The sequence below is a fragment of the Girardinichthys multiradiatus genome, chromosome 18 (genome assembly GCF_021462225.1).
Source record: "Girardinichthys multiradiatus isolate DD_20200921_A chromosome 18, DD_fGirMul_XY1, whole genome shotgun sequence".
Taxonomy (NCBI): domain Eukaryota; kingdom Metazoa; phylum Chordata; class Actinopteri; order Cyprinodontiformes; family Goodeidae; genus Girardinichthys; species Girardinichthys multiradiatus.
This window is the reverse complement of record NC_061810.1, coordinates 6,658,320-6,776,714: the sequence shown is the minus strand read 5'-3', so window position 1 is coordinate 6,776,714 and position 118,395 is coordinate 6,658,320. Positions and strand designations below refer to the sequence as shown.

Genomic DNA, 118,395 nt, shown 5'->3' with positions numbered 1-118,395 from the left:
ATGAACTAAAGCATGGTCAATCAACATGTCATCACTTAATATACACTGCCCAGCCACATTTGTTGGCCCTCCTGGTAAAGACCTGTAAAATGCCTTCGGAGAAATGTATCTTTTATTGCAGAACACAATCTCATCCTGAAAATTTGGCAAAGACCCATCCTTTATTTTAGGACATTTATTTAACAAGATAACCAGTGGTTATCTTGTTGGTATACCCCTTGAAATTACATGTAACTGAACATTTCTTTTTAAATTCATGCTTTACCTTTTATGTTGACAAGAGTTTTCAGGACCTTCTAATTAGTTACCCTTCACTTCCTGTTTCCCTGGGGTATCAATATGACGTGTCACAAAGGCCGATTCTTTTCAGCCTCTGGCCACTAGGCTGGCAGAAAAATCATATTTATTTTGCTATCTTCCACACTGATCAGGATGTTTAGGGAACTTAAAGATCTCCAGTGTCCACTGTTAGAGAACTGGAGCAAAGAGTATCTTTTTGGGGTCACCTAGTCTCCATAACAACAACTAGACATTATCTACGTGCCAACTGGTTGTTTGGGAGGCATGTCAGAAAATAAACTTCTCTGACCTACCATCACAAATATAAACATTTGGAGTTTGCTAATCTCTAAGGGGAATTTAACTGGAGCTGTGTGGTTTGGTAAGATGACAATGAGGATGAGCTTCTGGGCAACAAACACTCCATGTGAAACAAAGGATGATACCAAGTAAAAGAAGATGTTGTACTGGAAAGTGATTTATCATAGAAAAAACATACTGATAAATTGGTAAGCAAAATAGGAAGAGGCCTGGCAGTGATGTAAATGTGTTTCATACCTCTGATAAATCTCTTTTTTTTTTGTCTCAGTTAAATTACTGTTCATCTGTGGAGTCGGGGGTCTCGAGGGGCACGATACAAAAACTACAAACATTTTAAAATAAAACAGCTCGGTTCACACTCAGATCTGCTTTCAGAAGTAATGTTAATAAGATGCATATTAGATTGGTCTGGGTAAAGGTTGAATTCAAGTTTATTTTTAAAATGATCTCATTGTAAAACAATTTTATAAGTTCAAAGCAGCCATGGACAATATATCCTAAATTATTTTTTTAGTACTAATGGGAATAATTATCAAACCAGACATACAACCGAAGGTAGATTTACACAACCAGAAGTTCATCCTGATTCTTTGAGGAGGTCAGCCTCATTGATGGAAGACCTTACCCAAAGTCGTTATAGACATTTATCAGAACAATGAATTACGAAGAGTTTTGAGAAGGTATTTTCAAGAAAAAGGACCATCTTGAATGATTTTACCAATCCTATAATATTTCACATTGATTATGTATGTTTGATATGCAGTTTATTGTATATGTGCTGTATAAATGTATATACTATCTCTGTATATGTTAAACATTTATTTCATAACAGCGTTTATTTTATTATTGTTTTTGTTTTGATCTATGACCTTCATTTCTTTTTTAATCTATATTTGTTTTTGTTGTGTATTTTGTGTTGTTTAGTCTGAATGGATGGACTCCTGGAAGAGTAGCTGCAAGGAACTAAAGCTAATGGGGGTTGAAGTAAAAAGAAAAGAAATATGTGGAAAAGCTGCTCATGCACACTGTTTGGTATGGTGGAGGATCTGTGATGCTGTGGGCCTATTTCTCTTCCAAAGCCCCTGGTGACCTTGTTGGAGCACATGGCATCATGAACTCATGAAATATTGGGAGATTCAAAATAAAAATCTGGTGTACTCTCCTGGTAATCTGATTGTGGGACACTGGGTTTTTCTGTTGGAATATGATCCAAAACATACAGTATGGCTAGATCAACACAGGAATGGTTAATCAGACACAAAATCAAGCTATCTTCCATGGCCATCTCAGTCCCCAGACCTACATCCTACAGAAAAATCTGTGGATGAAAAGAACATAAGAGAGAACTGAGGTCTCTGGAAGATCTAGAGAGACTGTGCATAGTGGAATAGTCAAAGATCAGTGTCACATTTTATAGAAGAAGAATGCTGTCCTGTTGGTAAAAGGAGATTATAAGCAGCAGGAGTACTAACTATTGTGCCACCAACCAATGGTGGTTGTTGATATGGCCCATATTGGAAGTTGCTCAGGCCGGCAGGAGAAAGGGTGCAGCATTAGCACCAGATAATAAATAGAACACCTGTTTATAGCACACTGAAGATATTTTCCAGAGTTTTAATGCATGCGTAGTCAATAGGGATTTGGCGCCCACATGTCTTTAATAGATGCCCCTGCTTTTGCAGCTGAGAATGGGGAGACCAGGTGCTCTATGCATGAATGAACTTCATATATCCCACCTCAAAATGTCAGAGATTTCCCTGCATTCTAATTGCTTAGGGCAGTGGGGTGGGATATAGCAGAAGGAGAGGCTCTTCCATCCCACTATTCATTGAAGAAGCTGCACTGCCACGGGTGATTTTTGTATAAAAATAATTCTTTCTCTACAAAATGCCTGTTTTGCTACTTGAAAAAAAATATGGAATAAAATTAAAAGTGAAACTTGTCTAAATGTCTCAATGTGAGATCATGCTACTGAAATAAAAGATGATTTTATATTACATTTCACATATTTTTACCATTAGTGCCAGTAAATATCTTAATATTCTGTTAACGCCACTCAGGATTATTTAACACTTCAATATCTGTGTAATAGAAGTTTTCAGAGGGAACCTTACTGGTAGGTAATTACCTTCATTTGCATTCATATTTCTACCTCTTTTAATTAAAACCTACCTTGAAAGCTAAATGTATTCTCATAATCTAATTTATCACCGGATTAGACAGTTATATATTCACAGCCATCCATGCAACATACCTAAATGTTTTTTTTACCCCCTATATAAATTGGGATGGGGGATGGCTTTGCCCTTACAGGTCCGAGGCGGGCCTGTCGTCCACTGGCACTGCAATCCCCTCTGGTACTTGTAGTACCCACCGCTTCGTCGTGTGACAAGCAGACATGCGCCAAAAACTACACTTCCCTGAAGCTGTCACTGAGCGCTCCCGTTTCCCATTGGCTGGCTCGCTCCAGCCGCAGCCCCAGAGAATGAATGAAATTGAAATAGCTGCTACATTACATGTACAATACCGGGCTCTGCGGTGTTGCATATCATACTATACCAAAATGGCCACAGCGGTGCAGAACCCCCTCAAATCGTAAGTACCGGGCATCTTCTGTCATTTTGCGCCTTTTCGTGTGGGTTTTGTGCATGCTGTCAGCGCAATCTCAGCGCTTTAAAAGAAATAATAAATCACAGATAATTCTCAGCGTGATCACCAGCACGTCTATATACACGCAATGTACACAGCAGACACTGAAATAATGTCAGGGGATGCGCGTGAGCAGAAAAGTTGAATTTAAAGATGACGGTTTGAAGATGGAAGTGTGGTATGTGCGCTCCGGTGCAGTTCAGACAATCAGTCCCTGATCCAACAGCAGCGTGTGTGCAGGGATATGGAGGAATGCTGGAGGTAGGTTTGGGTGACCCGGCATGTCCCTTGCCAGCCAAGATCACAGTCAAAGCCAGGCTGTGGTGGCGGGCTGGCTGCAGCTTTGGATGGCTTTTTAAAGCAGCCTTGAACTGAGCACTATTTGTGGACAAGGAGGAGGTAAACAGAGCTGCTGATTTTGGGATGCAGCGTTACCTTCCGGACCCCTCGGAGATGGACAGGCTGGATATGTACGCCGGTCGGAGAGCTGCGCTCAATACGCGCATTTGGACCGCAATTACACAAATCTTGTATTTATACAGCATCGCGTTTAGTTTCACCAAGGAGATCTTCACGGCTGTGAAGTTTCCGCTTAGCGCAGGGTTTGTAGGGGTTCTCCTTCTTTTTATTATTTTTCTGAGGCTTATTTTAGAGAAATGCAGAAGCTGCCCGCCTGATGGGCACCTGGCCAAAAAGGTTAGCGGATGTGAGCCTGTCAGCGTGTGCTGACACTAATCCAGCCAAAATATCCCACAATGGCTCCAATATGAGCCAACCGTGATGTGCTGGAGCGCACCAAGCCTCTCTGGCTTTAAGCAGTTTGAAACAAAGAAAAGTCTGAGGAAGAAGAGCTGTGTGCAGCAGCAGGGGCAGTCATCGGATGCCTGTGCAGGTTCTGTACCTGAGTCCAGATTATGCATCTTTCTGTCTTTCACTCGGTGCAGACACAGGAGGGATTTCGTGCGATCCAGCGCACGACCAGCCTGCATGTGTCTGCTTTGACTGTCGCTTCACGGGAGGCAGGGAACCGGAGTGCCATGGTGTTGATTGGAGGACTGCTCTGATTGGCTGTCATGGTATTTCAGTGTTTTTGGTTGATTGCTATTGTAATTAAACACCAGTCAGTCCTCAGAAATGAAAGACACGCTCTATAGTTTAAACTCCTATGAACTCCTATGAGATGCACCGATCAGAGATTTGTAGTAGATTTTTGATCTCTGGTTTTTGTAAGGCTTGACCTACAGATGCAGATTTCAGCCGATTTCAATGTCTCCTAAAAACTCCAATGTAAGAAGATCTATAAACAGCATTTTAAACATCGTTGGTAGCCTTCCTGCCCTGAGCAGTCATTACTTATTTGTATCAAGATTAGAGACATCAAACCGGATGTGTGAGAGTTGCTCAAAAACAGGGTTTTACTAATATTTTAAAACAAATACAGAATGGTTACATAGTTCATATTTTAAGCTTTATATAGCATATTAGCAATTAGCTAGCATGTGTCTGTGTATTTTCCATAGAGAATGTAGGTCTTTATCTTAAATTTCCATGAAGCTGGGGACATTTCCAAATCTGGCAAGATCCATGACAGATTTGTTTAAAACTCAATGTAATAAAACAAACTGTCTCCTATTCTTCCTTTCTGCAGAAAGTTTTGCTCTAACGTGCTCTCTTGCAATGGAGCATGTCTTGAAATGTTCAGACATGTTATAGAAAATTGTTTCCTTTCAAAAAGCACCTTACACCTTTCATGCTTACTTTGACTTCGTTTTTAAGACATGGCAAAAGTTAACTTCACTCAGTAACAGCATCCACACCAAAGAGTTGTTGTCAGCAGCCTTAAATATGGCGTGTTTGGAAAGAGATCATATTTAAGTGTTTATGGCCAGCTGGGGCAGTCAGGGTCGATTAAACACAAAAATCAGCCAGTTGAGATGAGATGGTTTTTGATATGGGCAACATCATTTTCTGTCCAGGGTGGTACAGTCTGGGGGTGCGCAAGTTTTAGATTTCATATGGGAATAGGGGCCTCCTGTGGTATGCTGAGTTGTAAGAAAGGAAAGCTGTTTTCTCCGAGTGTCTGCTGTTGATGAAGTCAGTATTTGATTTGCAGCCCATAATTTGAGCCCACAGAGGTTCTTGATATTGGCAATACTGGCCATCACCCAGGGCACCACTATATTAGCGGTAAAAAAAAAAGGGTATTTAATCAGTGCGTAGTGTCCATCCCCCTGTGTTGTGCACACTGAAAGCACCTTAAGAAAACATCAGCAAACACTGCAGCTGGCTAATGTTGGTACCTGATTCCACATTGCTATTTGGTGATAAACCAAAAGGCTATTTCACAGATTTTTAAGACTATGGACTGCATTTGATCAGCTATAGAATTGAGTTCTTTTACACTAAACAAAGTCTTTAAAACAAAGTTTGTGATCTTTGAAACCATTCCATTTATGGAAACATAAAAACATAACTTTTTTTAAAACTCTTGGTGTGAAAAATGCAATATATTGACTAGTCTAACTTGGGTTGAATTATTCTACAGTGATCACAGATGCTTTAATAAAGATTCTGTTGATGATACCTCCAATCTACATGTAAAAAATTGTTTCTTTAAATATTGTTGAATGTATGACCTATCCAGGGTGTACCCCTGGCTTTTTTCCAATGACTGATTTTAGTGGGGGAGTTGGTGTTGGTTTGATCGGGTGTTGCGTGGCAGAAAAAGTAACTTTATGCCATAACCGATACTAATAAAAAAAAAAAAATGTTTATGATCATCTTGCACTATGATTCGGACACAACCTTTGCAGGTTAAGTGGATGGGAGGTTGCATGTGAAACCTTTCATCTTCTGCTCGGCCATCCTCCTCTAAGTCGTGTTTGGTCCATGGCATGCTCATTCAAGCAAAGCAAAAGTGTGGCCAGATTGCTCCCAAAGGTCCTCGGTGAAACCATGTGAGGGGATTAAATTGACTGATTTGCATGGAGTCAGAGAGGGAGCAGACATTGGGCAGCAAATACGAAGAATAGGATTGGTTGAAAAAAACACAGTGAATGCACAGTAAATGCCAGAATGAGGGCCAGTGACTAATGAACACGACCCACTTTCAAATGGTGGTCCTATATTGATTTCTAAGTGCTTTATGTTAGACAAAAGAGGTAAAAATTAGGCACAAAACAAGGCAGCACAAACTGTTAGCCAGTATCAGCTCTGCAGAGATGTTAGATAACAAATCAGTGTGGCCTCTGTGAAACTGCAAAGCTGAATGTGTGTATTATACAATTCAGCCAGAGCAATCGAAGCTCCTTTTAACATCTCCTTGACTATCTAAATGCCATCGTTACCCAGGATGGCTTTAAGTACGTTCCAGTTACAACATTAAAATGGGCTTTTAAAGAAGTCCTTTTAATTAGCACATCCCCAAACAAACTTGCAACAAGAGGCTCACAAATTAGAGGCCTATCCTGCTGAAAATGGGCCAAGTACCAGCAAGATTGGGTTCAAAGTCAGCTCTAATAGGGCGGCTGGCTGTCAGACCTGAGGCGGAAACAATGCCCGTTCTGGCCCTAAATTTTTTTTAAAGATTGTTCAGGCTCAGGAATAAATTCCCTGATAAAATGTCTTATTGATGCCAAATAAGCAGGCCTTGCGGTATACAGAAGAGCTTGGTTGGTCACCAGCCAGAGCTGGCCCAATGCATATGTGAACTAAGTTGCAGCTAAGGGCCCCCTGGGCAGCAGGAAACCCTCCGATGCTGTTGACTTCTCACTCAGAATACAGATATCAAACTACAGTACATTTCTGTAGTTTTTTTATGAATGAGCCTAATATCAGTTTTGCTTCTAAAAGTGCCATCACACTGTTTCCTGGTATGCCATGGATACTGAAAAACATGCGTTACATTGGTCGATGTATGTATATATGATAAAAAGAAGGGGATTTGGTAGGGATGGGCGAAATGTTATCACAATACTTCAATTCAATTCAGTTTTATTTATATAGCGCCAATTCACAACACATGTTGTCTCAAGGCACTTCACAACAGTCAGGTACATACATTCCAATTAACCCTAATCATTGAACAGTGCAGTCAGAGCTAGTTATTTATTCAAATTGGATCAAATGTTTTTCTGTCTAAGGAAACCCAGCAGATTGCATCAAGTCAGAGACTTGTAGCATTCCCTCCTCCTGGATGAGCATGTAGAGACAGTGGACAGTCACTGGCGTTGACTTTGCAGCAATCCCTCATACTGAGCATGCATGTAGTGACAGTGGAGAGGAAAAACTCCCTTTTAACAGGAAGAAACCTCCAGCAGAACCAGGCTCAGTGTGAGCGGCCATCTGCCACGACCAACTGGGGGTTTGAGAGAACAGAGCAGAGACACAAAGAGAACAAAGAAGCACTGATCCAGGAGTACTTTCTATGTGAAGGAAAAGTAAATGTTAATGGATGTAGCTCCTTTAGTCGTTTCACCTAGAAAGAAAGAACAGATAAACTCTGAGCCAGTTTTCAAGGTTGGAGTCTGAAAGAGAGCACCTAGAGTTTGTTACAGTAGAAGCTCAGTCAATCCCCATGTCTAGGAGGGAGAAAGAGTTAAACACTGAAAGACAGGGCTATGTGGATCATTGGTAGAGGGTGAGCATTAAGTTGTTGTCAGCAGAAGCTCGGACAATTCCCCTCTCCAGAAAGGTGTCACAGGTAGACACAGAGCCAGGCCAGGTGTAGCTTCTAGGAAGAGAAAAGTGAGAGCAAGGTTAAAAGCTGAAATAACAGCAAATAATGCAAAATTGGAAAGTAGTGTGAGAATGTAGCGAAGAGGGTGAAAGTGGTCATTATGTCCTCCAGCAGCCTAAGCCTATAGCAGCATAACTAGACAGATAGTTTCAGTTCAGATTATTTAGTTAAACGGCGCTTATTCACAACAATGTCGTCTCAAGGCACCTCACAAAGGGTCCCTCTGATGGTCATTGTTATACTAAAAACCACAAGGATTGGGATACCTCCCTCTGTCAGACTGATTATAACCATAAGTTCATGGCATTTATTGTAATAACGACATAAGTGGGATAAGTATTTAAAAATTAATTACCACCATTACCTTTTTAGCTGTGCATCTGTCTCTACACAAAGTCAGAGCCCAGCGGACACTAATACTTGCTCTAAATGTAAACCCTACTCTACTGAATAGGCTGCTTTAGTTCACCAGTTACCTAAGTAGTGCAGTTGCACCATACACAATTGCCCATCTCTAGGTGGAACATCATGCCCCTGTTTGGTGCATTCCTGTTCTAAATAGTGCATGTATATGAGGAGCAAGCAGGTGGATTTCACAGTGTTCTGCTGTGTCAAGACGAGGTATGTTACATTGGCTGTGATGTCAACATCTCCTTTTATTTATTGATTGATTATTTTCACATTTAAGGCTCAACTGGCCATCTTGGAATGACATTTTAATGCTCTGAGTGCCCCTAATTGGTCAAATAATTCAGTCAAGCTTCAGTTTCACTTTTAGTTTCAAGAATCCGGCATGCTGAGCTGAAAACTTCTTCGTTAGTGTTGACAGCATGCTGTAGTATGAGATTAAGTACGGTTATTATTGGGTCATTGCTGCAACATGTGAATTGAAAATGCATTTATTCTGCAGCAGTGGCAGACGTAAACAGGAGAGCTGTGCCCCTCGTGAAAGTTTTCACCGTGTCCAAAAAATATGTGGCATCCTGGCTGGTTTTCAAGTTATGCCACAGAGTCAGTGTGTAGTTAGGCGATGCCAGAGGGTTATTTTAGCTTAGGCATCATGCTATTCTACTCTGCTTTTTGAAATGCAAATACTTAAATGTCTGATGGGGATATAAGGTTCCTGAATATCAATTTTAAATAAAGTAGTTTAAAACTATTCCCTACTCTATCAAGTCTATATTGAAAAGGTGCATATTGGACAAAACTGCCAGACCAAATGAATAGGTCAATAAATGTGTCTTCATAATTAGTTAACTTGTATATTTCTTCTATTAATTATTTTAAATGATTCATGTGAAGCTAAAACAGAACACATTCTGTGATAAGGTCAAAATAATTGTTAACTTACAATGTAAGCATGAAATTAGGTGTAATGCTCACTTCTTCTATTTCTCTACTTTGAACCTTTGTAGTTTTGGTCGTGTCATACATAACTTTTTCTGCTACAGAATGTTTTGTACCTGCCATACTTCAGTTCATACCCACCAGGGGGACGTTTTGTACCTGCTTTGACAGTTAATGATTTTAAGTCTTTTTATATATTTTACCTGCAGTTTACGGTGGGGAAAAGTGGTTCCAGCAAGAGTTATTTAGGTTTTTTTTGGGGTTCAGCTTGCCCAAAATGTCCGGAGGTTTTCAAAAAATAACAAAACTAAATAAAATAATCATTGATATTTGAGAAAAAGACTTAACTTCAAAGAAAATCAGCATTCATAGTAGGTGTGTGAAATGCTTTGCTTACAGGCGCAAAAGGAAGGTATGATGGGATAAAATGGCAACGATACAAGATGCAAATAATTTATAATCACTGTTTAATTTCCACAACTGGCTAGCCACTAAGGATGCTAAAGTTAACATCTGTTTTGGAGCGTTCTGTTGGACTGACGGAAAGTTCTAACGAGTCTGGACTGCATTTGAACAGCTCTAGCACAACTGTAAAATACTCATGCTAATCTAACCTGGACTGGATAATTCAAAACTTTCTTTAAAACACAGCCTAAGATTTATAAAACCTACATTATAATTAAAACAAACTCAATGAGGAAGAATTCTGTTGCTTTTTAGACAAGCATAAAACTATACAACAATATATGGACTAGTTAAACATGGACTGTGATGTTCTAACGATTACAGATTGAGAACACTTTTTGTGAATAGTATAACATTTACTATGTTTGTGTACAATATAATCATTATTCGGTTTCCCCAAAATATTACTAAAACCTATTCTTGTTTTTTTGAAACCAGTGTTGTTTATCTTCTCGATTTGTGAGCTGGATGCATTGATACACCTTTTGTTGATGATATGAAATGGATATAAAAAGAGATTAATTGGCAACATGTTGACATGAAATGGTGGCATGAAGTGGCAAAGGGATGAACTGACCCAGAGCCAAGTAGGGATGTCCAATGCTTAATAAAACATTTTTAGTGGCTGGGAATAGATGGATTTAACTGGAGGAGGGCTCTGTAATCAACGTCTGCTTAGGGCCCTAAACAATCTTGGGTCGGTTCTATCATCAGCTGACGTGTGGATCCACTGTACATTTCCCTACCAGTCTGTCTGTCTCTTTGCTGGATTAGATAAACATTTAATCTCTCTTTCTATCTTTTTCCCTCTGCTTCCCTCTCCATCCAATTTCCACTCCTCACATAAACCCCGCTGCCTTATCTTCGTCTTTGCCTTCCTCCTTCATCACTCTCTCAATCCAGGACTTGTTTTCCTTTTGTTCAGCCACTTCCTTTCCACTTCCTTCCCACTTCCTTTCCACTTCTAAATCACTTGTCTCCATTGTGGATCAATGTCTGTGTTGATATTCAGCAAAAACTATAGCAGAGGACAATTTATATCCATTTTATCAGATCCCTGTAATTCCTTTTAGATAGCTTATACTTAAGAGCTTCTTAGGGGGATTTGGATACAAATCTATTAACAGAAAAGGTTTATAGTGTACTGCTACTAAATTATATAATGTTTCCCATTTTGAGATCCTATCTCAAAATGAAAAACATCATATTTGATAAGAAAATATAATGGATTAGGAAATATAAGAAAAATCCTCAAACATGGAATAAAGTGCAATTAAATTCACTTCATGGCAACCAGGACTCAGAATGTGTGGATGCTTGGTGTTTCTCAGCGATATTACTTATTTGTGCTGGTTAGAAGAGGCAGATGCAGATAAGCATGTGCTGCTGTATTGGAGGCATTTGCGGCAGGGCCTATGTAATATTACTTGTGCCCTGCCTGACTGAGCCCAGCTTAACAAGTTCCTTGTAATAACCAGCTCTGTGTGCAAACAGCCCCATTTGATGGCAGAGGCCGCAGCCTGCCAGTTCTAGAGCTTTCTTTCCCCTTCCCAGTCTCACCCTCTCATTCCCTCACTCGCTCATTTCTGGTCTGCCTCTGCTACACACACATACACACACTGTTGCACTCATTACTCCTCTCTCTGAGTTTTCTTTTTCTGTAATCTTATGGGAGCCTGAGGTCTGATGTTTTTAAGAGGGTTACTTTTACCGAGTTTTTTCTTTCATCATCCCCATTATTTAGACTTTCTATATGTTGTAGTTGGAAGGTTGGATAGGAAGAAGCTGAGAGAGGGAGAAAGAGGGAAGAATGGATAAGTATTTTTAGCGCTATGACCTATTTCTCCAGTGCTACCTAACTGACTGTCAGTCAGCTCCACTGCTTGGGGACCGTGTGTGCTTTCCAGCCAGCAAATTTGGGAAAATTCTGCTGGAATGTAACTGTAAATCCGAAGAGGCGTGTGTTGTGGATAAAGATGAGGATAATTCAAACCTAATTCTTTCCTCGTGAATCGGAACCAATCCAATTCAATACCGGTATCAGACCTGATACTGACATTATTTTCTAGATTGGATCCGGCTGATGCTCCACGGCGCTGTGTTGCTGGAGGTCATATTCTAGCTAGTTTTATTCTGGATGTTTAATCTTACAGCAGAAATTGAATTAAAATTAAAAACTTCAAATGGAGTGTCCCAGTGTGCATAATAGGTCTATTCATAGCTATAATTAAAACCAATTTATTTTATCTAGGTTTAGACCTAGAGAACGCTCTGGTCTAAAAGAAGTCTAAGCTTAGATTTGAAATAAAAAACTAATAAGAAAGTTCACAAAAAGTCTGCAAGCAATGCAAAAATGTCCAAAAGAATAAAGGACACTATTTATTTTACATGTCGTTGAACAATTCAGCTGTACAGGATGTGCAGTGACAGTAAGATGCTTCCTCGATATAAGAGTCCTAGTTCAAGTTCGTTACCATAAGGAATATGTTGTGCACACAGAATTGTGATTTCCAAGCTACTACACAAATAACTCTGAGAGTTATTTGTAACAGAAATAACGCAGCGCCGACAGAACGCCGCCGTGGTAGGAAGGAGGAACTGAGTTTAATTTGGTTTAAAAAAATGACTTTGACTAAAAATGATAAAGAACCAACTGATGTTTTTAAATATACAGTAGATATAATGACAGGTTTAAGCAAGTTTTCATGCAATAATTGCACTGAACTTCCACAACAGAAAGCACCAGCAATAATTATTTTAGATCTATTTTTCTTGTCATTATGTTAGAAATTTTGTTCTTTTTCTACATGAGTTTCCACAAATATTAACGTCACAAAGAAGAGAAGGTGTCCTCCTCTAGCTGCAAAGAAATTGTGTTTTTTTAAAATTATAAAACCTAAAAATAGAATAAAATAGTGGTTCTTTAAAAATGACAGCAAAACTCCTATATTAATGATTTATCAAAAATTGTAAATTGTCTTTTAACATTTGTGGCTCTAAACAAGTTTTATTTAGCTGAACTCAGGGCAAGGTTGCCGGCTCCTGCTGTAGTATAAAAGGAAGTCATTTTTGAGTTGTTGCCTTGTTGATGAGCTAAAGAAGTCAGCTAATGAAGACTGGTTGTTAGGCTAACGGAATATGGATCAAAGTATGCTCACACTACTGGCAGAAGTGCAAGAAACATAAACCAGAATTTGTGTTAAAGAAAGCTGTACAAAGAAGTTAGTAGCAGCTAGAATGCTGGATATGTAGTCTGCAGACATTAGGATGATTTATTCATTTTTTTACTTTTGGTAAACTGAAACAATGAACATGACTGATCAACGGCTTTGCTCTTTTTGTTTTTACCGTTGGAAATACTATACTGAGGTGCAGGTTCCAGGTAGAGTAGTTTGATTCAAACTCAGTTACAATCACCCAAGAAGTGTCTTTGAACCCACTTTGAAACTGTTTCAAGGACAGGAATCTTGCAATTCAGAAGAAAAATTAAACCTAATCACAGTGACAAGATTTAAATGATCTGTAAGCCCTGTGGGAACACTGAGTGGCTAACTGCTATTGATGCTAATGTTAGAGTTTACCTTCGAACTTAAGGGGTATTTCACAATTTTTAAAAGCCTGGACTACATTTAATCATCTCCTTTATTCTATTTGTTAAAGCTCCAGAAAGGGAGCACCTTAGGATCACCTTAGGATTAGACAAGTATAAAAACATGAGTATATGGATATACGTAAGTCAAACACGGAATATTCTACCATGGTTCTAGATTCCTTAAAACAACGTTTGTTATTTGTGAAACATTTTTATATGTGAAAACCAAAGATGAAGATATATCAAAAATCTTGTTCTTGTGAATTCATCATCTCATCAGCTAGATGTATCTGTACTACCCTAGCTGAATGTTAAGTTAGGGGAGAGTGCCATGCAGCCACATGGAGGCGTAGCAAGGAGCTTCAGCAGCAATAGGAAGGTTAACTGGATTACAGGAAATGACTTTGTTAGATCTGCTTGAGGTTTCAGTCCCTGAAACCGTATGAATGGTTACTTGAGTTCCTGAAGTAACCATACACATGGCGTGCCAGGCACCGGACGTCCAGTAGGCATTTGAAACAGATACCTGAGCCACCTCAACTCATTGCTTCGAGGCCCATAGGTCTGTCCATAGGCCTATGCAACTAGTCAGCAGGGTCAGGAGTCCTGCAAGCCAGCCAGGCTCAGTAGGACTCCTTCCTCAGCTTGACGGCATCTGCTGGTGCCCACCACCAGGTTTAGGGGCTTGTCGGCACTGCAGGCAGCGAACAACTTACGGCCACAGCCATGGACTGCTGCATTGACAATAGAGGTAGAGTACATTGTCCTCTTGGACTCAATGTCTATAGCCTCCCTCGAGAAAAGTTCTACCGGAGGTGGGAGTTGAATATGTCCCTGACCGAGTGCGCCGCCAGATGTTCCCTGCAAAACCTCACTACATGTTTGGGCCTGCTGAGTCTGTCCGGCTACCTCCTCTGCCAGCAGATCCAAGGCACCACCAGGTGGTAATCGGTAGACAGCTCAGCCTCTCTCCCCCCCCCCCCCCCCCCCGAGTATCAAAGACATGTGGCTGAAGGTCAGAAGACATGACTACAAAGTCTATCATTGACCTCCCGGCCTAGGGCGTCCTGGTGCCAAGTGCACTGATGAACACCCTTATGCCTTTAAATGGTGTTCGCTATAAACAATCCATGACTGGCACAGAAGTCCAACACTGAAACACCACATTCCCCCCAATCACAACCCTCTAGGTGTCACTGTCATTTCCCACATTGGCGTTAAAGGCCCCCAGCAGAATGGTGGAGTCCCCGAGAGGGGCTCCATATATCAACTCACCAGGGACGCCGAGAAAGCAAGGTACACCGCCTTGTAGACCGAAACAAGGGTCAGAAACCTGTCTCTGACCAAAAGGCACCGGGATACAATCCTCTCGTCCACTGGGCTACACCCAGCTGGAAAGCAACAAGCAAACCCACCCCAGCCTGTAAAATGTTTCTGCATATTGTAGCATATGTTATGTCATCAGCAGTATATACAGTAATTAATGTTTATTTTTTCTAACAAGGAGCACTTAGACCTTGTTATTAGTTTTGCATTGGTAAATACTGTAAAACTGTCGCATTTTTATACTCAAGGTTATCATACCATTAGAAACTCATGGCCAAATCCAACTGGCTAACTAGCATGCAACAAAATAAACAAAAACTATACTGAATGATTAAAAAATGTGTTCTGAGGTGGAAATCATCAATATCAGCCGATATTCAAATGTAGATATTTGAATCTAGTTGCCCCATAAAATTAGATTGGAGCATCTCTATTTCCTCTGTGTTTCTTTCGGGTCCCTATGACGAGTTTATGAGGGTGGAGCCAAAAAAAGGTATATTTTCTCTGCAGCACTTTAATAAGGATGCAGACTGAGGTGAAGAGGTGGGGGTGGGTTTTGGGAGGGTACCGCACAACACACATGCACATATACAGACATAGCATGAACAGAGAGGTGCACGCACAGAATCAGAGGTTGGTGTGTTCTGCTCCATCACTGTAATAAGCGGCCAAGTGCAGTGGTGATAAATCTCACCTGAAGGAGCTGTTCAGAGGCAGATTGCCCTACCCTGATGTACTACCCTCGGTACACTCTGCAGCCAGCCATGGGCTATAGCAAATGCACCCACACGCTCAGACCAGGAGAGCTTTGCACACAGGACGCATAAAGAGGTGTACACAAACAGTAGCCTGCATGTGGATTTATGCACATACAAACTCTGTGATTTAGAGACTTCCAGAAAAACCACACCCAGCGGACAAAGAGGGAGGTCCATGCAGGAAACCCTATACCCTTCATTAAAACCCCATTCTGTAGGTAACACAAAGCCCTGACAGAAATGACATGATCTGTGGCACAACTCTGTGCATATGTCTGCCCTGCTATGCACTGTCAGATTTCTTGTGCCTAAATATGCACACACGCATTTACACACACACACAGACAGACCCGGTGCCATGACAGCAATTTGAAGAAACTGACGTTTTCCAGCTGGTATTGTGGCAGGCGTTTCGTTCCTGCACAGATACTTGTTCCTGTCTGTCCATCTGTCTGTCTGTTCGTCTGTCACTGTCACACCGAGTGTGTAGCCTCTTTGTCTCACTCTGACAGACACACACTCACACAGGAGCTTTATTAGTGCACGTTTGAACATTTCAAGCCACCATTTCCCTCCGCGTGCCAGTTTGTGCCCAACATCAGAGGAGCAGGAGAATGTGTGTGCATGCAAACACATTCAGAAAGTGGAAGAGGCGGGAGGGGAAAAAAAAAGAAATAATTTGAGTGAGAGAGGAGAGTGGAGAAGAAATTGAATTGGGGGGGTGAGGTGCAAGAGGAGAGGTGGAGGGGGGGTGACTTGGTAAGGGTGATATTGCATAGTTTAATCTGTTGAGTTCAGCCGTGGAAAGGCCGGGGGTGGGGGAGGGGTGGAACAGAGCAGTGGTGGGATGCCTGATATCAACCCTCCTCTGTGCACACTCACATAAAGCTCTGCAAGGGCTTACATGCATGTGTGTGTGTGTGTGTGCTGTCTGTGCTGTGTGTGTGTGCATGCGTGCGGTGTGTGCTGTGCCTGTGTGTGTGTGTGGCTGCACAGATGGACAATAGTGGTCGAAACAGGTGTGTGGGCCAAGTGTACACACTTAAGCATTTTTAATGGTCTGCAACAAAACCCAAACACACACATTTTAGACAAAAACACCAGTCAGAGCAATAAATAAGTGTGAAACGCAAACTGCCATCAGCCCATATAAAGCCCATTTTACATGTGCAGCACTTCATTCACTTCCAGTTTAATCACCTCATTTCACCGTGCTAAAGTGAATTTCTTTGTTGGCTCGGACATTTCTCGTTATTGTGCACTAATTGTCCCAATTCCCTCATATTTCTCATTTGGCTTTTCCAATGATGCAGTTTTACCTCTAGGGGGAGCCCTCAGTATCCCTATTGGTCATAGAGGCAGCTAATTGTTATGGTTAATTGCAGCACAGTGAGAAACTGTTGCTCCATGGGTGTGTGTGTATGTCTGTGTGTGTTCAGAGTATGGATGTAACTCAGTGTGAGCTGAAGAGGACCGCTCCTCCTGGATGGGACTTGAGGGATCACCTAGAGATTCAGACAATGGCTTACGCACGGTGGGACTGGTGGGTTGCTTGTGCTTTCTAGGATGGCACTGTGTCTGCTGCTGTCTGTCAGCTGCACGAGGCACGTTTATTTCTTTATTTATTTATGTGTGTGTGTGTGTCTGTGTGTGTGTTCCCAGTGATACCAGTTTCCTCAGTGCTGTAGCGTAGGCCTCTCCCTCCCCGCTGTTTGCTCAGTGGAGGCTGAGGCAGACAGCTTAGTGTGGGCTCTGGATTCATCCTCACACACAAATACACACACACAGTCTGTGTGCTACAGACTCTCTCGTTTCCTTTCCACATCTGATCTTGAGTTGGCATGTGTGGATGTGCTCAGAGGTTCATATCTGTACTGTATCAGCATGCAAGTATTTTGAGGCATGCTTTACTTTTTGCTAGTCTGTGCATCCATGTATGCATGTCCAGGTGTCCTTTGTGTTTTTGTGTCCTTGCAGAGTGTAGAGCCACATAATTGTCATGTCTGCCTGGACAGTTTTGGTAGTGAGCTCCAGTTTGTTGGAGATTTGGCTCTTCGCCAGTTCATTACTAAAGGCGCTGTACCTAAACCTCTCTTTGCCTGGGAGTAAAGTTGTGTCTCTTAGTGTTAAACCAAGCTTCCAATATCAGGTAAAAAACTAGTAATCTAATATTTTAAGATGACTTTTTTGTTTTCTCATTAACCTCTCTTTGATTGACATTGTAAAGGATTAGTTTTAATGTAGACAGAGCGATCTACTAGCTGATTTTGTGTGCCTCGGTCTAAAATCCGGTCTTGGCTTTCCTCCATCAGCTGTGTGGTTTGATGATAGGCAGTTTGGTTTCTCAGTACCTCTCTCTGTGGTCTGTGTTTTCAGCAAGTGCTCTGCATGTAGGACCACAGTGGCCACAGGCCAGCAAGCTGCAGCTGTGGGAGTTTCATTGTTGACTTCCCCAGTCACATTCACTTTTCATTAAGCTTGCAAAGGTTCTGTCCTGTCAAATAAATATTTCCATATTTTGGGAATGCGTCTCCTTAATCTATATACAGTGGTATACAAAAGGCGCTAAACATTTTTACATTCTGTCATATTACAAATAAGACTTCAATGTAATTTTTGGAAATAAAATAAAAAGATCTTAAAAGTGTGGCATGCATATGTTTTCAGTCACCGCAAGTCTGTTGCTGGAGGTCCCTACAAGCTTTGCCGATCTACGTACATATTAAAATTTTTCCAGATTCTTCTTTGCAAATCAGCTCTAGTTCAGTAAAATGACAGGGAAAACATCGGTTAAAGTAATTTTTTTGTATTGACACATATTCTCAGTTGGATTTAGGTCTGGACTTTAAATAGGCCATTCTAAAACACAAATATGCTTTCATCTAAACTGTGGCTCGGACTGTTTGTTTAGGATCATTGTCCTGCTGGAATGCAAACCTTTACCTCATTCTCAAGTGTTTTGCAGCTTCTATAAGGTTTTCTTTCAGGGTTGCCCTGTATTTAGCTCCAACCATCACCTCATCAAATCTGACCAGCTTTCCTGTCCCTGCTAAATAAAAGAATTCCTACAGCATGATACTGTCCCCACCAGGTCTGACAGTGTGGATGGTGTGTCTTTCTTCCATTCTTTCTTCCATTAAGGCCAGATTTGTGGAGTGCAATACTCCATCCATCCTCCGTCTGTTCGTCCATCCGTCCGTCCTTCCATCCATCCACTTATCCAGGATCAAGTAGAAGGGTCAACAAGTCCAGGAGGAAAACCCAGACATCCCTCTCCCCAGCAACATATTCCAGCTCATTCTGGGGTATCCTAAGGCATTTCCAGGCCTGACAGGATATATAGTCCCTCAGTAAGTTCTGGGTCTACCACGGGTTCTCCTCCTAATGGTAAGTGGCTTTAAAACTTTTGAAGGCACCCACGGCACATCCTAATAAAATGCCCGGACCACCTCAGCTGGCTCATTTCTATTTGGAGGAGCAACGGCTCTACTTCGAGCTCCCCATGGATGAGGGCACTCCTCCCTATATTTCTAAGGCTGAGTCCAGCTAACTTGCGGAAGAAGCTCAATTTGGCCGCTTGTATCCTGGACCTCTTTCTTTCTGTCATGATCCATTTTTCATGACTATAGGTGAGGGCTGAAATGTAAACAGACTGTTAAATTGAGATCTTTGCTTTTTGGCCCAGCTGTTTTTTCACCATAATCGGCAGGATCAGTGCCTACATTACTGCAGACAGAGCCCCAATCTGTCTGTCTATCTTCCAGTCCATCCCACCATTACTCATGAACAAGACACCAAGATACTTAAACTCCTCTGCTTGAGGCAGAGACTCACCCCCAACCCAGAGGGGGCAGTCCACCTTTTTCTGGTCGACAACCATGGCCTCAGACTTAGAGGAGATGACTCGCATCCTGCCTGCTTCACACTCACACACGGTGAACCACTCCAATGCACACTGGAGGTCATGGCCTGAAGAGGCCAAGATGAGATCTTGAAGTTCCCAAACCAGACACCCACCTTACCACAACTACACCTTGAAATCCTGTCCATGAACACCACAAACAGGATCAGTGACAAAAGGGAGCCCTGAAGAAGCCCAACGAACACTGGGAACACAGCTTGGCAAGGTCCCTGTTTCCCCTTTCTGAGTCATCAAATGGTTGACATCCCGATGCCATGTCCACAACCTCCCTCAGGACATGAGAACAATTCTCCCAGACAATTGAATTAAAGATCACCAAGACAGGTTTCTTTGCCAGACCTTCCCAACTCACCTTCACCACTCGTTTGGGTTTGCTGGGTCTGTTCGCCCGGCCACTGGATCCATCTCACTAGCAAGTTGTGATTGGTTGACAGCTCTACCCCCCCGTCACCTGAGTGTTTAAGACATAACGCCACAGGTCTGATGATACACTTGCAAAATCAATGTTCGACCTCTGGCCCAAAGTGTTCTGTCACCAGAACACTAGTCATAATCCTTTTGGTTCTTATTTTTGTTCTTCATTATTGTTCACTATGTTCCTTATTTAGCTACAGTAAGTATTTATCATTAATTAAATTTATTCAGCTCACCCATGCCACCTTATTAGCCAGCACTTGTGTCATTTAGCTCTCTGATTCTCATTGTTTGTTACTAGTTCCTTCTGTTGCCTCTATTCTCTGCCATGATCATCGCTTCTCTGTACTATGCCAGTTCAGTTCCTGTATTTTCTGCCTGATCTCTTTGAGCCAGACCATTTTTGTAAGTTTTCTTAGTTTTCCTTGATTATTAAAGCACTCAGTCTTATTTCCTGGTTGCTCTGCATATGAGTCCTGCAACTGCAACATGACAACACTTATGAATAACCTTGTGCTTGAACATAGTGATTGTTATGTACATTCTATGCCTCGTGGGAGTCACTGAAGTGAAAAACTGCTGTTTGTTGCATAAGCCCAGACGACAGCCAGAACCTTTACCTTTCGCAAACTAAAGTCTCAAAGAGGTGACCGTCTTCCTCACCGGAGAAAACTCCAAAATTGAGGCACTCAGCTAAATATCCTTACCCCTGCCTGTCGCCTCTCTCCCTGGGCAACACCAGAGTAGGAGAAATCCAGCCCCTCTCCAGGAGTTGGGTTTCAGAGCCTAAGCTGTGCGTCAAGATGAATCCAATTATTTCTAGCTGGTACCGCTTAACCTCACACAACAGCTCTGGCTCCTTACCTGCCAGTGAGGTGACATTCCATATTTCTAATGCCAGATTATGCTGCTAGGAATTAGCATGCTAAGGCTCCTTCTTTCACCTGTTACCAAACTTGCATGGCACCCAATCCCAATGTTCCTCCCTGCAGGTGTTAGGCCTACATAGAGGGATTCCTGTAGCTTCTTTGGGCTGAGCCTAGCCAAGTGGCAGGAGCCAAAGCTTGACCACCAGGTGGAAGCTCAACCCCCCCAGGCCTTGCACCTAGTGGTTGAGCTTTGGCTCCTGCCACCAGGTGCAAGTTCAACCCCCCCTGGCCTTGCTCCAGGAGAATTCCCCGGACTCCTTAATCTCGGCAAGGTTCGCCTTTTTCTGTGGTCAACCATATCATCAGGATTCATGAATGTCTTTGAGTCTGACCCCTCCTCTGGGGCCAATTTACCAAGGGAGACCCTACCAGGAGCTAAGGTTTCAGACAACATAGCCCTCAAGATCTTCGGGGTTCACAAACCTTTCCCCACGTTATGGTGGCAATTCAGTTAAGACCCAAAGTTTCTATGGGGCTTTATTAATTAATTCTCTCCTTACCTGTCATCAGTTAAGCTGGACAGCCATGTCTTGGGAAGTTTCCAGTTGTGTCAAACTCGTTTAATTTTATACCTGACCTTTCTGCTGTATTCTGACGGACCCCTGAGGCCTTCACAGAACAGCTGGATTTACGTATAATAATATGATTAAATTACACAGAGGTTTGATATGTTTACTAATTAGGTGAATTTTGAATGCGATTGGTTTATTTGAAGTTTAATTAGGGGTAACGGAGTAAAGGGAGGCTAAATACAAATGCAAGTGTTAGGTATTATTTAATCAACTCAGAGGTAAGGAACGACACACAGTCAGTTTTAAGGGTAGCTGTGCAATACAAACTACAAAGTATTAACACTCGTCCCTCTTTATTTATACATGCTTGGTCACACACAGTTCAAACAACATTCAGGGTGTGTGTGTGTGTGTGTGTGTGTGTGTGTGTGTGTGGGGTCAGAAAGGTTAGGGTTCATTTGTCTTGATTATAAACAAACAGAGGAAGTGGGAAGTGGGGACCTGGTGAATAGCCCCCAGATGCTGCTAATAAAATAATAAAAGCATAAAAGCATAACTCATTCTTGTCCCCATCTCCCTTCCTATAACATGTAAGGAAAGAAAAGCACTTACATGAGTGATAAACAATACAAAATATGTAAAAACCCTAACAGCAAGCCACATCATCTGGACTTTTATTTGTAAAATTCTTTGAAAACCATTCATCATGTTCCTCCTACTCCACAGTTATGTGTGTCTTTATGTTGATAGAAGACATTAAATCCTCAAAAATAGATTTGACTTTAGGGTTGTAACGTAAAAAAATTTGGAAAACTTCAAGGGGTAAGAATACATTTACAAGGCACTGTGCAGAGTATTTCTGGGTGTAAAACTGCTCTTGTAATTTGCCACCTTTGAGCAGAACAGACTTTTTCCATTCACCCTGTTTTGAGGGAATAGTATGTAATATCTTCTGGCTGCAAATTCACTTAACAGACAACCCCTTCTGCCAAGAGTATTTTTAAAGCATTTTTTCTGTTGCACCTGCAGCCCCTTTAGGGATCATGCTGCCCCCTTGTTGCTCTAAGAATAGCTTTATGCCTCTGCAATTCAGGTTAATGCTACTTAGCAAGCCGGCCAGCACAACGAGGGACTTCATTCGAGGGAATGTTAGCTGATCTTGCTCTTTCAGCTGGTTTGGTATAGACCTGACTGAATTTTTGAACTAACTCTAAAATCTTAGGATGATTATTTTTCTAATCAGTATTCAAAATCTGATGAACTTTTATTGCTATTTGCACAATAGTCAGGTTAGATTAGATTAGATTCTCTCCTCTGCCTTGTCTCCTCACTTTCTCTGCTCTTTTTGCACATCTACCTTGCTGGCTTCTATTGAAGCCTCCAAACAAGCAGTCATGCAACATCCCTATCTCAATATAATGAAATTGGAGGGGCTCAAATTGAAAGATGCCATTTTCTTCAGCTGTCACTTTATTATTGAGTTGGAGTTGGGTGGGTGTGGGGTGGTTGAGTTATGCCAGCTCATCTGAAAGGCAGCAGGAGGGAGAGATAGAGGTGGATGAGGACTGGAGGAGGGGTGCAGAGGGATGAGGGAACCACCAGGAGCTTATGGGTGAGTGGTTTTGCATTTGGAATATTTCTCCTTTTTCCGCCTCCCTTTTAACGCTGTCTGGTATTTCCATTTGGTTACTAGAGCAAGTCCATGTTTCTCATTTATGAGGCTTCTCTTTGTTTCTCCAATCGTAACGTGTTTTTGGTCCCTCTTTTGTGCAACTTTTTCAGCACTTCTGCATGTCTGTTAGACTTCTCTCTTCCTAGTTATTAGTCTTTATATGCAAACAGCAAGCACTCTGTATTTGCACCTAAAAAATTCAATGTTCTACATTTGAGCCTCTGCTAGCCAATATATGTATACATATTCAGATTTTTGGAGGGTGACAGTTTTCCATAGCTCTTAATAACATGGAAAATAAAGTGTGATTGGCTGTGAGAATGTTACCTGGGAAAAGCAACACTGGAACCAAACTGGAGTAACAGAAAAATGGACCTCAAGCTGGCCAAAAAATATGAAGCTTGAAGTGCATTTCAGAGTGCTGAGTGGTAACATTTCAGTCAAAAAGCACATTCTCTTCAGAAAAAGGCATGCTGCCCTCCTCACGGACCTCAGCTCAGCATATTGCGGTCCAGTCACATCCTTTAATGCCATGTGGCCAGTGATGGCCCGCAAGGTTGCAGATCCGGTTTGTGAGATTCTGATGTTGCCATGCTCATCTTGTCAGGCCGCTCCAGCATCTGTTCGGTTTGACGGCTGAGCTGGACCTCCACCCGGGACTGCTGATTCTATTCAGCACTGCGACAAGCTTTCTTTGTGCTTTTTTAAGTTTTTTGTGTGTGTCCATTTAGCTTTTATTCTGTACTGATTGCGATTATATGTTCTGGGTTTTGGCATGGAACAGAACAGAGGCAGATTGAAGTAATAACCTCTGCCAGAGAGTTTTTGTAAACCTCTGAGTTGGTTTTGATTTGCTCTTTATGTGTCAATTAGGAGAAATCAAAAAAATTTGATATGTTTCTATGGAATTTAGTGCTGTGGACTGAGAGGGAAATTGTTAGATTTTTTTTTTTTAAAGATATTTTTTTGGCACTAGTGGCCTTTATTTTCCATTTTTGACAGTAGGTAGACAGGAAAGAGGGGTAGAGAGAGGGGGAGACATTCGGTAAATGTCACCAGGTCTGGGACTCGAACCTGGGACAGCTGCCATCTGAGGACTGTAGCCTCTGTATATGGTTGTGTGCTTTTGCCCCTACACCATCAGCGCCGTGCCAAAAATTTAATAATAATAATAACAATAATCATGATAACATCAGCAACAATATTTGCAATACTACTACTGCTACTACTACTACTACTACTACTACTAATAATAATAAAAATATAAATTTTTAACCTACCAAAAAATGTCCAGAATATTAGACCTTGTACATGATCTTGTTATTTTTTGGTAGATGTCTCTTTAAAGTGCTTGAAGTGAACTACCTCCCTAGTGTAGCCACTGTTTCTGTGATGCTGCACTGCTAGAGCAGTCCTTTGTGCACAACTAGTGTGCACAAAGTGTGTCTGAACCAGCCATTGTTTGAATTCCTCATATTTTTTTGTATTTCCTGCATCGTACACAAAGACGTTCCATTAGGGGTGCTAGAATGCCAAGAGGCTAAGCAGTTACATCGGGCTATCCTTAGAATTTCATTTGTCAGTGTAAAAGCTAATTCACATCAAATTTCATACTAGGGCTACGAGGTATTAAAAAAAAACATGATGTGTGATAATATTGGCGAATGTGGTAATACTGTATGTGGTCAAATACTTAACTAAACAATGTTTCTGCTTTGGGTTCATTGAAGATGTAGACTCCAGATAATGAATAGTCTAATTAGGATATGGGCAAAAAGACATTGTTTCCATCTCATCAACAAGCTGTATTGGAAAAAGTTGCATCTTGGAACAAACACTGTTTTGGCAATCAAACTAGTAAGTTATAATTTCTTATGGACATCGCCAGAAGACCTTAATACCCTTATGCTGTATTAAAAATCAGGCATAAGTAAAATAAAAACAATATAACAATATATTACAATATATTACTGGCGTAAAGGACATGCTACTTGTATAAGTAGCTAATAGTCATTGCAGTCCAAGCAGTATTGATAGGGCATACAATGATACTGTGATGATGATACATTTGTTATATTTTGTGCAGGACCTTTTTTATTCTGTGCAACTGAGCCTTTGTCAAGCTTAGGAAGAGCTGTGTTGGTTCTTCAGTGTCAAGAGGAGAGTCTTTTCATGTTGCTGTGACAGTTAGTTGGGTGAACTCATATGTGACCATGCAGCTCTTTCTCAGCAACCTTAAGAAACACCTGAACTGCTATGTTTTTAAATAGAGGCTGAGCTGCTTTAATTTTCCGTTCAAAATAGGGATGGAGTGCACACAGCTACTCTGACACAGGTCCTTTGAAAATACCTGATTGGAGTCCAGAGCTGATACTTGGGATCTTTTTCTACCTCTTTTATCACTGTACATGAAATGTCATGAATTCTTTGGCAAGGTCTCTCAACAACACTAATCATGTTTCCCTATACATTAATGTTAAACATGGCAGTCGGTATTTACAGCGCTTCCTTTAGTTTGCTCCCTTAGAATTGAAGACTGGTTGTGTTTGTGGGCTGGAGGGTGATGCAGTTGGTAGCTTTGTTGCCTTGCAGCAAGATGATCTTGCCTTGATCCAAAGAATCCTGGCCTTGGATCTTTTTTCCATGGAGTCTGGGTGTTCTTCTTGGGTACTCCGTCTTCCTCCCACAGTCCAAGAGTCTGATGGTTAGGTCAACTTAGTACTCTAAACTGTTCTTAGGTATGCGTGTGTGCAAGATTGTTAGTCCTGTGTGTCTCTGTGTTGCCCTATGATGGACTGGCGATCGGTCCAGGGTGTGCCCCGCCTCTTGCCCAATGACTGCTGGAGACAGGCAGCAGCCATGTGACCCTGTCCTTGCGGGGTCATGTGGGGGGATGGATGGGTGAACAGTTGTGTTTGTTTCTTCCTCATGATTCAGTTTCTGCAGAACCGTTATCACAGATGAAAAGGTGTTTTCCTTTTTACACATTTCTTCTGTCTTGTCTTTTCTGTTATACTTAAATGTTTCAGATTATCAATGAAATTTCAATATCAGACACAGATAACCTGATAACCTCAAAATATTTTTAATTTTTCATATTTTTTTTAAGAGGAAAAAGCTTTCCAAACCATCCCAACTCATCCACAGCGATGTAAAATATTCCCCATTATGCTTTTACTTGATATCAGTTGTTGCTGCTAAGGGTGGCACAGCCAATTATTAGGTTAGGGGGCAATTATTTGTTATATATGGGCAGATTGGATTGGATAGCTTTTTTCTCCCTAATACATTAAGTCTTAATTTGGAAACTGCTCTTTTTTTCTTTCTATCGTTTGATATTAAAATTTGTTTGAGGATCTTAAACATTTCAGTGTGACAAAAAACAGAAGAAATCTGTAAGGAGGGACAATTTTTACATCAGTCTACCTGAATACCTTGTTCTCACACAACTTTATTACTGTATGTCTAAACATATAAAGATGCCTCATCCTCATTTGTTTCACGTTTTCTTTACTTGTATGACTTTTACCACACCATGTGCAGCCAATAACAGATTTTTCACACATCTAAATCTGCAGCGAGCTTCCTTTGTGTAAAAAATCAATCAGTCAGTCTTGCTCTTTGGCGACGGCACCAGAAAAAAAAAAAAAACAAGTGAAAAAAATTGAACAAATCGCTACCAGCAGCTACTCTGCAATATTTTTGCGAGGCCGCTTTTGGCTCTGCACTGTAACTCAGTGTGTGTGTGGTATTGTGTGTCCTGTATCTACAGTCTGTGTAGCTGAGTGACCTTGATGTCTGCACTCAGCGGGAAGACACTGGAGACGAGTGATTAACAGGAAAAAGGAAAAAAAGAGACAGAAGTGCGAAGAATGATGAAATAAAATACAAAAAAGGAAAGAAGCATAGAGAGTTCGAGTGTGAAAGTTAAACATGGAAAGAGATGTTGCAAGGTGAAAAAAAAACGAGTGAAGAAAAAAAGTGAAGGCGAAGTGTTGGAAAGCTAAACAAAATGTGGAGAAAATTGGGGTGGGGTGAACGAATGACTCACCACACATCTGTTGTTTTTTTTTCTTCTTCTTCTACTGCTTCCCCCTGCAGGCAATCTGGAGGTGCAGTCATCAAGAACAGGTAAGTGGGAGGGAGGGGAGGTGGGGGTGGGGTCGAGATTAATATTCCACTGAATGTTAATCAAACTCTCACTTCTACGGGTCTGAAAATACAGAGCAGAAAACACTCTGGTGGTGATCTATTGTGCTGTAGAGTTTTACTGTACAGCTTGAGCATTTGAGTGGTGGGTGTAGATGCCAGCTTGTCTGCTGATAGGACTGGGCATCTCCATGGCAACACATATGCACATACCATACACACAAACACTGTGTGCACCCACTGCCCCTTCTGACTTGCACACATATGCTTGCTGTAAGTGCAACATGAAGCCTGAGCACACACACTCACTTAAATACCTGCCCTCTACACATTCCTGATAGTCAATGTGAAACTCTCCGGTTGGTTTTTCCTCTGATGATGCCAGTGTGTGTTTCCTTCTCATCACTCACCTTTGGGCTCCCTCCATCACTCTTCCTCTCTCTGTGTTGGCTCTCAGTCTTGGAGAGGAGTTTTATAAGGAGGCCATTGAACACTGTCGCAGCTACAATGCCCGTCTGTGTGCGGAGCGCTCCATGCGGCTCCCCTTCCTGGACTCCCAGACCGGCGTGGCCCAGAGCAACTGCTATATCTGGATGGAGAAGAACCATCGTGGACCAGGTGTGTGTATGTGGCTGGTTAAGAACCTCCTCCAGAATGTTCTTCATAGGTATTGTGTGTTTGTGTGCAGACATTAGCAACCTTTGCAGTCCAGACATTTTTACAATCATTTCAACCAAATAAAAATAGCCTTAAACCTCATAAGTTACTAGAGCATTAGCAAAAGGTCCACATTTTTAAACTTGTATAAATACAAGCATTAAAGAGTTTAATTATTGAAGAAATAATTATAGATTGAAGAAAGGTATATATTTTAATATACAGAGAGACGGTTTTGGAATAGTCTGTGCACACTAATGCAGGTAGGTTATTGCAGCCTTTATTGTTTTATATCTTTCTCCTAACAGATTTGTTTGTTCTTCAGTTGAGTTGTAAAAGGAGAGAAATTCTTCATGGTCTCAATGGTCTCAAAAAACTGCAATTTTTAGCAGGGGTGTGTAGACTTTTGTGGGCCAGTGTTATTCGCAAAAAAAACTGTAAAGAAGGGGATGGAGGGAAGGAGCAAAGGGTCCATGCATAGATGGATGGATGGATGGATGAAGAGAGGAGCCTACATTAAGAAATAAAAAGAAACAAAAATACGATCATTCTGCTGCATATATTCCATGCTGATATTCTATAAAAAGGATGAACTGCTAATGCTAGTCTTTAAATTTAAAACCATTGCTTTATGTATAATTGTTGCTCAGTGTTAAGGTGGCTCTTTAGCCACATTTGGGTGGCAAAAGAGCCACAAGTGACTCTGGAGCCACAGTTTGCAGACCACTGGTTTTGTGTTTGCTAGCTATTCTGCAATCATTTCTCCTTCCTACCTTCACTCTTTTCATTTCTGGTGTCTTTTTTTTTCAAGGCGTTTTCCCCCTCACACATGTTTACAGCTTTCCCCAAAGGGTATTTCCTAAGCGCTTCTTCTTTTTCTGTAACGTCAATGTATTTTGGCAGGGATTCAGACACCCCTGTAGGCAACGATGCGCCGCTGGCACCAACTACTCTTAGGAGGAATGCCCTTGTGTGCTTGTGTTTGTAGGCTGGCTGGGAGCTGCCACTAGAAAGTTTTAAGAGTTTAGTCCTTACAGATAAACTTGAAATTTCACAGTTCTTAAAAGTTCAATCAGTTTCATTGTATTTTTTCTAACATGCCCTAAATCACGTTGTGTTTCAGGTCATGCTCCTGGCCAGTTGTACACGTACCCTGCTCGGTGCTGGCGCAAGAAGAGACGGCTAAACATCTTGGAGGACCCAAGGCTTCTACCTATCGAGTTCAAAATTGGTGAGTATGAGAAAAGACTGCATTTTCATTGGGCTTTACACTAACAGAAAGATATAAATCACCCGTATGAGGTTTTTTAATAGACTAAAATTACCTTTTGAAAATAACCTTTAAGCAGGCATCAAACATGCTTCTCATTAAGCCCACATTTCTGTATTAAAATGTTTTTTTTTTGTTACTGGACTGATGTAATATTAATTTCCTAAATTTTGAATTTTGAATTAGCTATAAGTAAAAAATAAACATAATTAATAGAAATAAAGGCTTGAAATCATCATTCTGTGTGTAATTAGTTTCACTAACTGAATTAAGTTATTGAAATAAATAAACTTTTCAATAAAATTTGAATTTACTGAATAGGTCTGTATTACTCTTTACACACATACCGTGGCTTGTCTTTTTTTTAGACTCTTTGGCACATTACAACAACAAAAGTCATTGTGCTTTTTTGGGATTTTGCATGATGTACCAAGACAAATTGGTGCTAAAGTGTGAAGTGGAAGGAAAATGTTACATGTTTTTCAAACTTTTTTGCAAATAAAAAGTAAAATTGGTGTTCAGCCCCATTTACTTTGACACCTATAGATAAATCCAGTTCACCAAACTGCCTTCAGAATGTAATCTCATCTCAGTATAAATCGAGCTGTTCCGTAAAGGCCTCAAAGATTTCTTAGAAAACGAGATCTCATGGAGCACTGTTCAATCCATCATCTGAAAATGGAAAGAGTTTGGCACAGCTGAAAACCTGCCATTACATATCCGTCCATCTAAACTGACAGGCAAGCGAAGCATTAAAACGAAAAGAAGCAAAGAAACTCATGGTAACTATGGGGGAGTTGTAGGGAACTGCAGCTAAAGTGGGATAATCGTTTGACAGCACAACTATCAGCTGTGTACTCCACAAATGTCTTTATGGAAGAGTGGCACAAAAATTAGAAGTCTCATTTACAGTTTTCCACAAGCCATGTAGGAAACACAGCAAGTATGTGGAAGATGGTGCTTTAGTCAGATAAGACCAAAAGTCTAACTTTTTAGGCTAAATGCAAAACATTATCAATGAAGGAAAAATTACATTGCTTATCCTACTAAAGCTACGCTCCCCATGGTGAAACAAAGTGGTGGCAGCTTCATACTGTGGGAATGTTCAAAAATTAATCCAAAACAGGACACTGCTGGCAGAAAGCCTGTTATGAGGCTGCAAATACCTAAGACTGGAGCAGGGGTATAACTTCTAGCAGAACAATGCCTCTAATCATACAGCCAGATCCACAATGAAAACGTTTAGATCAAAGTCCAGAACTAAAATAAATTGAGAATTAAATTGAAAATTTGTGGCAAGCCTTAGAAATTGCTGTTCACAAATGCTCGCCATCCACTTGGCTGAGCTGGAGATATTTTGCAAAGACAAATGGGGAGATAACTGAGTCTCTAGATGGCCAAAGATGATAGAGATATGCCCTAAAAGACGTGGTGCTCTAATTGCAGCAAAGGGTGGTTCCGCAGTGTTGACTTGGGGGTAGGAATATAATTACAAACCACATTGCATGTGTGAGAACAGTTCATAATGTGCATATTAGAAGTTGGGAATTTACTTTGAACACCACAACGTTTACCTTTTATTTCTGTTTACTAATAGGCAAGAGGGCTGAACCCTATTTTATTTATTTTATTTCATTTATTTGTTTCATTCTAGGGAACAATTATTTAGCATTTACAAATACTGTGCACCCTAATATTCCTAATCTAGGCTAATACATGTACCTAACTGGGCTTATAACAGAAATGCAAAGTACAAAACAGAGTAAAAAGACAGAACACAATTAGACCAAAACAATATGAAACAAAATAATAATAATAATAATAATAATAATATAACACCATCAAAAAAGTAAAAAATGGGGGCAATCATTTATGACAACATATCTGGTTCTTTCATTTCAATCTAAAATGAGGCCAATCAGAGTTTAGTTTTAATTCTGCAGGTGAGGAGTTCCTCATGTTGACCCCTCAGACAGAGAAGTATCAGAGATGTTTCACTTAAAACCAGCTTCGATTCCCACTGGGAGCTCCACGAGTCATTGAACCAGTAGCTCTAAGAGGAACCAAAAGGTCACTGAGGACCCAAGGATCAGATCCAATGGAATATTCTGCCTTTTGTCGTTCTGCTCTTTCTAAAGCAGTTGGTTATATAGTCAGCTTAGGTGGTTTGGGTAACTAGCCTGCAGACAGTCCAATAGCAGTTTGACCACTGCAGACTCAAAACAGTGTTGCCTTAATCATAGTGATGGATGGGCACTATGTTGTGAAAACGTTGGCTTTCACACCAAGTCTGTCAGGGGCTTTCACAAGTGGAAAAATATCCAGACAGTGGATTTATTGTTTCTTTTCAGAGAGGAAAAAAGTGTGGTAGCTTTCTTACGGCCAGCTGACCAGCAGTGTGCAGCAACATATTGGGAAGGGGGAGTGCTGCATTTCTCTATGCTTCATACATTTTCTCTGGTATCTCATTCAAAGGGATATAAACCACAGCAATGGCTTGATGGAAAATTTTATCGGATTTAAAACTATAATCTTTTAAAACGTTGGTTTACCTAACGCCCAAAGTGGTCTGATTAATGGTGAACCAATCAAGACGGCAATTAAAATTTGAGAAAAGGGTTGACCAATGAAAAAAAAATCTATTTTCCAGAAAATTGAAATGCAACATTTAGGTGTAAGAAACGTAGGTTTATAATTTATGAAGTTGAACACATGTTAACTTTAATTTAAAGGTAACATGAAGGCAGGCATGATTAACATTGATCTATAGGTTTTTAAATTTGCCAATAGGTGGCTGCAGAACATTTTGGTTCAGCTATTTTTATTCACAATGTTTGACCTGAAAGTGTAGAAAGAGTAGATTTAATCAATCTTTATTTTGAATGACTATGGGATGTCAACATCCTGTGTGCTTTTAACCCTATTGCAAAAAAAATTCATCTTTACTTATGATGAGTTTTGCATTGTTACTTATGTATTGAAACCCTGCCTGTTGTTGACAAGGACCTAAATTTTCTTTAATGTAGAATCCACTAATTGCCTTTTTGTGATTTCAACATGCAGCTGATCTTTAATGCCTGTACAGTACAGAAGTAACTTCCTTTGTTTTTTAACACAGCCAACTTTAGTTTCCATCAGCTCACCAATACACATGTACCTGTATTTGAGATCTGCTCACTAACATTGTCTTAAAAATATACAGACTATGAGACTTCCCTAAAGAAGGAGGGGGGCATCCCAGACGGCCCTGTGCTGGAGTCACTGCTTGCTGGGGAAACGCTGGACAAGAAGGTGGAAACTAAGGAAGAGGAGCCAATGAGTGAATGTCAGGTGGGGCTGTGCGTCTGTTTCCTTCCTTTTCTAGTTTTCCCTCCTTTTCTGTTTTGCCCTTTGTGTGTTTTTCTGATAGTAGAGCATCTATCTTTTTTTATCTGTCTGTTTGTGTAATCATTGTTTGTCATTGGCTTTGTCTCTTGGAGAATGTGTTTTGGTGCTGGCAAAGCCTCCTGGGGCTCTGACAGCTCCCTTTTGGCTCTCTACATGCAGGCATGTGCTTCAGACCTCCACTCAGAAGACTGAAAATCTTTTTTAGAAAAATTGGATTTGTTTACACCTGAAAGAAACCTATTTACACTACTAGAGTATTTCCTGTAGCCATCCAGAGGAACTCAGATAGACAGATAATGGATTAGTACTTGAGAAAATAAAGCTTACATTGGCCCCTTTGAGAGTTAGAGCTGTGTTTAAGGCCTTTAATCCAGGGTTTCCCTTGTCTCTACTACACTCTGCCCTCTTAAAGCTCCATGTCCACTCTTAAACCCCCCCCAATAATTGTTCTCGATTTATAAGGAGTCAGACATTAACAGGCTCACTTATCACATCAACTTTACTGATAATGAGATAAAGCCAGTATTGTTCCAAAGTGGTGACTAAAATGAAACATTGGATGAGGACCACTCAACTACTTTTACACACAATGCTGGGATTATACATGGAAAGCACTACGTAGATGGTGGATATTTAGGACGCACAGGAGTCTAATAAAAGAGGCCATCAATTTATTTTACAGGAGGTGTGAGAGCTTGGAGCTTGACCTAAAACAGGATCTGTATGCAGCTGGAACTTGGTTTTATCAATCTTTTTATGGAGCAAGTACCCTCGTTTTACATTAGATAATCTGCAACCTAATTCTGTGTCTACTTAATTGAGGGTCCACACCACAAAAATCTCAAATACAGACAGAGGGTGGTATCATTTAGATTTTAGTGCTGTAACATTTAAAATGTTTGGTTGCATAGTTGATGTTTCCATTGTTAAACTTGTTTATAACTTCTCCAGTTTAACTGCTGGAAGCTTTCTGAGAAATTCAATTCAATCAATTCAAAAATACTGGATTAATACCAAAGGGAAATTAAATGTTTTTGTAGCTCATACTATACAGGTTTCTTCAAGGAGCTGCTGTAGATGCTGATGGCTGTGGGCAGGAAGGATCTCCTGTACGATTGCCTTACAGCAGATCTGAAGAAGCCTCTGACTGAAAACAATGTTGTTGTACAACAATCTCATCTAGATGATGCTTAGGATTATCCATAATGTTCTTCATTTTATGAAGGATTCTTCTTTGCACAATCATCTTCAGAGGTTCCAGAGGAGTCCCTAGAACAGAGCCAGCCTTCTTTATTAGCTTGTTGAGCTTTTTTAAGTCCCTGGCTCTGTCCCTTCTTGTAGACAGCTTCAGTTGCATCTCCACTCCAGTCTGTTGTGAACACCGATGTATTTATATTCCTCCACCACCTCCACTTCTTCTCCCTTGATGGAAATAGTGTTTGACCTATTTCTGTTTCTCTTAAAATCTATAATCATCTTGTTTGTTTTTATTCATGTTCAAGATTATTATTTGTACACCATGCCACATGCAGGTCATTATTGTAAATAAGAATTAGTTCTTAAAAATTTACCTGGTTAAATAAAGGTTAAATAAATAAATAAAGCAGTCCCCCAGCTCCCTGTACTCAGCTTCTTGTCCATCTCTGGTCCACCCATTGACTGCAGAGTCATCTGAGTATTTCTGCAGGTGACTAGAGTCTGTCTTGTACTGAAGGTCTGAGGTGTACAGAGTGAAAAGGAATGGTGAGAGTACAGTGCCCTGTGGTGCTCCTGTGCTGCTGACTACCTGGTTAGACTCCCAACCCTTCAGTCTCACAAACTGTGGTCTGTTTGTCAGGTAGTCTTTAATCCAGGAGATTGTTGAGGCCTCCACCTGAGTCTTCTGGAGTTTCTGACAAAGCAAATCAGGTTGGATTGTATTGAATGCACTGGAGAAATCAAAGAACATGATCCTCACAGTGATGCTGGCTTTGTCCAGATGACAGTGGGTTTGTTGAAGCAGGTGTATGATGGCATCTTCATCTCCAACTCCACAGCGATAAGCAAACTGAAGGGTGTCCTGATAGTTTATTGTTTGTTTACTTAGATGGGTCAAAAGTAGTCTCTCCAGGACCTACGTGGTGTGGGATGTCAGGGCAACAGCTTTATAGTTACTGAGGACTGATGAGTGAGTTTTCTTTGGTACCGGAGCAAGACAGGAGGTCTGCCACAACACTGGAACCTTCTTCTGAACCAGGCTAAGATTGAAGAGGTGCTGCAGAATCCCACAGAGCTAGAAATATATTTAGAAACAGGAACTCTAACCTGTTGGAAGTTAGGCTTCCATAGTCCAACTAAACAACGGTGGAAATGAACACATTCAAATTTGTAATAATACCATAATGATAGATATCAAGCAATAACCATGAAAGTTAGATAAAAGCATCCGAGATTTCCTCCTCAGAGTCGGTCTCGCTGTCAAAGTGGGAGAAACGAATTTGGCCGACCCTCGCTGTCCAGGCAAAGGAGCCTAGTAGCCACCAAATGTTAAGAAATTAAGGAGAATAAGCATCATGGCGCATGTTTGACTGTCTCTCTGTTGCAGACGTCGCTAATGTTGAAGAGGCCTTCAGGACTCTAGGGCTGACACGATATGGACCTGCAGTCTTATTCCGGTTCAGTCTTTTCAGTTGACTTGAGAGACTGAACCGGAATAAAGGTTCTAAAACAGGCCCACAAAATCAGGGTCCAGTTGGACTCCTAGCACCAGTCATCTCTAATTTATTGAATGGATTGCAGCAGCAATAGTTGCAGCAATAGTTGCCCTCCTGTTGAGAGACCCAATGGTGTTCCCATGGCTTTTGGAACAGAAACAGTACCACAGCATCACAGATCCTACACCACACCTAATGATATGCATGAGGTGCTTTCAATTTATACATTATTTGTTTCCCAAACTAAGTGGAGTAGAATTTGTTTTGCCAAAAAGCTCACTTTTGGTCTCATCTGATCATAGCACATGCTTCCAGTAAAACGTTCCAGTGGCATAGGGTAAACCCAACATTTGTGAGACTTAGTGACCTCAAGATTCCTCTCTTTGCAGCAGTTAGCAGTGAGCTTTTGAGATTGTAGTTTTTATGTTCCTCCCTGTCTTGTACGTGATAAATCTCGGAGTTCTGCCAGCAAAGTTGCTATTGGCTAAAAGAAATGGGCCTAAGTTTCATGTCATATTTATACTCCAGGGAAACAGGACGTCATGGTTACTAATTGGAAAAGCTGTGATCAAATTTAAGACCTAATTAAAAGTTATATACATTTAAAAATGCAACTGACATTTATTTCAAAGGCATTGTTTAAAGTACTAGTAATTGTACATCTGGATTTAAGATTAAATGTAAGTAATGTTTTTTTCAATTTTTTCCAGTGTGAGATTATACCATCTGTTATAAGAGACACATTTATTTCAAGGCTTGTTACACATTTTTACTAAGGATGTCCTTAAATGTGGTTGGTGCTGCAGGTCTGCTGGGGAAAGGAGGCAGCAGTCTAGTTACAGCAGTGCAGTAAATTACACGTTGTCATTTCTTTGTCCTGTGTAGGTTGATCTGACCTGTGCTACAGCTCTGTTAGGACGAGAGTTTCTAACTAACCCTTCTGATAGTCCACCTGTCTCTCTTTTTAAAGAAGCTGCTTGTTGGGGATTTTCCTCATGAGCTGGAGGTGGAGGACATGGAGGAAGACGTACCGAAGCGCAAGAACCGTACCAAAGCACGGGTAGGGCAGCAATGACACTTCAGCCTTTTTTTGTTTCCCCCTCTTGGTCAGTTTTCATGTAATCACAGAGAGTCTGTTTAACTGTCTGTGTGAGAAAGTGAAGTCAGCATAAGAGAAATAGGCCAACCAGAGCTCAGAGTCAAACAGTGATGAAACAAACTGTGACCTCTGTGTTTCCAGGGACTAAACTAGAATACATTGGATTCTTCCTTCTCACAGTGTGACATGTAATCATTTGTCAGTTCTCTGCATACTACACTAATGTAATGAGATTTCCTCTGACAATGCAGGACTTGGCCCGATTAAAAGCAAACAGATCAAGAGATTAAATCATGCTGGGTTGACCTCTTTTTTTCCTTTTTTACAACTTTGATTAGAGCACACCGGTCTTATTTTCCCACTCTTTTTGTGCATTCTTAGGGAGGATAATCAAGTGTTAACAATGTATTCTGAAAATCATCCCACACACATGTAGTACATACACACAGACTCTCTTTCTCTTTCTTACACACACAGACACCAGGGTTGCTAATTGGAACTGTTGCTCCCCTGCTAGGTGTCATCAGCCCCCTCCTGCTGGAAGTGTAGCTTTGCACTGAGAGCAGATGATTAGAATCCAAACGTGCATGAGTGTGTGTCTGTGGATAGACACACTTCAACACACATGTGAAGGCTGTGCTGTTATGTTTTTTCTATTGGATATGCATTCTCATACAAGCCAGATGTGAGGAGTATGGAAGTTCAAACTTTTGTGTCTACCTTTGCATGTATCTGCATGGGAGTCCCTACATGTGTGTTTGTGTGGGTGTTTATTTACAGGCCTATGGTGTCGGAGGAATGAGGAAAAGACAAGAGCTTCCTGCCATTGAAGACAGAGATAAGCCTTACGTCTGTGACAGTGAGCATTGCGTTTTTTATGATGTTATGTCTTCTTCTCTAAAAGTGTTTTACTCTGAATTTATCATGTTATTCCGTTACACGGTATTTTTCATGGACTTTGGTGAGAAAACAGACCCTATTCGCAAACTTCTTGGCATTCAAAAATTGGCAACCGTAACTGATACGAACAGGACTTCATAAATATGCACCACACGTAGCAATATTTACCTCTCAAGACAAGATTTTAGCAGCATTTTTTGGGAAACCTAATAATTACCCTCTAAACAACTCACACAATGTATTTTAACAAATCTATAATAACAATCCAGTCCGGGTCCAAGTAGTCCATATAGCACGGATCTTATGATTACCTAATTCTAAGGTGGTTCTAATGCCAAAAAAAGCCTTTCAAAAGGCTACTTTTGGTATTTTCACAAAAAAGATTAATGGTTAATACATTTGAAGTTCTATTAGAGACTTGAGAATTGGCCAGTTCAGATTTGATCTGTTTATATATTTTAGATTTTCAACGACTGGTGATGAAATACAGTTCACTCATTCAAAAACTGTGAAAAAGACCTTAAGTTTAGCGCTGATAGGAAGCTGTGAAGACAAGGATGACTTAGCATTGTTAGCGGCTTTAGTTAGCCCAGGAATTAAAATGCAGCCACACAGAAAGTGTAAATGTTGTGAAGGCTTCTTAAATGCTTTTGTAATTGAGTGCTGTCAATTAGTCCACTCTCTCGGCACAAGAGAGCTACTGAAGAAATGCTTCCTTCCTTATTTTAAAATAAGAGCCTCAAATACAGATACAGGGTGTCAAGGTTAAAGTACTGAACTCTATATCCAATGCCCATAATGACTAAGCTGAAACACATTAGCAAAGCCACATGCCGATTGTTTTGAACACACAATTACCGCCCATGATTGTTAGCAAACGGTTCGCCAAACACAGTATTCTCACAGCCTTTACAAATCATTTATATCTTGTCTGTCAGCATTTCTATCTTCTACCAAATGCCCAAAATGTTGCCACCCAAAAGGCTTCTTTAATGATGTTGTAACCGGATGATTTTAGCAATCTTTATTAGATAACTCCATCAACACAATAGGGCAACTCAAGAACTTTCTCACTTCAGCATCAGTGTCAAACACAGAAACAGGTTGTCAAAGCACTTTGCATAGAATCCATAATAATAGCTTCAGCTTCTTTTATCAGAAAAAGTGAAGTGCTGATACAGCTGGTAATTAGTGGTTTTTAAAAAAGAGTCTTTGGTGAGAATTATTTAAATTATTATGGTGTTTCCAATGTCCTTAAACCACTCGTTACTGTACATTGTATTGTAAGAATGCCATCATATATATTGTTGCGGTTGGTAAAAAAAAACTTGTATCTTAATTTTCAATCATTTATTTTCTTGTGAAATCAACTCTTTTGATCATCCCTCACATCTGTGAAGAAAGTGACTTTAACAAAACAGTATAAATTCACATTATGAAGCAAGATGTTTTTTCTGTTCCTTAAAAGGTCACATTTTTGGAGATACAAGGTTTTTTCTGAAGGCAACAGTAATCAAAATAAAGCTTATATAAAGCATATGTGTGTTTTGCAGTCTGTGGCAAGCGATATAAGAACCGTCCAGGGCTGAGTTACCATTACACTCACACACACCTGGCAGATGAGGAGGGCGAAGAGGACTCAGAGCGACACACACTTCCCTTTCAACGCAAGAGCAACCACAAGCGTGAGTCTGCAGTCTAAATATTTACCTGAAACTGTATATCTTTGTCCATTATCCACATTATGTGATGTGTATGAACATCAAATTAGAGGTTCTGGTAACAATGTTTGCAAATTAGACGATTGTATGACCCACTGATGTTTCTGGAGAATCATTTTGTCTAAACACAGTGCTTACTGATGTCTTCTGTTTAAATATGTGTATGCAAGTTAGATTTCTTTCAATGTAAATATGTAGGTTCAAGAGTTTATTTTGAAATGACTATGATTTCAGTCCGCTGATGCTTGTCTTACCTGAGTTGATGGGGTCAACAGGCAAAAGACAGGGCTCTTAAGTGTCTCACCAGCTCATTACAGGGCAACTCACATACAGAACACCATGCACACTTATACATTCTGATCGTTCAGTCAAATTTTGACCTTGCAGGGATGTTTTTGGACAGTAAGAGGAATTCAAAATTCCTGGAGAAAAGCCATACAAGCTGCGTTGTCCCTGAGAGACAGCCATACTAATCTTCTGAAACAGCGCTCAGCCAAACAACAATGACTACAGCAACCACCATTTATGAATAAATTATAATCATAAAAAAATCATGTATTTCATCTGGTGAAAACAAGATGAAAAAGGATTCTTCAATTTCAGCAGCTCTGCTCAAAATCACGGAACTGTTTGTTGCCTGATTGTAGTCACTCCTGTAGCTGTGTATTTGCTAGTAGATGCACTGTCTCTAACCTCTGGGTATTACAAGAAACCAGTGGACATACTGGTACCTAACAACAAGTTAGGGTCAGACAGATGTCCTTGATGCAATTGCTCCAGTCATTTCTCCAAGTGAGTTGACGGGCAGTTTTATTCAAACCATCGATTGTCACTGTTGATGTCATTAGTATCATTTTAGGTTCAAAGATTCTTTTTGTGTTGTGCTATTGATTATCAGTAAATATATTTAAAATTAGGATTTAAGGCTTCATCTCCATAACCTAATGTGAAAGGAAATGAAAATGATAGATGACTTTGAAACATGTTAAATGTTAAATAAATAAGAATCTGGAAAGTGTGGCATGTATATTTAGCAGTGGGATTGGATTCCAACAGCAGAAGCATCCAATTTGAAATACAGAAAACCTGCTATAAATTGACATGCCCTTTTTCAGCTTAAAGAAAACCCTAAAATAAACAACCACCAAAACATACCAAAAAGCAGACTCTGTTAATTGTCCAACTTAATTCCTCAGCATTAAGGGTTTCAACTGTAATTATTTCAGACGATTTCGTCCCATTCAAACCGCTTTGCATAACACTGCACCACACTCCTTTACACAATCACACTGATAAAATCAAATCAAACAAGACATACAATATTTTTTAAATGAGGCCTACCTTATTTAAAGAGAAGCTCACTCCGACAACATTCCTGTCCCATGTTACTGCGGAGAAACAATTGATACTCTTCAGTGTACTGAAACACCTTTCTGACTCTGCAGATGTCATCCAGGTTGTGATGGCTATTTGCGTTAAGAGTCTCAGAAAAAGTGCTCTGAAGATCGTTCTCTGTCAGCATTCTCAATAGTGAGAAGGCAGAAGTTAACCCTTAAACTCCACACTGGTGTACATCACCATTAGTTCACCTTTCAGTTTTTCCTTACAGATCATTGGGAAATGTCCACATGCGATGTCCGATTGCTTCTGTGGAAAACAGGTTAAAATCCGAGAACAGATCTGTGTTAATAAGTTCAAATGAATTTAAATGTCGGGCCTTCTCAAAGCAAGCCTTTGATAGCTCAGTCATTATTTTGCACCACAGAGCTGCCATGGAGGCACAATCTGAACTCTGTATGTGGCACGGTGTCAAAGCACCTGCATCTGAGTTTGGTTGCTCCATGGTCAGCAACTCATTTAGATCATTTATGGACCGAGTGAAATTCTCCAAGGCCGGGTTTGTTTTTGTAGGATTTGGGGCACGTTTTTGGAGGATGGCATAAAGAATGAGGATGCGCCACTCATCATGGCAGCTCCATCATAAGTCTGGGCAATTAGTTCATTTTATAGTTTAAACAACTGGAGCTTTTCTTTCAGAAGCTTTTCAAATCCCTCTGCAGACCTGTGTTCTAGCAGGAAAAAGCCCAGGAATCTCTCCATTCAGTGCATTCAGTGATGTACCTGAGCACAATCACACATTGACTCACACAAGCCACATCTGTGGTTTTGTCTGTTTGCACACACAACAAATGGCTCTTCTAATATTTCTTCCCAATTTTTTCTGTTGATAAACCTCTAAAATGCAACCAAGCAGGTAATTTTTGGCCACATATGTATTTGACAGGTGATCTCCCAACTGATTGTCTAAAACCAGATCCTGAAAAACACCCCGATTCAGTGATGAAGAAGATTCATCAGACCCACGTAATGGTAGCTTGTGTGACCCGCCAAATTTGATACACTCCAAAATCCGTGACTACGCATTTCTGCTTTTTTTTCACCAGCTCGTTATGCCTCTGTTCAGTGATGCAGTGGCCCTCATCCAGCTGACATGACAGGCAATGTTAACCCTGCCCAACATGGACAATTTTACATTGTTCCCAGTGTAACTTGTGCTGGATTCGTGTTTTTTTTATTTTGTTCGATAAATGTTTTAGATCAACAATTCCTTATTGGGTCCTAGCTGTCTCTGCTCCAAACAGCAAACATGGAAGCAGAAAATAGATTTTTTTAGCTACACATGCTTGAAACCAGGTCACAGAAAAACTCTGGTTTTGCCGATTTTCCTTTTGCTGGATTTGAATATCCTTTGGTCTATCCACCTCCGACCTCTTCACCTTCATTTTTTCCTCAAAAGACGTTAAGGAAAATGGATGAAAAATTACATAATCCACCTCGTTTGCATTAATCTTGCTCACCATCATACCAACTCAGTCTACACCAAACCATATACACTCGTGCTCGAAGCACGTTATTGAATGTCCACCCTCATTGGCTAAAGCCTGTGGCCTTAGGCTCACCCTGGGCTGAAAAAAATTAGCCCCAGTGAGTCGCAAACTGAGGGCTTGTGACAAGACATCTGTCAATCATTTTGAATCACGAAAGACATTAAATGATCATGGCTGTAACAAGTTAGCCCTGTGGAAAACCTATTTGGCACCAGTTGTGTTGTAAATTTCACAAAATCTTAATTTGTGTTTATTAGGTATTTTAACATTTCTATTGTAAACACCAGGGAGGGCTTAGCCCTACTAGCCCACTAATAGCAGCCTTCCCTAATATTTAGACAATTGTAAACCTTAAATAAAATCCAGTACCCAACTGCCTTTAGGGATTACCTGTAGTAATTTCAATCATAAAGATGAAAATGAAAATATTTAAGGTATAGGAATACTTCATACGAAACTTTTGCAAAGCAGTGAAGCAGATGTTCTCAATATAACTGACGTTTAAACATTTACACTATGTCAAACTATGACTCATAAACACACACACACATATACAGGTCCTTCTCAAAAAATTAGCATATTGTGATAAAGTTCATTATTTTCCATAATGTCATGATGAAAATTTAACATTCATATATTTTAGATTCATTGCACACTAACTGAAATATTTCAGGTCTTTTATTGTCTTAATACGGATGATTTTGGCATACAGCTCACGAAAACCCAAAATTCCTATCTCACAAAATTAGCATATCATTAAAAGGGTCTCTAAATGAGCTATGAACCTAATCATCTGAATCAACGAGTTAACTCTAAATACCTGCAAAAGATTCCTGAGGCCTTTAAAACTCCCAGCCTGGTTCATCACTCAAAACCCCAATCATGGGTAAGACTGCCGACCTGACTGCTATCCAGAAGGCCACTATTGACACCCTCAAGCAAGAGGGTAAGACACAGAAAGAAATTTCTGAACCAATAGGCTGTTCCCAGAGTGCTGTATCAAGGCACCTCAGTGGGAAGTCTGTGGGAAGGAAAAAGTGTGGCAGAAAACGCTGCACAACGAGAAGAGGTGACCGGACCCTGAGGAAGATTGTGGAGAAGGGCCGATTCCAGACCTTGGGGGACCTGCGGAAGCATTGGACTGAGTCTGGAGTAGAAACATCCAGAGCCACCGTGCACAGGCGTGTGCAGGAAATGGGCTACAGGTGCTGCATTCCCCAGACCTGGGCTACAGAGAAGCAGCACTGGACTGTTGCTCAGTGGTCCAAAGTACTTTTTTCGGATGAAAGCAAATACTGCATGTCATTTGGAAATCAAGGTGCCAGAGTCTGGAGGAAGACTGGGGAGAAGGAAATGCCAAAATGCCAGAAGTCCAGTGTCAAGTACCCACAGTCAGTGATGGTCTGGGGTGCCGTGTCAGCTGCTGGTGTTGGTCCACTGTGTTTTATCAAGGGCAGGGTCAATGCAGCTAGCTATCAGGAGATTTTGGAGCACTTCATGCTTCCATCTGCTGAAAAGCTTTATGGAGATGAAGATTTCATTTTTCAGCACGACCTGGCACCTGCTCACAGTGCCAAAACCACTGGTAAATGGTTTACTGACCATGGTATCACTGTGCTCAATTGGCCTGCCAACTCTCCTGACCTGAACCCCATAGAGAATCTGTGGGATATTGTGAAGAGAACGTTGAGAGACTCAAGACCCAACACTCTGGATGAGCTAAAGGCCGCTATCGAAGCATCCTGGGCCTCCATAAGATCTCAGCAGTGCCACAGGCTGATTGCCTCCATGCCACGCTGCATTGAAGCAGTCATTTCTGCAAAAGGATTCCCGACCAAGTATTGAGTGCATAACTGTACATGATTATTTGAAGGTTAACGTTTTTTGTATTAAAAACACTTTTCTTTTATTGGTCGGATGAAATATGCTAATTTTGTGAGATAGGAATTTTGGGTTTTCATGAGCTGTATGCCAAAATCATCCGTATTAAGACAATAAAAGACCTGAAATATTTCAGTTAATGTGCAATGAATCTAAAATATATGAATATTAAATCTTCATCATTACATTATAGAAAATAATGAACTTTATCACAATATGCAAATTTTTTGAGAAGGACCTGTATATATATATATATGTACTCGTCGTCTTTCGGTTTATCCGGGAGCGGGTCGCAGGGGCAGCAGACTCAGCAGAGACGCCCAGACGTCCCTCTCCCTAGACACCTCCTCCAGCTCCTCCGGGGGAAGCCCAAGGCGTTCCCAGGCCAGCCGAGAGACATAGTCCCTCCAGCATGTCCTGGGCCATCCACTGGGCCTCATCCCGTTGGGATGTGCCTGGAACACCTCCCGAGAAAGGCGGCCAGGAGGCATCCGGCATAGATGCCCGAGCCACCTTAACTGGCTCCTCTGGATGTGGAGGACCAGCGGCTCTACTCTGAGCCCCTCCAGGATGGCCGAGCTCCTCACCCTATCTCTAAGAGAGGGCCCGGCCACCCTACGGAGGAAGCTCATTTCAGCCGCTTGTATCCGGGATCTCGTTCTTTCGCTCATGACCCAGAGTTCATGGCCATAGGTGAGGGTAGGAACGTAGACCGACCAGTAAATCGAGAGCTTCGCTTTTCAGCTCAGCCCTCTCTTCACCACAACGGACCGGCACAGTGCCCCCATTACTGCGGCAGCCGCACCGATCCGTTTGTCGATCTCCCGCTCCATTCGTCCCTCACTCGTGAACAAGACCCCGTGATACTTAAACTCCTCCACTTAAGGCAGGAACTCCCCTCCAACCTGAAGAGGACAAGCCACCCTTTTCCGGTCGAGAACCATGGCCCCGGACTTGGAAGAGCTGATCTTCATCCCAGCCGCTTCACACTCGGCTGCGAACCGCCCCAGCGCATGCTGGAGGTCTTGGCTAGAGGGGGCCAGCAGGACTACATCATCCGCAAAAAGAAGAGACAAAATCCTCTGGTCCCCAGACCAGACCCCCTCCGACCCGTGGCTGTGCCTAGAAATCCTGTCCATAAAAGTTATGAACAGGACCGGTGACAAAGGGCAGCCCTGCCAGAGTCCAACATGCACCGGGAACAGGTCCGACTTAGTGCAATGCGGACCAAACTCCTGCTCCGCTTGTACAGAGACCGGATGGCCTTTAATAAAGGGCCCCCGATTCCATACTCCTGGAGCACCCCCCACAGGGCATCATGAGGGACACAGTCGAACGCTTTCTCCAGGTCCACAAAACACTTGAGGACCGGTTGGGCAAACTCCCATGAACCCTTGAATACCCTGTAGAGGGTATAGAGCTGGTCCAGTGTTCCACGGACGAAAACCACATTGCTCCTCCTGAAGCCGAGGTTCGACTATCGGCCGGACTCTCCTCTCCAATACCCTGGCGTAGGCCTTACCAGGGAGGCTGAGGAGTGTGATCCCCCTGTAGTTGGAACACACCCTCTGGTCACCCTTATTATAAAGGGGGACCACCACCCCAGTCTGCCAGTCCAGAGGCACTGTCCTCGACCGCCACGCAATGTTGAAGAGGCGTGTCAACCATGACAGCCCTACAACATCCAGAGATTTGAAGTACTCAAGGTGGATCTCATCCACCCCCGAAGCCCTGCCACCGTGGAGCTTTTTAACCACCTCGGTGACTTCAGCCTGGGTAATGAAAGAGTCCAAACCTGAGTCCCCAGCCTCTTTTTCCACCACGGAATGCATGATGGCAGGATTGAGGAGATCCTCCAAGTACTCCTTCAACCGCCCAATAATGTCCTCAGTCGAGGTCAGCAGCCTCCCACCCCCACTGTAAACAGTGTTGGCGAAGCACTGCTTCCCCCTCCTGAGGCGCCGGACGGGTCGCCAGAATCGCTTCGAGGCCAACTGGTTGTCCTTCTCCATGGCCTCACTGAACTCCTCCCAGGCCCGAGTTTTTGCCTCTGCCACAGTCCGGGCCACGGCACGCTTGGCCTCACAGTGCCCGTCAGCCGCCTCAGGAGTCCCACAAGCCAACCACAGCCGATAGGACTCCTTCAACTTGACTGCATCCCTTAATGCTGGTGTCCACCACCAGGTTCTGGGATTTCCACTGCGACAGGCACCGCAGACCTTACGGACACAGCTTTGGGCAGCAGCATCAACAATAGATGTGGAGAACATGGTCCACTCGGACTCTGTCTCCAACATCCCCCGGAATCTGGTCAAAGCTCTCCCGGAGGTGGGAGTTGAATACATCCCTGGCCGAGGGCTCCGCCAGATGTTCCCAGCAGACCCTCACAATGCGCTTGAGCCTGCCAAGTCTGTCCGGCTTTCTCCTCCTCCAGCGGATCCAACTCACCATGAGGTGGTGATCAGTGGACAGCTCAGCCCCTCTCTTCACCTGAGTGTCCAAAACATGCGGCCGAAGGACACACCTTCTCATTCAAAAAGTTTTCTGTATTTTCATGACTATGAATATTGTAGCTTCACACTGAAGGCATCAAAACTATGAATTAACACATGTGGAATTATATACTGAACAAAAAAGTGTGAAACAACTGAAAATATGTCTTATATTCTAGGTTCTTCAAAGTAGCCACCTTTTGCTTTGATTACTGCTTTGCACACTCTTGGCATTCTGTGGATGAGCTTCAAGAGGTAGTGACCTGAAATGGTTTTCCAACAGTCTTGAAGGAGTTCCCAGAGATGCTTAGCACTTGTTGGCCCTTTTGCCTTCACTCTGCGGTCCAGCTCACCCAAAACCATCTCAATTGGGTTCAGGTCCGATGACTGTGGAGGCCAGGTCATCTGGCGCAGCACCCCATCACTCTCCTTCTTGGTCAAATAGCCCTTACACAGCCTGGAGGTGTGTTTGGGGTCATTGTCTTGTTGAAAAATAAATGATGGTCCAACTAAACGCAAACCGGATGGAATAGCATGCCGCTGCAAGATGCTGTGGTAGCCATGCTGGTTCAGTATACCTTCAATTTAGAATAAATCCACAACAGTGTCACCAGCAAAGCACCCCCACACCATCACACATCCTCCTCCATGCTTCACGGTGGGAACCAGGCATGTAGAGTCCATCCATTCACCTCTTCTGCGTCGCACAAAGACAAGGTGGTTGGAACCAAAGATCTCAAACTTGGACTCATCAGACCAAAGCACAGATTTCCACTGGTCTAATGTCCATTCCTTGTGTTCTTTAGCCCAAACAAGTCTCTTCTGCTTTTTGCCTGTCCTCAGCAGTGGTTTCCTAGCAGCTATTTTACCATGAAGGCCTGATTCACACAGTCTCCTGTTAACAGTTGTTCTAGAGATGTGTCTGCTGCTAGAACTCTGTGTGGCATTGACCTGTTCTCTAATCTGAGCTGCTGTTAACCTGCGATTTCTGAGGCTGGTGACTCGGATGAACTTATCGTCCGCAGCAGAGGTGACTCTTGGTATCCTTTGCTGGGACGGTCCACATGTGAGCCAGTTTCTTTGTAGCGCTTGATGGTTTTTGTGACTGCACTTGGGGACACTTTCAAAGTTTTCCCAATTGTTCAGACTGACTGACCTTCATATTTTTAAGTAATGATGGCCACTCGTTTTTCTTTACTTAGCTGCTTTTTTCTTGCCATAATACAAATTCTAACAGTTTATTCAGTAGGACTATCCGCTGTGTACTGTATCCACCTTCTGCACAACACAACTGATGGTCCCAACCCCATTTATAAGGCTTGAAAGAATATAAGACACATTTTCAGTTGTTTCACACTTTTTTGTTCAGTATATAATTCCACATGTGTTAATTCATAGTTTTGATGCCTTCAGTGTGAAGCTACAATATTTATAGTCATGAAAATAAAGACAACACTTTGAATGAGAAGGTGTGTCCAAACGTTTGGGCTGTACTGTATATATATATATATATATATATATATACTCATATTGGATAATTCAAGGTAATTTCAACACATATAGTGCAATATTTTAACTTATTCTCTCCTGTTAAGCAATCATAGTGTATCCAGAACTGGTTAGTTGTCAAGTAGAGGCAACTTTTCACTGTCTGGGCAACAGAATCTCTGAAAAAATGTTACTGTCAGACACCATAGAGTCTCTATGCATTAAAACTAGTTACATGCTTCAAAGACTGTTCAGAAATAATGCTAAATAAATGTGACCTATACATTTTTCATCTGATTTCTTCTGGTCCAATTGACCAGTTCATAAAATTTTCATGATATACCAGTATCAGTTTTTAAAAAATAAGTATTATGAACATTACTGGAAATGATATCACCATATTCTAAAACTGATGTCTAAAAAATGTGCCCTGGATGTATCTTTTCCTAGCAAGAAAACAGAAAGATTTTTGTAGACAGAAATAACATTATAACTTTGATCTACGCTTTTTCAAAAGTAAATAATATGGGATTTAAAGTCAAATTATCATAAAGCCAAGTGCCAAGATATTTGAACAAGGACACATTTTTACTACTTAAAGTTCCATAGCTGATCATGTGGTGTGTTACAGCATACCAACTTCTGCATCAGTAAAGAAACAAAATTGGAGATGTGTTTGAGGTGGAGTGCAGTTGTTCTGTCTAAAGTAATTTTAAAAAGACCTTAGTCAATGCAACATGCTTTAACCTTGTTGAATGTGCTGCAAGGTTACATATCAGCTTAATGAGAGAACAAACAACTCTTCACGCAACATTCCGCAGCTCTAAAGAACAAACACCAGTAATACAGTCACAGACCTATTAATCCCCAACGCTCTTTATAGTTAAATTCTGAGTGTGTGAATGTTTTCATTTACAGCACCCAGTATGGTTCAGTGGCTTACAAAGTGTCCATTAGTTCACTGGTGCATAATATCATGGGGTTGTAACAAATATCCACCATACTGTTTACTAATGCTATCAGCCCCTCAAGCCAGTTTTAGGCCGCTGTTATGAAGATTTTGTACCAGCACTGACAACAGGATATAAACCCTTTGTGTTTGGGCATGAGTTGAATTCTATTGAATCTGCTGAACATTATTTTTACTACAGCATTATAATTGTTTTTGTGGGTCTCTTAGCATGCTTTAGCTAAATACACTAAATGAGCAAATAGAAACTCATACAGCATTAAGATTTTTTTTTCACATGTCCTGTCTTGGCATTTCAGGCATACCATATTAAGAACCTTGTTGCCTACATGTGCCAAGGCAGTTTTGCTCTACATAATGGATATCTCAAGAAGAAATTGTAATTGTGTGAATAACTTATTAAATCAAGATTGGATCCAGCATCAAAATGGGCAGGTTACACTGTAATATGAACCTATGTTTGTATGACCTTCAACTATTTGGATTATCTTTGTTGTTGCCTGGGTGTGTTTATGTGTGTGTGTGTGTGTGTGTGTGTGTGTGTGTGTGTGTTTGTGTGGGTGAGCGTATATGTAGAAATAAATGTTCTTTGTTGAGCAGTGGTATGTTACCAAGAGTTGCACAGTTAGAGTGATGAGAACTGTAAAAGGCCTGCATCACACAAAACTCAAAAGCAGCAAAGGACAGGTGGACTCAGCTCTGGAAGGCCACAGCATCCTCAGGCAGACAAACACATGACATCACACCCAGGGAAGCCACTCTGAAGCCCCTGCACAGAGGTAGGTCATCAGTGAGGCACAGGAGTAGCAGCCCCCAGACCAAAAAGACACATGGTGAGATGTGGGGCACCAAGCCTCCCCGACCCAGCCACATTGCCACCCCCCGCTGTGCAGGCCAAGCCTGGGACCCAGTCGCCCCAGCGACCCAGGGCCCCCACCAATGTCCAGCAGAAAGACTGCCAAGCCCCAAGCAGGGAAGATCCCCCCAGATCTCCAAACACACCCAGGCAAACGTTAGCCCACAGCGGCACCAGCACTTCGGAAGGACCAAGGTAGGGAGAGCACATTACCAACCCCACTTGGTGAGTTAGACCCTGGAAGCTCAAGAGGAAGGGATGCCCACCAGATCTCTGCGTAGCCCCTGTGGCCCATGGCTGGTGCAACACATACCTTGTGATCCATAGATCACCCAACAGGAGCCCACCACTCCGGAACGTGGCCCAGGCACCTACACAAACAAAACCCCACCAAAGGAGGCCAGTCCCCCGCTGATACCCCCATGGCGCTGTCAGAGAACCCCTGGCCATCCCCACACCACCTGTCCCCACCAAACAAGCACAGGCGCCGGGATGGGAGCAAAAGAGTAACATGCCATGCCCTCTGAGCCCAGCCCCTCCACTCCTCTGTGTCTGTGGTAATGTGAAATGTTTCAATGAATGCAGAGGTGTATGTCCAAAGTGCATTACAATTCTTGTAGGACGCACCTGATGTTTACATTTTCAATCAACACTGGTATTCTCGACATTAATAATGCCTCTTTTTTTACGTTGATCTCCTGTTAAGTTGAAAAGCACATACAAAACACAAAATTGTTTCTAACATAGAATACTGTATCAGTTGGATTTGAATCAAATTTGTAGGTCCATTAAAGGTCAAAAGTAGCAGTCAGATGCTTTTATAAATATGCCCTAACCCCCATAAATATCTCCTAACATTTGCTCCAAATGGTTACCATTGGAGCACCTGAAAAAGCCTGGTTTCTCTGTAAAGGTAACACTCAATTTTCTGGAATTAAATTCTGACATTCTGTCAAAAATAAAGACTTCATCATTTTTTGGTTATCTGGCGTCCCGTCTACTGGCCCCCGAGGTTTAAGGGGATATACGTTTAACAAAAAGAAAACACATACAAACATGGACAAATGTGGGGCCACCCTTGGTAAAGGCTGTAAAAAGGCTTCAAATGAATTATCTTTTATTGAAGTAGAAAAACCTCATGCTGAATGTGTTGGAAAAACACAGCTTTGAAAAAAAAAATCCTCCAATTTTTTTAGACAACTATTGCTACCCCTGCTGGACCTAGAGCAGCAACATGTCTTCTATAACAATTAACAGACTTGGAGGATACAGATAGATCTTAAACAGATCCTCTATTACAGAACCTCTCTAGATTGAGTCCTGGGCCATCTCTTCTTTATAGCTCACCCCACATTATACAGCTGGAAGACCCAATGGCGACCCATTTAAATTTTTTTTGCCAGTCTGATAGTTCGTTCGTTCGTCGTCTTCCGCTTATCCAGGACCGGGTCGCGGGGGCAGCAGACTCAGCAGAGACGCCCAGACGTCCCTCTCTCCAGACACCTCCTCCAGCTCCTCCAGGGGGAGCCCAAGGCGTTCCCAGGCCAGCCGAGAGACATAGAGTCTGATAGTTATTTATTTAATCTTTCCTGGTATTTCGAAAGGTTTATGATACCATGTAATTTTCCGAGTTTCCCAGGGCCTTTGGAAGAGAACAGGCCCAAAGTATCACACATCCTCCACCATACCTAAAACTGGGGAAGGGGTATTTGTTTACATATTTATCCTTTATTTCAAATTGAAGCCAGACTGAGTGTTTGTTGCTAAAAAAAAAACAATCTTAGTCTCATCTGAGCAAAGACCACTGTTCTGGTTTAAGTCCTGAAATAGTTGGTCAAACACAGCTTGTTTACATCTAAGATGATAGAACAAAAAAAAAAGTCTCTTTCTGGCCTCCCTCTTGAACAACCTGTTGTCATGTACATAGCGTCTAACAGTTGTTGTGGCGATTTGGTGTCCCCAAGACGCCACTGTTCGCTGTAGTTCTCTAACAGTGAGCTTTGGAGATTAATTTACTGACTTTACCGTGCTGATCACTGTGTTTGTGGCAAGATAAATAGGGGTCATCATCCAGCCTGGTATCCAGCAGATAAAGGAAATGGGCTTGTGTGTCAAGTCATACTTTTAAACAAGGGATACAAAAATCATACTTTACAAATAGCATGTTCCGTGAAAAAGTAAAATATGAATTATATTTATTTTAAAGGAATGCGTACCAACCGTTGTGCCACCTGTGATTTTGTCAGCACTTATTCCTTAATGACATTTTTTCACACATTAAGAATCAAATCAAATCCACATTTCTAATGAGAGATTATGCTGCTGTTTTTACCAAGGATGCCAATAACTGTGGCCAATTCTGTATAGTTATGATCATCTCTTTGAATATACTTTGACTTTAATACACAGAACTTTATATTCTGTGGAATATATGTAAGTATATATTAAAAATGTATGAAATTAATTTTTACTGTTTTTCTGTACTTTCTTGACTTGTTTAGGCTATGAAGTGGTTCTATGCCAAATACAAGAATATATGCTCTGTTAAATGTTTAACAATGATGATTTTAGCAAAAAATGAATCAAGCAACTTTAGGTTTTATGACGAAGTCTAGAATCAGGCCACTAAAGTCCAGTCAATCAGCTGCAGGATCAAGTCTACATGCAGTATTTTTCTTTCTGGGGTGTTTCATTTCCCGCCCAGTTTCTATTGCCCTGCGGTTTGTGTTCAGTATTATCTTGTGTCTTCATGCTTTGTTACTTTTTGATAACTCCTTTAAGAAAAACAGCATACATTTAATCTGAGAGAGGTTGTGCTTTGGTTGGCAATGTTTAGTGAAATTGCTACAATTTTCATTTCCCGAAAGATAACAGAAACAGTTGCAGACATTTTGAAAAAAGGAACTTTCATTGTTCTGCAAGGTTTTAAAAAGCAAGCAATTTGCTCAGAGCAGATAAACATCCTATCTGTTCGGTGTATGCTGCACTGCAACATTGTCCAGACTGAAGCTGTGTTGCCTGTTATTTAATTGGCAGTGTGTTTTTAAATTGGCCTGTCCTAATCAACAAACTGGCTCAGGGTATATAAATATATATTTAGCTGGTCAGGCTGAAGTCCTGTGTCTCTGCACTGGAGGAGAGCAAGAGAGACAGCATTTGAATCATTTAAAACCGCTTAACACCCCCCCCCCCCACGCCCCGCCTCCCCACCATCCACCATTGCCACCATCACCCCCACCTAACCCCCCCACACACACACACACACACACTCCCTCCAAACACAAAAAGACACACAAACACACACACACACACACACTGCTTCAGAAAATGCAATCTTCTCTGCTGAAATGAAAAAGGAAGCTTAGCCTTTTTTGGCGGCTGGGACTGTGTGTGCGTGCACTTTCATTCGCAAGGCTCTACGAGTGTCTGTGTGTGTGTGTGTGTGTGCATGTGATTGCGTATGTACTAATATGTGCATGCCAATAGGCGTTAACCCACCCTGCTGAGGGTCCAACCTTCTATATATTGCTGCACGTGTAATAATATTAATATATCTGTTGGTTCAGAGCAAAACCTGCATGCATAATTTATGCTATGTTCTGGCTGTCTAGACGCAATAGTATATATGCAGCTACCACAACACAAGTGTGAGCTGATACTTGCAGAAACTTATCACAGAAGCTGTGAAAGTGGATCGCTTCTGAAGCGTTCTCTTCCTGTTCTTTACCATCAGTGTGATAAATGACAGATTATTCCACAAGGAGATGAGATTTTCCTTCATTCTCTTGGTCCATCTTTCACCACTTTCTTCTCTCCTTCCTCATTCCCTTCCTGCCTCCCCCATTTTCCATTTTCTCTCCCCATGTTTTACTTCATCTGTCAGCTTTGGCTCCCCTTACAATTATTTTCTTCTTTGTTTTGCATCTACCGTCTCTGAAATCAGCCACCATTCCGAACATTGCCTGAATATATCTGAATGCGTGCCAATATAGTGTTTACTCAGACAGAACAGCAGCATTGAAATTCATGACTGCACCACGTATACTGTTTTTCTTTTGCTCCCAAACAGTAGAAGAAGAGGTTGGAGCTGTAGAGGAAGGTAGAAAGGGTAGGGTGGAGGTGTGTAGGTCTCTTTTGGCATTAATGTGACGTTTGGGGGGGTTGGGGTAGGAGACAAAGAGGAGGTGTCTGTGGAGAGGTAGTGGTGGTGGTGGTTGGGGGTGCTTATGCTGGAGGTCGGACCCAGAGCGCCCCACTTGTAAATTGATTTTATAGGTATGGATAGGAGGACAAGCTGAATTAGAATGTTAGGGAAATCTCAGAAACATGTTGCAAACAGAGAGAAATGAAGGTATGGCTGAGACCAAAGTATAGAAAAAAAAATGGCAGGAGAAGATGTAAGAGGAAGAAGAGGAGGAGGATGGGGGTGCAGTTGTCATTAAATATGCCCCCCTTCTCTCAAATCAGAACTCAGATTCAGAGCCCACTTTATCTGGATGGACAGACGGTCCTACGGTGTGGAGCAGCAGGGACACTCTGAATACGCCTTCATGTGTTTTTTGTATGTGTGTTTGGAAAATGCACACACTCAGCAAACACATTCATCCACATGTGTGTGTTTGTGTGTCTATATCTGCCAGCTAGTTGTGTAATTGTGCCGTTTGGCCAATCATGCCCAACTTCCAGTGTCTATCTGTGTGTGTGCGACATGTAATTGAGCCCTTTGAAGGTCAGCTTCCCTCTGTACCTTCTCACCATTGAGGGTTGTTATGTCCCCCTCTTTCCACTTCTCCGCCTTGTGTTTTTAAAATGGCGTCCATGTCTTCCACCTGCTGTCTGCAGTATAGAGGACAGGTTTCGATCAAGCTGCATCTATTAAAAACAATGTTGCGAGGTCAAAACTGTCAGTTCCCATTCAGTGTCAATAATCCTTCCATATGTTGTATGGTTTCCTCTAATATTTGCTCCTCTGCATGTTCCTGGGAGTCTTTCCTGAAGAACAGAACACTGGGAAGATACAGATGTGTTTTTTTATGTTGGGACCGTCCCTTTTTTCTACCAAATGTTGATTTCTAAACCTGCCTTACTCCACACACATACCATTACACACTCTCTCGCCAGCAATTTTGCTAATGAAACACAGGGTTTTTACATTTGCAAAGAGCCTCATATGTCCTTATAACTCAAAGCACTCCTTACCTTACCTTTCCCTTACCACAACCCTAAAGAATGTTTGAAATAAACCTTGGAGCTACACTACATTGCCAAAGGTAATCAGTTACCCGTTCAAATAATTGAATTATGGTTTCCAACCACTTTCATGAGCAGAGGTATATAATGTCCAGCATCCAGGCATGCAGACTGGCTCTACAAATGTTTAAGAAAGAATGAGTCGCTCTCAGGAGCTCAGTGAATTCCAGTGTGGATGATTGGATGCCACTTGGTGCAGTAAATCCATCCATCCATCCATCCATCCATCCATCCATCCATCCATCCATCCATCCATCCATCCATCCATCCATCCATCCATCCATCCATCCATCCATCCATCCATCTTCTATACCCTCTTCTTCCAGAAAGAGTCACAGAGGAGCTGGTGCTTATCTCCAGCAGTCTGCAGGCCCATAAGTATTCCACTGCATCTGTAAAACTATAACAAGTTGAAATTGTTGGGAACTACTCAACTCAGTAACGAACTGGTAGGCCACGTAAAAGGGTCAGAAGCTGCCAGGGAGCATAGTCCACAGAAGTCACCAACTTTCTGCTGACTTTCAAACTTCATGTGGCCTTCAAATTAGCTCAGGAACAATGCACAGAGAGCATCACTGAATAGTTTACCATTGCTGAGCAGCTACAGCCAAGCCTTTTGTTACCAGGTCTGATGCAAAGCATTGGAAGTGGTGGTGTAAAGCATGCCACCACTGCACTACAGAGCAGAGGAGACAAGTACAGCAGTGCACAAAGCTAGGTCCATAAAACGTGGATGAATGAGTTTGGTGTGGAACAACTTGACTGGTCTGTGCAGGGTCCTGACCTCGTCCTGAAAGAATATCTTATAATTAATTCGATTTGAAACAATGAGCCAGGCCCTTTCCTTCCACATCAGTGTCTGACCTCAGAAATGCTCTTGTAGTAGAATGGTTGGATATTCCCATATCTGACCACTGTAGCTGTTGTAGCTTGAATTGTTCACCTTATTAATGCTTGTAATAACAATTGGACAACATTAAAGTTTTTGTGTTCCTATATTACCTCAAACAGTGTATATGATATGCATATGTTCCAATGCATGTAGTATGTGTATACTCACTATGTTATTTCATGCATTATGGCAGTTAGCAAGCATTTATATTTTTTACAGTAACATTTTTTCTCACTTTAATCTTTAATCAAAATTAGAGTGGACTTGTTTTATCAAATGTGTGATGTAAGCAAAAACAATGTTTTTTTAGATGTATGAAGGTCCTTAAGCTCAACACAACCTTCAGCAGTTTATTACAGTCTCCTCCGCTTCCTTCCAATAATGCTTTTACACCAGTCACACTCACCCAGCTTCACTCTCAAAGTAGAGAACTGGGGGTTAAGAGCCTTGCCTGAGGGGAAGTTGGAATCGAACCCACGACTTTCTGATTGGAGAACCACTACTCTTCTCATTTAACTAAATGAGTCTTGCATGCCATATGACCTCAAACCGAATAAAGGGTGTGCACATCTCTCAATGCATCAGAAAAATGGCTTCTGTCATTGTCATCTAAATTTAAGGAATTATCAGTTTGAATATGAGGGTACAATATGCTCCAATCCCTCAGTAGATCTGGGACACATGTAGAATCTAAAAAGCCATAACAGTGCGGGTGCTCACCACGTCAGAGTTATAGGACACGGGAACATTTCAGTAGGAAATCATGGATACTGCATTCAAACCGTTCGTTGTTGAGTGCACTTCTGGGGTATTAAAGGGGAGATGAGTCTGTATCGGATCAGCAGGAGGTACTTTACTGTACATGGCTGAGAAAATGTGTGACATTATTCTGATCTGTGCAGTTATGCACAAAACTGGGCTGGATAATCGGGTTTAATTTGATGCTCTGATGGGTGATAAACTGACAACGCCTTTTCCATCACTTATAACGTGTGACTGGTAAATACTTGTGTTCAGTAAGTATGCTGTTAAAATAAGATATTATACAACATTTGCATAACTCTTATTTATGTACTAGTCTAGGTTTCAGATTTTCTATGTGTCTCTTAGTGTGTGATTGTGTTGCTTTATAAAGAAAAAAATGTCTTTTTTATACTTACTAGTACTAATACTGCGGGCCTAGCCATTACTATAAATACATGTTGGCATGGTATGAAACTAATAAAGTTTCACCGATTAAAATTTGTTTTAGCTGATTTCTGACTTTTGTTAAGTTTATGTAAAGCTTTGACCTGTCAATACAGATTATAGTTGATTCAGATTTCTCTCTCAGAGCAAACATTTCAGGAGCCATACAGTTAAAACCAGATATTTACATAAACTGTATAAGAGACACATAACCTACATTTTCTTACTCTATGACATTTAATCAGATTAGGATTACCAAAATGATATGTATTTGCTAATGGCCAAAATACTGAGAGAGAGAGAGATAAATTTGCAACTTCCTAATATTTGTCTCTAAACTGCATGGTTGAATGTTTTGAGTATCCTGACTTTCTGAACTCCTGACTTTGAAGAAAACTTTAAAACAAAAATGATTTCTCTCTGATTTTTCTGGCAATTCAAATGATAACATTTTTGGTAGTGCTAAATGACCAAAAACAGGCAACATTTAGTCTGGCTTAATGACAGACCAGTGTGGAAAATAATCTTTTGTGTCTTTTTTTGTGTCCAGTAATCATCTGATTTCAACTGTAAGAACTTTCAACAAATTTTTTTCTAGCCTCCCTGCCTTCCTGTGGGTTATAAATTAGTCACATTGGGAGCAGAGAGGACTGCACGAGAAATTAATTTAAAACAGGATTTTACCAATAACTCAAAACAAAAGTGTAAATTTTAAACTGTCTTTAGCATTTTATATTAGAAATTAGTGCAGGTAGAAGGAGTAGCATTACTAAATTGTTGACTCCATGTGTATGTAGATCCTTATAAGAGGCTGCCAACGGTTTCAAATTCAGTATAATCCAAAACAGACAGAAGTTGAGAGCTCAAAATGATAAAACTAAGCCACTTTGCAGTACATTGTTCTGCCTTCCTGTTACTTCCCTCAGGCGTCTCGGGTTGTTGTAGAAAGTAATTTCCCTTAAATAGCTTCTTATATCTTTGTTCTTTATCTGACTTAATTTTAAACACCTCACTGATACTAAGTACTTAGTACTTAATACTGAGAAGGAAATTTGGATCTTCTTGGCTCAGTAACAACATCCACACCAAAGGGTGTTGTTAATAGTGCCCAAATGCGGTGGGTTCACTGATGGGACAAAGATAGTGTGTATGAGTTTCCGACTGGCCAGTCAGGGTTGACCAAGCTGAAAATCCTCTATCATTAATTCTCTGCCACAATCTAGTATTTGCCAAATGAGAACCAAGACCATTTATATGGGGTAAATAAAGAATATTACCAAAACTTATCATTTATATGATCTCCAAGTTGTCCTATAGATATTTTAATTATGTTTTAATAGAGTTGTGCTACATCCAGAAGAAGTTAGACATGATTACCTTAACAACCAAAGCAAACGCTTTCTGATTCAATACATACTTTTTGCCCATGCTCAGACAGTATATTTGTTTTGAACTCTTCACATACCGTGACATTCCCTCTGAGCTTTTGATTGGTTAATTGTTGCTGCTACTGCACAGTGCCAGAGAGAGGAAGGGGAGAATTGGCTGTTGCCTAGCAATCTGGTTGCCATAGATACCGCCAGGGCTCCCTCCTAAAGAGTACACAGCTATGTACATTGAAAAGAGAGAAAGATGGAGAGAAAGGGGAGGAAGAGGAGGTGGAGAGGAGCAGGGGAGGAGAGTTATGGAAAGATCAGAAATAGTGAGGATTGGGGAGAAGAAATAAAGAAGAATCTGAGAAGTTTCAAGTGGAGAGACGAGCAGAGAGGCGCTCAGAGGAGTTCATTAAAAATAACATAAAGAATGGGAGGAGTGAGAGAAAGCAGACAAAGAGGGAAGAAGAGCGAGGCACACAGAGTTGAGGAACAGGAAAAGAAAAATCTCTTCATGATTCATCATATAGTTCCCCCCTGACACTCTGACTGGTGAAGGCAGCATAATATTGGAGTCTGCTTCATTTGGTATTCTGTCTCAAGATGTGGTGCTGTGGCTTGCCGGCTGGTTGTTCTGTGGTCCCTCAGTTCTTTTGGCCATGTTTGAAAAAGCCCTGGCTTGCACAGCCACAACACACCACCCTCCAACCTAATCCATCCTTACGTTCCATTCTTTTATTGTCTTGTTTTGTGTGATTGAAAGAAACGGTGACCTAAACATTCTCAATGAAATAAGAGTCAACAATACCTTTGTTACAAGTCAAATTATCTCGACTACAGCACAAAAAATTGGTTGGATGGAGATTTCTTTTTTTTTTTAAATCTTTTTTTGTGTATTGAACATTTAACAGTTTTTTCCTGGGAAAGCTGGTGTAGAAACTGATGCCACTTGTATTGAATAAACATCTGAATGGAAGCAACACAAAGAAACCTGTTCCACAGACAAAAACTCAATATTGCTGAAAAGAATTTTCTTAAAAATGGGATGCAGCTTTTTTCCCCTGTTTTTTTTTAAATGAAATTCTCTCCTTTATGCACTCCGCTTTGTCCCAAGTGGTAATTTCTGACATTTCCACATGATGGTGCAGGGCCGACACGCTGTACAGTGGACCATGAGAGGCTGGGCGCAATTCAAACAGGATTTCACAGTCACATTCCCAGCCGGCTCTCTCCCTTGGAACCAAATAGGATTAATAATTTGCATTTTAACTCTTTATCGACTGGGACACTGGTCTGTATGGGCTAAGTGGCTATTTCTCAGAGTGTGCATTGCGAGCACATTTGCACAAAATAATCACACAGACACACATAGTCACACTGTTAGCTTGTCTAAGGCTGATTTCTTTACATGCATGATTTATAGTGGTTTAGAGTGGTTGTATGTCTGTGTGCATGGGCCATCTATTTGCATGTGTGTCTGTTTACTATATCTGCACACATAAGAAGGCTGCAGAGACTCTGTGTATGTGTGTGTTGTGTTGGGTCAGTGTGATTACAGTGCAGTCATATATCAAGTTTTACTATGCACCAAACTAGCCTCTGTCCTCTTTACTTTGCAATGTCATCTCAGCACACAGACTCATGTTGCACACACAAAGGCACACATTCAGTCCCATAATGCACTGAGAGTTACACAAGCTGCTGAGTGGACACGAGTGGAGGTAATACTTGTGTCTTTGTGCTGTGCATGTGAAAGGGTGAAGGTTGGGGTGGGTGTGGTGAAGATAGAGATGGGGTAAAAAAAAAAAAAAGAACAGGTTTTAGGGAGAAACCGAGGACGGGTATGGGGGGTGGCACTGGAGCAAGCATTAGTGTGACAACAGATGGATTGCAGCGGAGAGTTCCAATTTCCTCTCCGAGAGTGAAGCAGGAGCAGGCAACAACAACAAGAGAAAAAAAACTAACAAAAAAGAGATGAAACATGAAAAGTGAAGAAAAAAATAGAAGCACAATGAAGCATAGAAGAGATGGAATCAGAAGCAGAGAGGGGAGTAGCAATAATGAGAAACTGCAAGGAGAAGGAAAGAGGAAGAGGATAGGAGGAAGACAGAAGCAGAGAGAGAGAGAGGAAGGAAGGAAGCCAGTGACTTTTCATCTGTGACTGACGGTTTCCATTTGACTGCATCTCTGTCTCCTTGTCTGCATAAAAAACTGAAAATGTCTCCTTAAGCATTTGGTATTGTGTCAGTGTAAATGTGAAGTATGTGCTGCTGTTTGCACCTTATGCTTTGTCCTCCTCTGCATCTGTTTATCTGTAGTTTATCTGTAGAACCATATCTGCAACTTTAAATATATATATATATATATATATATATATATATATATATATATATGTGTGTGTGTGTGTGTGTGTGTGTGTGGCTGCAGAGGAATTACAGTTACTCTTGTACATTATGTTAAAAGGAGTGAGCAGGGGGGGAAGGGACTGAAGTAAAACTGGACAGCCAAAGTTATTATGCAAAGGCATTGCTGTAAATCTCTGTGTGTGCACATGCGCTTATCACTGTATGTGTCTGATTTTGGCCGTGCTTGTGTGTGCTCTCATTGTGTCTACCCCTCAGAGGCTTTCCTCATTAAGCAGCGAGGCGACAGGAGTGCAGAGTGTGTGTTTTCACATGCTGCTGCTTTGATACAACATGGAGACACTTTTTTCCTGCTTCCTTCCCTTCTCTCCTGTTCGTTTCCTTGTCTCCTCCCTTCTCATTTTTTTCCATCTCTTGTTCACTTTTACTCAAACAATACCTTGCCTCCTACATTTTCTTTCCTACTTCTCATCCTCATTTTTTCATCCCGTTCGCACCTCCCAAACTGGAAGCCCCTGTGGTCCTGAGTCTGAAGAACAGCTACAACAAACGGCTACAATCTGTAATGACTTTGATTATTTTGGATAACTACAGATAACTAAAAAAGCAAAAACATTAAATCACTTTAGTCTGTCCATTCATGTAACAAATGCCATTCAAAGGTAAAATCAAGCAGCAGATATGGGGATGGAAAAACCCCTGAAACAAATCAAAAGTGCAATGTAGAAGAGATACGTCAATGTAGAAAAGTTTGAGGACAATAACTCTTAACTTGGAAACTAATACCCCTGTCCCACTGTTTCAGTGGCATAGGGCTAAAGAAAGTTTCTCTTCATTATTACTTTACTACATATTTTCAACTGAAGTTTCTACATTTTGATGACTGGATAAAGCAACTGCCATGGATTTTTTGGCAGATACCACATATGTACGCCCATTGCATACATGTGGACCACTGTTACAGAACTGATGCAACTGTGACACATATTGCAGCAAAGACCCATGTACATGTACATGCCATCATTGGCATACATGCCAATGGTAAATGGTAAATGGCCTGAACTTGTATAGCGCTTTATCAAGTCCCCAGAAACCCCAAAGCGTTTTACACTACAATCAGTCATCCACCCATTCATACAGGTCCTTCTCAAAATATTAGCATATTGTGATAAAGTTCATTATTTTCCATAATGTAATGATGAAAATTTAACATTCATATATTTTAGATTCATTGCACACTAACTGAAATATTTCAGGTCTTTTATTGTCTTAATACGGATGATTTTGGCATACAGCTCATGAAAACCCAAAATTCCTATCTCACAAAATTAGCATATCATTAAAAGGGTCTCTAAACGAGCTATGAACCTAATCATCTGAATCAACGAGTTAACTCTAAACACCTGCAAAAGATTCCTGAGGCCTTTAAAACTCCCAGCCTGGTTCATTACTCAAAACCCCAATCATGGGTAAGTCTGCCGACCTGACTGCTGTCCAGAAGGCCACTATTGACACCCTCAAGCAAGAGGGTAAGACACAGAAAGAAATTTCTGAACGAATAGGCTGTTCCCAGAGTGCTGTATCAAGGCACCTCAGTGGGAAGTCTGTGGGAAGGAAAAAGTGTGGCAGAAAATGCTGCACAACGAGAAGAGGTGACCGGACCCTGAGGAAGATTGTGGAGAAGGGCCGATTCCAGACCTTGGGGGACCTGCGGAAGCAGTGGACTGAGTCTGGAGTAGAAACATCCAGAGCCACCGTGCACAGGCGTGTGCAGGAAATGGGCTACAGGTGCCGCATTCCCCAGGTCAAGTCACTTTTGAACCAGAAACAGCGGCAGAAGCGCCTGACCTGGGCTACAGAGAAGCAGCACTGGACTGTTGCTCAGTGGTCCAAAGTACTTTTTTCAGATGAAAGCAAATTCTGCATGTCATTCGGAAATCAAGGTGCCAGAGTCTGGAGGAAGACTGGGGAGAAGAAAATGCCAAAATGCCAGAAGTCCAGTGTCAAGTACCCACAGTCAGTGATGGTCTGGGATGCCGTGTCAGCTGCTGGTGTTGGTCCACTGTGTTTTATCAAGGGCAGGGTCAATGCAGCTAGCTATCAGGAGATTTTGGAGCACTTCATGCTTCCATCTGCTAAAAAGCTTGACGGAGATGAAGATTTAATTTTTCAGCACAACCTGGCACCTGCTCACAGTGCCAAAACCACTGGTAAATGGTTTACTGACCATGGTATCCCTGTGCTCAATTGGCCTGCCAACTCTCCTGACCTGAACCCCATAGAGAATCTGTGGGATATTGTGAAGAGAACGTTGAGAGACTCAAGACCCAACACTCTGGATGAGCTAAAGGCCGCTATCGAAGCATCCTGGGCCACCATAAGACCTCAGCAGTGCCACAGGCTGATTGCCTCCATGCCACGCCGCATTGAAGCAGTCATTTCTGCCAAAGGATTCCCGACCAAGTATTGAGTGCATAACTGTACATGATTATTTGAAGGTTGACGTTTTTTGTATTAAAAACACTTTTCTTTTATTGGTCGGATGAAATATGCTAATTTTGTGAGATAGGAATTTTGGGTTTTCATGAGCTGTATGCCAAAATCATCCGTATTAAGACACTAAAAGACCTGAAATATTTCAGTTAGTGTGCAATGAATCTAAAATATATGAATGTTAAATTTTCATCATGACATTATGGAAAATAATGAACTTTATCACAATATGCTAACATTTTGAGAAGGACCTGTACACACATTCACACACTGACAGTGGTGAGCTACAGTGTAGCCACAGCTGCCCTGGGGTAGACTGACAGAAGTGAGGCTGCCATAAACAGGCGCCCATCAGCAGGCAAGTTGGGTGAAGTATCTTGCCCAAGGACACAACGACTGAGATAGACGCAGCAGGGTTTCGAACCGACAACCTGCTAGTTACAGGACTCCTACCACTTCAGCCAAAGCCTCCCCAAAAATGCAGAGTAGAAGAGAAACGTCAACGTATACATGTAGAAAATTTGGAGGCAATGATGGCAGAAGATAGGCACTAGCCACCCTGTGACTTTGCAAGGATAAGCAAATGTCGGATGGATGAATGAATAATTAACTGATTGATGAGATTGGTTAACAAGTATCTGTAACCATCAGTTTTCAAGTCTTGCCACAGATTCTCAATTGGATTTAGACCTGGACATTGACTGGATGTTTCTACCAAAGGCATATCCTTTGATTTAAACCATTCCATTGTAGCTCTAACTATATGTTTACTGTCATGATGGGGGAACCTCCCCCCAGTATAAATTCTTTTTGCAACTTTCATCAGGTTTTCATCGTGAATTACCTTGTTTTCATCTCCATCCATCCATTTTCCTTTTAAGACTGACCAATATTCATGTCCCTCCCGAAGAAAGGCACACCTACAGCATGAAGCTCCCATCACATATCTCACCATGGGGATGGTTTACTTTTGGTCTCTTCTGACCACACCACCTTCTTCCACATTTCCTATGTCTCTAAAATTACTTGAGGCCTGCTACAGACAGGGCCTTCCTCCATGAAGGGCATCCTGTTTTCAGGAAGAAGAAGATTCTCATGTTAATGTTAATATTAATATGCACTAACATTTATTTTAATTGTTTCAAATAAGCAGATTTTGCAAGGAACAGATTTAATACTTCATGAATTCCCCTTTTAAAGATTCTTCTAATTTGCTCTTGACCTCATAACATTTCGATATTAGGCAAGAGGAAAAACTGAGTGTTATTTTCAGCAAATTCAGGGTTAATTTCTGGGGTTAAAAATACTGACATGAAATAATGACTTCTTTGCGTTGTTCATGCACTATTTTGTAATTGCACAGCAGTTTTGGTATGACTCCTTTTCAAAGATTTGGTAGAACTGTATTAGCTGCATGATTCACAATTAAACCTGTTGAACCAAAGAGTGGGGGAATAAAAGCTTCATGTCAAAGAGACCTGATAATTTTGGTTTTGAAGGCAGTCAGGATAGATTTCTTCATACTTAATGTCTTCAAAAGGACAGTAATATTTTAAGGAATTAGGTCAGACAGAAGGGAAATTAGCACTCCTCTAAGCTACAACTGTATAGACTTTGTTTAAGGGAATATTCTGCTCTATGCTGTAAAGCATCACTTGTAATAATGTTAATCTAAAAAAAAGATTAAACAGGAGAAAACACTTGTTTTTGATAAAAGTAATGAGACATGAGTGAACAAAACAGGGGAGGCGATAGCTCGAGAGCAAAACAACAACAGATTGTAATAAAGGAGAAGCACAGAGGAGGGAAAGAGGAGAAAATGAGACTGTCGGGGGGAGAAAGGCGGGTGGGGAGAAGGGTTGGTGTTGTTGTGGGGGGGACCATTTGAGAATTCATCTCTTGCTGGATAATTCCCAGGAGGATCTCTCTCCAACACTTGAAAGCTGTGAAGTGTGTGGTTCTGCTTGCACTCCTCCTGGTAATTGGAAGAGGAGAGAAGGGGATTGAGAGAGAGGAGAGGATGGTCAGGTAAAGGAGGAGAAGAATTTGGGGATGGGGTTAAAGATGGAAGGAATTGCCAGGAGAAAAGGTGGAATAAAAAAAGGGTACAGATGCAGCTCATCTTTTTCTCTGAGTCAATTTATGTGGGTCTTTTACTTGCTGTGTATATCTTTTTTTATTTTTGCTCCACTCCTCTATTTTGTCTCCCTCTATTTCTATACCTCCCAATTTGGCAGCACTGCCGTGTCTGTGGCTGCAGGCAGCTTCTGAAACATGGCCACAAGCATTTAATCATTGATGTGAGCTTTTTTTGTCCTTTTGCGCAGGCAGGCCAGCGGGCAGCCCCGACTCACTCACGTAAGTCCGGACCTGCTGATTCACTCTCTAGGGGCCTTGAAAGCGCGCACACATGGAGAGAGGCAGAGCAAACAAAGATACACATAGACAGATAAAAAAGAAAGAAAGAATATGTTTTAGTTGGTGTGTGTGTGTGTGTGTGTGGGTGTGTGTGTATGTGTGTGTGTGTGTTTTATCCCACCACGGAATCTGAGCTCCAATCAACAGCAATGAGTCCAAATAAAAGCAGTGAGATGAAAGAAATTTATTTGACCACAACAAGAAGATAGAAATGTGTTTGCGCTGGCCTCAGGCCTGCATACCTCGGCTGTGGAGCTTTACACGTCCTCCTGCTACTTTCAGTAAACATCTGGTTCTGTTGGTTTATTAATAAGTAAATACGCATCCATGCATGCAGCCTCCACCAGCATAATTTCTGCTACTTCTTTAGAGTTTGATCACACACTAAGGTCCAAATTCACATGCTTTAGCCATCCAGAATGTGAAACATAAGCTATTATATTATCATCTTCTCTGGTCCTGGGAGAAGTGGTTCCAGTTTAGTCGTATACAAATGTGTGCTTCACAAAAGGCATTTCTTAGTGACTTCAGTCATATTAAGGCTGTTTGTTTTTAGAATGGTGGAGGGATTGTCAACGTCATTTTTTTTATTTCAATGCAACATTCCATTAAGCTACATTATTTAATGTAGAGTGGAAGTTAGTAAAGTTAGATAGTAATAATGGAGGTTGAAAAAATTACTAATAATAATATTTAAAGCCAGAACATGCATCTTGAATATAAAATACAATTCTTTTTTTAAATATTGCACCATACTACCTCACTCATACACACCATGCCCATACATAAAGAAAGGGCAACATCAATTCATGCTTTTGACAATGCATTTTTAATAAACTTTACTCACATGGGGCTAATTGATACACTTCCACAATAGTGAAGTCCAGTCTTATGGTAAATTTTAGGTTTCTCTCAAGTGTTCCTGCTGAAAACGGATTTTGTAATATGGTGCCTGCTTTTGCATGAATGGCACTTATCCTCATTCGAGTCCATCAAACTACCCTTCCCCCACCCTCCAGGAGAGAACCCCTTCACCTCCAGCATCTTCAGCCTCAGTACATTTGATGTTATTATACCTCCCGACTCCATGCATAAAAAATAAAATAAATAACTAAATAACATCAAGCTTTTTAACGTTAAGTCTTGGGCCTTATAAAAGACATTGTCAAAGCTGGAAGTGAATTTAAAAAAATGTCACTGATATTCAGTGAAAGCACCTATTGTTTAATTAAGAATATAGTGTCCCAGTTCCTAAAGTGCTGGTAAAAAATAAACACAATAATCATTAAAAAAATTATTTAATTTAATTTCATTATACATAAATTACAAATATAAAATTCTAGGATGGAACAGAGTTAGTTATATTTTGTAACACACAATACAGAAATTAACTTTATCTTTTTGAAACAACTTTATTAGGATTTGCTTCTTCAATGTATTTTCAAAAAACAACAATTCAAAATAAGATCCTAAATAAAATCAATTAAAATTGAAAATGATCAGATTTCTTTAGTAAAAAAGTGCATCAATACCACCAGGCTTGTTCTACCAGTGTATTAACCGCATAAATTAATATGTGACCATTTTTTTGCCTTGATGATAGTTTGTTGCTGCGAAATACTGGAGATATAATTTTTCAAACATGTTTAATAAAAAAGAGCCTTAATATTATCAGGGATTTAAACTGCACCAATGAGTTATAAACTGTCTAAATCCTGTGCAGCCGGTCAATTTTGCAGAGTTTTCCTCTTTGGTTTGTCGCTCTCATGAATAACTTTTTGCTGCAACGAAGCAAAAGGGGTTTGGAACTGTCTGCTGAGATGTTCTCATTTTCTCTACATGCTGTTGTCTAGGATTATCTGAGGTTTTCTGTTACTGATAAGATAGAGAAGGGAAACTCTTAACACCTACTAAATTAATACATATTTTATTTTTAACCTTCAATCAGGTTAGTAGGGGATTACCACTGTAAAATCACACAACAGTAAAGCTACTAAAAGCCTACATGGTGCTAATAGCTACCCACTCTTCTGATAGCTGTAGTGAATGAAGCTGGCAGGAAATGTGAAAAGGGAGCATATTTATCAGGACTATAGTTAACAAAGAAGACCAGAGTCTGTTGTACTGTGAAGACTTGTCCTTTAAGCAGTTTGGATCTAAACTGAGAGCAACTTCTATATCTGCTGGTAGCTAATAAATGCTTCTCTAATGCCATTAACAACACAGTCAGTCATTCTTTTAGCTCATTGTCTTGTAAAATCCACAAGTAGTTCGGGATATTAAGCTGAAGCATGTCTACCTCTGTACCTCTGCACCGATCCTAGGACAACCTGTTTCCTGACGTCTCTCAAAGTTTGTTAGGTTTTCTGCTGGTGACTGGTCCTCCACACGCAGTGTAAAACGATCCCATCTCTCTGCTTTGTTCTTCGTGGTGTCTGACCCCATACAGGTATTCACCTTCTGCGTATTAGAAGACACCTATTGGTCTGTTAATAAAGTTGGTTTCTCAGTACTTTCAAGTGTTGCTGGGAGCCTCACATTGAGATTCAAAAAGGCAATAGAAAACTTGTCCTAGTGTGTTAATTCTGGCCCCTGATGGAGCGTCACCCTGGATGTTCAGCCACTGCTCTGGTGGAGCAGAAATTGTTGGTCCCCACATGCATGCCTTTGTTAATTCTTTTATTTTTCACCGAAGAAGTAATGTGGAAGGATGGGTGTGGGTTGTACCTGCAGCAGCTCCTCTGTAGCTGTATTTTCCACTTTGCAAGACTTTCCAAATGAATCTAAGACAACAGAAACACTAGTGTTATTTTTTTCCTCTCACGTTGTAGTTGTGTCACATGAAAAAATCGTAGAAAAGGTATATGGTGGTAGGCAAATACTTTGGTACTACCACCTTGTGGTAGTATTGTTAGCGGCATGTAAATACCAGGATCTGGTGGAAAAAGATATCTGCTTCTGAGAACAATAGTCACATACTCACTTTCAAAAGGGACATATGCAAAATCCACTTTTTTACCCTTTAAATTCATTTTGTTGTGTACTTGTAGTCTGTAGGAAGCAGAAACATTGAATTTAGTCTCTCCAGGTGTTGCATAATTCTGTTTGGGTGGTACTTTTCTGTCCGTTCAGTTTTCTCTATCATCTGTTACGTTTTTCCAACTGTTATGTCACAGTAGGCTATTTGCTGCGGAACAGCTAAATAAGGTCATGGACTTCCAGCTGACCCATTTCGTGTATGCGTCGTATTTATTTCTCGTTGCGATTTTATAGTCCAAGCTCAAGTATGCCTACACAGAAAGAAGATAAGTTTGGTTCGGTTGATGGGAGTATTAACCCACACAATTCATTACACCATCTCCCAGAACCAGAAACTCTTCGAAGTGCCTGGTTAAATTTTATTTCTCATGGAAATATTCCCACATCAGTGAGAAAATTCCTATTTCCCCTTACTTCAGGGACGCTTTCTTCAGCAACCTCCGCCAGTATCAAGAAGGAATTGCTGAAAGACCTCATCTGATTAAGCGGTCAGTTGTCAGTTGGGCATTGTGTTGAGAGCAGTAGCATCGTGCCTTCTGCTTATGTTAGCGCTGTGACTTGCTTTTAGCTCGAGGACAGAACCCTACTGCGCATTTTGAATATTATTATTACATTAACAGTATTGCATTGTTTTTGACGTTTTTGTCTTGTTTCTGCGGTGCTACACAATTGTTATCAAGCTACAAAAATGGCTGAACAGGTTAAAATGGAGCACATCTTGACCTGTAGGGGGGCGGGGTGTGAACAGCCTCAACAGCATTTAAAGAGACAGCACCAAAACGAGTTGCTCTCAGACGCATCAGAACAGGGGTAAAAGAGGAGCCTGTGGAGCCTGTGAAGCTTCAACAACAAAGAGTTAAGACCAAAGCAATGCAGTTCCACTTTATATAGACCCCAACTGAATAATTTAAGTGTGAAAAGAAAGGATTTAAAAACATATTCCTTTAAATGAACTTAAAAATGGATGCAAATATTATGCAGAGAAGATATATAGTCCAATGTGACAATTTGATTTTGTTAGCCAACTCTTTGAACATGGTAGTGTGGAGGCAATATTTTTTCTCCTTTGAGCAGCGAAGGACTGTGATTTCCAGTCACTGTGCACAAATCGAGAGGTCAGCACCTGCCACACACCTTGATTTTCAATGTAAAGGGTATAAAAAAACACAAGAAATCTTGGGTCGATTCTGTCACAAACTAGACAGTTATCAGAACAGCAGTGCTTTTACTTTTATTTGACTTATTTTAACATAGAATCTGCATCATCTTTATCTCTCCTATTTTAATCATTTCATTTTGTTATCTTTGTCACTTTGTAAATGACAGTCTCAGACAAAATGGATTCATTGGGTAGACACACTCAGTCAGAGCGACTATACTCTATATGTTTCATTTTTACTTTTTTGTTTTACTAATCCCTAAAAAAAAACGCTTTTTATCTCTTGTGTTGAACACCTGGTCAGATGAAATAATGCTAAAACATCCTTTTTTATCCTTTTCCTATGCATTTAAAAAGTTTTTTTGGATTATGGAAAGTTGGAAGAGAACAAGGAAACAAAATCCGACCTCATCTGATTTTTATTTGTAGCACTGAAATTGTCAAGTTTAAAAAAAACAAATCAGTAAAGATCATGCATCTTCATGCATTTTCAGTGTGTGGAAACTATATCACAAATCTAATTTAAAACTTCTAAAAAATGTTTAAATAAGTTTTAAATAAAAAAAAATTTTTTTTAAAAAGCCCCAAAAGACAAAATATAGTTCAACAGGCTTTAATCCAATGCTTCTCACATCACTGTATTCATATTTATTTACATCATTCCTATTTAGCCTGACTTCATTGGAATTCTTTAGATGACTTAAATGCTGCAGCTGCAAAGAATTGTGGGAGAGAAACACACCTTTTCCTTTCACAAAGCATTGGCCAGTGGAGCATTGGAGCTCATTTCCTTAGCATTTGGAGAATTTGAACAGTACTTATCATGGCTACCACTTTAATACTTCGGGGTCATTTCACTCAGCGAGGAACCCTGTTTAAAAAGGACCAGATCCGGTGTCTGAGTGTCCTGGAAAGAAGGCACAGCTGCAAATCTGGAAGAACATTTTGAGTTTGTTTCCTTCCTTGCTTTACCTATTCTTGCAGTTGAATCGACTAATGACAAAAAACAGCGCAGGAAAGTTTGGACAGCACCACTTTTTATTTATTAATGTTGGCAAGAAATGTAGGATTTCTGTGGGGGAAGCAGAATGTCTGGCAAACAAACACCAATGGTTGCCTAGCCATTAGTCTGACTGTATACAGCATGGATTGGTGACATGCTGTCACAGTTCATTTGAGACAAGCACCGAGGTGCTCATTTAGACACACAGCTGACATCAGTTACCTTCAGATTATTGGAACGGGTAAAGAGGGTAAACTTTAGGCCTGGGTTATGTTAACAATTACAAATTATTCAACACTGAAAGTATTATGCTGATATAGGAGATTATAGTCTGGACTAATAGAACAACACTGTTAAGATGTACATTTCACCCTTGGAATAATCCATTAATAATGTTTACGTTTGTATGGTGTATTTTGGATAAACCTAAAATGTCGCTTTGTGAAGATGCAGCTGATGGAGTGCTACAGTCTAATGGACATTTCTTTCTGCTTAGCATAACTATGCATTCACTGGCAGTATGAGGACAGTTTTTCTTTTAGATTTTCTGCAGGGTAAATAGTTTTCTGCATTTTTTGTTTTCTGATGGCCTTAAATAAAATTAAGTGCAACAATTGCCTTCAGATTAAACAAAATTAGAGAATAGAATCCATTTTTGTGAAATTTAACCTCGGCATAAATGCAGCTGTTCTGTGAAGGTCTCACATGTTTGTTAGAGAACTTCAGTGAACAAACAGCACCATGAGGACCAAGGAACACAGCAGTGAGCTTAGGGAGAAAGCTTTGGAGACACTTAAATCAGAGTTAGGTTATAATATCACGAGCCTTGAGTATCTCAAAGGAGATGCAGAAGAGTGGCAAGAAGAAAGCCTTTGTTAAAAGGAAACCATAAGAAGGTTTGTGTCCACTTTCAGTCATCTTTCTGACTTAAAGCTGATTGTCTCCCTGTGGCAGAAATGTAATATTGTTGTCCACATTTGCAATCCAGTCTGAGCTTGATGTGTTTTTCTAAATAGAATGGGCATAAATCTCAGTCTTTCAATGTTCAAAGCCCAGAAGACTGTAGCTGTAACTGCAGCAAAAGGTGGTACCATGTACTGAATCAGTAGGCCCAGTAGCAAAGGTTTACCACACTGACATTTCTGGTTCTTTCTTGACAAAATGTGAAAGGGTATAAATACATTTGCAAGACATTGTAGGTCTTTCAGTGCTCCTGTGTGAACTCGATTGTGTTTTGTCTCCATTCTGGCTGGTGACTCATTGTTAAAGGGCCGATGCACCTCGTTACATTTTAGAGAAGAAAGCCAACAAACACAGCAGGGTGCAGTTATGTGATTGCCTCCATTAAACAGATTATGCAATCAGCATCAGAGATACAGGCAGAGAGATAGTTGAGGTTTACATGTTGAACACATACCCACAGATGTACTTACATACTGTACATACAAAGCACTCTGGCAGGCTGATTAATTATTATGAAACAGCTTCACACAGAGCACTTGTTTTCTGTGCTCAGCGTGATGTCAGGTCTGTCCCTGCATCTTTCTGTCATGAAACAAGTGCAGTCGGCCTTATTTAAACTAGTCTTTCTTAAATGTCCTGCTCATCCTTGTCTTTGCTTCAAGCATTATTTCCCTGGCCCCCAGGAGGCCACACTTCCTGGATAAGTTTGGGTTTGAGTCCTTGGTTACTGTGCAGACTTATGTTTGTTTTAAGCAACCGTAACGAGGCAACAGGGACAGCGGGGGCTTAGTGACTTGTCTCTTTTCTTCTCCTTTGTCTTACATCTCAGCATTTTGTCTGTAATCACACTCCTTCAGTAATACTCCATGGTACTCTTTGTCACATCCTGCTGATGGCTGCTTTGTGGATCTCTTTTAGTTTTTCACCCGTTTTCAATCCATCTTACTGTCGAGAGACTGACACAGGGTCCCCATCCCAGGACAACATTTCATAACTCTGACTTATGAGTTTACAGTTTGCTCTTCAACCCCTTTTTCTCTGGAGAACTATTAAGCTAAAGTACCTGTTATTTCTTCTTCTTCTTTTAGCTAAGAAAGCACCGGATGGCTCGGTGATCGCCAATGGCTACTGCGACTTTTGCCTCGGAGGCTCAAAGAAGACAGGTTGTCCCGAAGACCTTATCTCCTGTGCGGACTGTGGACGCTCAGGTAGGACACCGCAGAAGGGAATGATTGGCAGGAGGAAAGCAGCCATCTGATGACCCACAGTTTGGAGATGTTTCAGTTGCAAAATACAGAATTTGTATTTAAACAAATACAAGTTTCAGCCATTTTGACCAATCTTAAAGGGTTAGTTCGGATTTCTTTTTAGAAGTGGGGTTCTGTGAAGTTATCTTCAGTAATAGTTCCCTCACCTGTCTTACGCAGATGTCATATGGAGGAGGAAAAGCTCAGAGAGGTGGAAGGCTAACAGCTAACCAGACAGACCTTCTCTATTAGCTGATATCAGTGAAAATAATTACATTTGTGGGATACAACTCTAAAAAAGCTGATATTATTCATCTTCACTTCCACAAGACATCATTATGAAGTTTGTCATTGTTTTCTAAGCTGAACAACATCTGTGCTTTGCTAAACGTAAATTGGCTGAGGATGTTGGATGTATCAGTCGCTTGTCAGTGTAGTCTATTCCACCAAGAGAGGAGGAAACCTTTGGGTTTTCAGTCAGGCTGTCATTGGTGCAACAGCATTGAGAATGGTATGTAGTTGTGCTCTTCTAGGTTTGGTGGATTGATACTCACCCTCTAACAACTTAGCTTTAACGTAGCAACACGGAGGTTATTTGGCTGAAAAACATCAACCATACATATACTTTTCAAGTTTCTTGAAAGGTGTAGATAATTTATATCCTGTTATGTATTGAGATGTATCCGATGGCTATAAATATTTTTCTACATCATGTCTGCCTGCTCCAGGTAAAGGACCTATCACAGCTAATAACATTTTGAAGCTTCAACAAAAATCTGAACTATCCCTTTAAAAATTAAAGGACCATGCCATTGTTTTTTGTATTTTAGCCCTTTAAATAAAACTGATAACCATCTAATATAAGGTTTTTGGTCTTCTAAGGTGTTTTTCTTACTACCTTCTTTCCAGTGATTAAATCTCGTTCTTCTACGGCATGAAAATCAGATTGCTTGGAAGCAAGCTAAAACATAAACCGATTCTTTTTCTAAAGCTATTTTGTTGTTGTTTTTTTGTGCAAATATGTTGAGCATGCTCTACAACATCATATATGAGTACATAGTTCAAGATACAAATTACACAGTTATAAATTAAGTCACATCATCATCCAGTCACTGCAAGTTGAGTGCTTTAAGGTGTTAATTGGAAATGAATTAGTGTCGGGGATGAAACAACACTTCAAAACACAGCAGCTGATACTGTGTCAGATGATTGTGTGACCTCACTACAACTAAGGCGTTTTTAAAATTGCGCATCCCTGATCAAAGTTTCACTGAAAAATTAAAATTACATATACAGTTAAGCCGAAAATGATCTACACCGCTGGCAGATTTAAGTTTAAATGAAGTTGTAATTCCCCATCATGATTCTTCTGACTGGAAATAATATTAAGGTTTTGTAGTGACCCAGCAAAAGTCCAGGTTTGGACCTGATAGAGAATTTGTGGAGCAGGAGCTAAAGATTAGGGTCAGAGTAAGAAAGGTCTTCTAGCCCCAAAGACATGGAGACCATAACCAAAGATAAAATACCAGTTCAAACATGTAAGATGCATGTTATTAGAAGGGTTGGACTGCTGTTATGTCAATAGTTTTCCATTGATCACTAAAAAAGGTATAAATAATTTTTAAAATTCAATTCAATTTTCAATTCAGTTTATTTATATAGCGCCAATTCACAACACATGTTGTCTCAAGGCACTTCACAAAAGTCAGGTTCATACATTCCAATTATTCGTAACCATTGAACAGTGCAGTCAGATTCAGTTATTTATTCAAATTGGATAAAAGGTTTTTCTGTCTAAGGAAACCCAGCTGATTGAATCCAGTCAGTGACTTGCAGCATTCACTCCTCCAGGATGAGCATGTAGAGACAGTGGACAGTCACTGGCGTTGACTTTGCAGCAATCTCTCATACTGAGCCTGCATGTAGCGACAGTGGAGAGGAAAAACTCCCTTTTAACAGGAAGAAACCTCCAGCAGAAACAGGCTCAGTGTGAGCGTCCATCTGCCACGACCGACTGGAGGTTTGAGAGAACAGAGCAGAGACACAAAAAGAACACAGAAGCACTGATCCAGGAGTACTTTCTAGGGGATGGAAAAGTAAATCTTAATGGATGTAGCTCCTTTAGTCATTTCACCCAGAAAGAATGAACAGATAAACTCTGAGCCAGTTTTCAAGGTTAAAGTCTGAAAGAGAGCACATAGAGTTAGTCTCAGTAGAAGCTCAGTCAATTGCTATATCTAGGAGAGAGAAAGGGTTAAACACTGAAAGACAGGGCCAAATGGCTTTTTAAAATATAATTCATAACATACACATTATTTTTTCAAACGTTAGTCATTTCTCATTTTTTAATATCATTTGAGAGAAGCCTGTCTTATTTCCTTTCAGAAAAAAACTTTTTGAATGAATAAAAACTGTTTTACACCTAAATCTTCCAGGGGTTTGAATAATTTGGGGCTTAACGCTTTATGTTTATGCATTTGGCACGTTTCTATGCAAAGCAATTTTCAAATGAGGGTGTAACATTAAAGTTAATAGCTAAGCTAACGATAAGCTACTTAACTGTAGTTTCATATGTTGATATAGGCTGGTAGACTTATGTTCAGGTGGATGTTGCTCACAGTATAAACAAATGGGGATCTAGACCTGCAGAAACCGTCTCTCCTGTACTAAGACTAAAATACTTCTAGATCATTTTACATAAATAGATCCAGTAAAATCCCATCTTTGAACAACCTTGTATAATATAACTTATTTTGCCTAGTTGTCATTTTATAATACTTAAATTGATTGTTACATAAGTCTATGGACATCTGTCAGAGTCATGGGTTCCATTTGCTCATGATTGATGGTTTTTTATTGAATGACTATTATTTTCCCATCATCAAGCTTGTTTTTGCTGTTATAACGTTATTGTACATTTTGGTTGCATGTAAAACGACAGAATGTTGTGTAATTAATTGGTGCTGAGCTATTGTATCCAGCATGACTGCATGTACTGTACAAATACATATTTATTTGTTCCTTCTATCATTTTATTAATCTGAAAAATAAAAAAAGTGAACCAACATCACTTCTGTGAACTGTAGTGAATGGGCTAATGCAAAAACATCGGTATGGTCCCTTTTCTGTGTAACTAATAACAATCAGAATCAGAATCAGAAAAACTTTATTGCCAAGTACATTTTTGGACATACAAGGAATTTGTTTTGGTGTAACAAATTCCTTCCAATGAAGGTTATGGAGTCTCATTAGGAGAGCTTGAAGAGTTACAGTAAATCTATCAAATTTATCATGTGCTCCTATCTGCAGCATTGGCCACATTTATTGGGACACCTGGTGTGTAAAAAGCCTAAAAATAACAGTATGTTTTATTGCAGGAGTGGGGAGAAAAATCCCATGCTAACAATTAATTGTCTTTAATAAAATCACAGGTGGCACAATTACTGGAAACCTCTGGTGTCAAGGATTGTTACAACCCCCTTTGGCCATCTTCTCCTATTTTGTGTCAGCAGAGCCATTTATGTGTAGATTTGTCCATATTTCTTGAATTAATATTCTTGTTAAAAGACCCCACTTTACTGGGAAAAGCTACCTAATTTTTGGCTAAAGTGTCCTGGTGCTTCAAAGAGTTCATGATGCTTTGCATTGAGATTCTTTGAAACAGGCCCATAACATCAAAGCTCCTCCACCATGCTTTACATTGTTTTCTTTGTACATACAAACGTACAGGGTTTCAGTTTTAGTCTCAGGAGTTTAGTCAGCTCCACAAATTTATGTTTGTGATGGTAGGACAGGCATAACTCCCAGCGGTTGGCATGTAGATAAGGGTAAAACCTTTTTTGCTGCAGTTCTCTAACATAGAGCTTTGGAGATTATCTGAACTCTCTTAACATCCTGCTCACTGTCTGCTGTGGCAGGATAAATATTTGTCCTCAACCAGCCTAAAAGAAACATCTGTCTGTTTATGCTTCAGGGAAGCAGAAAGTCATGTGTTACAATTGAGAACTTCTAAAAACTCTGATTAACCCTCAGATAAGTAAAGTATGAATATAAAAATACTGCAGTTAATTTTGCTTTTAAAGACAATGTTTTGGATGCCAATAGATGTGCCACATGCTATTTGGTTAAAAACAAATTTTTCCAAGAGTTGGATTTTTTCCCCACTCAATAAAAGTACTCACATTAAAGGTTGGACTTTTCTAAATAATTCAGTGTGAGATTTTGCCGCTGCAATAAAATATGGATTGGTTTTAAAAGCTTTTTAACCAGGAATGCCAACAAATTTGTCCACGTCTGTTTAGTTACCTAGAAAAACTACATGCACATAAAAAATTTGAATACTGTGAAAGAAAGTTTTGTCACTCATTTCAGAAAGTGAAACTTTTTACATAAATTCATTACACATGAAATGTTTCAAGCCCTTATTTTGATTATTATGGCTTTCAGATAATAAAAACCTGAAAATCAAGTTGCTTTGATAACAGCCTTCAGATCATCTGCCTTGTTGGGTCTGGTGACTCTCCTCTTCCTCTTGGCAATACTCCATAGATTCTCTATGGGATTCAGGTCAGGACAGTTTGCTGAACAATAGAGGATAATAACACTATGGTTACTGAAGCAGCTTTTGGTAATGTGGGCCGGTACCAAGTCCTGCTGGAAAATGAAATCAACATCTCCGTAAAGCTTGTCAGTAGGCGTTAGCATGAAGTACTCTAAAATGTCCTGGTAGATGGCTGTGTTGATTGTGGACTTCAGAAAACCCAGTGGACCAACACCAGCAGATGACATGGCACCCCAAATCATCATAGACTGTGGAAACTTCACACTGGACATCAAGTAACGTGGATTCTGGGCCTCTGCACTCTTCCTCTTGACTCTGGGACCTTGATTTCAAATAAAAAGTAAACTTTACTTTCAACTACAAAAGATGACTTTGGACCTCTGAGCAACAGTCCAGTTCTTTTTCTCCTTAGCTCAGGCAGGAGTTGTCTGTGCATAGTGGCTCTTGATGCACTGACTCCAGCCTCAGTCCACTCCTTGTGAACCTCTCCCAAATTCTTAAATGGATCTTGTTTTACAATCATCTCAAGGCTGCAGTTCTCCCTGTTGCTGGTGCAATTTTCCCACCACACTTTTTTCTTCTACTCAACTTTCTATCAATATGCTTGGATACAGCTGTCTGGGAACAACCAGCTTCTTTAGCAATGAACTTTTGTGGCATATCCTTCTTGTTGAGGGCGTTAGTGACTGTCTTTTGGACATCTGTCCAGTCAACAGTCTTCCCCATGACTGTGTAGCCACTGACTTAGACTGAGACCATTTAGAGGCTCAGGAAACCTTTGCAGATGATTTAAGTTAATTAGCTGATTAGGGTTTGGCACCATAACTTTCCAATATTTAACTTCTTTAAAATATTCAAATTTTCTGACACACTGAATTTTGGATTTTCATGATCAGTGAGCCATAGTCATCAAAATTACAGCAAATAAAGGTTTGAAATATTCCACACTATGTGTAATGAATCTATATATGAGTTTCACTTTCTGTTCTTTAGATGTACCTGTAAAGTAAAATTGTAAAAGGATGGTTAAATAGTTTTAATACTTACTTCTGCTGAATTAAATGATTAACTTTCTGAATGTACTTTTTCCTAAAGTAAATGGTGACTATTGCATTATTACAGATGTTTTATAAATACCCATATTGAATTTAACTTCTCTAGCATGACTCATACAAACTGTTGTTAAGGTAAATAATGTTGACGGTGAATGATTATTCTGGAAACACAGAAGCAATGACAGTAAAAAAAAACTGTGTGGCCATGTGCTTGTGTGCATGAATATGTGTGTGTGCATGTGTGCGCGTGTGTGTGTGTGTGTGTGTGTGTGTGTGTGTGTGTGCGCCCAGGCCACCCGTCCTGCCTGCAGTTCACAGTGAACATGACGGCTGCGGTGAGGACTTATCGCTGGCAGTGCATCGAGTGCAAGTCCTGCAGCCTGTGTGGCACCTCTGAGAATGACGTAGGATCCCTTCATCATGCAACATGTTCATTCTAAACACAAGTGGCTGCACACACACACACACACACAAACACACACACACACACACACACACACAGACACACACACACACACAAACATACACATGCACACTGCACATTCAGTGTATAGGCCACGGAGCTTAGGGATCCTAAGGTTCATTTATTCCAGTAATTTTAATCAAAAATGAAACTCATATATAGATTCATTACATACAGAGTGATATACTTCAAGGATTTACTTTTGTTGTTAATAATATTGGCCAATACCTAATCACACCCATCATTCACATTTTTGAAAAGATTAAATATTTTATAAAAACCAACGAAAAAGGTTTTTAACCCTAAAAATGTGAGTCGACTAAAAATTATGTCCAAGTACTGTACAGTTTAAGCAGGTTGGGGCTCCTTTTGTATGAATCACTACATCACATACAGCGTGGTAGCCACCTCAACCTGTGGCTCTGCTGAGGACCAACACCAGCAGATGACATGGCACCCCAAATCATCACTCATTGGAAACTTCACACTGGACTTTAAGTAACATAGATTCTATGCCTCTCCACTCTTCCTCCAGACTCTGGGACCATGATTTCCAAATAAAAAGCAAACTTTACTTTCATATATATATATATATACGAAAGGACAATGAAACTGAAACACCTGGTTTTAGACCACAATAATTTATTAGTATGGTGTAGGGCCTCCTTTTGCGGCCAATGCAGCGTCAATTCGTCTTGGGAATGACATATACAAGTCCTGCACAGTGGTCAGAGGGATTTTAAGCCATTCTTCTTGCAAGATAGTGGCCAGGTCACTACGTGATACTGGTGGAGGAAAATTTTTCCTGACTCGCTCCTCCAAAACACCCCAAAGTGGCTCAATAATATTTAGATCCGGTGACTGTGCAGGCCATGGGAGATGTTCAACTTCACTTTCATGTTCATCAAACCAATCTTTCACCAGTCTTGCTGTGTGTATTGGTGCATTGTCATCCTGATACACGGCACCGCCTTCAGGATACAATGTTTGAACCATTGGATGCACATGGTCCTCAAGAATGGTTCGGTAGTCCTTCGCAGTGACGCGCCCATCTAGCACAAGTATTGGGCCAAGGGAATGCCATGATATGGCAGCCCAAACCATCACTGATCCACCCCCATGCTTCACTCTGGGCATGCAACAGTCTGGGTGGTACGCTTCTTTGGGGCGTCTCCACACCGTAACTTTCCCGGATGTGGAGAAAACACTAAAGGTGGACTCATCAGAGAACAATACATGTTTCACATTGTCCACAGCCCAAGATTTGCGCTCCTTGCACCATTGAAACCGACATTTGGCATTGGCATGAGTGACCAAAGGTGTGGCTATAGCAGCCCGGCCGTGTATATTGACCCTGTGGAGCTCCCGACGGACAGTTCTGGTGGAAACAGGAGAGTTGAGGTGCACATTTAATTCGGCCTGATTTGGGCAGCCGTGGTTTTATGTTTTATGGATACAATCCGGGTTAGCACCCGAACATCCCTTTCAGACAGCTTCCTCTTGCGTCCACAGTTAATCCTGTTGGATGTGGTTCGTCCTTCTTGGTGGTATGCTGACATTACCCTGGATACCGTGGCTCTTGATACATCACAAAGACTTGCTGTCTTGGTCACAGATGCGCCAGCAAGACATGCACCAACAATTTGTCTTTTTTTAAAATCTGGTATGTCACCCATAATGTTGTGTGCATTTCAATATTTTGAGCAAAACTGTGCTCTTACCCTGCTAGTTGAACCTTCACACTCTGCTCTTACTGGTGCAATGTGCAATCAATGAAGACTGGCTACCAGGCTGGTCCAATTTACCCATGAAACCTCCCACACTAAAATGACAGGTGTTTCAGTTTCATTGTCCAACCCCTGTATATATATATATATATATATATATATATATATATATATATATATATATATATGTATATACAGTACAGACCAAAAGTTTGGACACATCTTCTCATTCAAAGAGTTTTCTTTATTTTAATGACTATGAATATTGTAGCTTCACACTGAAGGCATCACAACTATGAATTAACACGTGGAATTATATACTGAACAAAAAAGTGTGAAACAACTGAAAATATGTCTTATATTCTAGGTTCTTCAAAGTAGCCACCTTTTGCTTTGATTGCTTCTCCACACACTCTTGGCATTCTGTTGATGAGCTTCAAGAGGTAGTCACCTGAAATGGTTTTCCAACAGTCTTGAAGGAGTTCCCAGAGATGCTTAGCACTTGTTGGCCCTTTTGCCTTCACTCTGCGGTCCAGCTCACCCCAAATCATCTCGATTGGGTTCAGGTCGGGTGACTGTGAAGGCCAGGTCATCTGGCGCAGCACCCCATCACTCTCCTTCTTGGTCAAATAGCCCTTACACAGCCTGGAGGTGAGTTTGGGGTCATTGTCCTGTTGAAAAATAAATGATGGTCCAACTAAACACAAACCGGATGGAATAGCATGCTGCTGCAAGATGCTGTGGTAGATGCTGCAAGATGCTGGTTCAGTATGCCTTCAATTTTGAATAAATCCCCAACAGTGTCACCAGCAAAGCACCCCCAAATCATTACACCTCCTCTTCAATGCTTCACGGTGGGAACCAGGCATGTAGAGTCCATCCGTTCACCTCTTCTACAAAGACACGGTGGTTGGAACCAAAGATCTCAAACCTGGACTCATCAGACCAAAGCACAGATTTCTACTGGTCTAATGTCCATTCCTTGTGTTCTTTAGCCCAAACAAGTCTCTTCTGTTTGTTGCCTGTCCTCAGCAGTGGTTTCCTAGCAGCTATTTTACCATGAAGGCCTGATTCACACAGTCTCCTCTTAACAGTTGTTCTAGAGATGTGTCTGCTGCTAGAACTCTGTGTGGCATTGACCTGTTCTCTAATCTGAGCTGCTGTTAACTTGCGATTTCTGAGGCTGGTGACTCGGATGAACTTATCGTCCGCAGCAGTGGTGACTCTTGGTCTTCCTTTCCTGGGGCGGCCCTCATGTGAGCCAGTTTCTTTGTAGCGCTTGTAGCACTTTCAAAGTTTCCCAATTGTTCGGACTGACTGACCTTCATTTCTTAAAGTAATGATGGCCACTCGTTTTTCTTTACTTAGCTGCTTTTTTCATGCCATAATACAAATTCTAACAGTCTATTCAGTAGGACTATGAGCTGTGTACTGTATACACCTCCTGCACAACACAACTGATGGTCCCAACCCCATTTATAAGGCTTGAAATCCCGCTTATTAAACTTGACAGGGCACACCTGTGAAGTGAAAACCCTTTCAGGTGACAACCTCTTGAAGCTCATCAACAGAATGCCAAGAGTGTGCGTAGCAGTAATCAAAGCAAAAGGTGGCTACTTTGAAGAACCTAGAATATAAGACATATTTTCAGTTGTTTCACACTTTTTTGTTCACTATATAATTCCACATGTGTTTATTCATAGTTTTGATGCCTTCAGTGTGAAGCTACAATATTCATAGTCATGAAAACAAAGACAAAGTTTTGAATGAGAAGGTGTGTCCAAACTTTTGGTCTGTACTGTATATACATACATACATATTTATTTCTCCTCCTTATGTTGTGTCTGGTTCAGGGGTGGCTTAACAGGTGGAATGCAGCATTTGTAGCCTATGTGCAGGATTCGTCTGTGCGTAGTGACTCTTGATGCGTCCACTCCAGTCTCAGTCCACTAGATGGGAAGCTCCCCCAAATTCTAGAATAGATTTTACTTTACAATCCTGGCAAGGCTGCAGTTCTTCCTGTTGCACCTTTGTATGTGCTTGTTAAATAAATGAGAAATCATTTCTTTTCACACAAATTAATTTTACTTAATTTCCACCACTTACTAAAAACATGCAGGTATACATTTCTTTACTGCTTTTTATTGAATAACTATTTTGGTGTAATTAATCATCCTTTTATTGGCCTCTAAGCGTAACAAATTTGTCAGAATCTGTAACTACTGATATATTATAGCATATAATCCCAGAGAAATAGTGTTACCCAGGCAATAATTGCACATTCAAAGAAATACTTAAGATGGTAGTTGCAGGATTTGGAGAACAAACCGAAGAAGGGTTTTAGTTTCTTAAGTTTCTTCTTAAACTCCCTTTTTAAAGGTCCACATTGTTACCAGTTATTACTGAAATCAAGCGAATTTACAATTCCCACATAGCCCAGGGACACGCTTCATACAGCCCTGCTGCAATAAATCTGTGTGTTGTTGAGTCCGTAGCTGTAGTTTCAAAGTTGTTCATGTTACTATTGTTAAGATCTGTTGTTCTGTTGTGTTGCAGGACCAGCTGTTATTCTGTGACGATTGCGACAGAGGCTACCACATGTACTGTCTGAGCCCTCCCATGTCTGAACCACCAGAGGGTACGCACTAACAGTTGGTTCATTAATACAGGGGTGTAGTCGAGTTTTACTGCTTTTAAGGGGTTCACAGGCTTGGTCACACTGCACCAACCAGAACTATCATCTGAGAACATTTTAGGCATGGTCTTTTTTTGCTCTCAGGAGAGCCGCCATGTTTTTGTCACACACTTTTCTATGCAAGGAAAAACTAACAGTGAGTAACCCGCAACTCTTTGCTGGAACGTCTTAGTCTGAATGCACCAGGCTGAGGGAATGAGAGAGAGAGTTGGCACTGTGGCTATGATCCCATTAATTGTACAGGAACATCAATTTAAATCAAACTGTCATTTTTCCACATAAGATGGCTGCCACAGCGTGTTTGATGGTGTTGTCATGGAAATGAGCTGTGGACAGATAACCTGTTTCCATGGTAAAAGTGGCTGGCGATACAGTAGCAGTGCCACTTGTGTTTAACACTTGGTAACAGTGTCAAACTCTGCCCACACACACGAGATGCCTTTTAATGTACAAGAAACAATATCTGAAAGCCAGCCTTTTGTTTGAGGTGAACACTCGGGTTCTGTCTCATGGTAGGTAAACCTACATGGTGTGTGCTTTAGCATCTGGGCTGTACTTACTCCTCTTAGCAGGATTCGCAACCACTTTGAAGCATTAAGGTTAAGGTTAAATTCAGTTCTGGCTGCAAGACCGTTAATAAATGTCACAAAATCTGGAACCGCACTGCAGACCAAACTGCTTGTGAAATCCCCTGCATCTACAAACCACAGACACAGCATGTGGTGTTTCTTCACCGAGCTTTAATTTACAGTGTTACTCAGCTCTCTGTGTGAGAGAAGAAGTTAATCCAACAGGCTTTATGACCATGGTGATTGAACGTCTGATCTGTGGTGTTCCTGATCTGTGTGCCTTACAGGGAGCTGGAGCTGTCATCTGTGTTTGAGACAACTGAAGGAGAAGGCCTCAGCTTACATCACCCTAACTTAATCTCCAGAGCTTGTCCTCATGGCCCCTCGCCCTCTCCCAAACCACCTCTCTGTCACACCTCCCATGTTCTTCGGCACCTCCACTTCTCCCCTTATACTGATCTTCTTGTCAGCGCTCTTTCCACAGTCTGTCCCTGTGACCTTTGGTGCGTACAGATTACCCACAGTGCTGCGCCTGCTCTCGAACGTCTCTCCAGCGGCGAGCCAGACTCTGTCCTCTTTTGTACCTGGAATTCCCTTTTGTGCTTGACCCTAACTTGAGCCTCGCCCTCCTTCGTCTCAGCAGAGGAATTCATCAGCCGGCAATAAGTTTGCCAGCAAGACACACACTTCAGCCCGCCAAGGGCACTTCTGAGGCATAATACTCCAAAGGAACCCTCATAAGGGCACTCGGATGAGCCCTAATGATCTTCAGCTGTGACTCTGTGAAGCAGTGAGTAAAAAATAATAAGATGGTGACATGTTCGAGAGAGGACAAGCCAGTGGAGAACCATGGAGCAGTGTGTCTCAGTGTTTTCCCAACTGTGAAATGTACATTCAACCAAAATGTTATTTTCTTCTCTCTGTCCTCCTTTGTGTATGGCAGAGCTGCAGAGATGCTGAACTCCCCTCTGGTATTTGTCTGGGTGTCTCTTTCAACGAGGGAGTGAATTGTACAGAATTAAAACTGATTTTTGAACTAGAAACTAATGAAAAGACTTGGCTCAGTGGTAAATAAGGAGCATCTGGTGAGGAACTCAGACCATCTTTGACCTCAACCCTTTTTCTCTCCATGCATGGGGTTCCCACAATTTAATGGTGCATTTTGGAGATGAACACTGAAGGTTTTTAGTGCATGGCTATGGCTCCTGGATAAAAGGAGAGGAGGATTTTTTTCTCAAAACAGATCAAGCTTTTTATTTGAAAAATAACAGTTTCGGCTTAGCATCTCTCGCAAGCCTTTACCTGACTTGCATTCAACCTGTCCTCCCACGAGTCCGTGACTGTAAAGCCAGTGCAAGACTGTAACACCTCTGGTGCTTGGTGTGTGTTGTCTATGATTTCAGAATGTAGGACTGGTGTGTGGATAATGCAGATCTCATGCCCAGGCCTGAAAACATATTTTCTATGATTCATTATTTATGTGTTCATTTGCATGTTGTTATTTTCATTCTTTTAAAAAAAACTTTTAATTGAAATGAAAAAGAAAGCACACTTAATTCGCAATAATGTGTTTGTGATACGAACTCTGTAGCCACCCTTTGTGAGTTTAAAGCTCTGTTTGTGCCTGTGTATGTTTGTGAGTTTCTTTGAGCAGTACAGAGACGGTGGCCAGTTAAATATGAGTTTGATCTGTGAAGAAGACAAATAGCAGGCAGGTGAACTGAGGATTTAACCATATAGGCAGGCTGGCTGAGCTACAAGTCCCACTGAAAGTCTTCGATCTCAACTCCCTGGTAAAAAAATACCCATAATGTGTTAAATGAACAGTTTGAAAATTCCGATCTTACTGTGCAGCATTTTACAATGTCTCTGCTTTGATTATCCACTGTAAACATAGGCAACTTCCTTCTCACAGCCATATCCTCTATTTAATTTTAAAGCTTTAAAGGTCAGAGCAGCCTAATTGTGTTTATTTAAGACATAGCAAGACAAGCTACGTTCCAAAGCTACATAACATGTTTAGAAATCTGTCCCAGAAAGCAGTCCTGGTAGGGAACTATTGATATTACCTCGAACCTTCAGTTTCAAGCTTTGTGAAGGGAAGGTGCTATGAATTTTGGACTCAATGAATATTCCCAGTATAATTTTTCAGTCATCCCAGATTAAGCTCCTATACTGTTTATATTTTCTGCAAACTTTAACTGTAAGAGTCTTTAAATGAACAACTTCGGCTTTCAACATTTAGCAACGACAGAAGGAGTACACTAAATCTTCCAATCAAAGTTATATTTCTTTATAATACATGCGAATTGTTAACCGGTTTTATGTTTAAAAGAAACAAGGCATGTAGCTGTGTTTGCAATTCTCTTTTGGGCCACATTGCAATAGCTTTATTTTTTTACATCTGCTATTTTTCCATTTTTCTTTTGAATTTTGGGATGATTTGGATTTTGTTTTAAAGTGTAACTGCTTTAAAAGATTTATGAGTTATGTCTGTAGAGCACTTCCATTTCCACAATTCCTAATTTAAGATCCTTTTCATCTCTCACCCTCAACAAAAGCATTGAAGCAAGGAAATCTGCATTTGTGCGCAAAGATATAACTGTGCCATCTTTCTCAGTTTGGCGTGAACTTAATTTAGACAAACTAATTTTAGATCCTTGTTATTTTATTTATTTTTTTATTATATCGGTATTTGCAGACCTGTCCTGACATGTTGTAGATAGTACAAATTTTCTTATTCTTATTCATTTTTCTTTAAATGAGTTCTCAGTTTTTGTGCTTCCTCTCACCTTATTTTTAAACACTTCACTCATACTGAAAATGGGTGACATAGAGTGTACGTCCCTTAATAACTTAATAACTTCAACACTGAAGACTGTTGTTGTCATTAGGAGTTGGTAGGGCTTGGATGCGGTGCATTCACAGATTGGGAAAAGATTGGATTTTTAAAATTCCAAAGATCTGAACACTGGTGAGGGCCAGTTAAGCTATAAGTTGACAGATTTGTCAAAAGACAATTAATGGACTGAATTTATAAAATGTATTTTTTGTCTGTTTAAAGCAGCAACATTGACAGTAGCCTATTGAGGATGAGCGACCCCCACCAAATCGATTTAACCTAAACAGAATCGCAGCTGAAACGTATATGACAAACAGCCACGGGGACTTTAAGGGTTCAGGTTAATTAGGTTTCGAGGTATGAAGGTTCAGGGTGACATAATGGAAACAAGCTTGAGGTGGAGAGGTGAATACTTTGATATTTTCTATCACGGATAGCTTAGCTATATAATTAAGATGTATTCTTTAAACCTGTTCATTTTCCCTCTTTACAAAGTAACAAAACACAAACAGAAAAATAGACAAACCTGACACACTACATGGTCACCACTTAGTACACCTACTTTTTCTGGCAATACTCACAGCAGTAAACAGTAAACAACTTCTGTTGCCACCTAAGAATCTAAACAAATGCAGCTCTTATAGTACTGCTCTGTGGAGTTTAAGGCAAGCTTGGTATTATTATGCTTCTTAAAAAGACTTCAGTCCAGGATACTGGAAGAACTATTCTGGACCACTTGTTGGCTGTAGCTTCATGGATTGTTTTCCAGAGCTGTGATGTACCAGTGTAGCGGTTAGATAGAAACAGCCAGGCCTCTTGTGAATGACTGTTTCACTTGCCACACTAGCTGTGTAATTTCAGCTGTGGGAAGGTAGATCAAGTGAAGAAGGTAGAAAGTTATTACAAGCGTGTACAAATGCAATTTAGCAAGCCCTTGATTTAAACCTGTGTATATGAATTAATACAGTATTACAGTTGGCTATGATGTTATCTAGCTGCTCAGGGCCATCTGCTGGCAGGTTGATGTTGGTGAGAACAGATTAGCATAGATCCCCATTCACTGAATGAGTGAAGAAACGTGTAAAGATATGCACAGGAAGTCTATGGAAGTCTATGGTCATGCCGATTTGTGGCAAGTATTTAAAGGTTTGAGGCATCACTTTCAGTTTCAAGCTAGCTAAACATATATCTAAGTTTTTTCCATCCAAGAGTTTTCAGAAACATTCAGCTTTGGTTAAAAAAAATGTAAATGGAAATAAGATTTTCCACCATAAAGCGTAAAAAACATTTTAACCAGGTTTTGGGTGCTATTGGGAAATACTTTTTTCCATAAATTCTAATGTCAGTCAGTAGTCTTAGTAATGCAGAAATTTGTGTTTTACTACAGTTTCTAAGGCAAATTAATTCTGTCGATGTACTTATTCATTTTTATGTCAGCACACCTAAGGTAGCATCTAAGCATAATGTCAATAGTTACTAGATTCATTCACCTATGCTGCTTTCACTCTCTTTCCTGTATTGCCATTTATGCTGGAGTATTGGAAAATACAGATTTCATTGGTCTAAATGTTAGGAAAAAAGGGGAGGTTTGTGGAATGTCAAGCAATGTCATGTATTTGAAGTATCTATCACACATCTGATGAACTCCTTTTCTGAACAGTGCATGTGAATAAGGATCAAAAGTGTTGCATTCACAGTGTTCTGCTGTGTCACAACAGGGTATGGCTACTTTTGCCAGGATGTCACGATCTAATTTTTTTAATATATATTTAAGTGAACAGACCATCTGGGAATTAAATTTTAATGTTTTATGAGTACCTCCAGGTGATCTGAGTTGCAGTTGTTCCAGTTCTGTAGCATTTGCACATGCATACTGCATACATGGAATGTTTTAACATGTCCTAAAAATCTATGTTAGCCTGGCTTATGTGGTGATCAAACTATATGCTCAGTGTCAAATGCTGATGGTATGTTATTTTCCTAAGGCATTGTATCTTCCTCTGACATTGAAACAACGGCAGATACGCAATAGTGTGGCCTGGATATAACATTCACATACCTCACAGAAGTATTACATTTTGGGTTAGTGGGCCACATTAACTAGGGCTGCACATAATTAGGAGATCATGTATCTATAATATTATTGTTGAATTCTACAATGACAACATCAGATATATTTATAGAGATTTTTGCTGCCCCTCTCTTCTTTATTGTTCATAACAATCACTCTCTGATGTCTTTAACATCTTGGACCCTATGATTTGTGTCAGGTGAGAGGCATCCACAGCATTGAAGCTCCATCCCACAGGCTGAGTGTACTACTGGAATTTATGTCGCATGGAATATAATGGTCATCAAATTTGGCTATTTTAGCTGTCCTTCCTGATGTAAATAGTGTACACACTGACACTGAAATGACAATATATTTCAAATATATTGGGCAGCCCTGAAATTGGCCAAAATATGCTGCAATGTTATCCTCATTTTGCTCAAAACAGTATCGTTTATCATATTGGCCTCAGTATGTTAGCACATTGTTTTTTTGCTGTCTGCAATTTCAACCCATTGTTTTTATCTATAACCAGTTTGACTGGATTTAATAAAGCCACTTTAATGGTCACACTTGATGGGAAACGTGCTGAGTAAGAAAGATCCACTCAGCATTTCCAAATCACTTGCTACAACAGAGTAGAACTCAATTGAATTTGGTTAAACATCTCATTTAAATCATGTCCTCAATGGAAGATGAGAAATCAGTCAGTTTGTGCGAGTTTACCTAAACTGTAACCGTTCAGGCTGCCTGATAGAAAAGGACTGCAGGTGAACGAGCTGTGACACTACCTCCGCTCAGAGTAACTCCAAGCGTGCATGAATGACACATGAAATGCTCAAGCTTGTTTTTTCAGTTACAAAACTTAACCTTACTTTCATTATCATTATGTTTGAAGTTTTTTTCTTTTGTTTTGTTGCACATTACACAGTGTGGCTACATTTGGATCCTGAGTGTGTTTTTTGTGTGCAATTGGGAACCCTAGCCCTAGCTCTACTTCTAAAGAAACGTTGAAAATGCAAAATGAACCAAAACAGTATTTTTTTTAAAAGCAGGTTTCTAAGAGGAGCTAGTTGCATGGCACACTAAGTGATGCTGGTCATTTCATCCCTTTGCCATTTTGTGCTTTTCCAATTTTAAATTAGTACCCAATAAAGGTTCTGTTTGCCAGAAGACCTACATACAGACCACATATCAGTTCGTACCCATACTGGGGGCATTCTGTACCCACCATGACACCTGATTAAAAGTAATATTCTGTAATCCAATAATAGTTTACCATAAGAAAATGTAAATAAATGACCTCAGTATTATCAGCAGAAAGTCACTCATAGTTAATCTGCTGTTATTAGGGTTCATAATCTGTCTGTGCAATAAAATTGTTTAGAATAATATAGAATTTAATGAAATTATAATTAATATTTGAGCATTTTACAATTATTTATCTTCATAATTCTTAAAAAACAAAAACGTATCTTCCAAGCCAAATTAGGCTATGCATTGGATAAATACATGGGTATAAAATGGAAGAAGGTTGGGATGAAATGGCAGCTTGTAGTCATAAAAAGGAAAAAATGACAAAAAGGGCAAACTGACCTAGAGCTCAGAAAACTGCACTGGAGTTATGTTCACCTCACTGTACTTGAGTTTACAGAATTCACATCTTGCACTTGAATAACACCCTTTATATTATCCTGTGTTAAATCAGGATGATATTTTCTTCACAAAACCAGTTTCCAATGACTTATTGTTTATCATCATTAACCAGTCAGAGCTAACATTTAGACTTGAAGTGTGCTTGAGTGGAAATGTTTCTTGATGAGCCTTACTTGGAAAATAATGGAAATGTTTGTCTTTTGAATGGTGAGTGAAGAAAATGTCAGGGGGAATTGAATAGCCTTTTACAAGGAGCCTTCTTGGCACTGGGATAATCGTGGTGGAGTCAAACTCATTTTGATTGTACTCTCTGGGGAAGGTGGGGAAGCTTTGTTGGGCTGTGATTATCTGATAAAATGTGAGCCTTCACTTTGTACAAAATAGACAATGTGAAGGAGGTGTGAGGAGTGGAGGTAACAAAAGCCACATCCGGATCCACAGGACCCACAGTTTGCCCTGATCTTTGGCTGCTGGATGGAAAGGCCCCACCTGGGCATGGAGACTTGGGCCACTGTCTGACTTTCTTGTAAATTGTCGTTCTGTGATTTTGCTTGCACTTTTTTGTTTTCTTTCTCAAAAACCTAAAAGTAATTGTAAGTATGTAAGTGTGTGAGTGCGATTGCACTTTTTTTTTTTTCTTGCCATTTTTTTTTAAATGTGATTGTATGTTGTTATCAACACTGGATGAAGAGCAATTTTTAGTTTGTATTTTCTACCTTATAAGGAAGATTAAATCTTCTTGGACATTTTTTAACCCCCGTCGCCCACCCACCTCCCTGTTTCTTTCTCTGTCTGGTACCTGGGAATGCTTTAAAGTGTGGACTGTGACCGCATCGCTGCCATCACTGCTCTCAGTCATTCTCTGTGAATTCATTTGGCTTTCCCTACTTACCCAGTTTTTTCTCTCTTCCCTTGACTCTTTTTTCCATTAAAAATTGCAATTGAAAAATGAGCCCCAAACCTTTGTTTTGTAATTCTATGTGCTTATGCTGATGCTATGCTTTTTCTTCTCTTTTACGGACTGTTTGATTATTTGTTTTCTAGCAACATTTTGCATCCGTCTGTTTGCTCCTGTATAGTTTCCAGCAGGAGCTGCTGGAGTCAGATTTTCAGGTGGAGAGTCACACAGTTTTCTCGCATGCAGCTGCATTTTTACTAGTCCAAATTAAATCACAAGTCTTTAATGACAAATCTTTTCCTGTGCATACCATCTAGTCCACCAGTAACACTGTGTCACTAAAGGCTATGAATTAAAATTTTGTACAGTTTGTCCTTAGGCCTAATTGACACCTAAACAATGACCTCATATGTTTTAATCATTTACAATTTATCAAGAGTGGTGGTCCAATGTAACAGCATAACTCCGCCCTTAGACAAATTTCGAAAAATACCACCAATGTGGGCGGTGCCAAGAGACACTGAGGGGTACGGCCAAATGCGGGGATGAGTGGAGGGGTTAAAAGGAGGTGTGGTCAGGAGGATGAGGGAAAGTGGCAGCTAGCTTAATTTCACATTGAAGCATAGAAGGTGAGCAGGACGATGCTGGTGGTTTTGCCACAGACAGATCTTTTAAGGTGAATGATTCTTCACCCCCCTCGTCCCTGGATGTTGAGGGAGGGTTTGTGGAGCCCAGTGGGCCTAAGCCTTATTAGTTCAAGCTACTGACTCAAGGCGCTGACTCAGTGATGCCCGAAACTGGCTCTGCCAAGGCAGTGGGCAGAATGGGTCCAGTTTCTGAGTGGCAAAGTGATGTTGGTAGCATTAGTGCTAACACAAGCTAATGTTCAAAGCAGTAACAAACTTTTATGAAGTTTACATTTACATGTAGATTTATATTATCTCAAGTAAAGCATATGATCGATGGTATAAAGCACAAAACGCTATAATCATTGCCCACAGTTCCAACTCCTGACTCGCTACTGGGGCGTCTGTGTGAGATGGTTCTGCACCCAAACGCAGGGCTGTAACGTAGACATGTACCAAGCTGTACCGTTTGAACCAATAGGAAAATTCAACTGCAGTAGCCACCATTAAACCCAAAGAGGGCAGCATTGAGACAGTTTTAGGACAAATATTGCAGAATTTAACAAGTTTACATTAAAATGTAAAAAATTGCGCAGTAACATAATAATAGCACACTTAACGCACAATTTATACAGTTTATCTGCAAAATAAAAGTTGATTTGAAGTTTAGTTCCACTTTAATAAACATAAGCTAAATTCAGTGGGTGTTTGTTCCGTCATTATCTCTCTTTTAAAAATCTTAAAACAACAAACTGTTTAAGCTGATTATCACTTTTAAAGCTGACCACATGTAACAAAAGTAGAAATTAATGGTTGATCATTCTATTTAGCTGTAAATCATTGTCACCAGTAGCTGAAACACAGTAATCAATATACTGTATATTGTTTCTGTTTAGACAATATAATAATGGTTGCTTTTCTATTTTAAATAAAATCAATTAGACCATGCTTTACAATTTTGAGAAACTGAGTTTAAGTCAATTTTAAACTCTTTAGAGTGTTAGTAAAATCTAACGTTTTTGTTTTTAGAACATATGTGCAACATATGAAACATCTCTGGTATTTATGCCTGTTCCTTTCTTTTCTTTTTTTGTTCTGAGGAGAAAATAACCTCTTAATATTTGTGTTTTTCAACAACAATTTGTACTGGTCTCTTCTGCTCATCCGTACTGTTGCCCACTAGACCAGTGCAGAAGTTAGATTAGGGCTTTTATATTCAGGTAAAGTCACACAGTTCTTGTCTCACATGCAGCTACACCTCTGGGCTCAAAGCCGAGTTCAACAGCAACCATTTTTTTCTCTTTGCAATGTGCAGATTGCAATCTATCAAAGCAGTCTGTTCAAAATCAGCTCTCAACACAGAATAACAACTTATCATTTCCTATTTAAATTAAAGCCTCTTCCGGTAAAGCATTTTAAATAAAAGTCAGCTTTTCTTTTTTTTCTCTAGGCTACTGAAAAAGATTTAATTAGTTATTAACTCAAAATTAAAGGACCAGAAATATTTCTCAAAGATGGGCCTGATAATCTAAGAACAGGGAACAAAGAAGTCCAATTGTCCACTTTTGTTTTCAAGCAACACAGCAGAGCTGAGTATTCGTTGCTATTCAAGGCAGGTACAGCTTTTATTTGTGATGTATTCCTGAAGATGAGACATTCCTCACTGCTGCCGTGTTGGCCAGTTCTGGCTGTGCAATGGCGGCATGGTGAAGTCAAGCTCATCAACAGTTTCATTTATTTCCTTCCTGTTGCCTCTTAGCAGACAGACAGACCAGATAAAAAAAAAACTGTGCACTTCATTCTGGGGGGAGAATATAGGTATTTTTAACTATGCTCTCTGAAAAAAAAAAAACAATCCTCCATCCATCCTTTGGCAGAGCTCCAACATTATCCAAAATCTTGCACACCACCCCCAACTCCAGCCATCCTGTAGAGAAACCCACACAAAAACGCCTCAAATTTATATGTGCTCGCAAACATGCACTGTAACACAAAATCACTTTACACACACACACACACACACAGAGCCTAGAGCCCATCTTCTTATGAGCTTCATTACTCTGACCCCAGTCTCCCTTTCATCTCTGAGGATGTTTATGCTGTGTGTATGTGCATTTTAATATCCAACAAAATATGTTTGTATATTTATTGAAGGCCCAGACTTAGTACAAGAATGTTTAAATGTGTGTATTTAGTATTGTGTGAATATTGAATTGTGTATATGTAGCTTGTGCGTGAATGTATGTATGTGTGTGTGTTTGTGCACTTGTGTGTGTCTTCCCAGCCAATTACCACATCTCCCAGACAGACTGAGACTGCCTGGGTCCTGCCAGCCAATCGGAGAGGGGCTGCGCACTGCCGGGCCGGAGGTGGTTGCCATGGCAACCATGAGGCCTGTTTGCATGCTGGCTGATGGAGGAGTGATGGATTACAGTAATGGGATGGAGGGAGGGAGGGAGAGGGGCATAGATGGGGAAGGAGGGAAGGATGAAAGAAAAAAGGAGGCATGGCAGGATGAGGAAAGGAGAAGGAGAAACAGAATGGGGAGGAGGGGAGAGGTGACAAGGGAAAGTGAGGAGGAAGGTTGGAGACTCATACATAAAGATATTGGAAATGTATGAATGCATCTGAAATGAAGTGATTTTTAAAAAGATATAAAAAAAAGAGTGAGAGAAAATGATAAAAGGGGAAGGGGAAGAAGATATTTAGAATAGCTTCTGGGGGTAGGATGAACTGTTACTTTGTGTAATTGAATTCAGTCCCTTCTCTTTGCAGTCTGAGGGGTTTGTCTATCAGGCCATGCTTCTTTGGAATGCAGGCAGGTTCGTGGAAAAGATGTAGTCTCACCTTTTTGTCTGCTAACAATCACTGTGGATGATCTGTGGAGGAACTTCAGTATCTCCACTCAATAGCTAAAGCCTGCTCCAACAGAGACAGGGATGCAAAAATTAAAAAAGTCTATCCCAAAACAGCAAAGAGGTCCTTACAATAGCGCATACCTAGCTAAAACTATTGATGTTAACATTTATTGTCTGAAGATTTTATTTCTGAAAGTAACACCATGTATATTTTGTGTTTTTACCAAGGACTAATTCGGAAATAAATGTGCAGGTCATTACTGTGCTGTGCTGAGTCGGCCCTTAAAGCAACCTTTAAGTTTTAATCCCCCCACCCCCCACACACACAATTTTATTTAAATGATGTTAACAGGTAAATTATTCAAACAAATCAGACAAAATTATATTTATTAAGGCATTTGCAGTAATCATAGACCAATTAAATCTAGACATTTTTCCGTAGCACTGTGGAAAACTCCAGGACTGTCACTGACATCGTTCCCATTGGGTTCTAGTCTTTCCCATTAACTTTTGTCATGGAAACAGAGCTTAAGTTACGCGACATGAAGATTAGTCTCAGAGCACAGCCAAACATTCATGCAAACATGCACTCAAAAACCAGGTTCACTGGGACAATGACAGGTAATTTAATTCAATTTTTCTTTGCCTGCTGGTGTCCCCCAGACCGTGCCTTCCTGGGTAGAAAGCCAGATCGCACTATTGCTTGTGTTCCATCATGTAATACATTACTGGCTTTGTGTATGAATAGTGCACTATAAAATAAAGGTTTACTGATTTATTGGCTTTAACCACATAATCAAATATTTCATAATTCTTCATAAGTCTTCATTTTGTGAAATTCTACTTCTCCAGTTTAAACCATTTTACACCAATTTGTAGGGATGTTTCTCCAAACCTTCGAAACGCTGGATCTTTTGTCCTATTTCATATACGGTGCTTTGCATCATCTGCATGAAGTCATGTCACCAAAATAAAATCAGTTGCAATCACAAACATTCCCAGTTTTTAACTGTCTGAATCAATGCATGTGATTGCCTGAACTCATAAGTGGAAAAGGTTCAGAGGACATATTTTCCATTTAAGAGCTTTTAGAAGCAGTAGCTCTCCTGACCTACTGCTTCTCTCACAAACACCAACTTTTCCTGTTGAACTTCACCCACTTTCCTCTTATTTGTAGACAGTCTGAAGCTGCTTTTGAGTTGAGGATTAGGCTTAATCTGCGCCTGGAGACCTCGACTTCCTGTGATCTTTCAGAGTGACAAAGCAGCAGTCTCCCACATTAAAGATGCAGTCCACTAAACTTTAGTGGTGAATCAAAAACATATGTCAGTTATTTGGAAATGTCAGTGTTTTCTGCCTCTAGCCTTACTCAATAGGTGTTTTCTGCTTTTTTAAAAGTTATCGTTCAAAAAAGAAGTCTATAATTTACTTGCTGAGATATAGACGGAACGAGTCAGAACCATTCAATGACTAACTCATAAATCTGCTAAATCTTTTCCAGGTTCATGAAAATTTGGAAGTATAATCTGCCATGCAATAAGTGTTCAGTTAGGAAATGTATTCAAAGGTTCAAATTGAAATCTCAACGCAACAGTGCAGCCTAGAGGCAGAACAATCCAACAACACACGAAACAAATTAAACTGTAACTAGCGTTTATTTGAACAACTACTACAGACTGACAAAACTCACAGATTTGTAATTTGATAGAAAAAGAAAAACAATTAGGGGCCACTGTGATTGTTTAAAAGGCAAAAGTATCACCTGCTCTAGTTTGTTGCTTCTGTCAGAAAAAGTTTAATTTATGGTTTACTTGCATTATATTTGCTGTATTTTGACATTTTTCCTTTCTTTTTCTACAGTAATGATAGCAAGCTTCAGGCTGTGTTTTTTACTGTTTATCTCAGTAGTTTTAGCAGTCATTTGTTGATCCCTGATAATTACCCAATTTAAGTCTAAAGTCATAAAGCCCCACAAAGTAAGGACCTTTCATTATCTTTTGTCAGTGTCTATGACGACCTGTTATAACTTTCACTCCTTTCTCTAAAAGACCCTTTTCATGTCGTAAGAAAATGAGACTAATGCTAAAGGGAGTTGAATGTATATTTTATTGGTGGTGTAGAAAACAGAGTTTCAGGAAAAAGAGAGTGTATATATGGAAGCTGAGGCTGGCAGGGGTTTGGTGTTTGGCAGAAAGAATGATCTTCTTCCTTTTCTTTCTCTTCCATCATGGTGCGGAGATAAGCTGGCAAGTTGGAGGGTAAACAGGCAGGTGAGTAAGCGGAGCACCTCCCTTTCTCATTATTTAACAGAAATGATTTTGTCAACATTAAAAAAATCAAACCCTTCCTATAAATGCTGACCACTTTTGCATGTTTCCACTAGTATTTTGATTAGCATTTTTGGGTGATGAGCTCCAAATCTTTGATGCTGGAATGCCTCCTTTGCCATTACCCTAATGTTTAGCTCCCTCTACACAGGCTGTCTATTGGTTTCAAGTTGGGTCTCTGCTGGGGCCAATCCAAAACAATATTTCCTCCAACCAGAAGAAATATGTTTATAAAATTTTAAGAAACACTAAGTTCTTTCCTAACTACTATAGTGGTTCCTAAATATCTACTGGGGCAATGTTTGGTTGTTATATTTCAGTCACTCAGTTCAAACATCACCATGTTAGTATGTCCTCTAGCAGCCATTTTGCAGGTAAAGAGGAGGACCACTTCAAATGCAGCTCTTTTATAGGATGTCAGCCAGGAGGAGTAGCAGCTTCAGTGGTTGATCATGTGTAAAGATTTTAAGTAATTAAGAGAAGTCCAAATATTGTTTATACATGACATGTTTGCATTATATTTAATTTCTGATGAATAACTGATCATGTTGTGAATTCTTATGTGAATTTAATCTTTGCTTTTATTTACCCTCTGTGGAAGGATGATGTGATAGGCCAATTTTGGAAGCTGCTGCTTTGTGTAATGACTAGAAGAAAATAAACTGACTTGCTGTTCGGTCAAGTCAGTGTCATTTTTTATAGTTATAATACTGTATGTTTGTCCATAGACTAACTAATCTGATGATACAGATGATAAATAAGCTGTTGCTTGTATTGTGAAGTTCCCAGTTAATGATCCAGTTCATCACGAGAGTGTTTGGATAAGAAACTTATCAGAGTAAACATCATAATAAATAATACTGTTTTACTCACTAATATCCATTTTCTTTCTCATTTGTCTGCAGACTTTGTCAAAAACAAATAATTGCACAATTAGCTCAGTAGCACAGGCAGCCGGATCTGCAGATATCTGAGTCTCTTTTACAATCCGGAACTAAACAGAACCTGTCTTTGGTTCTCCACAGAAATGTTCATACAAGGAAAAAAGACAGAAACATTGCTCATAATGAACATCCCCACAGAAGGTAACTGTGGAACACTGAAGTTCCCCCGGCTGAGGAGGATTTTAGTCAGGCATCAAAAATACAGAAAGGTGCTGGAAATAAACAACGGAGCTCATATTCCAGCATTTAGAACAAAGTCTCCCTACTGAAACCTGTAAGTTTAAGTGACATGTTTTAATTCTTGACTGCAACTTTGGCATAATGTTTTAAATCAGGTTGAAGGGATATTGCTCAGGGTCTTTATGCCTTTTGTGTTTAAGGCTGTGAATAGCATACAACGCGTGAGAACAGCAACACATGAACACATATCTCACTGTTATCTAACCACAAGCTGCATGTGGAAGATTATGAGGGAACCTTTAAACAATGAAATGCTAAAAATATTCTGGGAAAGGAGGTCCTGATATCAAACATCCAAACTGAACCTTGTTGTTGTAGGGTTTCTGAAGAAATATGAAAACTTTCATTTACTCAATAAACAATTAGCTTCTGCTCCGACAAGCTATAACATGATGCAACTTTCTGAATGACTTCCAGTCACTGTTCATAATCACTTTATTTCCAGGGAATCAGTCAGTGGCTACATTATGAACTGCCATGTACTGAAAACTAGCTTTACGTTGCAAAACATGTGAAAAGAGATTACTAACATGTCAACAAATATGGAAAACAAGGCATAAAATGAAACAGAGAGATTATGGAGTTTTTATATATTTGCAGCGAGATTACACTGTAGCAACAAAGTAAATAACGTTTTAGGGCTTTTGGGTGCTGTAAGAAATTATTATTATTATTTAATCATAATATACAGTAAAACTTGCTTTCCTGAGGGAGAAGAAACATTTGATTCCTTAAGCAGATTTTTTATTTCGCTATAAAAGCATGAATCAAAGACAGAAACTGTTGCTACCCCTTGAGTATCAAAAACTTAGGTGTTGTTAGTTTTGGGATAAAATCAGTTTGTACTTACTGAGCTTATCCAAACATTTACATAAAAACACATTAGACTGACGATCTACAGCTACAAAATGTTTTTATAAAACTTTTGGCTTACAAAATGAAAACTATGATTTCCATAATTCTTTTAATGGAGAATTAAGGGAAACTATGATTTTGTTAAAGTAAAAAAACGTTTCCAGCACTATAAAAATTCATATATAAAAAATTATTACTTAGATAATAGAAGTTCCTAATGTTTGAAACTTTATAAATCAATTTATTTATTTCGGCAACAAGTATTCCATTGGATTTAAACAAGCTGGTCTTAAAAGTATATTCCTAAATAAAATTAATACAATATCAGCATAAAACAATATCAGTTTTTATAATCAGCCTAGCTAAATTAATAATTAAAGTTGGGAAATATTAAAAACATATTTTTTCCCCGGTTGAAGAACAGCTGTAATAAAGGAGGTGGAAAGATCTAAATATCGCATAACACATTTTAAAGGACTGACACATGATGAGCTTGCATATTTCACTGCGTGCTCACACCTTTTTCGGTGCTAATTTTAGCACTTTCTCTCAAATAATCAGCCTCCTTTTGCACACCCACTTTTTCCCCATCCACACATCACGTGTTAGTCAGATTGTGGTTTATTATAGGATTGATATAAAGTGTTGATATACATGAGATCTAATAAAATCAGGGGTCATTTAAGGCTAAAGGTGGTGTGGAGAAGTCTTGTATAAAGGCGGCAGTCATCGCAAAGGACAGGCTGCAGCACCAACAAGGTGAGTGGAAATATACTCATGCCAACACACATGGCACAGAATGAACTGCTTCCCCTCCATGTGTCAGCTGTTCATGTAAATCCACAGGCTTTCATCACACACTCGCTTGCTAAAACCCACACTTTTTAGTGTTTTTTTTCTATGTTTACAGGCCATCTGACACTCTTGGATGCATCACCTTTTACTCATAATGCAAACGTTGGCAACTCTGCACGTTCTTGTGTCACTCCTCTTTACTGTCCATGCAGACGTTGTGGAACGTTTTGAGGTTTGTTTCCTCCCCAGCTCCATCTTAATGTCCATTAAGCTGTAAGTTCAGGGAGGCTTCTGCTGTGTTATACTTGCGGCAGGATGTGACAGAATGCCTGAAGTACTTTTATAAAGCGAAGGTGCCAGAATGGGGAGCTTCCACACCAGGCGCTGCCCGTCTGTGTCAGCGATTCGTCAACAGGTAGCTATCAGGATGAATGTCTACTTTGAGCATGTGAAGGTATTCTGTGCTAAATTATTTTAGGGTCAGGGTTATGTCCACTCAAAGATCATGACCTTTGCACTTTAAGGTTCCACTTTGCCACACTGTATGACACCAACCATCGCATTGCAGTCTACTCTGCGTATCAGTTTGAGCCCAGCAGTGGAGGTGGCAGGGAGAATAGGTGGTTCGTAGAACCTCAGGTGACACACAGCTTTACACTGTCTGACTAAACTGTCTCATATTGTCAAGCAGATGTTTGAAGATTCCCTCCAAAAGATTGGAAGTCCATTGACTTGTCTTTTTTATGGCTGGTTTAGCTCAACCGGACTTTGTTTTTATTTAGCCCAGAGAGAGACATGTTGAAAAGTTGCCTTTTTTAAGTCTAAAAAGAAAGCATTAAAGAATGCAGTAAAATTACAGCCCATTTAGCTTATTTTATGAACTGCATATACATTTTAACCACATTTACACATCATCTTGTCTATTTCAATTCAACAAAAACTTTTCTCAGGGGTGGTCTCAAAGAAATCCAATAAGTAATCTTCCATTTGATTCCTTTTACCCTTTTTATGTTTAAATCTCTGCATGTTTCGATGCTCTTTAGCTGGTGAATGAGTCCTGGCAGGCTGAGATGAAGGATGGATATTGGCTGGGCATGGACTACCCAGGGGTCTACCAGGGAGAGAAACAAGCTCTCAACGAGGACTACACAAATTCTGGCTTTGACCGTGGTCACCTCAACCCTAATGGACACCATCCAGGTAGTAAAGATCAAATGCTGGTGTTATATCGTTGAGGCACAGTAGGTGGTGCTATGGCACTAGAGATCCAAGACATTTAATGTTTATACTTACAGCCCTAAGCATAATTCGCTTCCCTTGCCACATACATGTACATATCTGTGAATTTAACTCTTGTTTTCTTCTACTTTATTTACTGCAAGTTCCACTAGTTAAACATACACATATGTGGTATCCACCGAAATAGTAGAATCTTGGTTAAAAGCTGATATAAATCATTTCAACAAACACCAAAAACAGTTAAAACTAAAGGCAGTTGTATCACAAAATATACAAACTCCTCAAAATGACATAACCGCAAAACTCGGTCTCCGCTATTCACCACACGGCTTCTACACACACAACCAGCTTGTCTGCTGTAAGCAGAGAGCTCACAAATTCCAAAAAATACATTTTGTCCCAATCCACCCAGGTTTTCCTTAACCAGCAGCAAAGGAAGGCCAGAATTCTCACTCCCATTTGGAAAACATAATTATTAACATAATGATTGTCGCTAACGGTATATGTCTATTCTCAGAAAAAGTTTGTTTGATTTGTGCATGTTATTTTGAGCTCAAACTTCACAAACCCCTTTGGGCTTAGTGGGTCTCAAGCTTTTAAACATCCATGTTAAAAGGTTTTGTGATGTAAACAAATGTATTGTGGGAAAAGAATCCATAACTTGATTGGCTCAGTGTGCACACCCTAAACTAATACTTTGTTTACAACTTTTTGATACAAAAACAGCATTCAGTTCTGGGAATCTGTCAGCTTCCAACATTTTGAATTGGCCACATTTGCCTACTCTTCCTTTCATAGGGTTTTCTCTAGATTTTCTGTCAGATTTACCTCTGGTGAGGCCCTTCTAAACTTTATTGTTTTATAATCAAAGGATTTTTTTGGCTGATTTTGATATATGCTTGAATTCACTGTGATGCTAAAAAATAATATCGCTTTTTAAGTTTAAAAAACCTGGCTGTTTCACAGGGTTGAGTACACTTTTGACAGTCACATTACTTTCATATCAGTTTCTTTTAAATTGTGGCCGGGCTTGCAGCTAGAACTTGGTGTATTCATTTATATGTCTGATGTAGAGAAATGTGCCTAAAAAACATTTTGAGCATTCAGCCAAATGATGCAGAGTGCAGACGTTACCGGAACATGATCTCAGGCATCACTGATGTAACGCTGTGGCTACTGTGTTTCTGTGTTTGTTATCAGAAACCAAAAATAGATAAAAAAAAAAAAAAAACACATACATTTATATCATAGCTCCTTTAAAAGCATAACTATGTTGTTGTGCTTAAGGAAAATTCTGGGTTTAGCTAAGCATAATGACACCGACAGAACCTCTACCTGCACAACAACAGATGTCTGTTTTGTTATTTTGGCTATACATACATGTGGAATAAAGAGACGAATGCTATAAATAGCTCAAGATGAAAATCTACAGGCTGCTCCTATTCTGTAGCTGCAACGACATCCTGTGGTCCAAATGCAAATATTTATGTGCGGGTATAACCCCAGTCCACAGTTTTTATAGTTTTAACGATTAAAGCAGGAAACTTTTTATTGCCTCTTGACAGTTTTTAAAGATTTAAGGCACACTAACCGATAACAGTTTCCCAAAGTTTAGGGGAACTTTGAAGAAATCTCAACTGTTTTACATGAAAATGTAAAGGTTTCTTCTTAAAGATGATGCGAAAAGCATCGGATCACTGTTAAGCAGAATGAGATTTTCATTATACAGCCATGTGAAAAATTAGGAGACCCTATGACAGCAGTTATGTTTTCAAACATTTGTGGGCATATGGATGTGTAATATCAACTTTAACAATACAGAATAATCCAAACAATATAAATAAAAGCTAAAAAAGGCCTTTCAAAAAAATTCACCCCCAAATTTTAAAGAAACTTAAAATGGCAGAAAAAGTAAAAAAAAAAAAAAAAAAAAAAGACGAGAAAAGTAAAAAAAAGGAATGAAAAAAATGAAATCACACACAAGCGTATCATAGAAGGTGCACATGATCAGAATGTAGTTACTCAACAGTTTAAGGGTGTATTTACACCTGCCACGTGTGGTCCTCTTTAAACGGACTAGAGTACATTTCCCCCCTTGGTCTGGACCTTTTGTGCAGGTGTGAAAACACTCAAGCGAGCCCTGGTCTGGACCAAACAACCGGACCGAGACCCAGTTTTGAGATGGTCTCTGTCCACTTCCAAACGACTCTGGTGGGGTTCTCATCTGCTTAGGAAAACAATGGAAAGACAAATTAATGCTTCACACTTTTCATATTTGTAGCTTCTTTGGCTATGAATTAAGATGACATTTGCTGTAAATAGTGTTTAACAATCACTGACATCAAATAAACAAGTTCATGGTTGTTGGCAGCCTTGTTAAATAACATGCAATAACTTTTTTATAGGATACACTGATTGATTAGTAATCAAGGACAACTTTGTCATCATTCTAAAAGACATTTCAGCTGTTTTAATCAAGAGCAACCTATATTAATGTTTATTTTTAAATTCTGGCTTTGTCTAAGATAGTCAAAGCTCCAGAGATCCAACATCATGTTACATAAGATTTTCTTCACATCTTTAAGGCATGGTATTAGAGAACATTTTAGTCTGTTAAACTATGACCAATATATTTACTCCAGTTACATGCCTCTGCATGTCTTTCATGAAAAAGTATTAAATCTAAATAATCCTTGTCAATATTAGAGCAAAGGTGATGAGGAACACTGCAATGACTTGATGACATCCTGTTTACTAACAGTGGACAATAGCTCAGCTGATGTAAAGGAAATTTAAAATCAAAATTAAATCAAATTCTTGACTTTAGAAGATAACAAGCATAATCCATTCTGCTTGGGTTTCTGTGATAAATTTAGAATACTTTTAGAATTACTGCTTACTTTGATAAAAAAAATAAAAAAATCTTTCTCTTCCAGTACCCAGTCGTAATGCCACTTTCACCCTGACCAATGTGGTTCCCCAGAACCCCAAAATGAATCAAGGTGCCTGGGGGAACCATGAGTCCCAGCTCACACCTCTCTTTTCCTTGAAAAGTGTTCAAAGGCCAACGTGCTGGTTGGCGCCATCCCCTCAGCGAACAACTGGATTATCAAAAACAACGTGAAGCGTGTCAACATCCCAGACTATGTGTGGAACGCCTACTGCTGCGTGGACAACAACAACAGGCCCATTCAAAGTGGTGCTGGTACAGCAAGAAACACAGAAGAGAACTACGTAGAGAAGCGTTCACTGGATGAACTGGGTGCATTCCTGCAGCAGGTTTCCAATAAACCAGTAGGGGAGCTGTTTTACAACAACTGCCGAGCATAAATGACTGGCAAAAATCATATATAGTTACCTGATATAGTCTTATATAGTTATATAAGTTATCTTATACAGTTTGACAATAGTTCAGACTCCACATTACATTTGAACATCCATTCTGCCATCCATCTTCTGCTGCAGTTTTATACTGTTCAACTAGTAAGGGTTGGTCCTTTCTGGGGCGGTCAGTGGGTCAGAGGCAGAGAACACCCTCAACAGGTCACCAGCACATCATGCAAACAAGCTTTAACTCACAAAATCCCATTTAAAGGCAATTAAATTAGATTGAAACAGATACAAAATTGTTTATAATGTCTTCAACAAAAGCAACCCAAAAAGGAGCGAAATATTTTAACATATTCAAAGTATGCTACAGTTTAAAAGCTTTAAACCCTTACTGGCTGAATTTATTTAAAATTATATTTTAAAATAAACTACTGGTGTTTTTGGTGTCGAACAAATACTAAATAAGGTAGCAGCTATTAATGTGTTTATAACACACACAATAGATATAAATGTAGGTATTTAGTATGCAAGCCAGAAAAATTTGCCAGATTTTGACATTATTTCGAGGATTAGATGGAAGGAAAGGGCTTTGAAAATGATCCTGGGTATGTGTGGAATATGCTTAAACAGTTATCAGTAGCATGGCATCAAAACCCAAAGCAGCTTGAGGTGAATTTGTGACAATAGTCTAAAAGGGGTTAAGGCTAATAAAACAATGAACATTTGTCTATTTACCAAGAATCTGTATTAATAAAAGCATGTTTTATAGAACCATTATGACTGCTCATTTCTATCTGTCTCGTGACATACACAAACAAACACCAGTGATCTGGAATGTGTTTTTTATGGGGGATGTTGTCTTAAAGGTTCTCTTAGCGCAAGAGCAACAGAGACCCAGGTCTACCACATAAGACAGGACCCAAGAAGCAGGCTGAACAAGGATGTCCTTGAAACAGTTCAGCACAGTAGCTGACTGACGAAGTGGATATGAAAAAACATAACTAGATGTCATGCTTTGTGAGGTTTGAAAAAATGAAAAAAGCCTGAAACCAAACACAAAGGAATGAAGTATTGTGGCCCTACTGAAAATAATAAAGAACCGAATACCACAAGGCCTTTCTGAAAATGATGAATAACCCAGAATGATTAAACAATAAACACAAAAAAAAGTGGTTTAGATCCAGACTCTAAACAGGTGATGGCTTACTAACTCAGGATTGTAGTGGTATGAAAGTATGACAAAGGGATAATAATGACTTCGGTGCATAGTAATAAGTTACATTTACTCAATTACATTTAATGTAGTTACATGCCGAAAAAAAAAAAAAAAATCATTAAGAGTAGTTTTACTCCTCCTCGACTAATTTTACTTTGAAGTAACACTACTCTACCCTGCTTCACTGAGTGAAGAACATTGTAATCAAATATGCCCCCAACACAGAAATAGACATTAGGGTAACCACTTCTTGTATGTTCACAACCAGCCTTGTTCTGTTTGACAATCCCTCTGTACTATTTAGAGGGCCAGTAAATATACAATTTATCTTGGAAATACTTTACACTGTTCAAAGACAAATAAGAACCAAGGGGTTTAAAAGGTCGTCAAAAAGATTTCAAAATTAATGTTTCTTGACCATTTACTCATGGTTTTGTAAAAATGATATTTGTTTTCACTCATTTTATTATTTCAGTATTTAAAACACCCAAATTTAAATATTTGTTTATATTTTTGTCTGTCTGGTGCCATCATTTCTAAAAGAAAATCTGACATTACACTGAAACAGCACCTTTTGCCTTCAAAGCAGTATTTGATTAGTCTTTCCACCAAATACTTATTTTACTCTTTATTGAGTAGTTACTCTTTCTTGAATATTTACTTGAATAATATTGTTTTGAAGTAATGCTACTTTACACGAGTACAGTCTTTGGCAACTCAACCCAACTCTGGTAGTAACAGACAAAGTGATCTCAAGTAACAGCAACATGATATCAATGTGAGCTGTCCCTCTTCCCCTCTTACAGATTTATTTTATTTTTGCAACACTTACATGTTTTACGTCATCAAAGTTTCAATAGAAGATGAAGATAACCAGAGTAAATACAAAAAAGACATTTACAAATGAGTGTATTAGTTTTTCTTTTTCTCTCTAAAATTGTGAAATAAATATAATTAATTACATTTATTTGGAAATCGAATGCTAATGTTATTAGTAACTCCCAGGCCTGATTATTGGAAATGACCGCACTGTCAGTCCCCACAGCTGCAAACTCATCCCTAGAAAGACACAGAGGAGCTAAGTTCACAGTAATAAGATTATGAAAAACAAAGTTGAACCCCATCATGATCAGTGATGGGAATAACGGAGTTAAAATAAACGACGTTACTTTTTTCAGTAACAAGTAATCAAACAAATTACTTTTTCTAGCCTTACAACGCCGTTACCGTTAGCGACAATTAAATGGGGCACGTTATAAACTAAACCTACTTATTGCAGCTCTTTTCATCTGTCCTGGCTCACAGCCACAGGAGCTAAGCTTGTTTTCTTTGGAGGAGTGAGGAGTGAGACAATTGCATAAGTGATGATAATTGGCTAAGGTAGAGTAAGGTGTAATTGTAAGCAAATCAGAGGCAGTTTACAGTTACACACAAACCACAAATTCATACAGCTGCCCCGCTCAGGCTAGTTTGCCTGACACTACTTTATTCTCCTTGAGGTTAGAACGTACATATTAAAAGTTCACTGAAAATAATTGTCCTATGTACTTCCACTTCATGCAACCGGTTGTGAAACCTTCAAAAAAATTGTAATTCGTAACCCCGGTGAAGTTAGTTTGAAGTTCTGTGGTGTCCTAAACAAGCAAAAGGAAAGAGGGAAAACCAAAAGAAGTATGTTAATCACTGGATGGATATTTACGAAAGTTAGAAAGATAGGAGTTTTTGAAACTGGACAGAAACTGACTGCAAAGAATGTTGTTATTGTACCTCCAAGCCACGGTGGTTGAGTTTTTAGCTCCAGTAAAAAGGTGGTGGTTCTCACCCCTGAGCTTAATAAACTGGCCCGTCTGCTCCTTTGTCCCTAAACAATAAAAACAACAACAAAAAAAACCATCTTGCTTAATATCAGTGTAAAAAAAGGCTTTTTTAATTTTACATTTGTCTTAATTTGCAGAACATATTAAAATATTTCTAAGCAAATGCCTAAAACAAGCTCTTTCAAACTTTGCACTTCTTTACTGAGATTTGCTTGCATTTGTGCATTTGTTAAAAACACATATAGCACATTTCTTCATCAAAAATGAATATTTAAAAGCTTATTTATTCTCAATCACACTCTCCAGCGATACGGTAGGATTACTTAAAATTGTCCATTTATTCAGGTTAACTTTAATATCACCTGTAATGTCTAATCAACTTACATGAACAAATGACACAATACATTAAAATAATACTAACATAAACTGTTAGAAATCACTTGTGTTTAACGTTCACTGTGATGACTGGCAGCAGGAGCTCAGTGCCGACAGTCCGGCGAGACAAGCCAGCAGTTACTATCAGATCGGAAAACTCGGAACACGTCGGAGCACGTTTGAAATTAAGCAATGTCTTGATAAATCAAGCAGATTTTTCACGTCTACACAGTTATATTCCCGCACTAAAAACATTGTAAAAGTTAATTTGTGTCACACAAAGTGTAATTTTTCACAGTTTACTCACAGCCTTTGCCACTGTGGTCCGCCATGGCTGCCCCTGTTTGACCAAACCGCTTCGACCCGCAATGAATCATGGGAAAAGATGGACCGCAAAGGATACTCACAACCCATCCTTCAAATTGGGCAAAAGAAGGACACATTTGTCGGCCACATTTCACAGACCTTCCGTGCCGTGCTGTGATGTAATCAGCGCACAAGTACAGACTTGGAAGGATCCAGCCCCTGAATTGGGACACACCCTCGGCCTGCACATGGATCCTCCTCCTTCCTGTTTATTGACCAATAGTAGAGGAGCTGGAGAGAAAAAGGCAGCCCTCCTCATTTGCGTAATGAAGGAGAAATGCATACGGTAAAGGAAAAAGATGAGACGAGGAAATGTAAAAAGAACAAAGGCATGTGTAAGGAAAAGGAAAAACCAAACATTTACATTTCTGCTTTTATTTTTAATTTTGTCAGGATCAGTCCTCCATATTTTTGGGTTTTAGTGTGGAAGTTGTAACTCATGAACAGTGGTTATCGCATGTTCTTGCTCTGTTTAAAACAAATGAGAGGAGTTATTTAAAGTTGCTGAAGGTCATATGGTCTGCAGATTGACGAGGATTTCGGACCAAGGTGCTTAATGCAGGTGATGTTGTTACATTTTATTCCTTGTATTTTGATATGTACATAGCTCCTAACGTGACATTAAAAAATAAAAATAATAATAAACTGTCTTGTGCGCACCAGATAGCATATCATGCAAACAGATAAGCTAAGTACGACATTGTATCTGATGCGCACAATAAAATATCTGTTGCGTACGAGAAATTTTTTTTAAGATGATATCCTTCAGTTTCCCTTTTTTCATTCAGTGTTCCTTTTGGGGGAATGTACATTTGTGTTTCACTTAAAACAAAAATCCAAACCCAATATTTCATTTCGGATATGTTCCTCGTTAGGTAGAGGAATTAGTGACAAAGGCAATGTTAAGTAAGGGCTCCCCTACAAAGAGAGTGAGTGAGAAAAAACATGAAGTAAAAAATAGCACAGGACAAGAAATTTCCTCTGACAACACAGGACAACATACCAGTGAGGACAGGGAACAATTCTAACAAGTGTGGAAGCTTAACGTTTTGGTTGATTAGACTAAAAAGTAAATTTGACCTGAGAGTTTGTACCCAGATAAGTCATGAGAATGTTGCTATAAAATGTCACGTAGCACAATCTGATGTTATCCAGATGTTTGACTGAATGTGTATTCCCGGAAAGGTAGAGAAAGCAATGTTGTGGATGCCAGAAGTATTAGGTAAATGAATGATTTCAATTGGTCAAGAGGGCCCAAATACACACTGAACGGTAGGGATACTTTTGGAATTTTGATGAAGATGATTCTGTGTGCTTTTTGAAGAATAAAGCGCACAGAAAATGAAATGAGAAACAATAACTGACAGGCAGAATGAGCATGGTCAGAGAAGCATTTGCTGTATGTACAACTACAAATCCCATAGGAACAGAAAAAAACTATAATACATTCTGTGGCTATTAGTAAATTCATCATTATAGACAAAAATTGTAAAACCATATAGAAAATATGTATTTTCGAAGATCACTCTAAGTTGTTTTTTGAAAATATGTGGTTTTACTGTATCAAACTTCTGTATGAACTGATTTCTTCGTGCATCCAATTTCCAGTTAACTTGGCTTTGGAAAAAGAGGGCTACAGACGTTGTTGTTGCAGTGGTCCCTTCACAAATTAAGGGACGGAGCTTTGTCATACACCATTCAGATCTGCGCTCTCTTCGTCCACATCAGTGGTTGAATGGGGAGGTATGTATGTGATTTCTTTCAGTTTTTCCACAAATTTCCCCAACACTTTGCATGCAAATTTGAATATTTGCAGATATTAATGTTGAAATGACAAAGATGGCAGATGTGGCTGCCCATGTATCAGGAGTGGTGGACACAATTTACATCCTCAATCACTACACAGCTGGTGCGATTTTGTTTGGGGACAGAACAGAGCTTCCTCGCCAAAGTTTACCTAAGGTAATATGTATCTTTGTTGATATATTGTGTCAGTGTAAGATAAATAAATAAAACTTTTGTGTTTACACATCAGATACATCGAGTAAAACAATGCAACAAAAGTCAAATAACCTATCATATGTTGTGTTTAAAAAGATGTGTTTGTTGATCAAAAAATGTTAAGCTTTTTATGCTCCACATGGGTTGAATGAAGATCAGGGTCTGTTTTACAAGGGTTCTGTGAAAGAATTGTTTCACATAATAAATTTATATTTTATACAACATGTAATGTTGATGTGTGGTGGTGAATGACACATATGGGTTTCCAGGAAGATGAGGAGGTAAATCTGGATAACAGGCTTCAAACCGCCTTTGTAAAATATTACATAAAATATCCATCCATCCATTATCCAACCCACTTCTCCTTTTCGGGTTGCCTATCTCCAGTGGTCATTGGGTGAGAGGGTGAGAGACAGGGTTTACCCTGGACAGGTCGCCAGTCCATGACAGGGCAACACAGAAACACAGGACAAAGAACCATGCACACACCCATTCACATACTTAAGGGCAATTTAGAGAGACCAGTTAACCTAACAGTCATGTTTTTGGACTGTGGGAGTAATTCGGAGTACCTGGAGAAACCTCACGCATGCACAGGGAGAACATGCAAACTCCGTGCAGAAAGAATCAAACCCAGGACCTTCTTGCTGCAAGGCAACAGTGCTACCAACTGCACCACTGTGCTGCACTCATAACATAATATATTCCACATGTAAACCTGTTCTCTGCTGGCCACTACATAACATACCTCAGAGTAATGATGATGTCAACCACTTAATAACATTATGTGCAGAATATTGATCAAATTACACCCACATTAGTCTAGGTCACAACATGTCAACTCTTTGTTTCTTACTTAACAATATCAGTATCAATGCAAGTTTAACCCTCCCCCCCCCCCATCTCTCTAGAGAAGAAAGTTATCCAGCCTAACAGGTAATCGCGTAATCTAGTAATTGAGATTTTTCATAACACCCTTTTGACATAAAAAGTGTATTTTTCACTAAAAGAAATTATTTACATGTGTGGAAAGCTTAAAGTTGAGATTTGAGCTTAAAATTGGTCTTCATAATTTGACATGGCTTCTTGAAATATATTTCAATGCTATTCTAGGTGAACTTTGACAACTATGAAGCAGTTCTATCATTTGTGCTGGTAAACAACAACCACTGGAAGTTGCTGATTAGTGGTTTTTCCTCACATGAAATGAATATGTATATTTTTGACTTAATTACAGCCGACCATATTAACATGTTTCTACAACATCGTTTCTTATTATGTTACTTTTCCTTTTTGGCCACTTTCAGTACATCAATGCAAAAGCCAGCACAGTATTCCTTATTGATCCTGCACAACTCTCATCAGAGCTTGAGGACTCCAAAAATGCATCTAAAAGAATACAGTAAGTCAAGCTGTAAGACATGTCTATTGTGACTGTAAAAATACAAATATAATGTGTAAAGTAATCACATAGCTTTTATTGAAGATCCCTACAACTAAAGTGGTCGTCATTTTGAGAAGCTGATAGTTGCATAAGAGGGGGGCATCAGTTGTCATCAATGGAATTACAAAATACAATTGCTCTCATACAAATCATTTCACTTGTTGTCCAGGGAATAGTTCAAGATGAGAAGGACATGCCATGGGAAAACAGACTGTGTTGGGATCAAGTGGAAAGGGGGGGCTATGAGCCACCCTATTCAACAAGATGGAAACCGCTGTGGAGTCATTGTAGTCAAAGTACATTGAGGAGTTAGTGTTTTGTGTTGTGCAAGTATGGAAGGTGTGACATTGAAAATAACATTATTATCACAGGAAAATGTAATTTACAATCAAATAACAGTTTTCAGGCTGGATTGCATGTATTTTCTACATTTTGGTAAGTTTTAAGTCATTATTGCCCAAGAGATCCTTTTGGGGAATATAATGAGTGTCCATATGTAACTGTTAGGGTCTGTTGCATTATCATGTCCTGAAAGACAGTGTTCTTTTTTAAATGGCGAAAGCACTGATGGAAGCCTTTCCAGTTATGCCAAATGTGGAATTTGACTCAAGCAAAGAAGCAATGAAAGATGAAAGAAGACATCTGGCTCTTCAAATCCTTGAAGCATCAGGTACAGTGAAGAAAATAAGTATTTGAACACCCTGACTTTGCAAGTTCTCCCTCTTCAAAATCATGGAGGGGTCTGAAATTTTCATCTTAGGTGCACATCCACTGTGAGAGACATAATCTAAAAAAAAAAAAAACGGAAATCACAATGTATGATTTTTTAGTAATTTATTTGTGTGTTACTGCTGCAAATAAGTATTTGAACACCTGTGAAAATCAATGTTAATATATGTTACAGTAGCCTTTTTTTTTCAATTACAGAGGTCAAACGTTTCCTCTAGTTTTTCACCAGGTTTGAACAAACTGCAACAGGGATTTTGGCCCATTCCTCCATACAGATCTTCTCCAAATCAGCCAGGTTTCTGGGCTGTCGCTGAGAAACACGGAGTTTGAGCTCCTTCCAAAGATTTTCTATAGGGTTTAGGTCTGGAGACTGGCTAGGGTACTCCAGAACCTTGATATGCTTCTTACGGAGCCACTCCTTGGTTATCCAGGCTGTGTGCTTCGGGTCATTGTCATGATGGAAGACCCAGCCACGACCCATCTTCAATGGTCCAGCTGAGGGAAGGAGGTTGTTCCCCAAAATATGGCAATGCATGGCCCGGTCATCCTCTCCTTAATACAGTGCAGTCGTCCAGTCCCTTGTGCAGAAAAACACCCCCAAAGCATGATGCTTCCACCCCCATGCTTCACAGTAGGGAAGGTGTTTTTGGGATGGTACTCATCATTCTTCGTCCTCCAAACACGGCGAGTGGAATTTACACCAAAAACTTCTATTTTGGTCTCATCTGACCACAGAACTTTCTCCCATGACTCCTCTGGATCATCCAAATGGTCATGGACAAACTTAACACGGGCCTGGAGGTGTGCTGATTTAAGCAGGGGAACCTTCCGTGCCATGCATGACTTTAAACTATGACGTCTTAGTATATTACCTTAAGTAACCTTGGAAACAGTGGTGCCAGCTCTCTTCAGGTCATTGACCAGCTCCTCCTGTGTAGTTCTGGGCTGACCTCACCTTTCTTAGGATCACTGATATGCCACGAGGTGAGATCTTGCATGCAACCCCAGTCCGAGGGAGATTGATAGTCATGTTTAGCTTCTTCCATTTTCTTATAATTGCTCCAACAGTTGATCTTTTTTCACCAAGCTCCTTGGCAGTTGCTCCGTTGCCCTCTCCAGCCTTGTGGAGGTCTACAATTTTGTCTCTGGTGTCTTTGAACAGCTCTTTGGACTTAGCCATGTTAGTACTTACAGTCTTACTGATTGTGTGGGGTGGACAGGTGTCTTTATGCAGCTAACCACCTCAAACAGATGCTTCTAATTTAGAATAATAAGTGGAGTGGAGGTGGATTTTTAGAGGTGGACTAACAGGTCTTTGAGGACCAGAATTTTAGCTGATTGGCAGGTGTTCAAATACGTATTTGCAGCAGTAACACACAAATAACTTATTAAAAAAATCATACATTGTGATTTCCTTTTTTTTTATTTTTTAGATTATGTCTCTCACAGTGGATGTGCACCTAAGATGAAGACCCCACTTTCGGCACCTCAAATTACAAACTGGGTGAGAGTATGAATTGTCAATGTTTAAATTGGAAACATTTACTCTAGGTAGTCATAAAGTTGTAAATAACTTATGACGAGCAAATAAACACCCTACTGTGTGACAGAAGAGGAGTTTGTATTGTATAGTTTTACTGCTAAACATATGTTTTCTGTTACATTTTAACAGATCCAGTGTGACAACTGTGACAGATGGTTCCACGCCTTGTGCCTGGACATAAATGGTATGAAAATGTGAAAAAAGCCAGCTGGAAATGCCCATTGTGCAACTAATATGCTAACATTATACTCGGTTCAATATCGTTGTAAAGAAATATTTTTAATTTATATGTAGAAAATAAAACAGTACTTTGTTTCTAAAGAATTAAGGCTGTGCCCTATCTTTCTTTTGAAGAAACAAGACAATTTTTAAGAGAAAGAAATTTTTACATATATAAAAATGTGTTTAAAATGGAATAAAAATGAGTGTGCCTCATCTGTGCAGTCTAGTAGAACAATGTCATACATATTTTGTGTGAATTGGTCACATGACCTGGAAGCTATTGAAGAAAAATGCTAATTTGTGACACTAAAGAATTCCTAAAAAATATAAAAATGCTTGAATTGGAATACAAAAGTGAGTGCCTCATCTATCCAGTGTAGTAGAACAATTTCATACATATTTTGTGTGAATTGGTCAAATGACCTGGAAGCTATTGAAGAAAAACAGTGAATTTTAATATAAAACATTCATAAAACATAGGAAATGCATTTAAATGAGAAAATAATGGATGTGCCTCATCTATCCAGTGTAGTAGAACAATTTCAGACAGATTTTGTGTCAGTGGGTCACATGACCCAGAAGCTATTGAAGAAAAATCACAAATTTTGACCAAAGAAAATCCTAAAAAATATAAAAATGCTTAAAATGGAATAAAAAAGGGTGTGCCTCATCTATCCAGTCTAGTAGAACAATTTCAGATAGATTTTGTGCCAGTAGGTCACATGACCTGTGTCAGGAACCAAGCAGTACAGAGTAGAGGACACAGGTGTTGAATTCAAAAAGTGGGTTTTATTTACCCAAAAAACATGAAAAAAATGGTTAACAAAATGGGCAATTATACAGGCATGCCAATAAAAGAGGTCAACTCAAGATAATAGACTCAAAATCATCACTGACAAGACTCAGACAGATGCGAACCAAAACCGACCTCCTGAACTAACACATAAGGGTCCTTAAATACAGGTTTAGCTAAACCACACACCACACAATAGGGGAAGACAAAATGGCTGCCACATAATAACAGGAAATAAATCCAAAACACCCTCTAAGGTTCCCCCCACTTGGCATGAAGCGTTTGGTTCAGTCCAATGAGGCCATCAGCAGTACTTCAGGAATCTCAGTCCAATGAGGCCATCAGCAGTACTTCAGGAATCTCAGTCCAATGAGGCCATCAGCAGTACTTCAGGAATCTCAGTCCAATGAGGCCATCAGCAGTACTTCAGGAATCTCAGTCCAATGAGGCCATCAGCAGTACTTCAGGAATCTCAGCCCTTAACCACGCCTTTTGCCCATCAGGAAGGGGAAGCCAAACACCCAGGTAAACTCAAACAAAGAAAAGAGTATTAATACAACATAGAACTGAATTGACCTTGCAGTGTTAATATGCGTGTACTTCATATAAACATTGTAAGGTGATAGAGGAATAAACAAAGAAACTATATAATTAAAGAATATTTAAAGTAATGACTACAAAGTAAATTAAAGGAAAACCAGATTGTAGTAGGGTGTGGCTCTTACCCTGTGTGGCTTGCCATCACAACCTGGAAGCTATTGAAGAAAAATGCTAATTTTGGACTAAAAAAATTCCTACAAAATGTAAAAAGGCTTAAAATGGAATAAAAATGAGCGTGCCTCATTGACTTAATCTAGTAGCATGATTTACCATTGTTTTTGTTTCAATTGGTCACAAGACAAGGAATTTATTTATTTTTATTTTCCACAATTGTTTAGTTCGGAAGCTTATTGTGAAACACCGCGCGTCAGAAGAGGGAGTAAAAGAGAGCAGCCAGCCGAAATCTGAGTGCCTGAATCGGATCAACCGTGAGTTAGATGCCGCTAACTCCGCGGAGCTTGAATATCCAATATTCAACTTCAAACTAACTTCACCACGGTAAATTAGTAGACATATTTAAACTTAAAAAAGTAACACAATAATTACGTTCCCTGTTAACTAGTTATTTTTATAGAGTAACTCGGTTACTAATTACTTTTTTTAAAGTAACCTGCCCAACACTGAACATGACGTTACAGCAACAGAAACATTTTTCAACACAGAGAGCATCAACGAATCTTCCATGAAGTCACAAAAGAAACAAGAACAACATCTAAAGCTCTGCAGACTTCACTTGCATCAGTTAAGCTCAGTGTTCATGATTCAACAGTAAGAGAGAGACTGGGCAAAAGAGATTTCCAGTACTGACCAAAAAGAATTCAAAGGTCCCCCTAAAGATTGCACACCTCATAAAGAGATAGGGTGTATTCACATTTACCACTTTTGGTCCGCTTTAAACGGACCAGAGTTCGTTTCCCCCCCTTGGTCCGGACCTTTTGCGCAGGTGTGAATACACTCAAGCGAACCCTGGTCCGGACCGAGACCCACTTTTTGAGGTGGTCTCGGTCCGCTTCCAAACGGAGTCTGGTGCGGTTCGCTTATGGTCTGAATACAAACCGGCCCCGATCCGAACCAACTACAAAACGTCTCTTTGGACATAAAAAGCCACCGTAGCCGGTAGCAAAGGTGTGTGTTGTAAGGTAATCATACCTGATAAGCTGTGTGTTGCTTAGCAACGCTACCGGCTTGCTGTGGGACAAGGCACGTCTGCGTTCAGCACTTATTCTCCGACGGGGTTCCAACATTATAAGTGGAACGTCTGTGTTGAATGAGCTGCTCTTCACTCTCACAATAATATTGCAGCTGTACTAACGCATAAATATGCAGAACAGAGGTGCTGAACGCAGCACGTCTACAGTAGAAGGTGACACGGGAGTGGATTTTCTCTCCTGTCCCATCCCGCTCCCACAGAAAAATGTCTTGTCCCATCCCAATCCCAGGCCAGCATAACGAAAAAAATCCTGTCCCGTCCCACTCCAGGTAAATTGACTCCCACTCCCGTCCCGCTCCCATTCAGAACGACTCCCACTCCTGTGCCACTCCCATTTTTGTTTTCTTCATTTAGTCTTTTGGCAATTTCTTTCTTTGAAGGACCAGTTAGGTCCCTGTTTTTAGCTGTAGTAAAGGCCAGTTAAAGTAAAAAGAATAATAATGAAGAAATAATAAAATATCAAACAAGGAAACAGACCATGTCTATCTTAGTTGAATAAACAAAATGTACCTAGTTGTATTTTACTTATTTATTAAGTGATTGTTTCCTTTGAACAATGACATCACTTTTATGTTTCAAGTTGCTGAAACGAAAGAAAAATGCACCTAGTAAGAGAACTGTACTTGTTGAACAAAAGGCCAAAAAGGCATTACCTTCACAATTTAGAAACTGTACCTCAATGGTTCACAGCCCTGGTCCTCAGGGACCCCTTCCCTGCAGGTTTTAGATGTGTGTGTGCTCCAGAACACCTGATTTAAATTCTGACATGACCTCCTATACAGGCATCAAGAATGGAGGGTCAAACTGGCCAAAATTAATACAATAAAATCATCGTTAAATAAATGAATGTTGTGAATGTCCCATAAGTGAAGTAAATGTAACATGAAAGAAATGTAACATTAAATGTGCCATTAAATTAAAAGGTACCATTTATTTATTTAACACATCATTAGAAACAATAAATGTACCATTATATCATGAAATGGAATATTATGCAATTAAATGTGCCACTGAATAATTAAGTATAATTTTAAAGACGACATGACGTAATTAGTGGTACACTTAATATTTAATGATGTATTAAATAAATTGTACATTTAATGGTACATTCAATTTTTTTCTATTTCACAACATATTTATTTAATATCTTCCCTTGATGAAGCCTTCTACGGAGTCCACGAGGGGACATGGGGGAATTTTTTTCTCTTTTGTGTCCCCACGCAATAGTCTTTGCGTTATTTCGCAATACTTTGTGGGATAGTTTCCAAACCAGATAACTGCAAAAATGAAACAAACACTACACCCGTTTTGAGATTTATTGAGTTTTATTTTGAAATCAGCCTTAAATAAAAATTATCTTCAAATCAGACTAAAAGACAGTTTTTATCCACAAGCTGTCAAACAAACTACTGACTCGCATTATAGTATAGGCTTCTTGGAAAAAAACTACACAATGGCGGCGTCGATCCAAGTTTTTTTTCTTAAAGTTTATAACAAAGTCTCAGTTTTACATTTCCAAAGACAATTGATCCTAGTTTATTTTCCCTCCTATTGGTTAGCTCCCGCTCCCGTCTGCTCCCGTTCAT

The 118,395-nt window shown here is 40.0% G+C and overlaps 2 protein-coding genes and 1 long non-coding RNA gene across 6 annotated transcripts; all 3 read left to right on the top strand.

The window, feature by feature from the left end:
* The first annotated feature begins 3,085 nt into the window (after positions 1-3,085).
* dpf1 (double PHD fingers 1) lies at positions 3,086-91,333 on the top strand. Of its 4 annotated transcripts, none has more exons than XM_047392280.1 (12): positions 3,086-3,195; positions 27,026-27,055; positions 27,531-27,691; positions 28,854-28,961; positions 32,203-32,330; positions 36,051-36,140; positions 36,960-37,038; positions 38,633-38,764; positions 72,605-72,724; positions 78,671-78,783; positions 83,126-83,207; positions 84,121-91,333. In XM_047392280.1, exons 1-12 carry the CDS (start codon positions 3,086-3,088, stop codon positions 84,189-84,191), a joined length of 1,224 nt encoding a protein of 407 aa, XP_047248236.1. In that variant the 3' UTR covers positions 84,192-91,333. The 4 variants fall into 4 exon arrangements, 3 of the variants coding, with proteins under 3 accessions (XP_047248236.1, XP_047248238.1, XP_047248237.1); XM_047392282.1 differs by lacking the exon at positions 3,086-3,195 and adding an exon at positions 22,808-22,864; XM_047392281.1 differs by lacking the exon at positions 3,086-3,195 and having other exon boundaries at positions 26,475-27,055; positions 36,054-36,140.
* Positions 91,334-94,374: 3,041 nt separating this feature from the next.
* Positions 94,375-105,968, top strand: si:dkey-243k1.3 (endonuclease domain-containing 1 protein-like). The gene is given in 6 exon segments (XM_047391602.1): positions 94,375-94,463; positions 100,196-100,339; positions 100,449-100,563; positions 100,968-101,124; positions 104,100-104,194; positions 104,197-105,968. Coding segments are annotated over 6 exon segments (897 nt in total). The 3' UTR covers positions 104,494-105,968.
* A 4,874-nt stretch (positions 105,969-110,842) lies between these two features.
* LOC124884558 lies at positions 110,843-114,308 on the top strand. Its single transcript, XR_007042467.1, has 3 exons — positions 110,843-111,670; positions 111,882-112,382; positions 114,114-114,308. It is a non-coding gene; the product is annotated as an uncharacterized LOC124884558 (long non-coding RNA).
* The last annotated feature ends 4,087 nt before the right edge of the window (positions 114,309-118,395 follow it).

Excerpts from the sequence above, each read along its gene's own strand:
- dpf1 (XM_047392280.1), top strand. The coding sequence starts at position 3,086 with ATGAATGAAATTGAAATAGCTGCTACATTACATGTACAATACCGGGCT. Across the intron at positions 27,692-28,853 it reads GAAGAACCATCGTGGACCAG|GTCATGCTCCTGGCCAGTTG; the intron begins GTGTGTGTATGT and ends GTTGTGTTTCAG. Across the intron at positions 83,208-84,120 it reads CATGTCTGAACCACCAGAGG|GGAGCTGGAGCTGTCATCTG; the intron begins GTACGCACTAAC and ends TGTGCCTTACAG.